The 144,179-nt window shown below is 38.3% G+C and overlaps 2 protein-coding genes across 2 annotated transcripts; both read right to left on the bottom strand.

The window, feature by feature from the left end:
• Window positions 1–219: 219 nt before the first annotated feature.
• KDSR (3-ketodihydrosphingosine reductase) lies at window positions 220–71,294 on the bottom strand. The gene is made up of 10 exons (XM_043980273.1): window positions 71,059–71,294; window positions 55,744–55,833; window positions 48,296–48,352; window positions 37,058–37,123; window positions 36,787–36,882; window positions 33,786–33,977; window positions 18,630–18,713; window positions 12,561–12,644; window positions 9,793–9,894; window positions 220–3,590 (listed from the first exon to the last, which is right to left on the bottom strand). Exons 1-10 carry the CDS (start codon window positions 71,164–71,166, stop codon window positions 3,471–3,473), a joined length of 999 nt encoding a protein of 332 aa, XP_043836208.1. The 5' UTR covers window positions 71,167–71,294; the 3' UTR covers window positions 220–3,470.
• Window positions 71,295–85,501: 14,207 nt separating this feature from the next.
• On the bottom strand, window positions 85,502–117,497 carry VPS4B (vacuolar protein sorting 4 homolog B). Its single transcript, XM_043980262.1, has 11 exons — window positions 117,231–117,497; window positions 114,455–114,566; window positions 112,059–112,215; window positions 109,981–110,048; window positions 108,417–108,536; window positions 106,894–107,050; window positions 97,815–97,963; window positions 97,330–97,411; window positions 96,462–96,681; window positions 93,470–93,610; window positions 85,502–87,148 (listed from the first exon to the last, which is right to left on the bottom strand). The coding sequence occupies exons 1-11, from the start codon at window positions 117,249–117,251 to the stop codon at window positions 87,047–87,049; spliced, it is 1,329 nt and encodes a 442-aa protein (XP_043836197.1). The 5' UTR covers window positions 117,252–117,497; the 3' UTR covers window positions 85,502–87,046.
• Between the last annotated feature and the right edge of the window lie 26,682 nt (window positions 117,498–144,179).

Here is a 144,179-nt window from a genome sequence, read left to right on the forward strand (position 1 = left end):
CACATTCTGTTTCCTGGGCCAGAGGGGGCTGGGGCGGGGGCGGGGGTGGGGGAGATAAATGTATGAAATATTTACTGCAACCACATTATATGTTTTAAAAAATTGCCATACTCTTCAAGTGCTTGGAATGCAAAGGTTAGACAACACAATCAAGTATGTTTATTGTGTTCAAGTGTCTAAAGAAAGCACTATCAGCATAAAAATAAACCTTCAAATCTGTAAACCTCATTCCCCATTTATTTTTTGTTTCTGCGAAATACAAGATATGAAAATTAGTTTACAGTTCTGGCACAAATGCTCATGAAGCAACAAGCCCAAGCTCTGGTATATATCAAAATAGCCACGTACATACACCCTTATCAATTTAAAAGTGTGTAGAATTTTCACAGCAAGAAAAATAGAACTAGCTATTCCCTTCTTTTTAGACTTAATAAAATATCAAATCTATTGTTACTGTCCCATACCATAGTTATGAGCAAGGAGATTTAGGATGGTTGGAGTTACATCATGATTAGTGTATACATTAAATGTAATTCCTCCTGGGAATGACAGAGGAGTGAGAAAGATACAATGAATGCATCAGACTATCAAAAAAAGTACAAATTTTGAAAGTTGGTCACAAATGGACATCCATGTTTTATTGAGAACATGATGCAACAAACTGACTAAATCTGTGGTTTATATATAATGTCGCGGGGAGCGGGGGGGGGGGGTGCCGAGGGAAAGTTATTTTAGTATCCATTTTGCCTAGTAGATACACACAATCTACTTTTTCCTTGTTTGTATCTTCACCAAAATCTAATGAAAATTTTAATTAATTAATTTTTTTTGGCCATCTAACCTAATGAAAAATCATCTTGGAAAGCTAATGCAGAAACTTTCAGTGACATACTGAACATAACCAAAAAGGGAATATGCAGTAAATATATAAAAATTAGTGTCATTAGGATGTCAACCTGCCATGCCTGCGACAATCGAATAGTTTAGCTTTTCTTCTTGTGCAAATTGTTAAACTGACCAAAAAAAAAGGTCAATAGGGACTTTTCCTTTAAAAATTAGGAGGGTTGTTTTATATTTCTCTCCAAAATGAATGCTTCTCTAAACCTCATATAGAACTTTTAAGACTAAATGCAATTAAAAGTTTTAAAAATAAATATACATATATTATAATAAAACAATGCGACTTAAAACACTCAGAGCCAAGGACTCCAGAACTGAAATTCTTGTTGCAGATCACCTTAGAGAAAACTGTTGCAGATTACCTTACAAAAGAAAGACCAGCTTTTCAGCATAACTATAACTGAATATCTTTTACCAAGGGCACAATTTATCCTATTTGCAGGAATAAAATGAGATCTCTGAAGGAAGAGGGCCCTAACCAGAGGGATGCTACCAAAATAATCTGGCTCCAGAAACTTTTGGAAGAAAAAAGCTAATCAATGTTATGAGAGTCTTGTGCTGACCCGAGCCAGTTAGGAAAAAAACTAGAGCTATATCCTTTAAAACATTCCCGTGCTTTGGTTGAAGTCAGATCCTTTTAATGGTATAGCTGTATATTACAAGGAATATATATGTAAAAAAGAAGCCCGATATTTCTCTTAAAATATCCCTTCAGCAGATCTGCTGTCATGTGTAACTTTTCTAGGTCTAAAAGTCATATCTTTAGACTACCCTGGATGCCACAATTAAGAAAGTATTATTCTCACCTTGTCTAATGTTATGAAGTCACTGCAAGCAACCTACATCAAGCTATCATGGATTAAAGGCATTCAACACCATTTTATTTTAAAATTAAACCAAGAAGCTCCAAAGATCAAGAGCAATATATTTACTCCCCTCCCCAGTTTTGCTACAAGTATATATCTATATCTATATGTATATATGTATATATACACATACATATATATGATTTTTAAAAAACAAAATCATTTCTATGACCACCGGAAGAGGCCTTTTTCCATAAAAGTGAATCCAAATGGCCTCACTATACAAATGCACCTAGGAGAGGACTTTAGAATGGAAATGTAGACAAGAGCCCTCCAACTGAGAAGAGCTAATAATGGCCAGTATGAAACAAGCAGCATTTGCTAAAGCTCATCATAGGCACTTACTATGGAAGTCCATCAAATGAACAATGGTCCTGCTCATTGGAAAGAGCATTCCTGGGAGCAAGGTGGGTTCTTAGAGAAAACAGCTTACAAAAGCATTGCTAGGGTAGGTTATGTAGGCATCATTAACATATGGTGCAAAGGTAAGGCTCTCTCATAGCCAAGTGTGGGTTGCCCAAATAAATTTTTAGAAAAGCATGGCATTGGTCTTCTGTTTTGTCTGGTTTGAACAGATGTATCGCAAATCATGGGCCTTTATCATCTCAATCAATGAATGGTGCCCTAGGGAATAAAATCTATCCAATCTTCAGCCTTCATGAAAGCTAAGTATATGCCACTGGAAGAATCTCACAACTTGTCTTTTAATTGACACAAATTCTCTTATTAAATTTAATCTGATTTTTTATGTAAATATTACAGTAGTATCTTAGGTAAAAGTGAAGAGGAAAGTAAATGAGTAGGATAAAATGGAACATATGAATTTCAGGTTATGGCTATTTAAGATATTGTAAACAATGAAGTTTCTAAAATTTTATTTTTTTCTTTGAAAAATCATTTTAGAAGACTGCCTTTTCCACCATAGGTTAGTAGAAGGAAATTCCCCAAGCATTTTAACCTGAAGAGGGATTTTTAAAAACTCTCTGTCTCTTAAATTATACCCTGTGGCACTACCCTGCTCCCCCTCTCTCTTCCGACCTCCCCTTACTACCCAGTTCATAGCAGTGATCAAACAGCAAAATTTACTTCCATTTGGAATCGTCGAGAGTTAGTGTGGCCATCTAATATTTCCCCACCAGGAGCAGATAGAACCATGACGGCTATACTGTAAAAGGGTATCAGTGACAAAGATAGGTGTGTAAACCTACTGACGATGGGGAAAAATTGTCATGAATCAAGTAAGCTGTTTTGAAAGCCACCGTAGAAATTGGTTGAGACCTAAACAATTAGAAAAAAAATCTTCATGACTTTATGTGCCACAAAATTCATTTTTGGTCTCTTATTACCACCAGGAGTAGGGGAATGGGGAAATAATAAGAGAAAAGAAATGCAAATCATTATTCTGAATTACCAGCGAGTAACCCAGTCCGATGTCCTATTTTCTCCCACTTCTTACATTCCATAATTTCCCATACCATCATCTCTCTACCTCAGAACCCAGAGAATCAAAAAGTCTTCATCCTCATATTTGCATAGTAGTAATATTTCCTGGAATTGTATTTTTATCTTCTTGCTTTCCTCCAGGTTCCTGAAGAAGAAAAAGCTGTCCAAACCCACTTGCACCACAGTCTATAGGTCAGATTCCAGTTAGCAGCAAGCTGTCCAAATTGTTGAATAACCATTCTCCGCTTTTCGGGATGATGATCAAGCTGTTTTGTCCACAGTTTCAGACTTTGCCCTCTGGATCATACATCGTCGGACAATGCTATCGAAACTTCCAAGGTAGAATAAAGCAATGGTGCGAAAAAGACCCATGGTAACGATCTGAAAGAGAAGATTGGGGGGGTGGAGGAGATGAGATTCAGGAAAGTGACCGGGAGTCTTCATCTCATTCAACATCTCATTTCAAAAGTGTTTTTAAGGGCATCCTTACATGGCATTGGGTGATTTTCTCAGACATGTTCTAGTCTGCTCTAAATCAAAGAAAGTTCTACTGAGAACTTCAATTATAAAAACAATATTCACATAAACTAAAAAAAAGAAATATAATTTGTGACCTCTCCTCTCCTATGGAGATTTATCACCCGATCCAGATCCTAGAGGCAGTGAGCCATGAGCCCACAGGTCATTCTATCTCCTTTCTCAAGGAATTCAGTACCCCAATGTCTCCCTCTCTAATGTAAATCCTGCCTTTTTTTTAAACGAGGGGATACCAACATGTGGATATCCACTCATACTCTCCCCAATTCCCCACCTCCTCAACTCCTTTGGCCCCCACCCCCCTTGCACTCCACCTTAGCTCCACATAGGGATAGTCACAGCCTTCAACTTTGCCATCACTCACTAGGGTTCCATTTGTCTGAAGTAGCGAGGTAGCTCAGTGGGCAGGACACTGAACCTGAAGTCAGGATGACCTGAGTTCAAATCCTATCTCAAATACTAGCTGTATGGTCCTGGGCCAGTCATTTAACCTCTCAAGCCTTAGTTTCCTTATATGGAAAATAGGAACAACAACAGTATCTACTTAACAGGGTTTTTGTGAGGATTAAATGACTGCAAACCTTAAAGTGCTATTAATATAGCTATGATGATGATGATAATACAACAAGTTCCAAAATGCCTTTTTTCAGATCATAATCTCCTAGCATCTCATTTTTCTCTTTACTGTTTAACTCCTAAAACTACCCTTCCATCCCTCAGTACTCTCATCATCCCTATTCTAACCTGACTTTCTCCCCTTTCCATTTTTGACCCTAGTGGCAATTAGTTCAACACCACACTCTCCCCTGTTCTTGAATGCTGTGCCCCCTCGTTCCATGGATGTTAATATCTCGACAAACCCCAACCCTGGATCACTCTAACCATTTTTCTTTTCCATCCTATTCATGGACTACTGAACAGCTTTGGAGGAAATCACGCAGTCGAACTAAGTATACTACAAATTTCTATTATTTAATCTGAACTGGTTTGTCAATGCAGCAAAGAAATCCTTTTGATCTTACCTAATTTATTCCCTATTCTATTTCCCACAGGGGCTTTCTAATCTTCTCCTCAGACTTCCCATATTATCTCCTGCCCACCACCTCCAGGCTCACTTTTTCAGCTGAGAAACTAAAGACTATTCAGAATGAACTCTTTTTTCTCCCTTTCTCTACATCCCTAAACCCTTGGTTACCATTCCTGAGTCTCTCCTTTACTTCCTTTTTTTTTTTTTTTTGCAAGGCAATGAGGAATAAGTGACTTGCCCAGGGTCACACAGCTAGTAAGTGTCAAGTGTCTGAGGTCGGATTTGAACTCAGGTTCTCCTGACTCCAGGGCCAGTGCTCTATCCACTGCGCCACCTAGCTGCCCCTTTTTACTTCCATCTTTAAGAAGAGATGAGGGGCAGCTAGGTAGCGCAGTAGATAGAGCACTGGCCCTGGAGTCAGGAGAACCTGAGTTCAAATCCGACCTCAGACACTTGACACTTACTAGCTGTGTGACCCTGGGCAAGTCACTTAACCCCAATTGTCTCACAAAAAAAAAAAAAAGAGATGTCCCTTCTCCTTAGCAAGACCAAGCCCTCTACATATGCCCTTTTTTTTGGTGAGGCAACTGGGGTTAAGTGACTTGCCCAGGGTCACACAGCCAGTAAGTGTTAAGTGTCTGAGGCCGGATTTGAACTCAGGTACTCCTGACTCCATGGCTGGTGCTCTATCCACTGCACCATCTAGCTGCCCCTACATATACCCTTAATTCCATCTTTTCCATCTTCTCCAGCAGACTGCATCCCCCATTACCTCCTATTTCTGATCTTCAGTCTCTGTATATACACTGGTTTCTCTCCTGCTGCTTACAAATATCCCTCACTAGACCCTACTATGATCCCATAATTTTCTATCCTTTCTCTACTTCCTTTCCTCTTAATCCTTTGCAATGTAGCTTCCAACCTCATCACTCACCTAAAATTCTCTCCAGAGTTACTCGTTATTGCCAAATCTGATGACCGTTACTACCTCCTCATCCCTCTCAAACTCTCTGTAACATCTGACACTACTGATGACCCTCTTTTCCTGGACACTGTATTCTCTGAGTTTTCACGACATCTCTTGGTCCTCCTTCCTACGTGACTGTTTCTTTCCAGTCTCCTTTGCCGGCTCTCCATCTATATACCATGCCCCCTAACTTTGGGTAAACTCCAAGACTGTCCTGGATCATCTTCTCTTCTGTCTCTATACTGTCAGTGGGTGACCTCATCAGCTCAATGTAGATGGCATCTAGATCTAATCTCTCTCTCTTGAACTTCAGTCTCCTTCTGCCTGTTATACATTTCCAACTGGATTTCTAGTAGGCATCTCCAACTCATCATGGCCAAATAAGAATTCATTGTCTTTCCCCAAAATACACCCCCCTTCTGAACTTTCCTATTTCTGCTGAAGGCACCGCCATCGTTATCATCTCCTGGGTGCACTACCTCAGAAATGTGCTATTCCTTCTCCCATACCCCAATATATCTAGTTTTCTAATAGTGTGATTTCTCCTATTACATCTCTCTCATCTTTCTTTTTTCTCTACTCCCATAGTCAATACTCTATTTCAGGTCTTTCTCATCTCATGCCTAGACTACGGCAATACCCTCACTATAATGCCTGCTCTTCAGCCATCAACCTCATTTCTCCTCTACTACCCCCCAGACCATAGACTCCACCTGTGGACTCCCAATCTTTGATCATGATCTTTTTTTTTTTTTTAGTGAGGCAATTGGGGTTAAGTGACTTGCCCAGGGTCACACAGCTAGTTAAGTGTTAAGTATCTGAGGCCGGATTTGAACTCAGATACTCCTGATTCCAGGGCCGGTGCTCTATCCACTGCACCATCTAGCTGCCCCCGATCATGATCTTTTGTCTTAATTTACAAGGGACCAGGATATTGATTAGAGCGCCAGCCCTGGATTCAGAAGGACCTGAATTCAAATCTGACCTCAGGGTGACTCTGGATAAGTCACTTAGCCCTTATTGCCTCCAAAAAAAAAAAAAATTAGGGGCAGCTAGGTAGCACAGTGGATAGAACACTGGCCCAGGATTCAGGAGGACCTGAGTTCAAATCCAGCCTCAGACACTTAACACTTACTAGCTGTGTGACCTTTGGCAAGTCACTTAACCCTAATTGCCTTGTAAAAAACAAAAAAACAAACAAATAAACAAAAATTATAAGGGGTGTGGGCAATCTCTTCACTCTCTGCTTTGCAGCATCTCCCTTCTCTCTGTCCCATTAGAATATAGGCTATATGAGGGCAGGGACTTTCTTGCTTCATTATAGTAGGGCCACTGGCACTTAGCACAGTGCCTGACACCTGGTGAGAGTTTTAAAAATGCTCTGTCTAGCTATCTACCTTTCCAAGCTGTACTCTTCTACCCAACAGGCAGACCTGCTTGCTGCTCCTTACACATTCTACACCATTTATAATCTCTAGGCTTTTGTGCTAGATGGAAGTTCTTCATGCCCGAATTGTACTCCTTCCTTGAGGCAGGTAGGTGGCACAGTGGATAGAGCACTGGCCCTGAAGTTAGGAGGACCTGAGTTCAAACCTCACCTCAGACACTTACTAGCTGTGTGAGCCTGGGCAGATCACTTAACCCCAATTGCCTTAAACATCCAGGGCCACTCCACTCATCCTGATCTATATCTTGCCACTGGACCCAGATAGCTCTGGAGGATAGGGTGAGGTTGGGTGATCTTGCACAGCCATCCCCAACTTAAACCCAATTCACCGCAAGTCATGACATCACCTCCTAATGTCATGGTCCTCTTCAAAAACGCAGGTCAAGGGCAGCTAGGTGGCGCAGTGGTAAAGCACCAGCACTGGACTCAGGAGTACCTGAGTTCAAATTCGGCCTCAGACACTTGACACTTACTAGCTGTGTGACCCTGGGCAAGTCACTTAACCCCCACTGCCCTGCCAAAAAACAAACAAACAAACCCCCCCCCCCCGCAGGTCAAACACCAATAACAACTCCCTCCTTATCTCCATCTATTAGAATGCTTTCTTTCCTTAAAAACTCAGTTCAAGGACCACCTTCTACATGAGGCCTCCCCTGATCCCCCTCAAGCTGTGAGTACTTTTGTTCCAAAATCACCTTGCATTTATTTTCTATATATTTATTATATATGTACATATTGATAATGGAATATATATTCCTTCAAGGTAGGAAATATTTCATTTATGCTCTGCATCCCTGGAGCCTGGCACTTGGTAAGTGCTGAATTAATGTTTGCCAGGGGGCAGCTGGGTGGCACAGTGGATAAAGCACTGACCCTGGATTCAGGAGGACTTGAGTTTAAATCCGGCCTCAGATACTTGACATTTACTACCTTGGGCAAGTCATTTAACCCACATTGGCCCGCAAAAAATAAATAAATAAATAAATAAAAATTAATGCTTGCTGAATGGTAGATAGATTGAATGAAGAATTGGGGTATTAAAAGCTCATTCCTTTATTGCTATGCGCAACTTTCCATAAAGTTCTTACAAAATAGCTCTTAGATTCTGGAGGTCAGCTAGGTGGCACAATGGATAGAGCACTGGGCATGGAATCAAGAAGACCTGTGTTCAAATCTGGCCTCAGATTAGTTGTGTAACTACTGTTACTACTGTCAAAATAGCAACTACCTGAAATTTGTAAAGGGCTTAGCACAGTGCCCAACACATAATAGGTGTTTAATAAGTCCTTCCTTCCTTCCTTCCTTCCTCTCCATCTTTAGTGATACCACTGTGGCTTAGTTCTTCTAACTGGTTTTCCTGTCTCTGGTCACTGTCCACAATAGTGCATCCTTCACACTGCTGCCAAATCAACACTCCTAAAAATACTACATTCCCCATAAATGCACAATTTATAAGAACCTACGGTAGTTTGCTGTTACTTGTGAGGATCAAGTCTCATCTCCTTCACATGATTTTAACAACAAGGATAACAACAATAGCTAGCATTTACATGTAGTTTAGAATTTAAAAAGCACTATACTTATGTTATCTCATTTGATCCTTACAATAACTGTAGGAGGGAGGTGCTATTATATTATAAACCTTGTTTTACAGATAGAGACTGAGGCACAGAGAAGATAAGTGACTTACCAGGGTCACACAGTAAGTGTCTGATGCTGAATTTGAACCCAGGTTTTTCCTGATGCCTGGGTCTAATGCTCTTATCCACTGAGTCATCTAGCTGCTGCATTCCATACAAATAATGAATAACCTAAAATCGTCTAGGCTATCCATTCTTCACCCTCCCAGTCCCACAGTACACTACCTTTTGGACAGGACCACACTTTAGTCATTCCAAATGGATGGAAACTCCCCTTCCCTTTTTAAAAGACCTTCAGAGAAGGGATTCCATGGCCACCCCCAGATAACCCATTCTAGCGTCATAATGTTTATTATCAGTGAATTTTCTCTGTCTAATGTCCTGACACTATAATTTAAACCTTTTTTCTCTTCACATCTCTGGTGGAAACAGTAATGAGCTAATCACACCAGTAAGAATTCATCTATGGGGGCAGGTAGGTGGCTCAGTGGATAAAAGAACTGGCCCTGGATTCAGGAGGACCTGAGTTTAAAATCCAGCCTCAGATACTTGACACTTACTAGCTATGTGACCCTGGGCAAGTCACTTAACCCTCACTGCCCTGCAAAAAAAAAAAAAAAAAGAATTCATCTATTCTAATTCATCTATTGAAAAGCTCTTGCTTTCCTCAACCATCTCTCTGCTAGGCTTAAAAATAAGATATTTTCAAGGGGCAGCTAGATGGTGCAGTAGATAAAGCACTGGCCCTGGATTTATGAGGAACTGAATTCAAATCCAGCCTCAGACACTTGACACTTACTAGCTGTGTGACCCTGGGCAAGTCACTTAACCCTCATTGCCCCACCATAAATAAAGAAATAAATGAATGAATGAATGGATGGATGAATAGATGAATAAATGGATGAATAAACAAACAAACAAACAAATAAATATTTTCTTCACATACTGACCCGTACAGAACTTACCTGCTGGAGACCTTCAGTAATAGAAGTTACTGGGGACATTCCACAGGTCAGTGATGACAGCATGTATCCATCCGAACCAATGGAACTATTAAAATTTCCTTGCTGGAAAATAAGGAATGGTTAATGTCAATAGCAGGAAGATATTCCCTGCTCACATTCATGCTGACCTTGGCTAAAGAGCAAAAACCTCTGAATTCACGTTTGTTGACTTCTACTTGGTTAGCCAAGCTAAGGTAGGGACAAAACATATGCCTTTGTGAAGATAAGTCTTTGGATGGCTCTGTGGATACTGTCCAAAGCCATTCAGGGTCACTTTAAAGGAAGATAAACCACCCCTTTCCCAGGTAAGAAATGGTTCTATTTCTCCTTCTATGTTTTAGCAGTGATCGCCCTTCTTGACCTCTTTGCAGTGTTGGCAAATCCCTCCTCCTGCCAAATATCCTCTTCTTTAGGTCTCATGACACTGCTCTCTCTGGTTCTCTGCCTTCTGACCAATTCTCCCTTTATAGGATTCATCATCTATGGCCTGCCTTCCCTGTGTGGGTATATCCCAAGGCTCTCCTATAACTATACTCTCAGTGACTTCATGAGTCTGTCCTATGCTCCAGTTCTACTTCATCAAGTGCCTGCTGGATATAGACTTTGATGGATGCCCATAGGCATTTTGAACTTGCCATGTTCAAAACATAACAGAACTCATTTAAACCCTTCCATCCTACTGACTTTCCTATTCAGCCAAGGGCATCCCTACCCCAGTAGACACCTAAGTTTGCTTCAGCATCTTCTTCAACTCTTCACTTTCACACAAACACACACACACACACACACACACACACACACACCACCCACCATTTCCAATCCACAAAATTTTGTTAATTCTACCTTTCCAACATCTTTTACATCCAGCCACATGGCCTTTGCCATAGTTGAAGCCCTTATCCACCTCTTACATCAATTATTGCAATAGGTTCCTAGTTCTTCTCTCTGCCTCATGTATCTCCCCTCTCTAATCTATTTTCCACACAACTGTCAATTTGCTATTACTAGAGCTCATGTCAGTCCTCACCACTTCCCTACTCAAAAAACTTCAGTATGGGGCAGGTAGGTGGCACAGTGGATAGAGCACCAGCCCTGGATTCAGGAAGACCTGAGTTCAAATCTGGCCTCAGACACTTGACACTTACTAGCTGTGTAACCCTGGGCAAGTCACTTGACCCCAATTGCCTCACCAAAAAAAAAAAAAAAAAAGAGGAAAAAAAAATTCAGTGGTTCTCTATTGCCTTTAGGATAAAATAAAAACTCTTTTGTTTGGTATTTTCTGCCCCTGATAAGCTGGTTCTAATCCACCTTTTCAGAGTGATTTTTATTACTTCCCCATGTCTATATTCTAGGTAAACCAGCCTATTTGTTGTTCTCTATTCAAAGAATTCCATTTCCCACCACCACATCTTTGCACAGGCATCTGAAATTAAATATTATGAATTCTATTCACTCTGAAATTCTCTCCATCCTCCCCTCTATCTCTTTGGATTCCTAGGTCCCTTCAAGGTTTATCTCAAGGGCCACCTCCTGCAAAAGGCTTTTTCTGACTATTTCAGTGGTTGGTGCTCCCCTGAAATTACTTTGAATTTTAAAAATTTTTATTTATTTGTATTTGAGTTTCTTTCCCAAGTAAGCTCCTTAATGGCAGGGATTATTTCATTTTTGATTATGTCTATCACCTACTATACTGCCTGGCATGGAATACATACTTAAAAAATGTTTTACTGAATAACACATTTCAAAGAATTCTGGATTTGTAGTTAAGGGACTTGGGTTGAAGTCCCAACTGGCTTTGCCCTTTGAACAAATCACTTAGCCTCTTTAAGCTTCTGTTTCCTCTCCTGTAAGATGGGGTTGGATGACTTGATCTCTAAGATTTTTTCAGTTCTGATTAATATGGAAATATGTTTAACATGATTGTAATGTATAACCTATATCAAATTGTTTGCTGGCCTTGGGAGGGGGAAGGGAAGAGGGTGGGAGAAAAATCTGGAACTCAAAAAATATATTTACATGCAATTGAGAAAAATAAAAAATAAAAATAAAATAGAAAAAAAGATTCTTTCAGCCTCAAATCTATGATCCTGTGATTCTAAAAGGCTCAATAACTCATAAATACTTTCTGATCAATTTCACTGTTTTGATTCTTGTTTAACTCAAATCCAAGTTAATTTGATAGCTATATTACCATAAGTCCTCTCTTATAGTGAACTAATACTATTGCTTTGGAAAATCCATGATATTTTATAATTACTAGTTAACATTCTGGAAAATAGTAATGGACAATAGAGAAAGTAGGCTCCTGGTGAGTTAAATAGGATAGTAAACCTCTGAAAAACTTTTTTTAAATTGCTCTAAAAAGGAAGAAGCAGATACAAAATACATGGCATCTACAGTGTGTATGATTTTTAACATCTCATAAATTCTTCCTGTTTGAGATTATATAACAGTCCTTTTAATGAACTTGGATTCTCTAACATACTATACTGGTAAACTTGCTTTTGATGTTAAGAAACATCGTGTTCAGAATTGTTATTAGAGTTTTCAAGAAAGAAAGAAAGGCATCTGAAATTAAATATTATGAATTCTATTCACTCGATAAATTAAATTGGTTCCATTAAAAACTACATACAAGTATTATTTATGTTTTGAAATAAGCTTGGGGCATATATCTTTCTAAGCATGTGGTGCTGCCAACCCAAACAAAATACAGAAATTTTACTTACCGTGGCATCTTTGACAATTTGTTTTGCCACCTGTTCTGGTTTGCAAAGTGATGAGGTCTCTGAAATAAGTTGAGTTTCTAAAGGCTTAGGAAGAAGAAAGTATACATGTCATTATCATTACAAAGTTAATTAAATTAAAAGCTGAGATTACTTATTCTAGGGAAATAATTTTCTAGGTATTTTAATGTTTTCGTTTTGATATTCAGGAAAAAGTCTTAAATTTATGAGTGCATGCTCCTTCACAGTGATAGTAAAATTCAGTCCAGGGAGCAGTATAAAATAATGTCCAGCTTTCTATAGGGCACTTGTTTTCTCACCCCAGTTGGAGGGGAAACACATTTATGCATATAAAGAAGCCATCCTTCTCTGAATCCTGCCCTCCTGGCAGCCAGTGGACAGGTAGTACCTTGGACAGAGGAGTACTGGACTTTGTGGCTTAGGTAAATTTTGTCTGAAGATTACCACTAAGGTTCTGATCATACATTTGAATACACTGGGATTACAGACTGTTGGGCCCTAACTATTATCTGAAGACTTCAGCAAAGAATCAGTTCATCATCAGTCCAAGGAATGCTAGTGCAGTCTTAGGAAATAGGAGAGGGGTCAAAGCTCTAATCAGCCCACAGGAAACTATTATTTATCCCTATTCCTATGGCAAACTGATGAACAAACAAACTAATAAAATTTCAGCTTTTGGGTCTGTCTACAATGACATGACATATGTAAAGCACTTTGCCAAACTTAAGATTCAGTGTAAACACTAGTTATCTATAAGGGCCCCGTTCCAGACAAGCAGCTTGCTTTCTAGTACGTTTAATAATTTAATACATTCACTAGGTGGCACAAGTGAGTAAAGAGCTGGACTTGGATGAGGAAAAATGAGTTCAAATCCAGCCTCAGACATTAGTGTGTGACCCTGGGCAAGTCACTAGGCGGTGTAGCTGTTTGGACCTAGAGTCCCAAAGACTTTGTAGGATTCTGGACAAGTCACTTAGCTGTTCTGTGCCTCAGTTTCCCAATCTATAATATGGGAATGATAATAACACCTGTCTCAAAGTTGTGAGGATCAGTTGAGTCCATAAGTTCTTTGCAAACCTTAAAATACTTTACAAATGTGAAATGAGGATAATAACAACACCCACTTTACAGAATTGTTGTGAGGATCATATGTGATAGCATAGGTAAAAAACTCTGCAAACCCTAAAGTTCACTCATGCCTCAGGGCTCCCAAATTCAACTATTCTTTTTCCAAGGACTATTAGATCATCAAGATTAAAAGAGACCTCAGAGATTATCTGGTCTAACCCATACCTGAACAGGTCACCTTGAAAAGTGGCACAAAATTGTGACCCAGGTCATTTACTGATGTTTGTATGAGACAAAAAACAAAAACAATCCTAGGATGATGTATGCTTGGTATGATGGCATTATTTCTGGCATCGGAATCAATCGGATGAGAATATATGTAAAAATAAGGACATTTGGATCAGAAATGCCCAACACAAGACTTATGGCACACATAACATGAAATCAGGCTGTGCCAAATTCCCCAAAGCAGCTGTACTTTATAACTGAAGATAATTGCATCATTTGAACAACAATGTACTTTCTGAAAGGTTTTGAGAGAGAAAAGCCAAGTCATAGGACTTAAGTAACAATTCCTGAGCTATGGGAATCAGATCAAGATTCAAATGTGGGCTCTTTGGAAGGTATACCAGTTCTTCTAGTTCACTGGAACTATGGTGTTAGTTAACTAGTTCTCTAGCAAAACTAGTGGCTATAGAGCTAGTTAACTGGTTCTCTAGCACACACTAGTGGCCATACCTTCCCAAGGATCCAAAGGACCAAAAGAGAGTTTTCCTTACTCATAGTAGCATGTCTAACATTTTGCTGGGGAAAAGAAACCCCATTTAAAGATTTAGCTTAGCAGTGGAGTAAAAATGAAACCAATATCCATTGTTATCCCCACTCCAGGAACAAAAGTCTATTTACCCAATGTTATAAATCTGCTTAGCAGAGCTTCTCTAAAAACAGATTAATCTGTTCTACCCTAAGACAAGACATCTGGCTTAAATTTAAATGGTGGATGAAATGAGAGAGAGAGAGAGAGACAGGGACAAAGATACTAGAGATAGAGACATAAAGAGAAAGAGAGAGAGACAGAAAAAGAGAGAAACACAAAGAAAAAAAGCTTCTAAACTATACATATATCTTACAAATGCCATGGCATATAAAGTACCAATTTTCTTCTGACAAAACCTTAAGACTTCTCAAGTATTCTTTTTTTTTTTTTTTTTTGCAGGGCAATGGGGGTTAAGTGACTTGCCCAAGGTCACACAGCTAGTAAGTGTCAAGTGTCTGAGGCCGGATTTGAACTCAGGTACTCCTGAATCCAGGGCCGGTGCTTTATCCACTGCGCCACCTAGCTGCCCCCTTCTCAAGTATTCTTAAAAATAGTAAGGAAACTATCATAAATTTCATAATTTAAGGTGCTGAGGACCAATTACTCCAGAAGTAACATGGTATAATCACAAAATTTTTTTAAAAATTAATAGTTGGTTGGACTTTTGGCTCTGATACCTACTAGCATTTGATTACAATCAGATTTAACTCTCTGAATCCTAGTTTCCTCATCTATGAAATTGGAATAATAATACTTTCACTGCCAACTTCAAGAGGATGCTGTGAGGACCTTTCTCACAGTTTTCACTTTTTAAAACTACAAAACACAAAATAAATCCAAATTATTATATTAAACACTTAAATTTTCTTTTCTTAACAAATAACACTGCATCTTTCTAACCTCATCAGACACAAACAGATTGGATTTTTACAGCACTTAACAATATACTTTCATACAACCGCCAGATTAGGAGGATATTACATGTATTATTGTCTTTTTTTTTCCCCTGAGGCTCAGGAAGGCTAAGTAGTTTAGTCATCTAATTAGGAAATGTTAGAGTATGGACTGAAGCCTAGATCTTTTGATTCAAGTGTTGGTTGCTTTTTTCTTTCACTATAACACAGAGGTTGGGAATGGGGGACAATTTAGAACCTTAAATAATAGCCTATTCACAAAAGAATAAGAGAATTCATAAAAGAACAGGATTTTTTTATCCTATTCACAAAAGAATTGTGGCATTTGAAGAAAAATCGACCATCTGGAATTTCTAATAGAAGTTCCAAGAAAACTAAAGGGTTCTAGACAATCTGTAAACTGAAGGGAAAGAATCTATCCAACAGGGCCAGGCATATTAGTTAACTTTAAAGTGATATATGAAACCTCTTACAGTCAGTCCTGATCTTTTCTAATGACACATTAAGTTTATATTAGATAAAAAAGTTACCAGAGATGCAGATGGCTAGCTAGCTTTCTCTCATGCATGACATTATTACATTTCCTGTCTCAATTCCCTTGTTCACATGGTCCCCATCCTGGAAAGCAACTCAGCTCTCACCTCTGTCCCTTAGGAACCTTAGCCTCCTTTTAGACATAGTTCAGATTTCCAGTCTGACGTAAGCCCTTTCTGATCCCCCCAGTCCTTATTGCTCTCTCCCTTTGGATCTGAAATCTTGAGAATAAACATAAACATTTGGAGAGTGGGAAGAGGAACTATTTGAGGAGACAGTGAAAGAGCAACCCAAATAAGAGAAGAAAACCTTGAGGATTCAACATCATTTAAGCCAAGGCAAATTTCAAGCACCAGCTAAGTTTGCAGAGTGTCAAAAGTAGAAAGAGATAGATTGTCTCTTGTGAAGGTTCTGAGCAAACAAATATTTGGCTTGATTCCACAAGCACTTATCACTCTATCTGTGCAAGGCCCTTTGCTGGGGGCTGGAAATGTGAAACTGTAAGGAATTAATTATGATTTGGGGTTTCTATGACCCCATCTTTGGCTAAAATTAGAAACCCCGGTGTGCACCTGTGCATGCTGACCTCACGTCTGACACCCACATGCCTACATGGGCTTGGCCAAATTATAATGAGGGAAGCCCCACCATGACGAGAAGCCTGGTGAGGATAAGTCATGTTGTCTTTGGCGTCCGGAACTTGTCTCTGTAGAGCCACTTGTTAGTTCTGTCAATCAGGGCTGCCAGCCAATTAGCTTGGGGTTGTGTGTATGTGGATGGCCCTTTTTCCTGTGGGAGAGGGGGTTCTTGGGAGAAAGCTGGGGAGGAGAGGTTTCACTTTGGTGTGCGTGAGAGAGAGAGAGGGACACTGCACAGCGGGTTCTCTTTGAAACTGCTGATTCTGGGTGGTGGTGAGTTTGCGGGTTATATATTTTTTCCTTCCCCTTTTCCCTTTACCTTTGTCCCTAGTTCTATTAATCTTACTTGTGTTTTAAATTTGTTCCCATTAATAAACCCAGCTTTGTTTTTTTGAAAGATGCTGTTAATCTCCTTTCTTACCCCAATATTAAGGCGAGTCGCCCGATTAACTCTCCCCATACTAAATTTAGCCCTTACAAGACCAAAACAAAACAGTCCTTGCCCTCACGGACCATATTTTTTTTTGGTTTTTTGTTTTGTTTTGTTGGTGAAACAATGGGGGTTAAGTGACTTGCCCAGGGTCACACAGCTAGTAAGTGTCAAGTGTCTGTGGCCGGATTTGAACTTAGGTCCTCCTGAATCCAGGGCTGGTACTCAATGCACTGCAGTACCTAGCTGCCCATGGATCGTATGTTATAAGAGGGATGTAACATGGACACAAATAACTAAATACAAGATAATTCAAGAAGGAAAAAAGTATTAACATTGGAGGACATTGGGGAAGTAGTAAGGGAGGAGGCAACACCTGAGTTGGACCTGGAAGACAAGGATCCCAAGAGGCCCAGAGGAGGAGGGGCTATCTTTCAGGGAAATAGAACCTAGGACTGCTCTCACACATGCACAGAAGCAGGAGAGATAGAATGTCAACTTCAGGGGTGACTAGTGATCCTGTTTGACAGGAAAGGAGAGTGCATGAAGGGGAACAGTGTAAAACAACCTAGAAAAATGTGGAGGGCCAGAAGTGTCAGCCTGAGGAGTTTGTCATTTAGCCTAAAAACTTCTGAGTGTAAGAATGACACAGTCATGCCTGAACCTTTGGAAGAATGTTTTAGCAACTGTGTGGATGACATGTGGAAGAGGGGGAAAACTGGAAGTGGGGAGGATATTATAGAAGTAGAATTGACAAGATGTGGCAACTGATTGGATTTTGGTGAGGGGGTAAGTAGGAGGGGCCAAAGATAACTCAGAGGTTAAGATCTTGGGTAATTATGAGAATTGTAGTGCCCTCATCAGAAACATGAATCTTTGGAGAAAGGGCAGGTTTTCCAACACAAACATTTCAATATATAAAGAACAAAAAAAGAGAAATATATTTGTATGTGTGTACATATATATACATATATATACACACACACATATATATGAAATTATGAACTTCTATTACAGTTTGGTATTTTTAAGGAAAAAATATATCTTAAACTAAATATATATTAAAATTGACAAGTTACAAAAAGGTGTTTTGTGTCCATTCTTGAATTTTTTGTTGTTGTCTGTTGTCTGTTTTTAATGTTACTGATTTTTTTTTTTAAGTGAAGCAATTGGGGTTAAGTGACTTGCCCAGGGTCACACAGCTAGTAAGTGTTAAGTGTCTGAGGCTGGATTTGAACTCAGGTACTCCTGACTCCAGGGCCGGTGCTCTATCCACTGTGCCACCTAGCTGCCCCAATGTTACTGATTTTTAAAAAATGAATTGGTACATGATTTTTTTTTGCATCTCTATTACTATCAATTAAAACAAGTTGAAATCTAATGCACTAAATTGTTTTTGTTGTTGTTGTTGTTTAAATCAACCATGTAAGTATAGAATTATGGAAAGACAGATCAAAAGCAGTTCATGTGACTAGCCCAGGGTCACACAGCTAGGAAGTATCTGAGGCTGAATTTGAACTGAGGTCTTCCTGACTCTAGGCTCAGCACTCTATCCACTGTGTCACCTACCTGTCAGAAAAACAAGGAGTCTACAGAATTATAAGACAACATAAAAAGGCACACACAAAAGTAAATACCAATAAATATTACCTTTGTTTTCTTTTCTTCTGCAAAACCTGGGGTGTCTGTATCTGGTGGATAGGCAATTGTTATATAGATGTTATATGGCTTCACCTGCATTTTAAAGGACAACATTCATAAGTAAACAGAATATAGTTTTCCAAGTTACATGCTAATTTTTATACATCATACATAAATATAATAAATACATATGATGATTCTCAAATGATATTCAATGTTTGCAATTTAAGAACTTGGCAATGCTGAACCAAAGTACCATCTTCTCTGTGAGGATCACTCTCTGGTCAGGACCATAGAGATGGTCATCATTTGGTACCCTCACTCTACCTTTTTTGTAAAAAACAACAGCTTCAAAGTACAGAAAAATCACCTTTTGCTAAAATCTCCCTGAAGCCCATGGGTCCCATCCCCACTCAAGGAGCAATCTAAAGATGGAGATGGTAGTTTAATCATCAGGGGCTTTAAAAGAAAACACATGGGGGCAGCTAGGTGGTACAGTGGATAAATCACTGGCCCTGGATTCAGAAGGACCTGAGTTCAAATCCAGCCTCATATACTTGATACTTACTAGCTGTGTGACCCTGGGCAAGTCACTTAACACTCATTTCCCTGCAAAAAACAAAAAAGAAAAAGAAAACACATGCACAAAATAGGAGGCTCACATATATACTTTATAAAACCATATCCTTTCCAACCTCACCTCTCCCTTCCCTGACACCAAATAATAATACCACATCCTCATTCTTCCCTTCCTCAGGCAATGTACTGGTTTCTGCTACTAGTTTTTCCCTCCAAAGCTGCTACTAATGATCATTTTAACCTAATTTTGCCTGTATAAAAAGCTGGGGGATGAAGTAATTATGTTCCAGCCTTCATTGCCCAGAAAACAGCACCGATAGAAAAACAAAATCTAAGCTGGGTGGTACACATCTGTAATTTCTACTACTAGGGAAGCCTTGAACTAGTGAATTGCTCAAGCTAAGGAGCTCTGAGCTGCAGTGGCTTAAATTCATTAGTTGTCCAAACCAAACCCAGCAGCAATATAGGGAGCCCCCAGAATCAGAGGGCCACCAGGCTCCTTAGGGAGGGCAAACTGGCCCAGGTCATAACTGAACAGTCAGCAATGTGATTTTGTGTCTACTGTGCTTCCAGCCTAAGCAAAGCAGGGAAAACCAATTCTCCCTCTCTCCTTCAAAAAAATTAAAAGAAAGAAAAAAGAATCTGATACAGCTTCTCTTGATCAGCATACTACTGATCAAAGGAAGAGGTAACAAGTTATAATCAAAAGCACTAAATGTGGAGTCAGCAAAAACCTCGATTTGAATCCCATTTCTGACACTAGCTGCATGAAGATTTTTTGAAAAATCAATCACAGAAGTATAGGATTATGGAAACGTAGCTTGAATGCACTTCATGGACAAATCACAGTCTCTCTGAAACATCATTTTTCTCATCTCTAAAATGGGTATACTAATAGCAACTACTTCACAGAGTTGTACTTAGAATCAAATAAAATAACACAGCTAAAGCTGTTTTGCAAATCTTAAAGTACTATATATAATTGCCAAGTATTGTTACTGTTGATGTTTTTATTCTTGTTATCTTTACAGGCCAGATGCACAATTCCCCCATGCTCCTTGTTGATATATAGACACTCACTGGTACACTTCCCTACCTGAACAAATCATACACTCATTCTCCAATACCTCTTCCTCAGAGTAAAAACCTAGACCTCAAAGTTACCCTCTTCCCCACATTCCTGAGGCGACCCTACAGAACAGAAAACATTGTCACCTTTTCCAAACTATTTCCTGAACATGAGGCCTCCCAGTTGTTCTCCTTGTTTTTCTGAATCCTATCAAGCCAGGAGCCATTATTCTTTCATGCACGAAAAACTTCATGCCCTGTATATTCTCTGGATATGACACTAGAGTACCCTTCTACAGAATACCTACCCAGAAAATTCTTTTACTCAGTCGATGTATTACTAAGTCAATATATTACTTAAAATATCTCAATTCAATTAGATACCTCCTTTTGGGGGAATTTTCACTATACACTGTCTTTCCACATTTTACATATCTGAATGGATACATGAAAAATCATCTATCAAGGGCTTAAACTATGCCAAGAACCGTTCTAAGGGATGACAAAATTGAGAAGTTCCCTGTCTTTAAGAAGCTTACATTCTAATAGGAGACGGCAATGTATAAATGTGACTAATGTCAAAGAAAGAAGGGGAGGGGTATTTCCAAGGAAAGAGGGTAGGACATGAAAATGGCCAGGCTGAAGATGAGAAGGCATGATCCTAAGGAGTACAGAACTGGGTGGCTGAGTTCCTCTTAGGCAGGCTTTCCAATGGTCCAGCTTGAAGGATAGAAAATGGCCAGAAACAGAAAAAAGTACTTTCGTCCTTTAGCTTGTTTTTTTCTTTGTTTGTTGAACCTCAACCTAATGAGAAATTTTAGAGAATAAGCTTGACCCCAAAGAAGTGGGTTTTAAAAACTTTTATTGATTAATTTTGCTGAATCTGTTCTCTTCTTTAAAAAAAAAATCTTACAAGAGATGGCTCTCTAGTAGAGGGAAAGGGAAGAAGTACAAGGGGAAATCTAGATGATGTAAAGACAAAATCTATTTTTAAAAGAACTGAGCTTAAGTCAGAAAGTGAAAGAAAATGTTATATATTTCCTAAGAAATGAGCTAAAAATTAAGAGGGCAGGGTTGAAGACTCCAAAAAAGAAAAGATAAAGGATCAATAAGAAGTCAAGTTACAAAGACACCCCTTGCTTACTCGGGGCCTGGGTTAATTTGTCTGTTAAAAAGATGGTGGTTAGATTGATTGCAATCTCCTTAAGAGTAGGAAATGCCTCATTCCCATCTCTTTATCCACAACACCTAGCACATTGCCTGGTGTATAGTAGGTGCCTAATAAATGTTTATTACATTTTTAAAAATAGAAAAAAAATTAAAAGATGGTGGTAGTTCATAGAGAGGAACAAAGTTTGAAAATATATAAAATTCTCTCCAGCTCTAAAATTCTCAAGTTCCTCCTGCTTCTCAGAGACAATCCCTTACTTGAGCATCTCCTTCAGAACCTTATACACCTGCTATCTTTGCCCTAGCAGTGACTTGTTCACTCAGGCCACAATATTTTAGGCTACCACACCATGATCTCATCAGTGTGAGCACTGTCCTTCACCAAGTCAGATCAAAATCCCTCACTGCTTTTTCATTCTGTGGAATTCTTGCCCATGGCCTTCCATAAAGCCAATACAGAAGAACTACCCAACATACTAGAGACCTTCCTCTGGTTCTTTTAATATCTCAAAGTTACCAAATATAGCCCTTCCAGTGCCTCTCATCCTCATTATGTGACCAATCCATTTCCCTTACCATCCTATATTTACTCAATGACGTCTTCTACACTATTTCTTATGGCAATGTAACAGAAACATAAAAGCTCAAAGGGGGAAGGGACCCCAGAAGCCATCTAGTCCAAGCTGTACCTAAAAAAAAAACCCCTCAGGGGCAGCTAGGTGGCGCAGAGAATAAATCACCGGCCCTGGATTCAGGAGGACCTGAGTTCAAATCTGGCCTCATACACTTGACACTTACTAGCTGTGTGACCCTGGGCAAGTCACTTAACCCCCATGGCCCTGCAAAAAAAAAAACAAAACAAAAATCCCTCATTGACAACATACTTGACAAGTTGTCATCACTGGCAAAGTCTTAGCCTATTTATACCCATAATGCATCTTTCCATTCTCTTCTGGGTCACCTGACTATTTTATTCCTTTGAGAGAATGCTGCTCCATGATTCACAGACTCATCATGGCACGTCAGTGCAGGGCTTCAGTACTTCTAGAGTCCATGACTTCATCTATGTGAGCCCTCCTTCTACCAGCACAAATTAATACCTTCAGTGAATGGTCTTTAAAGAGTTGCTATGGTCAATATGGTCATGCCTTGTAGCCAAACTGGGCCTTGGATGACAAGATTTAGGGTCTGACACTGGGCCCACATGTAAAGTTCCTTTAAATTGGTAGGACACCCCAGAGTTTGCAATTCATTGTTCTATCATTCAAAAATTTAGGGTTAGCTCCACATGAAAATGAAAGCAGCAAAAGTGCACTTTAGGGGAGGTAGGAATATTGGTGTTAAAGGGATGGGCTTTTGAAGCAGGGTAGTAATGTAGATGTTGATTGGCCTGATCATCTCTTCCTACTCAACTCTGGACCCAACACATAGTCTAGCTGCCATTCCCATCTAAAAGACGCATACTGATGAATTCAACTAATTCCATTGTCTGTCCAGTTGCATCTCATAATCTGAACAATATGCATTTATCATCCACTTTGTCTTCCCCTTGTGGATAGTTAAATCAATCTTTTTCAAATAATCACAAAATTGCTATACAGGACCTTCTATCCGCAGGTGATTCTTCATTTTCTTCCAGATGCTTTTAGCATGTAATTTGTGGGAGGAAAGAGGCCTGGATGATAAGAGAAAACCCTGGGATATTCTCTGAGGCTATTGAATGTGGGCCAGCAAATTTTAATTTTTAGCTTTGGGGTTTTAGTCTCTCATAAGCTATCACCCCATTGGGAGGCAACTCAACTGCTTCTTTTTTTTTTTTTTAGTGAGGCAATTGGGGTTAAGTGACTTGCCCAGGGTCACACAGCTAGTAAGTGTTAAGTGTCTGAGGCTGGATTTGAACTCAGGTACTCCTGACTCCAGGGCCGGTGCTCTATCCATTTCGCCATCTAGCTGCCCCAACTCAACTGCTTCTTGACTTGAATGTTTGAACATAAACCAGACTGCCAATTCCAGCAAATTAAAACTCTGGTTTTTGACTTAGGTTAAAAAATAAATAAATAAACAAAATCCCCTATAAATATAATTTAAATACTGGTTCCAATATTAGTTAATTCAGAGTAGCAAGTGATTCCAAACAATTGCTATTTCCCAGGTATCTTGAAATATCAGATTATCTCAAAATACTAATTGAATTATTTGAATTGTCTGGAGTTCTGTTTCAAATAAATGAAGCCTGACAGTATTTCTTGAACTTCTTATATTTCTGATAGTCCAGCCCATTGGGAACCCTACAATGATATCCATTTTGAAAAATGTTGCTTCTGGTGACAATCTAAACCTTGATTGTATTTCATTTTCTAATTTTCCTGGTATGACATCACAATTATGGCATGATTCAGCTTTAGATCTTATGACACATTGTCCAAAGTCATGTACTTTGGAAAGAAGAATGAAGTTCAAAAGGACCAGAATTTCTTTAAAATAAAGCAAGATTCTATGACTTATGACAATGGATGTGACTTTATTTAATGATCCACTGAGTATGCTCATTAGTTGAAGCAAGAAAACAGGAAAACATATATCCCCCACGGTGTTTATCCATGTCATGGATGGATCCATATCTTGTCTATAATCTAAACAGAAGGATCCCCTCCTTTGCTTTTATTCACATGATATTTTGCTAATTGCATCAAGCTTTGTGTGAAGGAGATAATTTAAAAGCAGTATTTTCTTCTATGGAATTAAGTCATAATAAAGAAATAAAGCAGGGTTGTATATTTCACAGACCATTTGGTAAGTTTTATTACTGTAAAGATGTAGTCTGTTGTTTTTTTTTAAATCATCTGCAAAAGTCTGCTTGTTCCCTTCTAATGTCCTCATCAAATATAGCCTCAAATTATGCATAGTTCTTTCTCAACCATGTTATAAAAATAAGGAAGCAGGCATACGAGTTGGAAGTTGTTGGTACATTTTCAATGATCTTTTATTTAGTAAAAGCATCTTCATGTTTTTTATGCTCTTGGAGTTTCTGAGATATATTAAATTAATTTCCAAGTTCCTTTAAAAGTGTGTCACTTCCAGTATGTATTATTAAGTCAAGTCTAGGCAGTCACCCTGACTCGTTGTCATTTGCTCACACAATACGTTGGGGACTGTGGTAGTTCTATTCTCATCACCAATTAGAATAGATTACAACAGAAATCCTGGCAGACCTGTTCTCTTTCACATCAGTTTGTTGTTCTCCCTAAAGTTTCATCTGAAGATGTTCTGCCTTAGCTGAGGTTCATGCCACTCTTTCTGTAGCCTTGCCTCTTCTTCAGTTACTTTTCAGTGTTTTGTATAATGATAACATTTAGCATCTTCCACCATTTTCTTCTGTAATACTTTGCAAATAATTAGTCTAAGCCACCATATACATTCAACTCCTCTCTGCCAGTCCTTTTTTTTTCCTTTTCCTCAGAACAAATACTACTCCAAGAATCTCTTCCACTTTGCATATAGCTCTTATTCTAAAGTCATTCTCCCTCAACTCTATCTTAAAGCATGTAGAGTCCTTGCAGATAGTCATTCCTAACCCAAGACATCTCCCTGAATGGACTCCCAAATATGAACAAAAATAGGGCATACATCTTCCACAGTGGCTCCCTCCCTCCCTTCTTTTCCTGAAAACCCTTCTTCCTAGTACTGAGCCTCCGATATCTGGATACCATTTCCTACCTTGGAAGCCAAAGCCTCACTCTTGCTACCCTCAACCTCTACCTTCATATCACCCATTCCAGGGAACTTCTCAGCATTCTACTCTAATGTATTAAAAGACAGTAGTGGGGGCAGCTAAGTGGCGCAGTGGATAGAGCACCAGCCCTGGATTCAGGAAGACCTGAGTTCAAATTCAACCTCAGATACTTGACACTGGGTGACCCTGGACAAATCTCTTAACCCCCACTGCTCTGCAAAAAAAAAAAAAAGACAGTAGGAAAACAAGGTACACCCTTCATAAGATAGCAATAAATCAAGGAGCATTTATTTAAGCGCCTGCTATGGGTCAGCCACTGGAGATACAGAGACAAAAATGAAACAGTTCCTATCCTAAAGTAACTTATATTCTATCAAGAGAGACAGAATGTACTCATACAAATATATGCAAGATAAGTGGGAGATTTAGTTAGATACTAGAACTCAGTTTAACTCCTGAATGCCCTCACTATCTCCCTGATCCTGAACTCACTTTAAATGGGCCATGATGAGTTTCACCTAAGTCAGTCTGCCAGAGTTTTAATTTGCAGGAATTGGCAGGTTTATATTCAAACACCTAAAAGGTCAGGAAGTAGTTGAGCTGCCTCCCAATGGAATGATACCCTTTATGTCATAGGAGGTTAAAAACCTCAAACTAAAAATCAAAATTTACACTCAATAGCCTCAGAGAATATCCCAGGGCTTGCTCTTATTAACCAGGACTCCTTCCTCCCAAAGATGACATGCTAGAAGCCTCTGGAAGAAAATGCAGGAGTCGCCTGTGGGTAGAATGTCCTGTATAGCAAGTTTGAATCCTGTAACAGCTAGCTGCCCAGGGGAGGAGGGAGATAAGAAAGAACAATCTCTTCAGTTTGGTTCTCACCCAGGCAGGGCCAATATAATATTAATCATCAGGGAAAAAACCACAATACTAGGTTGGAATCTTAAGCCAAAAACAAACAAACAAACAAAAAACACCCATAACTTTTCCCTTGACAGGTGGAGTTCATGCCCTCAACACCAATAGGACCTGCAGTTTTAAGGCCTAGTTTACATTCTTAAATAGTACTGGATTTGGCGGCGGCGGGAGGGGGGGTGGGGCTAGGTGGCACAGTGGATAAAACACTGGCCCTGGATTCAGGAGGACCTGAGTTCAAATCTGACCTCAGACACTTGACACTTACTAGCTGTGTGACCTTGGGCAAGTCACTTAACCCCCATTCCTCCACAAAAAGCAAACAACAACAAAAAAATAGTACTGGATTTGGGCCAAGTACCGAGAGTGCTGAAAAAGTACTCTGTTCATTTCTACTTCTTCCCACGGTGATGACCTATGACAGTTCTGCTTATTGACCTTTTTCCTCTACACCTGCCCTAGAGAAAATGACCAAGACAAGTCCAACTGAAAGGCACCTCCATCCTGGAATAGATTCCTAGGACATATACCATTTTGGTCCTTTTACACTTAGTTCTTCTTTCCAAGCCATGACCTTGGACAAAGTGTCATAAGATCTAAAGCTGAACCATGTCATAACTATGCCCTCATACCAGGGAAATTAGAAAAAATGAAATACAACCAAGCTTTAGATTGTCACCATAAGCAACATTTCTCATGGTGGAGGTCATTGTGGAGTTCTCAATAGGTTAGACTATCAGAAGTATCAGAAGTTCAGGAAATACTGTCAGACTTCAATTATTTGAAATAGAACTATAGACAAAACAGATAATCCAAATAATTCAATCTGTGTTTTAAAATAATCTGACATTTCAAATTAGCTGGCAGGAGCAGTGAGGTGGCATAGTGGATAAAGCACCAGCCCTGGAGTCAGGAGGACCTGAGTTCAAATCTGGCCTCATACACTTGACACTTACTAGCTGTGTGACCCTGGGCAAGTCACTTAACCCTCATTGCCCCACAAAAAAGTAAAATAAAATAAACATCAAGTAAACTGGGAAACAGCAATGGTTTGGAATCACTTGCTACTCTGAATTAACTAATACTGGAAAAAGTATTTAAATTGTATTCACAGGGTTTTGTTTTTATTTTTATTAGTACTTAAGGGTGGAATACTTGAAGAAATAATTTTTTATATATACCTCAACTTTTAAAAAATATTTTATTTTTCCCAATTAAATGTAAAGACAATTTTTAACATTCTTTTTTTTTTCTGGGTGTAAGTTAACATTCATTTAAAAAAATTTTTGAGTTCCAAATTCTCTTCCTATTTCTCTTACCTCCCCCTTCCCTAAGATAGTAAGCAATTTGATATGGACTCTATATGCACAATCATGTAAAACATATCTCCATATTGGTCATGTTTGTGGAAGAAACAGACCAAAAGGAAAAACACACATACACACAGAGTGAAAAACAGTATGCTCCAACCTGCATTCAGACTCCATCAGTTCTTTCCCTGGAGGTGGAGAGCATTTTTAATTATGAGTCCTTTGGAATTGTCTTGGATCATTGTATTGCTGAGAAGAGCTAAATAATTCACAATTGATCATTGTGAGTGAGATTTTCCCCATTCCTTACTTTTCTAGTGATTTAAGTCATTCCTTATCTATATATGTGATTCAAGCTTCAGTAGATGATAACGAATTAAGACAAGTTGTAAATGCTTGGATCAACATGTCCTCTCATACATTAAAGCATCCTCCTATACAAGTTTGTGGTTAAGATGGACCAATCAGGATAAAGGTCAGATAGCCAAAATAACTACTCTGGAGTTGCTACAGACCAATTGGAACTGTTAAAATAATATATAAAGCAACAAGATTGACCTGATTAAGACATCTAAAATCCATCAAATGCCCTAAAAGTGTCACAAATGTGGGATGGCTTGCCACAGATGGCCACTTCTAAATCTATAGATGGGTTTTCTACTTCCGCAATTCTGTATGTTTTGAGCCATGTTACTTGACAGTGATGATATTGGGGACCAATAGATGAGAAGACACAGCTATATATTTGCTTATTGCAGGAATATCTAACTGCATTTGTAATATGTTAATCTTGGGGACTATATGAGTATAAATATCCCTGAATCCTAAGGCTTGATGTCTTTGGGTCCTAGAACCAAGACCAGCTTTATTGTGAGATAGGTTCCTTCTCTCAATAAACCTAATTTTCTTTGGCTTGGAGACTTTGGTTTTTTCTTTGTCTAACATCAGGGCTTAGAAAATTATCTGACACCATCATACAACATTGCTGTCACTGTGTATAATGTTCTCCTGGGTCTGCTCAGTTCACTTTGCAAGAACTGATTGTTTAAAGTTTGGAATGGAATCCAAGCCTGGACTGAATGAATCCAGGATGCCCTCTGGGCCTCCTTCAGTTAAATGACTAGTGAGGCCTCCGTTACAGAGAGGCTGTGGCAAGGTTTTTGATAGCATTTCGTGCTTTTTTTTTCCCCTTTGCTTATAAATAACATATTTTGGGGGTTCACATGAACTAAAATGAAGCTATCAGAGTACATAATTTTCCTTCTTTCAGTTACCCCATGTGGGGACCAATTTTTAATTGGGGAGTGCTAGCTAAGCGGCTCCCCGCAATATTGAGGTAAGCAAGGAGCTGTGTCCCTCAAAACAGAACAGGATTTATTTTAACAAGAACGAACTTAAAAAAAAAAAAACCCACAAACAGGATCAGTAGGATCGAGGGAAAGGAAATAAAATGGGGAAAGGGAAATTATACAACCTGAAAAGATACCACCGGCCCAGAAATCAGCTGAGAATACGCAGTAGAACTCCTGTCGTTCCAGCATACAGCTAGAATTCTCCTCCCCCAATCCCAGAAAAACCCCACACAGCCCCAGCCAATGGGATGGCCATTCTGACAGTCACATGACTGCCCTCACTAGGCTTCCAATCATTATAATTTTGCCAGGCCCATGTAGGCATCGGCAAGTGGTAATGAAGTAAGGTGACAGCGCCCTGGCAATGGCTACAACCAGTGGGTGGAGCACCATGTGGTTCGTGGTGCCCCAGGCCAGTGCACGCCTAGGCACAAAAACCTCAAATAACAATTCTTTACACCCAAATGCATCCCTAACCTTGTGACAGCTCCTGCCTAACTCAGGTAAGTCCTACCTCTTCCTAGTCCCTGGTCTTTTCCTGTTCTCCTTTTGTACTGTATCCTCTGACCCCTTTTTATCTTAAACTCTTTCATCCTAGGTCTCTTCATCTCATATTCTGTCTACAATCGTCATTATCATAACTATCCACTGCCCCATATTGCTGCCTCCTTCTGTCTTCTAGTGATCCGGGAAACCTGGTCCTCTTAGAGAGCCAACCCTGGCCACTTCTCTACAGTATGGAATTCTCCTTTTCCCATGCCCCTAAGCCTCACACTTCCAGATCTTCCTTCTCTTAATCATTTGGCTGCCTCTTCTTCTCTTCTCCCTCTCCATCTCTCACCCAGATCTTTCTTGCTATAATCTACTGGCCCCTACAGGGTCACACAGCTAGTAAGTGTCAAGTATCTGAGGCCAAATTTGAACTCGGGTCCTCCTGAATCCAGGGCCAGTGCTCTATCCACTGAGCCACTTAGCTGTCCCCTCTTCCCTCTTTCTTAAGAAGCTTAATACTTGGTTTACAGTCTTCTTGGCTCACCTCCAACATCCTCCTTCCCTGTTTATATTCCCTAGCTGCTGAATAATGATGGGGGGGAAAGTCACACAATAGGGATGAAATGGGTCCACTGGACTCAAATTATCTAATCTCAAGTAAATCCTCACTCATACATGCTAATCCTTCTATTCTTTCCACTACTATTTCAAAAACTTCTTTTATCTCAAGTTCCCCATATTAGCCTCCCCCACTCCCTCTGAGCAGGTGACTACCCTTCCTACTTTCATAAGGACAAAAAAAAAATCAAGGTCAGTCATTCATCCATCATGAGGTCTGTCAGGTCCCCTCTTTCTACACCCCAGAGCTCTCTGTATCCCCACCTGCCTCCTATGCTCCAGGCTCTGAGGAGAAGTTAGCCTTACCCTTGGTAAGACTATGCCCTGTCCAGGTGCCTGTGAGCCTTGTCCCAGCCATCATTTTCTGTTATCATAAATTTCTTTTTTTTTCTTTCTTTTTTTTTTTTTTAAGTGAGGCAGTTGGGGTTAAGTGACTTGCCCAGGGTCACACAGCTAGTAAGTGTTAAGTGTCTGAGGCCGGATTTGAACTCAGGTACTCCTGACTCCAGGGCCGGTGCTCTATCCACTGTTCAATTTCTTTTGAGTTCCCTTTCTGATGACTACAAACATGTCTTGCTCTCTTTACCTTTAAAAAATCCAGGCATGGTTTAACATAAGGAAAACTTTTAACACAATTGATTACAGCAATAACAAAAGTAACAAAAAGCATATGATTATATCAATAGATGCAGAAAGATACAATACTCATTCCTTATTGATAAAATACAATTTTTATCCTATTAAAAACACTTGGGGGCAGCTAGGTGGCGCAGTGGATAAAGCACTGGCCTTGGATTCAGGAGGACCTGAGTTCAAATCCAGCCTCAGACACTTGACACTAGCTGTGTGACCCTGGGCAAGTCACTTAACCCCCATTGCCCAGCAAAAAAAAAAAAAGAAAGAAAACACTTGAAAACATAGGTAGAAGGGGATTTTTCCTTAAAATGATACATCTACCCCAGCAAGCATTATTTGCCATGGGGATAAGATAGAAGCCTTCCCAATAAGATCAGGAGTGAAACAACGATACCCATTGTATTAGAAATGCTAGCAATGGGGGCATCTAGGTGGTGCAGTGAATAAAGTACTGACCCTGGATTCAGGAGGACTTGAGTTCAAATCCAGTCTCAGACACTTGACACTTACTAGCTATATGACCCTGGGCAAGTCACTTAACCCTCATTGCCCCCCCCCCAAAATGCTAGCAATAGCAATAAGAGAAACGATTAAGTTATACTGAATATTATAAATACTCAAATCATCTACAAAGGATCTATGAAGGAAGATGCTATCTGCATCGAAAGAACTGATTAATAGAAGTATATATCGAATGGTTTTACACATACACACACACATACACACACACATATACACACATATTAGTGTCTAATGATAGCCTTCTCTAGGGTGGGGTGGAGAAGGAGGAAGGAAAAAAGTGCACAGCAGAGAACAAAAGAAAACTTAGAAGGAAGCACAGAAAAGGAGTACAGCTTTAAAAAAACGATGTCTACCTTTATCATATGTTTTTCTTTCTTTCTTTCTCTCTCTTTCATTCTTTTTTTTCCCCTGAGGCAATTGGGGTTAAGTGACTTGCCCAGGATCACACAGCTAGTAAATGTCTGAGGTCGGATTTGAACTCAGGTCCTCCTGACTCCAAGGTTGGTATTCTACCTACTATGCCACCTCCTGATCCCATATCATATACTTTTTTTTTTAAAGTAAACACTTTGGGGGGAAAAAAAAACAACTAAAAAAAGGGGCAGCTAGGTGGTGCAGTGGATAGAGCACCAGTCCTGGAGTCAGGATAACCTGAGTTCAAATCTGGCCTCAGACACTTGACACTTACTAGCTGTGTGACCTTGGGCAAGTCACTTAACCCTCATTGCCCAACCAAAGGAAAAAAACTAAAGTAAACACTATGAAATTACAATTCATGGTTTTATATTGAATCCTCTTTTTATGTTGTGCTATGTACATGGAAATTTTCTTTTTTGGGTCTTTTTACATTTAAGTTCAAAATGAATCAATATAATTCTTAAAAAATCCTTCACTCAAACCTCCCTCTTCTCATGCTATCATCCTATCCCTTCATAGCATAGCCAAACTCCTAGCAACTCTGCATCCACTGCCTCAACACCCATTCATTTCTTTTCTGTGTGTTTATGAGTGTTTCTTCTTGTTTCTATTTTTCAAAAGTTTTTTCATTTAACGATTATTTCTTTTCTTTATTGCCCACCTATTCCCTCCACCCCAATTGAAAAAAAACCCTTATAACAAATATTCATAAGCAAACAAATTTATGAATTGGCAATTTCCAAAATTATATGTCTGTCAGAGAGGCTCTAATAAGGTTTTTGCATGTTCTTTTTTCCTCCTTCACTTATTAATATATTCTTTGGCCCATAGGAGCCCAAACATCTTGAGTCCATTATCTCTCTGTGACTCATGACTGATGATTCATGCATCAATCATCATAGGCCCTCTGGAATCAGGGATACCCACTCATTTTTTTTTTTTTTTTTGCAGGGCAATGAGAGTTAAGTGACTTTCCCAGGGTCACACAGCTAGTGTCAAGTGTCTGAGGCCGGATTTGAACTCAGGTCCTCCTGAATCCAGGGCTGGTGCTTTATCCACTGTGCCATCTAGCTACCCACCCACTCATTTTTCAACCCCATTCTTCTGACTTTGCTACTCTACTGAAACACCTTTCTGAAAGGTAACCACAGCCATCATTTCTTTGTCTTCTCTTTTGCCTCCATTACCTAACACTCCCCCCACCTCCAACCTGTAGGTTCTCTCCTCCCTTGGCCTCTGGGACACTGCCTTCCTCTGATTATTCCCTCACCTTCCTCCTAATTTAGCCTCACACCCGCTAGAAAGAAGTATAACATAAGGACTTTAGAGTTGGCAGAGCACTTAGAAATCACCTAGTCTCTCCCTCCTCACCTCCACCTCTTGGAATCCCTAGTACTCTTCAAGATAAAGCTCTAGAGCTACCTCTGATAGGAGACTTGTTCTGGTCCCTCCCAGGTGCTAATGGCTCCCCCCAAAGTCATCCTGTATGTCTCTTGTACAGATCTATAGACGGGTGAGCCTGTTGCTACCTCTTGCTAGAATGGAAGCACTTTGTGGATAGGACTTCTTTCACTACTGCCTCTGGTCCCCAGCACATAGAACAATGTATGGCAAACAGTGATTGTGTGCAAATACCCTCCTATGCAGATCAGTGATACTAGTGCAACTCTCCAGTGACTTAGAGTTGTGGCCAGTAAGTGTTGAAAGCAAGGCTTGAAAGAGAAGTTGGAACACAAAGTTTTTTTTAAAAATTGATGTTAAAATTTTGTTTTTACATATATTTTGGAAAATAAAATTCTATTCAAAAAAAAAAAGCAAGGCTTGAACCCAGACTTTCTTGACAGCACAGCCACTCTACTACGATGCCTCTCAGCTCCTACTACCAGCCTTAAAAGTCACATAAGCTGTTGTACTGTTCAGGATAATCCGAAAGGACTAATGTTGAAGCATACTGTTTGCTTCCAGAGAAAGAATTGATATTGTTTGAATACAGACTGAAGCATGCTATTTTTCACTTACTTTCTTTCATTCTTTTTCTTTTATTTGAGTCTTCTTGTACAAAATTACTGATGTGGAAATGTTTTACATGATTGCACATGTATAACCTATATCTGATTGCTTACCACCTCAGGAAGGAGTGAGATGAGGGAAGGAGAGAGAGAATTTGGAACTCAAAATTTTAAAAAATAATCCAAATGTTAAAAAAAATGTTTTAACTTGTAATTGGGGAGAAAAATCATATACACATGCATGCATACATGCATACACACATATGTATGTATATTATGTATATGTGAGTATAGATGAAGTTCCGAGTAAAGTTTAAAAAAAGTAAAGTTAAAAAAAATTTTACCTCCATCTGCAGAGCTTCAGCCAATCCTCTAAGAGCAAACTTGGACGATGAGTATGCAGTAAAACCAAATAACCCCAATTGTCCTGCCTGGGAGGACACAAAGACAATCCTGCCCATCCTTCTTTCTTTCATGGTGGTTATCACTGCTCGACTGGGATATACGCTGCCCAAATAATTTATATTCATTAATCTCTATGGAGAAAAAAAGATCACAAGTATTACTTGAAGATTTTCGACCCTTGGGGTGCTTAACACATTCAATTCAATTACTATTCATGAAGCACCTACCACATGCAAGGTACTGCATTAGGTGCTGAGGATCCAATGGTAAAAGTGAAGGAATCGGGGGCAGCTAGGTGGCTCAGTGGATAAAGCACCAGCCCTGGATTCAGGAGTACCTGAGTTCAAATCTGGCCTCAGACACTTGACACTTACTAGCTGTGTGACCCTGGGCAAGTCACTTAACCCTCATTGCCCTGCAAAACAACAACAACAACAACAACAAAAATGAAGGAATCCCTGCCCTCAAAGAAGTTATAGTCTAATAGAAGATACAACATGCAGACAGGTAAATACAAAGCAGCTTCAGGACAATGGCTTTAACTTTAGAGATGAGAAATCTGCTACTCAGAAGTTAAGTAACTTGCCCAGGGTCACAGAGCTAGTAAATGCCAGAGGCCAGATTTGAACTCAGATCTTCCTGACTCCGAGATTTAAAGTAAGCTTAAGAGGAGCAGAGGTAAAGAGGGAGAATATTCCACCATTGGGGGAAAGGCATGGTGATGAAAGACAGAGATGCTGGGTTCAAGGCCAATTTGCCAGGAGTTTAGAGTACTTGAGAGGAAGTAATATGAAATCTGTCTAGAAAAGATAGATTAAAGCAGATTGCAGTAGGTTTTGAAAGCCAAAGAAGAAGTATGCACTTCTAGAAGTGTGAGCCACTGAAGTTTCTTGAACAGGAGAAAGGCATAGTCAGACCTGTGCTTTAGGAAAATCAATTTAGCCATTATGAGGACGACTGGGTTGGAAAGGGGAAAAACTTGAAGAGAAAATAATCAGAAGACTACTGCAAGTATAAACATTAGCTACTTTTCAATAAGAAACTCAACTGTGGAAAAAAAGCACACTGGAAATTAAACATCATATCAGTATTCTACTCTCTAATATAATATTGCAATCTATTACATTGGCCTAGAGTTATACCCTAGCAACAGAAGTTATTTATGCCCTTGGTAAAAACTGGCCAAACAAGCTTTCTTCTGATGAAGTCAGGTGTGTTGCAAACAAAAGTAGGTGGTGATTCTCTTTTTAAAAAGAGAGGTATTTTGACAAGAAAAATATATTCATCGAAAATCCCAACAACACTAGGTCTTGCCTAAAGAATAACATAGCTAAGAGTTTGCATGTAAATTGAGAATATAGTTTACTTTTAGATAAACCCCATAAACCTGAGAAAACTTAAGAAATAATCTTTAGCTTGAATTTGAATATCAGTCAAAGAATATTGCCCCACACATGCAATTTACTATGCAAAAACAGTTGAAATACAATTCCTTAGACTAAAATAGAAACAAACCACTTAATTCAGAGAATAACTCTAACAGGAAATTTTACTTTCCACATTCAGAATAAATCCAGAGGATGGGATATTCCCCTCCAGGGAATACTGGGAGGTAAGAGGAAAAGGTACAAACTAAGCAGGAAACAGAGGCCTTAGATATCAGCCTCTTTTCAGCATTATGGGCATGATCTTTGAGAAAAGGGATGTATGTGGAAAGACTCAAGAGAAGAAGGAATCAGGCTCAGCCCCAAGTGGACTTTCTAACTGGACTTGGAAACCAGGATACTACTTGTCCAGGCCCATCTTCTTCTTAACCTATAAAGAACATGTTTCCCCCAGGAATACAGAATCATAGTAATGGAATAATTTTTTAAATTCTATTTTTTTCCTTTGTCCCAACAAGTACAAGAGCCTGGCCAATTTCCTCTGTACTCCTTCTTAAATTAGCTATTTCCACAGTCAACTCACCTCCCTTGCTTTATCACTTCATGCTTGGACTATTATAGTATTCTAGATATTTACTCCCAAACCATTCTAACTACACAACTACTGGAAAAAAAATAATTTCATCAATTGTTTTTCATAGGTTAAAAGAAAGATGGACCTTGCCAAGTACCCTTTCTAACTATAACTGATAAAGTACTTTAAATTATACTATTATTATTTTCAATTTAATTTATACAATTTATAATAATCATTAATTTTATTAGTTTTTAAAACTATCTTATTTATACAATGATTGGTGGTTTTATTAATTATTAATAATTAACTTATTTGTTGTTATGATTGATTAATTATTCATTTAAATTTAGTTTAAATTACTTTAAATTATTTTGATGATTTGACTAAGCAGGAAAGTCGGTGGATGAGGGACTAGAAGACTTCACCACTGATCTCAGATCAAGAGAACTAGACTCTAGGTCTCTCAGTTTTCTTAGCTGAAACAAGAGAATGTAACGAACATATCTCAAAGAGGAAAGGAGTCAATGCTCAGACTGTGATGGATAATACATTAAGAAAAAAAAATGTAGCAGGTTAAAAATTGGACTTTAGAGAATATAAAATTCATGGCATTTTCTTTGGGGGCAAAAGGGAAACTCTAAAAGTGCTACCATGGTGATAGGTAAAAGTTTAGATAAGGACAGCCAGGTAGCACAGTTGAGAGAGTATTAGCCCTGAAGTCAGGAGGACCTGAGTTCAAGTCTAGCCTCACTTACTGTTTCACCCTGGGCAAGTCACTTAACCCTGATTGCTTAAAAAAAAAAAATTAAATAAAAGCAGAAATGGTTCTAAGAGCAGGCATTTACCATTAACAGGTCCATTTCTCCTAATTTTAAAGGATTCAAAGCCTACTGTTTTCAACTAGCCTTATTCCCTCTTAGGCTGCATCAGAATGCATTTCACATATTTAAGTTTTAAAGGTAAAGCATTTTTACTCACTTCAAAATAATTTATTTCAAGATCTTCAAATTTTCCTGAAACCGATGTCCCAGCACAGTTTACAAGCATGTCAACAGGGCCCAGCTTCTCTTGTGCCTAGAAAAAAAAGGTTATTGTTGCAGGTGTCTTGATTAATGAAAGATGTGAAACTCTCCAAAATGCAAGAAAATAATTACAAATGCTAACAAATTCTTTCACTTAGCCCAGGTAATGAAATAATAAATGTAAAAACAATGAGGATGACCTAGGCCCAGTCAGCCAAAGCTCTTACTTGCTTAATGACGTTCTCTACTTGTCCATAGTCTTGAGATACATCCACCGATATACAAAGCACAACCTGATTAAAAAAAAAGTCATAAAACACGTTTAAGCACTTGCCAATCTACTTCTAAACATCTTTCCTTTTTTTTTTGTGGGGCAATTGGGGTTAAGTGACTTGCCCAGGGTCACGCAGCTAGTAAGTGTCAAGTGTCTGAGGCCGTATTTGAACTCAGGTCCTCCTGAATCCAGCGCCAGTGCTTTATCCACTGTGCCACCTAGCTGCCCCTAACATCTTTACATTTTAAAGAGGAAAGTCTTTTTTTCAACAATCAAGTCCAACAAGATTTCCAAATAAAAGGATTGTCATGGTATTTGAAATGAGCTAACAAAGCATTTATTTAGCTTCCAGGAAAATCAATCAGAAAATAACATGTTAAAAATATTAAAACTTTAGCAATGTTGTGTCTATCAATGACTTCTCTATCTGTGATCAAACAGCTACGGTTCCAAATCAAAGGCTGGACATTAAACTCAGAGGAACCAAGCACTAGGCAAATAGCATCTGACTTGACCCCACCTCCCAGGCAGCTTATTTCCAAACTAGTTTGAGTTAGGAAAGAAGGGACCCTGGTCAAGGGTCAAGTCCCTGGAGCTTCACTTTGAAAGAGTTTCAAGGTCCTGTACAAGAGTTCCAGGTCATTTTTGAATCCTAAAATCAAATCAAGTTCTCATTCTGTGATTTAGCTATTCTGATCAATACAACGATCCAAGGAAAATTCTGAAAGACGTATGAGGAAAAATGCTCTCCACCTCCAGAGAAAGAACTACTGGAGTCTGAAAGCAGATCAAAGCATGCTATTTTTACTTTCTTCTTCTTCTTCTTCTTTTTTTGGTCTGTTTTCTTTCGCAACATAGCTAATACAGAAGTGTTTTGCATGACTTTAGATGTATTATCAATACCAAATTGCTTGCCTTCAGAGATGGGAGAGAGGGAAGAAGAGAATTTGGAACTCAAAATTTTTTTTAAAAAATGAACATCGGGGCAGCTAGGTGGCACAGTGGATAGAGCACCGGCCCTGGAGTCAGGAGTACCTGAGTTCAAATCAGGCCTCAGACAGTTAACACTTACTAGCTGTGTGACCCTGGGCAAGTCACTTAACCCCAATTGCCTCACTAAAAAAAAAAAAATGAACATCAGGGGGCAGCTAGGTGGCACAGTGGATAAAGCACTGGCCCTGGATTCAGGAGTACCTGAGTTCAAATCTGGCCTCAGACACTTGACACTTACTAGCTATGTGACCCTGAGCAAGTCACTTAACCCCCATTGCCCCGCAAAAAAAAAAAAAAAATGAACATCAAATTGTCTTTTACCTGTAATTGAGAAATATTTGCTGTTTAGTGCAACAGTGCAATGCAAAGAAACACATCCTATTTCGTCTCACCAGTCAATTCAATTTGGCCCTTTGTGGGAGGATGGAAAGGCCAATACTCAATATTTACATTACTTCACAAAGAAACATTGGAACACAAACAAAGGAAAGCATTTTGCTAATGGTACAGTATAATATATGTACTGTGTATGTGTCAATACATATATGTGTGTTTATGTATGTATATATATGTATATGAAATTGAGGCGTATATATGTCAACTACTGTTATTAGCCATTAAAATCTGCTGCCACAGATGGAAGGAGATGAAGGAGGGGACTCTAAATTGTTTTTTCAGTAATAGGTGGGTTAGGGGTATAGGCAATTTAGCTAGAGGGAAAGAACACTGAACTGGGAGACAGGGGACCTGGCTTCTAGTCTGTCCTGGCCATCAAACTAGTTATGAGACCTTGGGAAAGTCACTTAATTTCTTTGGACCTCAATTTTCTTATTTGGAGAATTAAGGGATTGGCCTTTGTAAGATATCTTAGCATAGTGTGTGGTACGTACTCAAAATAAATGTTTCTTTACTGACTGATAACTTATTTTCTTTATAATAAAAATATTTATTTATTTTTAGCATTCCTTTTTCTAAAAATTTGAGTTCTGAATTTTCTTCCTTCTTCTAGCCCCTTCCCCACCCATTGAGAAGGTAAGAAATGTGATATCAATTATACATGTAAAATAATGCAAGACTTATTTCCATATTAGCCATGTTGCCAAAAAAAAAAAAGGCAAGAAAAATAAAGACGTAAAAAAAATCATGCATGCTTCAATCTGCACTCAGAATCCATCAGTTATCTCTCTGGAGGTGGATAGCATTTTTCATAACTCCTCTGGAATTGTCTTGGATCATTATATTGATCAGAATAAACAAGTCCCACACAGTTGATCATTGTATAATTGTTGTTACTGTGTACAGTGTTCTCTTGGTTCTGCTCACCTCACTCTGTATCAGTTCATATAAGTCTTCCCAGGCTTTTTTCAAACCATCCTACTCATTATTTCTTATAGCACAATAGTGTTCCATTTACAATTGTATACAACTTATTTAAGCCATTCCCCAACTGATGGGCATCTCCTCAATTTCCAATTCTTTGCCACTGCATAAAGAACTCCTATGAATATTTTTGTACAAATAGCTCCTTTTCCTTTTATCTCTTTGGGATATAGACATAGTAGTGGTATTGCTGGGTCAAAGGGTACAAACAGTTTCATCATCCTTTAGGCAGAATTCCAAATCATTCTCCAGAATGGTTGGACCTGACTGATAACTTCTAAGATCTGTTTCAGCCTTAACATCCTATGGTGTAACTGACGAAAAGTTTTCAGGTAGGGGAACAAATAAAAAGAAAATACTATCACTGAGTATATGTCAGCTAGGATGCTTTCCCTAGATGAATCAACTACAATAAATTGTTTTCAGTTTCTAAGAAATCAAGACAGAAATAACTCATTTCCGTAAAAAAAAACAGGGGCACTCCTAACTTCACGGATGAATCTCAGCTCAACATACACAGATCTGTTCTCACTTTCTCTCTCTTTTTTTTTTAATCACCCAGAAAAAAAATATAAAATATCAAAAGGAAAAGTGATCTGGAAATCATAGGATCAGTTTTTAAAAATCATTATTTTTGTTGTAGGTTGTTTTAGATGGGCTCTAAGCCATTTACCACGAAGGAAATCCTGTGGCTTAAATTTGCTCATCTACAAGTAGCAAAGAAGTTATTAAGTATAAAGCCTAATAAATAGGTTTTCAGAGCCAGCAATTGGGCTAGGTACTGTTGTCTCAATCCTGTACCCTCTCAGGTACCCAATCTGAGTTCACCATTAGTCTTGAGCAGAGGAGGGTAATCTTTTTGTGGTAATCAATAAGCATTTATTAAGCACCCATCTGCCAGGCACTGTGCCAGGTGCTGCCCTCAATGAGCTTATACTCATTAATGAAGAGATACTCTTGTATAGATACTCTTGTATTTGTATTTGAAGCCTTTCAACTGATTGGGGGGTGGGGCAGGGTAAAGGTGCTTGGTAGCTCCTAGGGATAGATGGGGAAGACCTGTTGGAGCAGGAGTTTGCTTAAAGTTTCTGGCATACATCCTCTCCAAAACAACTTCTAACCCAAACTACCCCCATCTCGGTCGTAAATGCCAAATGATATGGTGGGGTATTGGGGGAGGGCAGGGGGAAGGGGAGAAGGTGTTGGGAGGGCAGGAAGGCTTCTGGCTACTTGCATGCCAAAAGAGACATGTTCTGCCCAAAGCTCACAACTTTCCAAGCACTTTCACATCAAAGCCATAAGAAAACCAGCTGGTGATCTATGAGGAAGAGCATCCACCTCAGATACTTCACTGCATTGTACTCAGGACCTCAGTGGAGGCAGACACAGAGCTCCAGGCATAGCATGAGCAGGGTGATGAAGTTTAAGGAAGGAAAGATGGGGGAAAAAAGGAAGAAGGGAAGATCCCTGGGTGGGGCAAGGCAGCCATATGTAGGATGGTCTCTAGAGAAGGAATTCACTAAGCACCAAAAAACGTCCATCTTAAGGTATGTTTATTTTTTTCAGCCATTGTACATCATAAAATGATTTTAGATATTTTTTTTTCTTTTGAGTTTCTACTAACCCCCAACGCTAAAAAACAAAACTCCCAAATCAAAATGTCACATCATTGATTAGGCCAAGATGGCGGAGAGGAAGCAGCAAGCTGCCTGAGCTCTCCTTCTGTTCCCTCAAAACGAACATTAAATCAAGCCTCTGGACGGATTCTGAAACTACAGAACCTGCAAAGAGACAGAGAGACACAGTCCTCCAACCAGAGATAATTTAGAAGACTTCAGGAAAAGGTCGGTCTGACTCGGGCAAAAGGGAGGCCCAGCGCAGGGCAGCAACCCAGCGCCGAGGGGGTCGGGGCAAATCAGCAGGAGCTGCGGGCCACAGCCGAACAACTGAGGCTCCCAGAACCTGGTTCAAAAATCTGGTGGCCAAGAAGGACAGTGGAAAAACCTACCTGCACCGGCCGAGAGGGCCGCGAACGGCGGGATCAGACGCCGGGGTCTGGCGCCTGGCTGGCCGAGCACAATCAGACAGGAAGTGCAGGACAGGGGATCTCCACACACCATAAAGGCCTCAGAGTAAAAGCCCGGTCACACAGCACCTATACACCTGCACAAGAAGCCCAAAACAGGGACCTTGGTGCCCCCAGAGCAGACCTCAACTTAAAGAATAAATAAATAAGCTGCAATAATGAGTAAGAAGCAAAAAAGAGCCCTCTCCATTGAGAGCTTCTGTATCAATAGGGAAGAAGCCAACACAAACTCAGATGAGGACAATAGCCTCAAATTGTCTACATCTGAAGCCTCACAAGGGAAGGTGAATTGGTCTCAAGAACAAAAAGCCTTCCTGGAAGAGCTCAAAAAGGATTTTAAAAATCAATTGCAAGAGGTAGAAGAAAAAATGGGGAGAGAAATGAAAGCAACACAAAAAAACTATGAAAAAAGAATCAGCAGCTTAGAAAAGGAAGCTGAAGAAAACAAAGCCTTAAAAAATTCACTTAGCCAAACGGAAAAAAAGGTACATAATCTCACTGAAGAAAACAATACCTTAAAAAATTCACTTAGCCAAATGGAAAAAAAGGTGCATAATCTCACTGAAGAAAACAATGCCTTAAAAATTAAAGTGGGACAGTTGGAAGAAAAGGAATCCATGAGACACCAAGAATCGGTCAAGCAGAATAAAAAAAATGAAAAAATAGAAGAAAATGTGAAATACCTCATTGGAAAGACAACTGATCTGGAAAACAGATCGAGGAGAGACAATTTGAGAATCATTGGACTGCCTGAAAGCCATGACCAGAAAAAGAATCTAGATACCATATTCCAGGAAATTATTAAGGAGAACTGCCCTGATATCATAGAATCAGAGGATAAAATCATCATTGAAAGAATCCATCGATCACCTCCTGAAAGAGACCCCAAAAGGAAAACTCCAAGGAATATTGTAGCCAAATTCCAGAATTATCAGGTGAAGGAGAAAATACTCCAAGCAGCCAGAAAGAAGCAATTTAAATATCATGGAGCCACAGTCAGGATTGCTCAGGACCTGGCAGCTTCAACATTAAAGGACCGCAAGGCTTGGAATATGATATTCCGGAAGGCAAAGGAGATTGGATTGCAGCCGAGAATCTATTACCCAGCAAAAATGTGCATTTTCTTTCAGGGGAAAAGATGGACATTTAATGACATTGGGGACTTTCAATCTTTCCTGGTGAAAAGACCAGAACTGAATAGAAAATTTGATCTCAACATACAAGACTCAAGAGAAGTTTAAAAAGGTAAACAGAGGGGGGAAAAAAAAGTTACCCTATTAGGTTAAACTGTTTATATCCCTACACAGGAAGATAATACTCATAACTCTTAAGAACTGTAAATGTATTTGGGCAGAGAGAAGGACTTTATATAGAGGGTATAAATATAAATTGTCTTTGATGTGATGATACAAAAGAATTAAGGGGATAAAAAGGGAGTCTATGGGGAGGAGAGGAAAGGGGAGGTGGAATGGGATGAATTATATCATATGAAGAGGTGGAAAAAAACCTATTATAATAGAGGGAAAGAAAGGAGGGGGGAACATGGTTTCAACCCTATTCTCATTAGATTTGACTCAAAGAGGGAATAACATATACGTTCATTGGGATAAAGAAACTTAACTCACTCTTTAGGGAAACAAAAGGGGAAGGGAAAGGGGGGGACTGAGAAGGGAGGACAAAAGCAAGGGAGAAAAGGGTAAAGAAAAGAGAGGGGGGTGATAAAAAGGGAGGGCAGATTGGGGGAGGCAGGGGTAAGAAGTAAAACGTCGGTGAGGAGGAATAGGGTGAAAGAAGGGGGGAAAAGTACAAAGGGGGTAAATAGAATGGAGGGGAATAGACAGTCAGTAATAATAACTGTGAATGTGAATGGGATGAACTCTGCTATAAAACGGAAGCGAATTGCAGAGTGGATTAAAAACCAGAACCCTACAATATGCTGTTTACAAGAAACACATTTGAAGCAGAGAGATACACACAGAGTAAAGGTAAAAGGCTGGAGCAGAATATATTATGCCTCAGCTAAAGTAAAAAAGGCAGGGGTAGCAATCCTTATCTCAGACAAAGTGCAGGCAAAAATAGATCTCATTAAAAGAGATAAGGAAGGAAATTACATCTTACTTAAAGGTACTATAGATAATGAAGTAATATCAATATTGAATATGTATGCGCCAAGTGGTATAGCATCCAAGTTCTTAGAGGAGAAGTTAAATGAGTTACAAGAGGAATTAGATAGTAATACTATACTAGTGGGGGATCTGAATCTCCCCCTCTCAGAATTAGATAAATCTAGCCAAAAAATAAATAAGAAAGAAGTGAAAGAGGTGAATAGATTACTAGAAAAGTTAGACATGATAGATGTCTGGAGAAAATTGAATGGGGATAGAAAGGAATATACCTTTTTCTCAGCAGTACATGGCACATTTTCAAAAATTGACCATGTATTAGGGCACAAAAACATCATAGTCAAATGTAGAAAGGCAGAAATAGTAAATGCATCCTTCTCAGATCATGATGCAATAAAAATTACATGTAAGAAAGAGCCAGGGAAAAGTAGAATGAAAATCAATTGGAAACTAAATAATTTCATTCTAAAGAATGAATGGGCCAAACAAGAAATCATAGAAACAATCAATAACTTTATCCAAGAGAATGACAATAATGAGACAACATACCAAAATCTATGGGATGCAGCCAAAGCAGTGCTTAGGGGAAAATTTATAGCTCTAAATGCTTACATGAATAAAAAAGAGAAAGAGGAGATTAATGAATTGGGCATGCAACTTAAAAAGCTAGAAAAAGAACAAATTAGAAATCCCCAATTAGACACTAAATTAGAGATCCTGAAAATTAAAGGAGAAATCAATAAGATTGAAAGCAAAAAAACTATAGAACTAATCAATAAAACTAAGAGCTGGTTTTATGAAAAAACCAATAAAATAGATAAAATACTGGTTAATTTGATTAAAAAAAAGAAAGAAGAAAACCAAATTACCAGTATCAAAAATGAAAAGGGTGATGTTACCACCAATGAAGTGGAAATTAAAGCAATAATTAGGAAATATTTTGCCCAACTGTATGCCAATAAATTTGACAATCTAAATGAAATGGATGAATATTTACAAAAATACAAACTGCCCAGGTTAACTGAAGAGGAAATAAAATCCTTAAATAAACCCATATTAGAAAAAGAAATTGAACAAGCTATTAATGAACTCCCTAAGAAAAAATCCCCAGGGCCAGATGGGTTTACGGGTGAATTTTACCAAACATTTAAAGAACAATTAATTCCAATATTATACAAATTATTTGGAAAAATAGGTGAAGAAGGAGTTCTACCAAATTCGTTTTATGACACAAATATGGTGGTGATACCAAAACCAGGCAAAGCAAAAACAGAGAAAGAAAATTATAGACCAATCTCCCTAATGAATATTGATGCTAAAATCTTAAATAAGATATTAGCAAGGAGATTACAGCAAGTGATCACCAGGATAATACACTATGACCAGGTGGGATTTATACCTGGAATGCAGGGCTGGTTCAACATTAGGAAAACTATTAACATAATCAACCACATCAATAAGAAAACCAACCAAAATCATATGATTATCTCAATAGATGCAGAGAAAGCTTTTGACAAAGTACAGCACCCATTCCTAATAAAAACACTAGAGAGTTTAGGAATAGGGGGAGCTTTCCTTAGAATAATAAACAGTATCTACCTAAAGCCATCAGCAAGTATTATATGCAATGGAGATAAATTAGAGGCCTTCCCAATAAGATCAGGGGTGAAACAGGGATGTCCATTATCACCCCTATTATTTAATATTGTCCTAGAAATGTTAGCTTTAGCAATCAGAGAAGAGAAAGGAATTAAAGGAATTAGAATAGGCAAGGAGGAAACAAAACTATCACTCTTTGCAGATGATATGATGGTATACTTAAGGAATCCTCAAGAATCAAGTCAAAAATTACTTGAAACAATTAACAACTTTAGCAAAGTAGCAGGATATAAAATAAATCCACATAAATCATCAGCATTTCTATACATGACCAACAAAGTCCAGCAGCAAGAGATAGAAAGAGAAATTCCATTTAAAGTAACGGTAGGTAATATAAAATACTTGGGAGTCTACTTGCCAAGAAAAACCCAGGAACTCTATGAACACAACTACCAAACACTCTTCACACAAATCAAATCAGATCTAAATAATTGGAAAGATATCAATTGCTCATGGATAGGCAGAGCTAATATAGTAAAAATGACAATACTGCCTAAATTAATTTACTTATTCAGTGCCATACCAATCAGGCTACCTAAAAATTATTTTATACAGCTAGAAAAAATAATAACAAAATTCATCTGGAAAAACAAAAAATCAAGAATATCCAGGGAAATAATGAAAAAAAATTCACAGGAAGGTGGGTTAGCGGTACCAAACCTGGAGCTTTACTATAAAGCGGCAGTCATCAAAACTATCTGGTACTGGCTAAAAAATAGAGTGGTAGATCAATGGAATAGGCTAGGCTCAGGAAATGCAGTAGTAAATGACACTAGTAATGTAGTGTTTGATAAACCCAAAGACTCCAGCTTCTGGGATAGGAACTCAGTATTTGACAAAAACTGCTGGGAAAACTGGAAGATAGTATGGCAGAAATTAGGCTTAGACCAACATCTTACACCTTATACTAAAATAAGGTCAAAATGGATACATGATTTAGACATAAGAGGTGATACCATAGGTAAATTAGGAGAGAAAGGAATAGTGTACCTATCAGATCTTTGGAAAGGAGAACAGTTTTTGACCAAACATGAGATAGAGTATATTATAAAATGTAAAGTGGATGATTTTGATTATATTAAATTAAAAAATTTTTGTACAAACAGAAGCAATGCATCCAAAATTAGAAGGGAGGCAGAAAGCTGGGAAACAATTTTTGAGGCCAGTGCTTCTGATAAAGGCCTCATCTCTAAAATATATAGGGAATTAAATCAAATTTATAAGAATCCAAGTCATTCCCCAATTGAGAAATGGTCAAAGGATATGAACAGGCAGTTTTCTGATGAAGAAACCAAAGCTATCTATTCCCATATGAAAAAATGCTCTAAATCTCTAATGATTAGAGAGATGCAAATTAAAACAACTCTGAGGTACCACCTGACACCTATCAGATTGGCTAAAATGACAAAAAAGGAAGATAATAAATGTTGGAGAGGCTGTGGGAAAATTGGAACACTAATGCATTGTTGGTGGAGCTGTGAGCTGATCCAACCATTCTGGAGAGCAATTTGGAATTATGCCCAAAGGGCGATAAAGCTGTGCATACCCTTTGACCCAGAAATCCCACTTTTAGGTCTTTTGCCCAAAGAAATCATGGAAGGGGGAAAGGGACCCACATGTACAAAAATATTTATAGCTGCTCTTTACGTGGTAGCAAGGAATTGGAAGTTGAGGGGGTGCCCATCAATTGGGGAATGGCTGGACAAGTTGTGGTATATGAATACAATGGAATACTATTGTGCTGTAAGAAATGATGAGCAGGAAGAGTTCAGAGAAACCTGGAGGGTCTTACGTGAGCTGATGATGAGTGAGATGAGCAGAACCAGAAGAACATTGTACACAGTATCATCAACATTGAGTGTTGACCTACTGTGATGGACTATATTCTTCTCACCAATGCAATGGTACAGAAGAGTTCCAGGGAACTCATGATAGAAGAGGATCTCCAAATCCAAGAAAAAAAAAAGAAAGAAAGAACTGTGGAGTATAGATGCTGATTGAACCATATTATTTCTTTTGTTTTGGGTGCTGTTGTTTTTTTTTTCTATTTTGAGGTTTTGCATCACTGCTCTGATTCTTTCTCTTGTAACAGGATTAATGCAGAAATAGGATTAATGTTATTATGTGTATATATATGTGTGTGTATATATATATCTATATGTATATGTATAGATATATATAGATATAACCTATATCAGATTACCTGCTGTCTAGGGGAGGGGGGAGGGAGGGGAGGGAGGGAGGGAGAAAAATCTGAAATTGTAAAGCATGTATAAACAAAAGTTGAGAACTATCTTTACATGTAACGGAAAAAATAAATTATCTCATAGATAAAAAAATAAAAAATAAAAAAAAAAAAGAGACAAAAAAAAAAAAAAAAAAAAAAAATGTCACATCATTAAAAAAAATACTCCCCAAGAAAAAGATGCTAATTATTGAGAATTCACAATGCACTAAGAGCACTGAAAGTTTAATCCCACCTTGGGAGAAAAAAAAAAATTGTATCTTCAAACAGTTTTTGGAAGTCAGCTTCCAAGGGTCTAGCCTACCTAGACAGATACCCTGAATTCTAAATTTCCTCCTACACAAGCAAAGATACTATGACCAAGGTATATAGTAAAAGAAGGCATTTCTTGCCACCTGCCCCACGGGAGTTTGTGTGGTCATTCATTCAACAAATCTCTGATCTCAGGCCTTGCCTGGGAAAATGTCTCTCCTGTCTGAAATTCTGCTATCTGGACATCTATGTTTCTGTCTATATGTGTTTTCTGTTAATGATTTCAGTTCCAAAACAACTAAAAAGAATTTCAGTCACTTTAAAACAGTCTAACAGGCACTTTAATCAGGAAAATTCTATAAGCTTTCAAGCAAGTGTTAGTGGTTGAAGCCATACTTTTACCTGGGCCACAAGGTGATTAGTATATAAAATGGGTAAAGGGAAGTGATTTACCTGTTTATCATTAATAGAATGTTTTTCAATTTCTTTCTTTGCCTGGAGCAACTTGTTCTGAAACCAATGGAAAGCAATTAGTTTGGGTGATTTCTTTTGTTTCTTAGGGAGAGGGGAAGTTGTAACAAACACATTTATGAAACACAAGGCAAAAAAAAAACTTAGAAAAGTACAATATGGCCCTCACCAAAACTCTTTACGATAACATAACTAGCACATTATAACCAAGCTTCTTTATAATGTTCTTAAATCTCAATAGAGTGGCATTTAACCTCTTCCCCCATTTATGACTGTTCCTCTAAAACTGTCATTTCCACACACACACACCCAATTTTTTTTTGGTTATATTTTCATGGAACCAATTAATGATATTCTGCAGGTTATACCTATAGGAAGAGTCATTTCTTTTGTTTAAAGGTACCAAATTATTAAACCTACTCCTGTAAGAGAGTAGAAATAAGGAAAAAAAATTGTTCAAAGCTTGAATTATAATACTAATGAATGACTGAACATGTTACATATGAATATTTAAATCAGTACTATTATGCAAAGACACAAAAACAAGCAGATTGTGACTTAGCATTGCTCAAATTACTATGGATGTGAACTTATAATTCCATATCCAGGACTTTACTTTGTATCTTTTTAACCTCCTCAGAGTATATATCCTGAAGAAAAATCTCTAGACCAAATGGTATGGATATTTAAGTCATTTTCTTAACATAATTTGAAACTGCTTTCCAGAATGGTTGGATCAATCTTATAATTTTCTATCAAATAAGAGAAGTGTACTCTTATATGTCTACAATACAAAGAAACACATATTTTAACCTTATGCACCATAAAGGCAAATACTGTGAAATTCACTTATATCTCTTCTCAAATTAGCTTTGAAAATTATTGTTTTATATATGGCTACAGGTCAACTGTAGCCATGGCTACATCATGAGAACACTCTTAAATTCAAATGGATGTGGGATTTAACTGATTCAGAAATTCCCTTCTATGGCTCAGATCACAACCTATACATGCCTGGCAATCTTGTGTAACCCTTGCCTATGTCCTCCCAAATGTTCATACCCCAGGGCATAAACCAACTCAAAGTGCTGGAGGCTTTCCTTACTGTCTCCTAACATAGGGTAACAGGGCAGCATTCTGTCCATTTATCAACCCTTGACCTCTCACATGACCAACCTATCTTTTGCCATATGATTCCTTGATGACATCTTTTACTTCTGTTCTTCAGGGCTTCATATTAGTTAGATGGCACCTGCTTATACCCACCATGGTCCTCTCCATTGCCCCCTGTGTGAGATTAATTTTTAATTCTTCATAGATTGTTATATTCAATACCTAATTTCCATTTAGCAACACAGTATGGAGAAGGATGGACCTTTGCTTTCATGGGAAGTTTTGGGGTCAATAAAAAAGCTTTGCAATTTCCTGAAAGGTAATCCAAACCATTCTTCTCCTCCCTGTTGTCCAATTCTACTGTTCCTTCATACACACACACACATGCGCGCGCGCGCATGCCCTATAGGGTATCCATTTAAATGTATGTTGTAGTCTGGGAAATAGACATTTTCCACCCAGTTAGTCTTTCTCACTATTTTTTTTTTTTTTGTGGGGCAATGAGGGTTAAGTGACTTGCCCAGGGTCACACAGCTAGTAAGTGTCAAGTGTCTGAGGGCAGATTTGAACTCAGGTCCTCCTGAATCCAGGGCCAGTGCTTTATCCACTGCGCTACCTAGCTGCCCCCCAGTTAGTCTTTCCTGTAAGGATGGGCAGGTCAAACTCTCTGCAATATTCTAGGACTTGATGCAATCAGTAAAAAATCCCTGAAAACAGGTGGGTCATAACCAGTTGTCCTGACCTATGTCTTCTGATTGGACTCCAGTGCCTCTGGAGGCACAGTCCTGCCTCACTTAAATCCAACTGAGTTGCAAGTCAAGACCCTACTGATGTCACTGTTCCTCTTCAAGAATGACAGGTGAGCATCAACACCTGAAAACGGGAGCTTGGAAGGATTGGCCACATTCATAGAAAACCTCTCTCTTCTGCTTGGACACTCAATTGGATTTCTTCTATGACAGTGATGAGCATCACTGTTGAGCATACACATCCCTGCTCTATGCCTTGCCTGGTGTTTATTATCGAGGGATTATTTCTTTTCCATCTCTCCAGAGATCTTGAATGATTCTGATGGATGAATGGGAGATATTTTGTTGTAAAAGAGCCAGTAAAGTGGCATTCTTTTTTAATCAATCGATCAACAAGTGTTTATTAAATGTATTTTGTTTGCCAGATGCTGTGCTAGGCCCAGGGGCTACAGTGACAAAGGATGAAACAATCCTCATTCACATCCTAAAGGGAAATAAGAGCATTTATAAATATGTGCAGCATCAATATAAAGTGAAGAAATAGAAATATATTACATATAAATTAATTAAAAATGAGATGGCTTAGAAAGAAGGAAGGAAAAAAAGGAAGGAGAAAGGAAGGGAAAGAAGGAAATAAGCATTTTAAAATGAAATTTTTAATTAATTTTTAATTAATATTTTCTGTTTCTCACATCATTATAGTTATCCGAAGTGTCTCTCCCCCATTCCCTCCCAGAAAGTCATCCCATGTAACAAATAATATTTTTAGAGAGGGGGAAAAACAGCACAACTGATTCATATACTGAAAACATGTGCCACGTGTAACACCTATGGACCTCCCACTTTATGAAGGGCTAGGTTGGAGATGTGTCCTCTCATATCTCTTCATCTGAGCCCTGCTTGCTCTTACATTCACTTTTTTTTTGATGTATAGTTGTTCTTTCCATTGACATTGTTGTAATTATCACGTATGTTGTTTTCTTGGCTCTGCTCACCACTCTGTATCATTTCACATCAAAAATCATTTCATGTCGATCTCTCTATGCTTCTTTGTACTCATTACACACATCTTTTCTTATGACACAGTAATATTACATTACACTCATGTACCAGAATTTGCTTTGCCATTCCCCAAATGATGGACATATACTTTGGGAAATACGCATTTATTAAGTGCCTACTATGTGCCGGCACTGTGCTATTAAATATTTTCTTCTTTTCTTTCTTTCTTTTTTTTTGGTGGGACAATGAGGGTTAAGTGACTTGCCCAGGGTCACACAGCTAGTAAGTTTCATGTGTCTGAGGCCGGATTTTGTAACGATTGGAATGACGCCACCTGCTGGAGACTTACTGTAGAAAAGCTGCATCTTTGAGGGCAAGACCATGCATCTTTTCTTTGGCATCAGGAAGTGATGTTTGCTTGTGGGAGGAAGAAGGGGGAGCCTGGCGCTCTGACTCACGCTCTTTCCTGTGGACTCTGGTGGAGAGGGGAGCTAGAAATGAGCTCTCTCTTTAATAGATAGATGAATGTAGGCCCTTCTCTCTCTCTTTACCAAATTCTTATTCTCCTTAATAAATGCTTAAAAGCCTAACTCTTGCTAAAGCTTATAATTTATTGGCGACCACTCATTAGAAATTTTAGACTAGCTAGAATTTTAGCCTTAACAATCTGAACTCAGGTCCTCCTGAATCCAGTGCTGGTGCTTTATCCACTGTGCCACCTAGCTGCCCTATGTGCTAAATACTTTAAAAATATCATCTTATTTAATTCTCACAACAACCCTGCAAGGTAGGTGCTATTATCATACTCACTTTACAGTAAAGGAAACTGAGTCATACAGAGGTCAAGTGACTTGCCAGGGTCACACAGCCAGTTAAATATGAACTCGGGTCTTCTTGAACCCAGGCCCAGCTGGCACTTTATGCCTCTTAGCTGCTAGGTGTCACAGAGGGCATTAACAACTAGAAAAGGCTTTGTGAAGAAGATGGCATTTGGACAATGCCTTAAAGAAAGACAGAGATAAAGAAGGATTGCCTTCTGGGTATGTGTGACAGCAAGTAAAAAGTTGTAGAGATGGGAAGTTTATCATCCTGTGTGAGGAAGAGAGAGCAGGCCAGTTTCCAAGGAGGCTGGACAAATGGGTAGGGGCCAGGTTTTGTGAGGATTTGTTGTTGTTGTTGTTGTTTGTTTGTTTGCTTGCTTTGCTGGGCAATGAGGGTTAAATGACTTGCCCAGGGTCACACAGCTAGTAAGTGTTATGTCTGAGGCTGAATTTGAACTCAGGTCCTCCTGAATCCAGGGCTGGTGCTTCACCAATGCACCACCTAGCTGCCCCCCAGTTGTGCAAAGTTTTAAAAACTAAATAGAGTAGTTTATATCTTATCCTAGATGTAACAAGAAGCCACTGAAGTTTGTCCAATAGACAAATCACGTGGTCAGAATGTACTTAAAGAAAATTATTTTGGCAACAGTGTGTAAGATGCACTTGGGTGGGGAAAGGTTATGCAAGAAGATTTGCTTCTAATTAGGAAGCTGATGTAATAATCTTGGGGAGAGGTGATGAGGGCCTGACCTAAGGTGATAGCTGTGTGAGTGGAAAGAAGAGGTCAGCTGTGAAAGACATTGTAAAAGCAAGATTAGGCCACTGATTAGATATGGGGGGTGAGGCAGAGTGAGGAATTCAGGACTACATCGAGGGGGTGAATCTGTGAGATCAAAAACATGGTGGTGCCTTTGATGATAGGGAAGTTCAGAAAAGGGAAGAGTTTGTGGGAAAAGTGCAGTCAAGTATGTGTTAAACCCTTTCTATTGCCAGGCACTTAGTGTTGGGAATAGGAATATAAATAAAGACAGCCTCCCGTTAATGGAGAAAGACAACATAAAAGGAAGTGGGAGGGAAGAGATGTATCTGTATAGAGGGAATAACAGCAAAGTCTAGAGAATGCAGAACCCTTCCTCAAAATGGAGGTTCTGGAAAGAACTCACCAATGGACGAAGAGGGCTGCAGGGGGTAGGGACTAGGCACCTAAATCATGGGGCAAAGTCAGACAATGAAGGATGAATAGTCTAGTCCCTTCCTCAAAGTGGAGGTCGCAGGAAGAACTCACCAAGGGGAAAAAGGGGGTCTAACAAGGGTGAAGGGAGAAGGCAGCCAAATCATGGGGCAAAGTTGGGAGAATGATAACAAGTTCAATTTCCCACAAGTTGAGTTTTATATTTCTTTAGAAGATGCAATTTGAAACATCCAAAAGGCAATTGGGGATGTGGGACTGAAGCTTTGAGGAAAGACTGAGGCAGATAGGTGGCACATTGGTAAAGCACAGGCCCTGGATTAAGGAGGACCTGAGTTCAAATCTGGCTTCTGACACTTACTAGTTATGTGACCCTGGGCAAGTCTGTGACCTCTACCTTAGTTTCCTCAACTGTAAAATGGGAATAATAATAGTACCTACCTCACAGGATTGTTGTGAGGATCAAATGAGATAACATTGGTAAAGTGCTTAGTACACTGCCTGGCACACAGTAGGCATTATATACTTATTTCCTTCCCTTAAATATATAATATATATGTTATATATATACACAAATATATGTATATATTTATATATATACAAATATAACACAATATACATATACACATACATATATTGTTTTATATTTGTATGTATACACATAAACATATTCATATATTTACATATATGTACATACTCATGAGGTATATATACATATTTATAAAATGTTATATATTTATACCATATACATTCTATATTTTGTGGGATGTGAGAGAGAAAGAGAAGAGAGTTATATCCTTAGAGATAATAGTTAAGCCCATGATAGCTGAAGAAGTTAATTAGGAAGAGAGAAAGTATAGACAGAAAAGAGGAAGATGCAGGACATAGCTTTGGGATATCCCCACAATTAGGTAACACTATGGATAGTTTTCATAGTCAACAAATAGTAAGCAAACTGGGATCTTATCGGCTCTAGATCTTTTGGTTAACTGTGACATGAGCAAAGATGTGGTCCACCGTTGAATGGCATTTGCAGAAGCCAGCTCATGCCACACTGACACCCTTCTCAAAGATGCCCTCAGTTTCTACATATGTGACTCAAGGATTTCCTGTTGATGAGTGAGTGCACATATAGGCAGAAAGTTTATTGATGTTCTCTCAGTCTTCTTTTCTAGTATTAACAAGGTACAAGATTTCCCTCCCACGCCTTTTGTACTTTCCCTTGTACGGATACCTTGTATCGGTCCTTCAACATGCGCAAAACTGTATGATCTCCAGCATGGATCTCCTCTTGTATATACTTGGTTCAATCTTGCTGTTTTCCCCATCTTTGTTATTTTTAGTACCATTTCTACCTCCTGCATATGTACAGTAGGATTGTGATGTTAGGGTCCTAGTGTAGAAGATCCACTATCCTTAACTGAGAAACTCTGTTATGATTTTTACAAATCTTCTTAATTTTTCTTCTTTTTGTTCCCTTCATTTTCATCCTCAAAAACACTTTGGATGGGGCAGCTAGGTAGAACAGTGGATAAAGCACCAGCCCTGGATTCAGGAGTACCTGAGTTCAAATCCGGCCTCAGACACTTGACACTTACTAGCTGTGTGACCCTGGGCAAGTCACTTAACCCCCATTGCCCCGCAAAACAAAACAAAACAAAAAAACACTTTGGATGACTTGCTTGGTTGGATATCTTGCCAAGGGGGTGGTGGTAGTGTTGTTTTTAACTTGCTTTACTCTCTATTGTTTCTCTCTGCTTTGGGATACTGTTCATAACTGTCTATTATCCTTCTTCATGAGATTTTGCAAATGAGTTTGTAAATGAGTTAACAAATGAATGTTGCATTTAGCAGTGATCCCTCTCTGATTGAGAAGTAACTCAGCTGTTTGCTAAGATGTTTCCTAGGTAATTTTGGTCTCCTAATTGTGGCAATTAATTTATATTGATTAAATTTCTGAATAAAAGCATTATAGTCAGTGTCAATGTCAATTCCACTATACAGTTCCCATTTGATTGTCAATCACTTGTTTAAATAGTTCAAGGTTAAATTGTTTAAAGTATGCACTGTTATCTTTTTCTCACTGTTATGCTTTATTCTTGTTTTAACTAATTCTGATCCTAGCTCTGACTGGTCAATGATCTGACTACACACAACTGATTTGAGGATGTCAGACAGAAGCTCGATACATTCTATGCCTCTCATATTTTACATGGATAAACAAGTAGCATGTATGGGCTGGTGGGATCCAAAAAACAGCAAGCAAAAGATAGACTGGAGCTATTCCAGTCATGACTCTGCCAATTAAAAACCATGGGACCCTATTAAAATTATTAATTCATGTCATAACAAAATGTTTTGGCTCTCATCCTATAAACATTCGAAGTATAAGCAAGTCCACCAACCATGGTAAGGGCCCTCTCAGAGGGCTGGTGGTCTGAGAGCAGACCACACTCGTGGACAGAAAAGTCATTTTTAGCAGAAGTATATCAAGGTTCACCCTGTAAAAGTTGTGAGTAAATTACCAAGTTTAAAATAATAATTGAAGAATTTTACCTCATTTCTTGCAACCAGGGTTATGAATGCCCCTTGCTTATAACATTCAATCGCAATGCATTTTCCAATACCGCTGGATCCTCCAGTAACCTAAAAACAAAAACAAAAAAACACAAATAAATATGCTAAAATCACAACATTTTTCATTACCTTTGAGGGAAAGATTACTTAAGACAGATATTTATCAAAACATAAAAACCAAAGACACAACAGAAAACACACTGGATCAGGAATTGGTAGTACTGGGTCCATAAAAATGTGCATAATAATCCCTGTCTACTTCTCATCAAATGTATGTGAAAGTGGTTTAAAGACTGTATTAACCTAAACAGATGTAAGGAAGCAACATTTTAAGGAATAAACATTGAGCTATTCTTGTAGATTCTAGAAATTCCAAAAGTAAAAATGCATTTGATGCTAAATAAAAATATGTTTTGGGGAAATACACTACCAGAAGGATCTTTTCGGTCCACAGCAGTCTCAAATTATAAATTAGACACCTACAACTATGTATCCTTTCCGGGGGAGATGCTTTGTAAATCTGGCAAACAAGCAAATGGTAATTCAATCTGCCTCCAGGCCCACTCTAAATGTGGCTCTGCCCCAGCCCTGCCATGCTGAAGTCACAAAATCTCAAGACTGGAAGGGTCAGATCCAAGGCTGTCCAATCCAACTTACTGCTGAACAGGAATTCCCTAGACAATCTTCCTGCCTGATTCTACTTGGAGACCTCTGCTACTTCCCAAGGCAGCCCCTGCCCCTTTTTGGACAGTTCTATCCAGAAGGACTTCTTTATAAGGAGTCAAATTCAAAGTGACTTGCCCAGGGTCACACAGCTAGTAAGTGTCAAGTGTCTGAGGCCGGATTTGAACTCAGGACCTCCTGAATCCAGGGCCAGTTCTCTATCCACTGCGCCACCTAGCTGCCCCCTCCAGTATACTTTTCATGTAACCCAGTGTTCTTAGTCTGCCCTCTGGGGCCAGGCAGAAGAATCCCTTTTTCACGGGATAGCCTTTCAAGTACTTGAAGACACCTGTTCTATTACAGCAAGTCTTCTCCTGGCTAAACGCATCCCCTTTTTTCAACAGCTGGGTGGCACAGTGGATAGTGAGTTGTATCTTGGCTCACTGGCAGTGTGACCTTGGACAAGTCACTTAACCTCTGTTTGCTTCAGTCTCTTCATCTACAAAATGGGGGTTATAATAGCACCTATCTCACAAGGGTGTCATGAAGATCAGATGACATATTTATAAAGCACTTTGCAAGCTTTAAAGAGCTATACAAATGCAAGCTATTACTGTAATATTATAAATATTAGATATCATCATTATTATTGTTCAACCAACTACCCCTGAATGGCACAGTATCCTGTAGAGCATTTGCCTTCCCTTTTATCTCACCTAAACTTCCTACAATTAGAGGTATGAAGGTCAGGCACTTTAACCAAAAGGTCCGTGTTAGAATTCAGAATTATTCCAATTCAGTTCAATTAACAATGCCAAGTATCAGTGTCCAGAGCACTGTACTAAGGCACTAGGGAGATACAAAGTTTATATAAGGCAACTTCTCCATTCTGGGAGAGCTTACAGTCTAGTAGGAGAATAGGAGAAACATAAACTTATATGTGAAAAGTATATTGGGGGGCAGCTAGGTGGCGCAGTGAATAGAGCACCGGCCCTGGAGTCAGGAGTACCTGAGTTTAAATCCAGCCTCAGATACTTAACACCTACTGGCTGTGTGACCCTGGGCAAGTCACTTAACCCCAATTGCCTCACTGAAAAAAAAAAAAAGTATATTGGAGAAGTCAAAACATGGCATACTGTGAGATCTAAAAGGGAAAAAGCCATTACTAACTTGTAGAAAACCAGGTAAGTCTTCCTGAAGAAGGTGGCATTTAAGTTGAACTTTAAAGAAAGGATAAAACTTTTTTTTTTCTTTTTAAAAACAGAGAGCAGAGAGAGAAGCATCTTTAGGTCATAGGAAACAGTATGAACCAAGGCACCAATCCAGGGGTGTTGGGCCAGACAAGTAGGCTGGTTTGACTGAATAGTTTGAGATAAGGCTGAAAGGACCCTAAGTGGTCCTAGATTGTTACTTTGTATCTATTTTGGAGGTATCAAAATATTGACACATTGTCTCTCCCTGTTAAGCTCCTTGAAGGCAGAGACTACTTGCTTTTGGCTTTGTGTCCTCAGACTCTAGCACAGTGCCTGGCAAACAGTAGACACTTAATAAATGTTCATCGATTGACTGATTGCCTTGAATACCAGGAAAAGTCAAAGGGAGTCAAGTGGACAAGCATTTGTAAAGCTCCTCCTATGTTCCATGCATTGTGCTTAATACTAGGAATACAAATATAAGCAAATAGAAAGACAATCTCTACCCTTGAAGAGCTTACATTCTAATGAGAGAAGAAAATATACAAAAGGAAGGTGAAAAGTGGTGAAGAGGAAGGTATTCTACAATTCTGCTCTACAGGGGCTGCTTTCATTGGGACATGGAGAAGAAAAAAGTCCACAGAGTCAGAAGCAAAGCCCAGAGAGGAACGAAGGCATGGACATGGCTGGTCTGAGCATGTTCCTTAAAATGGAGGTTTGGGAAGGAACTGACCAATCAGATGAAGGGCTACAGGGATAGAGCCATCTCTCAGGCTCAGAAGGCTGCTGAATTATTGTAGAGAAGGCAGGACATGATGGAGAAAGAAGACCACAGGGTCAGAACTGGAGCCCAGGGGGCAGCTAGGTGGCACACCGGCCCTGGATTCAGGAGTATCTGAGTTCAAATCCGGCCTCAGACACTTGACACTTACTAACTGTGTGACCCTGGGCAAGTCACTTAACCCCCATTGCCCAACAACAACAACAAAGGAAGTAGGGGGAAAAAAAAGAAGTGGAGCCCAGAGAAGAATGAAGGAGCCAACACTGCTGGCCTGGATACTTTCTTAGAAAGGCAAGTTCCAAGAGGAACTCACCAATAGGAAAGGAGTATGAACTTTTCTTGGTAGTCAGTAGAGGGCTTTTGAGCAGAGAGCAATGCGACTGGATCAATGCAAAAGAAACACATCTGAAAGTAGTAATGACTGGGGAAGAGAGGTAAGAGTAGAGATGTTATAAAGCTATTGTGATAGATCAGGCAGATACTAATGAAGGGCACTGGGGCAGCTAGGTGGCATAGTGGATAGAGTACTGGCCCTGAAGTTGGGGGGACCTGAGTTCAAATCTCACCTCAGACACTTCCTAGCCATGTGACCCTGGGCAAGGATCCTGGGCAAGTCACTTAACCCCAATTGCCTTAAACATCCAGGGCCATCTCCAGTCATCCTGATGTATATCTTGCTACTGGACCCAGATGGCTCTGGAGGAAAGAGTGAGGTTGGTGACCTTGTACAGCCCTCCCTCACCTAAATCCAATTCAGTGCAAGTCATGACAACATCCAATGTCATGGTCCTCTTTAGGGACAGACAAACAGCAACAACAAAGGGCACTTCAGGGGGAGGAGGAGGAGGAGCATGAATGGAACAAAAAGGATAAATGTTAAAGGTATTGTATACAATTGACAGGACTCAATAATTTAAAAAAATATGAGGTGAGGGAAGAAGAAAAAAAAATCAAAGCTCTTATGGAGTCTCCTGTTATACAACAAATGTTTCAAACATATGTCTAAGTAAATGGCTAGGTAAATGAAACTGAGTCTGGAAATGATAACACCCAGACATTTGTCTGGGGAAATGATAATACCACTGACAAACAGTGAAGGGAGAAGATCCAGGCGGGAAATAAGATCAATCTGGGACAAGTTCATCTTGGCAAATTGGATGTTCAGTGGGAGATGCTGATCTGGAGGTCAGGTGAATATGTATTGTGTTTACTATGTGCCAGCCCCTGTCCCGAGTGCTGAAGATACAAAGACGAAAAGCAAACAGTCCCTGCTCTCAAGGAGTGTGCCGCCTTCTCCTAGGGGTGTACAACACAACACACGGATAAGTACAAGGTCATTCCAGGATGGAAAGAGGGGACCAGAAAAGGCTTCTGGACAGAGCCCCTGAGCTTCTCTAGATTAAGCGGCTTGGAAGTGAAAGGGAAGTACATCCCACATAGGCGATTTGGCCCTTGAAAAAGGGATGGAGGGGCAGGTAGGTGGCGCAGTGGATAGAGCACCGGCCCGGGATTCAGGAGGACCTGAGTTCAAATTCGACCTCAGACACTTTACACTTACTAGCTGTGTGACCCTGGGCAAGTCACTTAACCCCAATTGCCTCACCAAAAAAAAAAAGAAAGAAAAAAGCATGGAGATGGGAGATAACATTGATTTAAGGAAATAGTTAACAGGTCAATTTGTCAAGAGTATAGAGTATGTGAAGGAGTAGAATCATAGGATAATTCATTTGGAGGCGGAAGAGATCTTGGATACCATGTAATTTAATCTCTCATTCTACAGATAAGGAACTGAGTTGCAGAGGGATGAAATGATTTGCCTAAAGGAAGGGGAAGGGAACAAGCATTTATAAAATACTACTGATTATCATTTATTTTTCAGTTGTTACTGACTCTCCATGACCCCATTTGAGGTTTTCTTGGCAAAGATACTGGAGTGATTTGCTATTGGCTTTTTCAGATCATTTTACAGATGAGGAAACTGAGGCAAACAGAGTTAAGTGACTTACCCAAGGATCACACAGCTAGTAAATGTCCAATGCTGGATTTGAACTCAGGAAGATGATGTTCTTGACACTAGGCCTAGCATTGTTCACTGAATCACCAAGCTAAGCACTTCACAAATTTATTTCATTCGATCCTCACAGCAACCCATTAGTTGGTGGGAAGTAGGTGCCATTATTATCCCCATTTGCCAGTTGAGGGAACTGAGGTCAGGGTCACACAGCTAGAAAGGTCTGAGGCTACATTTGAACTCAGGTCTTGATTCCATAACCAGTGCTTCCTCATTGTACCTAGACCTAGTTTTTTTCACTTACTACTTACTTAAATTGCCACCACATAAATTCAGGCCCCTCCTCACCTTTCACCTGCATTATTGAAATAGTCTCCTGTTTGATCTCCCTCATTCAAGTCCTTCCCTACTCCAAACCATCCTCCACCCAGCAGCCAAAAAGACTTTCCTGAAGAGCAGGTCTGTCACCCATCCCCACCCCACCCCCACCCCTACTCCTCAATAAACTTTACTAGTTCCCTATTACCTCTCCTGAAGTAATCTCTTGTGCCTTTAAAGCTCTTCACAACCAGTCCTCTTCATGCTTCTTATATTTTCCTATTCTTCACCTACTCTATGGTCCAACCACATTGGCCAACCTGCTGTCCCTCACGCTTGAAGCTCCACTCTATCAGCCTCTGAGCCAACATTATCCACTCCATCCTGGGCCATCCCTAATTATCTTGTTTTGCCACTGGACTTCAATGACTCTGGAGGGAAGATTGAGGCTGAAGATTTTGCACAGCTGTGCCCCACTTACAGCAAATTCATGTACAAGTCAAGACATCACCCTTGTAATGTCATTGGCCCTCTTCAAGAATGAACAACAGCTCTTAATGCCTAAGGTTACCTTGAATCTACTTTGTATATATCTTTTATATAAAGACATACATATTTATGTGTGTGCATACACACACACACACACACACACTGTTGTCCCCTTGAGAGCAGGGGTTACTTTTGCTTTTTCTTTGTATCCCCAGTCCTCAGCACAGTACCTGATATATAGGGAGTACTTAATAAATGCTTGTTGAAACTCTTGAGGTCCCACCTCACACCTATCAGATTGGCTAATATGACAGAAAAGGAGAAATAATAAATGTTGGAGGCAATGTGGAAAAAATGGGACACTGTTTGTGGAACTATGAACTAATCCAATCATTCTGGAGAGCAATTTGGAACAATGCTCACAGGGCTATAAAACTGGGCATACCCTTTGCCCTAGCTATACCACTACTCAGTCTGCATCCCAAAGAGATTTGTAAAAAGGGGCAGGGGGGAAGGACTTATTTGTACAAAAATATTCATAGAAAACAATATATTCATAGAAGCTTTTTTATGGTGGCAAAGCATTGAAAAATTGAGGAGTTATCAATCAATTGGAGAATGGTTGAACAAGTATGTGATTAAAATGAAATACTACAGTGTTGTAAGAAATGATGAGCAGGTGTATTTCAGAAAAACCTTAAAGGACTTATATGAACAGATGCAAAATAAAGTGAGCAGAACCAGGAGAACATTATGCATACTGGACAATCATCAACTGTGAATTACTTAGGCATACTTAGCAATAATATGATCCAAGACAATTCAAAAGGACTCATGATGAAAAATGCTATCCACCTCCGAGAAAAAATTGATGCAGTCTGAATGCAGATTGAAGCATACTACTTTTCACTTTCTGTATTTTTTCATGTTTTTTTTTTCCTTTGAGTCTGTGTCTTCTTTTATAGCATGAATAATATGATAATGTATTTTGAATGACTGAACAGGTATAACCTACAACAAATTGCTTATGTCTCAGGGAGGGAGAAGGAAGAGAGAAAATTTGGAACTCAAAAATTTTTTTTAAAGTGAATGTTGGGGCAGCTAGATGGTGCAGTGGATAGAGCACCGGCCCTGGAGTCAGGAGTACCTGAGTTCAAAACTGGCCTCAGACACTTAACACTTACTAGCTGTGTGACCCTGGGCAAGTCACTTAACCCTAATTGCCTCACTAAAAAAACAAACAAAAAAAAAGTGAATGTTTAGGGGGCAGCTAGGTGGCACAGTGGATAGAGCACTGGCCCTAGATTCAGGAGGACCTAAGTTCAAATCTGGCCTCAGACACTTAACACTTACTAGCTGTGTGACCCTGGGCAAGTCACTTAACCCTAATTGCCTCACTAAAAAAACAAACAAACAAAAAAAGTGAATGTTTAGGGGGCAGCTAGGTGGCACAGTGGATAGAACACTGGCCCTGGATTCAGGAGGACCTAAGTTCAAATCTGGCCTCAGACACTTAACACTTACTAGCTGTGTGACCCTAGGCAAGTCACTTAACCCCAATTGCCTCACAAAAAAAAAAAGTGAATGTTTAAAAAAATGTTTGTTGATTGGTCCATGAACTTTTCTATTCCAATCAAACTGGTCTATCTAAAAGAAGTATGGGTTTTCTTATCACTGTACCTTGGCTCATGTTATTCCCTATACCAGGAATGCTCTCCTACTCCATCTTTACCTGTCCTAAATCTCCTATTAATCCTTTAAACCAAAGTCAAATGCCATCTCTATGCAGTCTTCTCTGATTCCCAGTGGGTAACAACCCTACCTCTCCCATACAGCACCTAGCTTGGTAGGTCTTTAATGTACTTCTCCTATAATGTGCATTAAGTTATGATTGTCTATATAAAATTCCATATAGGCAAAGATTGTGAATTACCTGCCCTTTTTAACTCTTCGAAAGGCATTATTATTATTAATTATTATTATTATTTTGCAGGGCAATGGGGGTTAAGTGACTTGCCCAAGGTCACACAGCTAGTAAGTGTCGAGTGTCTAAGGCTGGATTTGAACTCAGGTCCTCTCAAATGGCAGGCCAGTGCTTTATCTACTGTGCCAAAAGGCATTATAATGCAGTAGGAAAAGCACTGGACTTGGAGTGACTTTGGAGATTTGGTTCAAATCCTGCACTATTGGCCAATGACCCTGAACAAGTTACTCAATCTCTCTTTCAGTTTCTTCATCTATGAAATGACCACAATAATGCCTGTACTCCTAGTATCTCAAAGGGCTGATGCAGGAAAAGAGCTTTGTAAATCTGAATGACCAGTCACACTTATATCACTCTTTTATTATTGTTATCTCCCTGAGCACTCCCTATACACAGTTTACGCTTCAGACGTGTGGAAAGATGAAAGGACTGAGAAGGGAATAGGACAGATAAGTGTCTACAGTTCAATGAGAACAGAGAGAGGAAGAGACCTTTGGAAGGATTGGGAAAGACACCAAGTAGAACCTAGGTCAGAGGGTATGGTGGACAAATGGTAATTCAGCACCACTAAAGTGAAAGGCTACAGAACTACTGCACCCCTTTCAGAAACATTTTCCAACTTATACCCAACTTATAGCAGTAAATGCTTTTTGGAAGGATAAAAGCACCCTTAGCTGTGAAGACTATGTGTTCATTGGACTGAGGTCCATTTTCCTGAATACCTCATATGATCTTTTCCATTAGATGACACGTTGGAATCTTTAAAAATTGGGTAAAGTCATTTCTGAAAGACACAATAACAGCAAAACCTTTCAATACAATTTTCCCCTTCTTTGACTCATGAGATACCAGTGCTAAAAGAGACCTGAGAGACACTTTATCTAACTCCATTTTACCGTTGAAGATACTGAGATTTGAAGAAGCAATATCTCTGTTATTCAGTAATGTCTGACTCTTCATGACCCCATTTGAGGTTTTCTTGGCAAAGAGAGTAGAGCAGTTCGCCATTTCCTTCTCTAGCTCATTTTCCAGATAAGAATACTAAGGGGCAGCTAGGTGGCACAGTGGATAGAGCACCAGCCCTGGATTCAGGAGAACCTGAGTTCAAATCTGGCCTCAAACAATGATACTTAACTAGCTGTGTGACCCTGGGCAAGTCACTTAACCCTCATTGCCCCACAAAAAGAAGGAAAGAAAGAAAGAAAGAAAGAAAGAAAGAAAGAAAGAAAGAAAGAAAGAAAGAAAGAAAGAAAGAAAGAAAGAAAGAAAGGAAGGAAGGAAGGAAGGAAGGAAGGAAGAAAGAAAGAAAACTGAGACAAACAAGGTTAAATGACTTGCCCAGGGTCACACAGCTACTAAGTGTCTCAGGCCAGATTTGAACTCAGGAAGATCAGTCTTTCCGATTTCAGGCCAAACCTCTATCCACCTAGCTACTCCAAGAAGCAATTTACCTAACTGAAACTCATACAGCTGATTAGTGAAGATGAAGTCAATGGAATCCAGGGCTCCTGACTCCATAACAAGTACTGTCAAGATACAATAAATCAGCCGTTTTCAAAGTGGGGTCTGGGGGACCAGTTTCAAAAACAGTCCTAAGATGTCTTCACTTCTAATAGGGTAAATAGGGATAGATATAACTCATAGAAACAAAAGTTCTTTGGAGGACCCTCCATTTTTACAAATGTAAAGTGGTCCTGAGACCCTAAGGTTTGAGAATAGCTACAATCAACCATAGCATTTCATTGGACTAAGAGCCAAAAGATTTGAGTCCTCATCCCTGCCCTAGCAATCGCCAGCCTTGTGACCGCAGACAAGGGACTAAAGTTACTTTCTGGGGCTCAGATTCTTCATCTATTAAAAGTGATCATAGTACCAAAGCTAGAAGACACCTAAACAAACAGGTACAGAAGAATGTCGAACCTGAGGATCTGAGTTCAAATCCTGCCTTAGACAAATCACTTCAGCCTCAATTTCCTCATTTGTGAAAAGGGAGATAAAAATAGCACCTCCCTCACAGGGTTGTTGTGGAGAATCAAAAAAATGCAAAACACTTTGCATATGATATAGTACTATATTAATTTAAGCTCTTATCATAATCTACTCCAACCATGTCATTTTATATATAAGGAAAAAGGAGTCAAAAAGGGTAAAAAGAATTGCCCATCATTAAACAGGTAACAAGCGGGGCTAGGATGCAAACCCAGAAAAAGCTACAAGCTACCTTCTTTCTACCCAAATAGGATAGCAGCTCCAGTTAAGGCCTCACAATGTTCTGGTGGTTGTGGGAAAGAACTTTGCAAACTGTAAAGCACCATGCTAATGTAAAATTTTGTTTTCCAGCATTTATTATGTTCTCCATTAGGCAGGGTGGAATTGCATCACAAGAGTGGGCGGGTTCAAAACTGATAGCTAAGGTGAAACCTCCTTCTTTGGCAACAAAATAAGGCTTCAGCTTTCTCTAAGCTTACAATTTCAAGTTAATCTTGTCAGCATCCACGTATAACTCTCTAATTCAAGATAGAGACTGAAGAGTCAGTCTCACAGATGAAGAGGGAAGCAGAAAAGCAATATATACAATGTTGCTATTGCATTAAGAGTGACTCCATTTAGGATCAATGAAATTCATTTGGGATTTTCTTGGCAAAAATACTAGAGTGGTTTGCCATTTCCTTTTCGAACTCATTCTACAGAGGAGGAAACTGAGGCAAACAGTTAAGTGACTTACCCAGGGTCACACAGCTAGTAAATGTCTGAGGCCAGATTTGGACTTGGGAAGATGAGTCTTCCTGACTCAAGGCCTGGAACTCTATCCACTGTACCACCTAGCACAACAAAGTAAAAAAGAAGAACCAAAAAAGGGAATCTAAATGCTATGTAATTATTGTAACCCAGATGGTCCTTGAAAAGAAATGAGAAAAAGCACCTCCCTCCTCAGCAGAGGTGGGGGGACTATGGCTACACAAAATTGCTGTTATATTTGGTTGATGTGTTGGTTAGTATCCCTGAACTGCCTTTTCCCTTTGAAAATGATTCAAGAATGTAAAAAAGAGTAATAATAGTAATAACGCATGTGACAATTCATATGACGTTCCTATAAATTTAGGGCTTACAGGAAAGGAAATGGAGAAGGGTACATTCAGAAGTCAAGGTTACATACAAACAAAAGACATCTAAAAACCCCATTGCAAAAATCATATTCTTGACTATGTTGTTTTACATTTATGGGTTAAAAAGGGAACTTTTCATATTGGATTAAAAAATAGCAATTACACTATTTATTGCTTGAGTTGAAAGAAAAAAGATGATGTCAGCTTTAGCTGCACGGAGCACAGGTGACAGACAGTTAAAGGCAACACTTTAACCTACTTTTTTTTTTTAAATCTCTCCTTTACCATTATTCTCAACAGTAAGAATTTTTAAAGGTTACTGATTCCCTTATGCACAGCTTCTGCTTTTTATTAAGGGCAATTAGAAAGACTGGTTGGCCAAATGGATTCTGTAAAACGTAAAAAAAATTTTCTAATTCTTTCCCATGAGCCAGCAGTAAAGGTTTCCTAACGTTTGCAGACTATGATTAGTGGAGTGTCATTGTTTCTGACATTCTTGTATTCTTTTCAGGGCACTCTCCAACCCTACAGATTTGTTAATAAGGAATGGTTGAAAATAAGACATTTCAGGAGCAGCTAGGTGGAGCAGTGGATAAAGCACCGGCCCTGGATTCAGGAGGACCTGAGTTCAAATCCGGCCTCAGACACTTGACACTAGCTGTGTGACCCTGGGCAAGTCACTTAACCCTCATTGCCCTGCCCCCCCAAAAAAAATTAAAAAAAAAAAAGACATTTCTCCATTTCTTTCACAGCAAATATTGAGAGAATATATTGCCTAACGTGTGGGCTACAGTACAGACAATTTTAAGGAAAATAGTTAAATTTATAGCTGAAGTCTCTTGAATCACTTAAAGCAAAAAGCCAAGTGTTGACTTTCCTACACTTAGGATAAACTGCTCCACTGATGTCCTCTAGTTCATGCAGGTATGGAGTGAATCCTGGATTTCTGAAGGCTATGTCAGCAAAGTATAGACTCTAGAAAGCCCTTGTTGAGTTATTTGAGTTGTATCCAACTCTTCATGACCCCATTTGGGGTTTTCTTGGCAAAGATATTGGAGTGGATTGCCATTTTCTTCTATGCCTCATTTTTTTTTCTTTTTAAAATTTTTGTGGGGCAATGAGGATTAAGTGACTTGCCCAGGGTCACACAGCTAGTAAGTGTCAAGTGTCTGAGGCCGGATTTGAACTCAGGTACTCCTGAATCTAGTGCCAGTGCTTTATCCACTGCACCACCTAGCTGACCCCTATGTCTCATTTTACAGGTAAGGAAACTGAGGCAAACTGGGTTAAGTGACTTGCCCAGAGTAACACAGATAGTGTCTGAGGTTGAATTTGAACTCAGGCCCTTCAAACTCAATTCAGGTCCTCCTGACTCCAGGCCTAGCATTCTATCCACTGCTCCACCTAGCTGCCCCTAGAAGCCCTACCAAGTAGGAAAAGCTTCCAGAACAGGACTAATGACATACATCTATATTTTCTGAGGACAAGCCTAGCTGAATTTATGAAGAGTTGGTTGGTCACAGGAACTCTCCAATGACCATCTATAGATACATGGACGTGTCTGGGCAAGGAGTACTCACAGCAGTGGAGTGAAAAGTCTGTGAAATACTAAACTATGATAAACAATAAAAATAGCTGACATTTACCCAGCGTTTTATGGTTTGCAAAATACTTTATGCACATTATATTTCATTTGATATAACAACTCTATAAGGTAAGCCCTTTTCTTGGGGAGAAGAGGAGGAACAGGAGGTTTGGGCTGGTGATTTCTTTGACTTTATTTAACATATTATTTTTAGGGCAGGCAAACAGGGTTAAGTGGCTTGCCCAAGGTCACACAACTAGTAAGTGTCTGAGGCTCGATTTGAATTCAGGTCTTCCTGACTTCAGGGCCAGTGCTCTATCCACTGCACCACCTACCTGCCCCTGGGCCCCTGAGTGATTTCTAAGCCTATGCTTAAGACTTCCTCAGAAGATCAGTAATCCTCTCTATAAATGAGAGCCTTAGAAAACTGACTGGGGCCCAGAGAGGTTAAGGGTGAGTATGAGAGGTAGGATTTTTTTTTTAATTTTTTTTTTTTTTTTTAGTGAGGCAATTGGGGTTAAGTGACTTGCCCAGGGTCACACAGCTAGTAAGTGTTAAGTGTCTGAGGCTGGATTTGAACTCAGGTACTCCTGACTCCAGGGCCAGTACTCTATCCACTGCGCCACCTAGCTGCCCCGAGAGGTAGGATTTTAACTTAGGTCTCTTCTGATGCCCAAGTCCAGTGCTCTTTGCCTTACAACAGATCCTCCAGGAAGGATTTGTGGAAGGAATCAGATAAAAACTCATAAAATTGAAAAAGCAAGGATAGATTACAATCTGGTGGAAATATCACCAATGAGCTGATGGATCTATCAAAGTATGATTAAAAGTGGGAAGACAGGCATTAAGAAAATACAACTTGTAAAAATTTGTCTCTGAGGCATTAGTCTTCTTAAAAAGTTGAGTGGTCAGAATTTTGAATTGTTTTGAATTTTTAAGAATTATTTTTGAATTTTTAAAATATTTTTTAACCTGTATCCTTCCTTTTACTTCTCTTTCTAACCACAGCAGTGGTTGAAAATAAACTAGGAATTTTATGAAGAAATATAATGAAATGAATTTTGCCTCTCACCAGCTCTTGCCCTAATTACAAATATAGACAAAAGTAGAAGAGGTATTTTATAATAATCTTTCAGTATAGGGGACTCGAGTTTCAAAGGGCCGAGGGAAGTCACTACAATCCTCATCTGTATAGTTTGAGGATATTACTACTTCTAATCTTCCTCCTAAATTCTCCTCAATCACACTATTCATAACCAGGGTTCTCCTCTCTTTATTCCCACTCTTTCAAATTGTCAGAGCTGTTGTGCAAGTTAGATGGGAAAACATGTCAAGGTCCTATAAAATGCCATATGGATGTGAGGTAGTATCATCAGTCATCTTAATAAAGATGGGAATGTTAAGTCTACAAAATAAATGTTAAAAAACAAACAAACAAAACACCTCCCCTTCATTTCTGTTCTTGGTTTTTTTGCAGGTTGTGGGGGTTAAGTGACTTGCTCAGGGTCACACAGCTAGTGAGTATCAAGTGTCTGAGGTAACATTTGAAATCAGGTCGTCCTGAATTCAGGGCTGGTGCTTTATCCACTGTGCCACCTAGCTGCCCCCTTCCCCTTCATTTCTTTCTTTTTTTTTTTTTTTTTTGGTGAGGCAATTGGGGTTAAGTGACTTGCCCAGGGTCACACAGCTAATAAGTGTTAAGTGTCTGAGGCTGGATTTGAACTCAGGTACTCCTGACTCCAGGGCCCCTGCTCTATAAACTGCGCCACCCAGCTGCGCCCCCCCCTTCATTTCTAATGGGCTATTAGGATGGCATTCAACCTTTCGGAGCATGCCAAAATCATAATCATATTTCAGACATGAAGATGATATTGGTAGGTACAGCAAAGGGAGAACAAGGGTGAGAAGGACCTAAGGGACTATATAGTGTGGAAGAGGGAGATGGAAAAGAAGCATTAACAGCCAGCACAGTCACCTCACTGGGGGCTTGGGAAAGATTCTTCCCCAGATAAAAACCTTGGTGAGTCACTTCCTAGGTTCCTACTGCTTCTGTTACAAGAGAAGGTCCTCGGATCCCAGCTACCTCATTCCATCCTGCCTTCTGTGGTCAGGCTTCGAGAGTCTTCTCAATTCAACAAAGCAGGCCTGGAGGAGTGTAAAGGACAAGGCCTTGGCCCAAATGTCGGAAAAGATGAGTTACAGGCCCAGATGTCCACTGCATGTCTTCGGTGAAATTGTTCCACATCTTTCTGTGCCTCAGCTGACTCATCAGTAAAACTGAGGATAAAAATATCTGTTTCCCCTGGTTGCTTCAAGGATGACTGTGTGTCTCCAAAGCACTTAGAGGTAAAAGCACTCTAGAAAGGACAAGGTATCATGGCATTATTTTCCCTGGACATCCTGCTTGGGTGTCTACTACCAAACCCCGGCCGGCTGTTCCTCCTGCCAAGAGTTAATTGAATAGACGTGTTGTATGTGTAGGGTACAGATACAAGTAGGGAACCTATTGGATAGTGTGTCAAGCTCTGGTCTCTTTTCAGGTGAGGGAGGGTGCAAACCAAATCTCCCGGTCCTTTATCAGCCTCACAGTACCCAACAGGGCTGATTGCGTCAGGTGACCTTCCAAATGGCCCTCCTTTGCATCCCAGCCAGGGCCTGACAGCAGACACTGGCGCACCCGGAAGGATGAGGATGATATCCCCCAAACGGGAGCTGGCGCCACTGCGTCCCTCTCCCTTCTCTCTTGCAAGGCTTTTCTGATGCGGTCACAAAAGGTCTTCCTGATATTTGGGGATGCAACAGATGGGGGGGGGGGGGGGGAGGCTACCTCGGGCACCTAAAGAACGCTGGATAATTGGAAAGGGGGTGAGAAACCCCTCAAGAAGGGCGAAAGGCAGCAGCAGCAGGGGGAAGGAGAAGAAAAAGAAGGCCAGGGGATTACTAAAGAGCAAAGGAAGAATTGCTGCCCAGGAAGATAGACAGCTGCAGGGCACGGCAGCAGCGGGCGAAGGCGCGGGAGATTAGCGAGAAGCGGCCAGGTAGGGGAGGAGAGGAAGCAGCAACAGGAGGCAGGGCTTTGGTCGGCGTGGATGCCCCGGCGGGGCAGGACATTCCCCTCTCCCCCAGCCCCGTCCCGTCCCCGGGCGGGTCTCGGTCCACTCACCACTACATGGGCCCCGGGCAGGGCGAGGGGCTTAGGACTGATGAGCGGAGAGACCATGTAGAGCAGCAGCACGAACGCTACGATGAAGGCGGCCGCCAGCAGCAGCATAGCTCTGGCAGCAGCCGCGGGCTCAGGGGGGCCAGCAGCCGCGGGAGGGGACGCCGGAGCGGGGCGGGGGCGGGAGCGGGGGGCCACGGGGTGGCGGGGGAGGGGAGGGTAGGAAAGACGACCCGGGACGCAGGCTAGGGCTGACCTGGGCGCCTACGGCAGGAACCGGGAGTGTTTGGGTTAGCTACAGAGGCTGGCGGGGATGGGAGTAGGACGGGAAGAGGAGGAGCCCGGGAAGGAGGCGCGGCCTGGGCCCGGGCGGGGGCTTCCCGGCGTGGAGCGGAGAGGGAGAGCGGCCCCTGGAGGACATAGCAGCCCCGAGGCTCCCGCGCGGATCGCCCGGGGAGCACAGCTCCTTCGCCTTCCGGGCCGGGGCCAGCCACGGTCAAGGTCACGGTCACGGTCACGGCCTCGCGATCCGGGCGCGGGCTTTTGTTCCCTAAACTTCTTTCTAGATTGTGGGAGGGTTTCCTTTGTTGATGGATTTGATATTTGCTTGATGACTGAATAATAATTGGGAAGGGTTGGGATTTTTGCTGTGTCCTGGCTGAGGAGGTCTAAGCCCTTGTGGTCACTTGAGCTGGGCCCCAGCTGCCAACAATCCCATTCATGGAGGAATTAACCTTTCCCCTTACTTACTTAGGGGCACCTCCAACTTTTTGATGGGAGCATCAGGATCATGCATACACTAAATCCCCAGGTAGTAAAATAAAGTGAATTGGACCAAAGTTTCAGCCTCTTCCATTATGTTTATTTCATACCAGAAGTGCAAATAAAATGAATGGGTTTAGAATCTTATCCTCTTTTTTTTTTTTACATTAAAAAAATCAACTAGAGGTGTAATGGATAAGAGAATGACCTCTAAAATGAGCAAACCAGGGTTCAAGTCCAGCCTCTGACTCATACTGGCAGGTTAGGCCAGTCACAATCTCTTTTTTGCTCTCTAGGCAATTCTCCTCATTCCAGAATTCCTTGTTTCAAGGAGATTCCTATTCCTATTTTAATCCACACAAATAAATTATTCAATCCCATTTGCTTGAATTTAAATAACAACTGTCAGCAGAAAGTCTCAAAGGAAAAATGGATTTTCCACAAGGATTACTTTAGAAGAAATAAAGAGACAAAAAAATGAAATAAATCTCTCAATGAAAGAATTGAACAGAGAATAAAGATCTTAGAAGAGAAAGTGGAAAACCTTACTGAAGAAACTGACTCCCTAAAAACTAGAATAACCCAAGTAAAAATCAGTGACTACAAGAGACAGCAAGAAATATTAAAACAAAATCAAAAGAGTGAGGGGAAAAAATAGAAGGCAAGATATCTGATATAAAAAACAACTGACCTAGAAAGCGGGTCAAGGAGTGATCATTTGAAAGCATTGGACTACCAGAAAACCATGCATTTGGAATGGGGTGAGGGCTGAGTGTGGACACTATATTTCAAGACATAACAAGTGAAACTCTCCAGATGTTTAGAACCACAAGGTAAAGTAAAGATGGGAAGAACCCATCCATGACTTCCTGAGAGGATTTCCAAAAGGATTCCAGGAATGTCAGTCAAAATATGAAGCTCCCACATCAAAGAAAAATATTACAAGCATGATAAAAAAAAGGAATTAAAGTACTAACAAATTGCACAAGACCTGACAGCTTTGACTAAAATAAGAAATAATCTTAGAATGCAATATTCCAAAAGATAAAATACATAATTTACCCGCAGAAAAGTTTTGCATAATCCTACAAAGGAGTGAAACTAAAAACTGATTTTTAATTCCATTTTGTCAAGACTTATCAAGCTAGATTTAATAGTCTCCCTTCATGTTCTTTTACCCTTGAAAGTTTACTGAGGCAACCTCAAGTCACTTGGTTCACAATTCTACTCTTGTAACTTGTAACTACATGCTTATGTTGTGGTTTATACCTTCATACTTGTAACTTCACCCATCATTCACTTTCTTTTTTTTTTCTAATAAACATTTTTATTTAAAGTTTTGAGTTCCAAATTCTATCCCTCCCTCTCTTTCTCCCCTTCCTCCTCTCTAGGCAGTAAGCCATCAGACATAGGTTATACACGTGCAGTCACGTAAAACATTTCCATATTAGTCATTTTGTATAAGAAGACTTGAATAAAAGAAAAAAAAATGAAAGTCTGTGTTCAATCAATATCAGTTCTTTCTCTGCAGGTGGATAGTATGCTTCATCATTAGTCCTTTGGGATTGTCTTGGATCATTGTATTGCCGTCACCATCTTTCCAGAGAAGCTTGATTAACCTAAAGGTCAATCAACTTAATTTAAACCATTGTACTAAAAGTCAATCTTGTCCAATTAAAACTGTTGTAGCAACTTGCACGAGGACAGGTAGGTGGTTCAGTAGATAGTAGATAGAATTCCAGGCCAGGAGTCAGGAAGACATCTTCTTAAGTTCAAATCTGGCCTCCAACATTTACTAGCTGAGCAAGTCATTTCACCATTTGTCTCAGTCTCCTCATATGTAAAATAAACTGTAGAAGAAAAGAAACCCCCCAAATGGGGCCATAAAGAATAGGACATGACTGAAAAAATGATTGAGGAACAGCAACTCCCATCACTTGCAGACTAATCACCTGAGAACTGATCTCATCTCCCAGTGATGTAGTAGGGAAAAAACTTAGATGACACTTTTCCCACTTCGTTGAAGACACAGCTATGTTGCTGGAGAGTTTGCTCTGTCATCTTGTTAATAACTACAAAAGATCCTAACCTGGGATCTTTGATCATTGAGAGAGGCCACTGACCCTATTCATTGACAATCACTATCCTTAGTAATAAATGGATTGTGCTTAGAACTTTGCTCTCAGGATTTCTATCATAACAGAGGAAAATAGATCTTTAGTGTAACAGAAGACTTAAGCATTTCTGAAGAAAAGATTATTGCTGAGTAGGTATTCTGAAATACAAACACAGGAGTACAGAGAAACCTAGGAAGATAAATTTATTTGAGTAACTAGAAGGAGCTATAGGATGATGTTGTGCTAACATTCTAATACAGAGAGGGGGAAATGGGTTCATTTAGAATCTTGATGTTGACAAAGGGTAATGAAGGAGTTAAAAAGAAAATCCTGAAAGAGGGAGTAAATAGATTCTGTTCAGAGGACTTAAAAAGGAGAAATAGAAAGTAGTATATAAAGAATATATTTACTGTAGAAAGGAGGAAGAAGGGAGTAAAATTTGCTACTTCTCATAACCTGGGTGCCTGAGAAGAATAAACAAATAAGGAAATGAGGTAGCTCTGTGAATAGAGTGCTGGGACTGGAATAAGAAATCTGGCCTCGGATGCTTACTAGCTGTGTGACCCTGGGTAAATCACTTAACCTCTTTGTTACTCTGTTTAATAGGTAAAATGATGATTTCAGAAAAGCCTGGAAAGACTTATATGAACTGATGTATAGTGAAGTGAACAGAACGAGGAGAATGTTGTGTACTGCAACAGCAATATTGTTTGATGAAGACTGTGAATGACTTAACTATTCTCAGCAATACATGATCCAATGCAATGATCCAAGGCAATCCCAAAGGACTATTGAAGAAACTTACCTCCAGAGAAAGAACTATATCAATTGAACACAAACTAAATCATGTTCTTTTTCACTTTCATTCATTTTTTTCTTTTATTCAAGTTTTCTTGTGCAAAATGCCTAATAAGTACATAATTGCACATGTATAACCTATATCTGATTGCTTATTGCCTCAGGAAAGAGGGAGGGGAGGGAGGAAAGGATAGATGGAATTTGGAACCCAAAACTTTAACTAAAGATGCTTAAAAAAACATTTATGAAGCACCTACTATGTGCCATGTACTGTGCTAAGTACTGAGGCTACAAAGAAAGGCAAAAGACAGTCCCTGTTCCCACAAAACTCACAGGGGAGACAACACATAAACAACTGTGCTAAAGCTATGTATAGACAGGATAAGTAGGAAACAGTCAAAGCAAAAGCTTTCAAAATAAGAGGGGTTTGGAAAGGCTTCCTATAGAAGATAGGATTTTAGCTGGGACTTGAAGGAAGATTGGGAAGCCATGAAGTACAGACTAGGAAAGTGAGCCCTCCAAGCATGGGAAATAGCTAGTAAAAATGCTCTAGAGACGGAGCTTCTTGCCACCAGGCGGTTGGCCTTTTGACAGTGAGTCCTGATACCTTAGAAGCTTTTCTTTCTGACTTGGCAGGAGCTGCTGGACTGTTTTCTGCTGGCATGACCTTTAAGAGTCCAGAGTTCCCTGCAGGCCATGATGAGGCCCTGGTGATAAGACTAAATAATAAGCCTTCAGGAGAGGGTGTGTCGATGATTTATAAGATTATTTCCAATGCTTATTTCCCTCACTGTAAACTAAAACCTGAAGCAGACTGAATTTAGAGACTGCAACCCTAAACAGTCATGGGGGCGAAACGTTTAAGGTCAGATCTCACTGCTTCCTGGGGAGCCTTTACTTCTCATCTGAATCTGATTTTTGTTTGTCTTTGTTTTTCCCCAAACCTTTACAACCATGGAAGTTCTTCCTGCTAAGATTATTTCCTCATGTGAAAGGAAAGTTCATGTGTTAGATGAGAGTCTAGATGTAAAAAGATCTTAATTATTAGATGGAGGAAGGGATATAGCTAAGAATCCATGTAAAGAGAAATCAGCTCAGTATGAGGTACAAAGTGTACTGTGATCATATGCTGCATTAAAAAGTATTGGGCAAGGGGCAGCTAGGTGGTGCAGTGGATAGAGCACCGGCCCTGGAATCAGGAGTACCTGAGTTCAAATCCGGCCTCAGACACTTAACACTTACTAGCTGTGTGACCCTGGGCAAGCCACTTAACCCCAATTGCCTAACTAAAAAAAAAAAAAAAAGTATTGGGCAGCTAGGTGGTGTAGTGGATAGAGTGCCATGGAAGGAAATGGCAAACCATTCTAGCATCTTTGCCAAGAAAACCTGAAATGGGACCATGAAGAGATGAATACGATGGAACTATAACAATTGAGAAGTATAATGTACAATGTGAAGAAAGATCCTGGTCAAACCACATCTGGAGTATTATGTCTAATTCTAGGTGCTACATTCTAGAAAATACACCAGAAAAAAGAATTATGTGCAAAAGAGAGTAACTAAAAAATAATGAAGAGAATAGAGTCCATGCCACATGAAGAACTGTAGATGAAGATGATTAGCCTGAGAAAGAGCAACATTCCTTTATGTCTTTAATTTCTTTGTAGCACAGGTTTTCAAACATGGCATTTCTAGCCTGCAAACCTTAGAATGGGACCAAAACCAGATTAAAATGCAATTGTGAAATATTTAAAAAGATAAATAAAAATATTATAGAACATGTTGTTCAGTTGTTTTAGTCATGTCCAAATCCCATGTCCCCATTTGTGGTTTTCTTGGCAAAGATATTGGAGCATTTGCTGTTTCTTTCTCCAGTTCATTTTACAGACGAGGAAACTGAGGCAAATAAAGTTAAGTGACTTGCCCAGGGCCACACAACTAGTAAATGTCTGAGGCTAGATTTGAATTCATGAAGATGAGTCTTCTGACTCCAGGCCCAGCAGTCTATATATCCACTGTACTACCTTATTGCCCTTTAGAGCTACAAAATATAGATGATGTTAATAAGTGGTTTTCTAAGTTACTATGCAGCCCACAGAGATCCTTATATATGATTTAGTGGTGCCTGCTTTATATGATAATTTTTTTATTATTCTATCCATTTCATATGCCTTGTGACCTCTAATTATATACTTCATCCTCCCTTTCCAGACACCCCTCAATTCTTTCCCAGGCTTTCACCCTAACACTGACTATACTCCCCTACCTTCTTTATCTTAACCTTTTTGTAAACCACTTTCACTCTACACTGTCCTTTACATTAAAATCCCTTGCCAACTTGCCAGTCTTTGATACTTTGCCAAGTGAAAACCTTGAATTACTCCCACCATCCCTTTTCACTCTTATTCATGTATTACTCATCAGAGTCAGAGATAAATTTATGAAAGTGTTCTGCCTGGGACCACTACAAATTTATGTTACCTAATCTCAGCTGAGGCTTCATTGAAATGAAGGAATCTTTTTACACTTCCCTAAATGATTTGCTATCTAATACCAAAGTGGCTATTCCAAATCTTTTTATCACTCCTCAAAACCCCTACGGCATTCTCTCTCCTAAACCTCTCAGCTAAGGACCTCACTTCATATTTCATTTTTTAAACCATTGAAGCCATTTGCTGAAAGCTCCTTCTTCTTCCTTGCCCCTTTATTCACATCACTCAGACATCTTGCCTTGCTATCTCTCCTCTTTCACCTATTCCACCCAAAGAGATGGCCCTCCTCCTTGCCAAGGCAAACGAATCTACATGCACCCTTAATTCCACGCCCTTTTATCCATTTATACCCATGCTTTCAAGTGTTTTTTAAATAATAATAAATATTGTATTTTGTTAGGAGTTTTTATTTTTGTTACTCTTTGTTATTGTTATGATCAATTGTTACTAGCTTTCCTTATAGTGAACCAATTCTGCATTCCTGGAATAAATGCCATTTGGTCATTATGTATAGTCTTTGTAATATATTGTTGTAGTCTTTTACCTAATATTTTATTTAGGATTTTTGCATCAATATTCACTAGTGAAATTGGTTTATAATTCTTTTCTTTGTTTTTGCTCATCCTGGTTTAGGCATCTGCACTATATTTGTTTCATAAACAGAGTTTGGTGGGACTCTTTCTTTGCCTCCTATTCCAAATAATTTATTCAATATTGGAATTAGTTGATCTTTAACTGTTTGGTAGAATTCACTTGTAAATCCATCTGGTCTTGATGCTTTGTTTCTAGTTCTGAGAGGAGAAGGTTGAAATCCTATACTATCTATTTCCACCTGTAATGCATTAACCTTTTCCTTTAAAAATATGGATGCTACAGGAGGCTTCTGGGAGGCGGAAGGAAGCGTTGGCCCTTTTGGTTCCTGATCTCGCTATGACAGATCGGATTCTGGGGTCTCTTAGAAATAGTTAGATTTTTACCTTTGTCTCTGATCATTAAATTCTTATGCTCTTTAATAATAACTTAAAAGTCTAAAAAAATATGGATGCTATAGCATTTTGTACATATAGGTTTGGTATTGATATTACTTCAATATCTATGGTACCTTTTAACATAACATAGGTTCCCTGTTTATCTCTGTTAATTAAATCTATTTTAGCTTTAACTTTATCTAGGTGGTAAGGTAGATAGAGTTCTGGGCCTAGACTCAGGAAAACTTACCTTCTTGCATTCAAATCTGGCCTCAGACACTTATGAACTGTGTAATCCTGAGCAAGTCACTTAACCATGTTTGCCTCAGTTTCCTAATCTGTAAAATGAGTTGGAGAAGGAAGTGACAAACCACTCCAGTATCTTTGTCAAGAAAATCCAAAATGAGATCACAAAGAGTCAGACACAAGTGAAAAAATTACTAAACTGAATTGAGCTATGGTTTCTACTCCTGTTTGCTTTTTTTTTTTTATCAGCAGACTCATAATAAATTCTACTCCAGCTCTTTATTTTTACTTTTTGTTTCTCATTTTTAAATGTGTTTCTTGTAAACAACATATTGTTAGGTTCTGGGTTTTGATTCATTCTGATGTTTCCATTTATGAATGAGTTCATTCCATTCACATTCAAAGTTATAATTACTAGTTGTGTATTTCCCTCCATCTTATTTTTCCTCACTATTTATCCTTCTTTCTCTTTCTTTTTACCTTATCCCTCCTCAGAAGTCTAATTTACTTCTGACGATTGCATTCCTAATCTGTACCCTTTTAAGAATCCCTCCCTTATCCTATCTCCTTGCACTCCTATTTCTCTAAGTTAAGAAGAATTCTGTGCCCTATTAGATGCAGGTTATTTCTCCTTTAACCCAGTTCTGATGAGAAGAAAGTCTTTGTATTATCTGCCCTCATCCTATCCTCCCCTCCATTGTAACGGTTCTTCACCTATTTTGCATAAGATAATTTGCTCCATTTTACCTTTCCCTACTCAGTTTTTTTTAGGATCATCTTATTATAATCAACTCAACCCCCAACCTTCTATCTATGTATACTATTTCTAACTGCCCTAGTTAAGAGTTACAAATATAATTTTCCCATATAAGAAGTAGTTTAATCTTATTTAATCCCTTATAATTAGTCTTTCATGTTTACCTTCTTGTTTTTCTCCTGATTCCTATAAGTCAAATTTTCAGTTCAGTTCTGATCTTTTTCTCAAGAATACCTGAAAGTTTTTTAGTTCATTAAATATTCATTTTTTTCCCCTTACAGGATTACATTCAGCTTAGTTGGGTAGGTTGTTCTTGGTTGCAATTTCAGCTCCTTTGCTATTCGTTATTACATTCACTCTTAATTTTTTGGCATGTGGTTGTTATTTCCATTTCCATTGTTGTAGTTACTGTGTATATTGTTTTCTGGGCTCTGCGTCTGTTCATGTAGATCTTTCTATGCTTCACTGTGTTCATCACACAAATCATTTCTTAGAACAGAGTAATATTCCATTACATTAATGTATCACAATTTCTTTAGTCATTTCCCAACTGATAGGCATCTACTTTGTTTCCAATTCTTTGCTATCACAAAAAGCGCTACTATAAATATTTTCTGTATTTGAGAACTTTCTTCTAACCAATGGCTTCCATAAGGTATAAACCTAGTACTAGACACTATTGTGTGAAGAGTAGGGACATTTAATCACTTTTATTCTGGTTTTGTTATAATTTCACCTTGCTTATTTACTATTTTATTAATCAGCTTCTAGTTTTATTTATTATTTTTATAGGGGTTTTTTGTTTCCAATTTATGTATTTCCCCTCTAATTTTAATCTCCATTTTTTGCGCTTATTTTAGGTTTGCTTATTTGTTGGTTTTTAATTTTAATTTTAATTTTTGCTGGGCAATGAGGGTTAAGTGATTTGCCCAGGGTCACACAGCTAGTAAGTGTCAAGTGTCTGAGGCCGGATTTGAACTCAGGTACTCCTGACTCCAGGGCTGGTGCTCTATCCACTGTGCCATCTAGCTGCCCCTTAATTTTTAAAAATATAGTTCATTAATCCTCTCTTTTTTCTATTTTATTAATGTACATTTGTGGGGATATAATTATTTCCACGAGGATTGCTTTAGTGTCCTCCCAGAAACTTTGGCATATTGTTTCATTATTATAATTGTCTTTTGCATATTGCTTCTATAATTTGTCCTTTGATCTACTCACTATTTGAGACTTGATCGTTAAGTCTCCATTTGGGTCTTTTTTAAAAATGTGCCCTCAGAACCGATTTTTTTTTTGTATTATGGTCTGTAAAGGGTGTGTTACATATTTCTGCCTTTTTACATTTTTACATTTGTTTGCTATATCTCTTTGCCTTAGCATGGTCAATTTTTGTAAAAGTTTCATATGCTGCTGAGAAATATATGTTCTATTTTGCCATCCTATTTAAAAGATGCCATAGGTCTAGTCACTAGTTTCTAGTAACTTGTTCATTTCCATAGTTTCCCTTTTGTTTATCTTTCTGTTAGACTTATCTAATACTGAGAGAAGGATATGAAGTTTCTTGTCACTATGTGTTACTGTTTATGTCTTCTTGCAGCTTAGTTGTTTCTTTTATGAATCTGAATGCTAAGGCATTTGGAGCATATATATTTTTTTACTGATAATGATTTGTTATCTATGGTTCTTTCCACTATAATATAGTCCTCTCATTTATCCCACTTTATTTTTTTAATGTTTGTTTTTCCTTTGTTGTATACCCTAATTGCAACTCCTTTTTTTTGGATTCACTTGATGCATAGTAAATTTTTTCCATCTCCCTAGTTGTGTGTGTGTGTGTGTGTGTGTGTGTTATTTATATGTTTCTTGTTTTTATTTTCTTATCCAATCTGTCACTTTTTCATTTTACTGGATGATTTAATCCATCCACCTTTATTTTCCTTCATCTGTTTCCAATTATTTTAAAATTCTTCCCCCCCCCCCTTAGGCAAGTATATTCTTCCTTCCCCTCATCCCTTTGAACTGGTCCTATTAATTAGTCTTTAAAATTTCATTTTTTCAGGCACCCCTTTCCAGAAAAAATTTCTCTCATTCTCTTCATTATCTATTTTTTTCTGTCTTCTCTAGGTCCTTATTCTCCATATTCATGATCCCTATAATTATCTAGTCTTTCTCTCCTCTGCATTCCTCATGCAATTAAAACTTCTTAGGTATCCATTCTAGGCTCTCCCTTCTAGACAGTTTCTGCCACTGCCTTGTAGAGTTCACCCTGTGAATTCACCTTTTCCATTTTCTTGACTTTCAGAATAACGCAAATTATTGCAGGTATCATGGTAGCTCCTCACCTCCTCACATCCCAATTATGCAGCCCACCACTAATAATACTCTCTCCTGGTTACCCTTTTCCCTCTTTACCCATTTACTTCAAAATCTCATTAATGGGTCTATGCCCTTTCACTACAAGTGCCAGTTCCCTCCAGGAGTTTCAACTCCCCCATCTCAAAGGAGGACCATGTACCCCACTGAAGGCTCTACTTTCATTAAGACCACAGTGGGTTCCCTTGTTGCTAGCCCTTGTTTTAACCTGGGCACATCATACATTCTTCTCTATGCCCCTGCTCCCCTTCTCCCTTTTCATGTACTCCCTCCCCTTTTATATTGTAATCCCACAGAAAATGCTGATTTACCTGCAAGCAGGGTGTCCAATATGCCAGTACCACCTCTTCATTGTGATCTCTGCTGCTGTTTTTATATATATTTTAAGTCTTTAAAATGTCCACAGAAGTCTTTTACTGATCTCTGCTATCACTCTGTTGCTGTTGCTGTTCTTGGCTGCTGCATTTATTCACTCACCCTACACTTCTGCTGTCTGAGGTGTTCAAGAAAACAAATAATCTCTTCAGTTCTGGCTTTCTTAAAAATGTTTCAAATACTTATTATTGAATGTCCATCTTTTCTCATTCATGGTGAAGATCAGATTTGCACCCGCCATATCTTGAGCCCCAGTACTCTTTGGAACACATTGCTCCATTCCCTTTTGTGTTTTCTGGTGGGTGAAGAATAGTCATGCTATTCCAATTTCCTTTCCTTTATATTTCAAAGTCTTTTTCCTGATAGCCTAAATAACTTGTTTTCTAAATAAATTATTATATTTAATCACTATGTGTCCTGGAGTTCACAGCACCTATGAATTCTTTTAATTAGTATTTAATTTTTTGCATTCAGAATTTCTGGGTAGTTTTCTTGTATTATTTCTTGCACTATGGTTTTTCATTTTGTCGGTTCCTTAGGTTGTTCCAATCATCCTGTCTTCAAGATCAGTATCTTTTGCTTGCATAGTGAGCATATTTTGTTTTAATGTTAGTTTTTCAGTTCTCTTCTTCTAGATTGTCCTTTCCTTCTGTATATTTGCATTCCTAATCTATTGTTCTTTTGTTTGTGAGACTTGCCATTGCAAATTCATTTTTCTATTCTGCTCATTATTTTTGTTGTGCAGGCCAAAAATTCTGCTCTCATAATTCTCTTATCTCTTCTGAACCATTCAGGTATAATATGTTGTGGTTCCATATTCTCCTCAAATTCCATGGGGTCCTTTGCTTTTTTGCAATATTAATTCAGAGATGCCTGAATTTGATCTAGAGGCTATATTTCCTTTTGTTGTTAGCCTTTCCTCTGTTGATTTATCTGTGTATGTTCAAGGGCTTTTGAGCTTTTTTTCTTCCTGAAATCTTAGTTTATTTCAGTTTTAGCCCCCTTATTTTTTATTACCCATAGCTTTCTTCTTCCCCTCTGATAGGAAATTCTTTGAGCAGTGGGTCTCAAAATGTCTCAGTCTCTTCCCACACTGGGCAATTCATAGTTCAGCAGCCTAAGTTTCTGCCACAAGTAACATTGCTGGACTGAATTGGCCCCAGCTGGTTGGTGAGGGTCAGTGGAGGGCTGAACAGCATAATCCCCGATCCTGCTCCTTTCACCTTCCCCCCCCCCCAGCCCCCTGCCAGTATCCTATCAAGCCGGCACCAGCAGATCAGAGCTGCCACTGGTGCCTCCTGCTAGTCTGTTGAAGCACCGGCTGTTGTAGCCCTTGTGGGTTTTTGTCCTGAAGGGCTCTTGTGGTGGACACTGGCTGTCACAGAACAAAGTTCTGCAGCCTGGGAAGAAGGAAGTGGGTCCTGGAGTGTGTCAGATCTTTGATTCTGCTAATGTAGCCTTGCTGCCAGGAGTATGGGAGGTAGGAAAGGGGAACTGAGTGAGCTCAGGTCTGTGAGCATCAATTTGTGTTTTTTTGTTTTGGTTTTTAAACTGAAGCTGCTTTATCTTTGGTGCAAAATTTCTGTTTTGGAGGGGTTTGAGAGGTCATGAGGATTAAAGAACATGTCTAGTCCTCCATCTTGTTGCTCCAGTGAGTACACGTGGGTTCTTAATAAATGCTTATTAGTCTCTGTGAAATCACCATATTCTGGCTTTCTTCCTGCTTGTCTATTCCTTTTCCTCTAGCCCTAACTAGGAATTCTTATACCTAGGCCAAACAACACAAACCGTGCCTGAAGCAAGCAAGAATGTAAGGCACCCAGAGCTTGATGTGAGATAAGACAGACATAAACAAATGGTGAGGGGGCAAAGACTCCAGGCCACTGATATGAAAACTTCACCCCTCCCCCAATTCGAGTCATTTGGTAGCTTCCTATTAATTTTTGCTTGTTGTTCATTTGATTCAGTCATGTTTGACTCTGTGACACTCTTTGAGGTTTTCTTGGCAAAGATACTGAAGTGTTTGCCATTTCCTTCTCCAGTTCATTTTAGAAAGGAAACTGAGGCAAACAAGGTTTAAGTGACTTGCCCAGGATCACCCAGCTAGTGTTTTGAGATCAGATTTGAATTCAGGCCCAGCAACTCTATCCACTGCATCACTTATCTGGTCAATCATTCTTGCTAAGTGCCAAACTCAGTTCTTTTGTTTCTTCATAAATGCCATTTAAGCAGTCCAATTACTACACTTACTAGCTGTGACCCTGGGCAAGTCACTTAACCCTCATTGCCCCACAAAAACAAACAAAAAAAGAAGTCCAATTTCTGAGGGCTAGGGTGAAGTGACTACCCTTAAAGAAAATAAATGATTTAGGGAACAATGCTAAAAGCTGGAATGAAAATGTATTCCTTTATTTAGTGGAGAAGTGAGGCCTGAGAGGCCTACCTAACTTGTCCAAGGTCACAAAGAAAGGATTACAGAAAATAGTTAAATGAAAACAAGATCTCAGATTCAGACTGTGAGAGCTAGAAGGGACCTTAGCAACCTCTTTATTCATCCTCTTCATTTTACAGAGGTGGAAAAAAGCTCACATTTGTGTCAGAGGCAGGGATTATAACCCAAGTCCATCTGACTCCTACACCAGCATGGCTTATTACTGAAATATGGCCTTTTCCCTTGGTTTGTGCAACTCAGGGCTAAATTCCAACCTGTAGGCATTCATTTTAGGATGTCCATGAAATCAAATTCCCTTTTCTTTTCTGTTCTTTTTTTTTTTTTTTTTTTTTTTTTGCGGGGCAATGGGGGTTAAGTGACTTGCCCAGGGTCACACAGCTAGTAAGTGTCAAGTGTCTGAGGCCGGATTTGAACTCAGGTACTCCTGAATCCAGGGCCGGTGCTTAATCCATTGCGCCACCTAGCCGCCCCCTCAAATTCCCTTTTAAAATAATGTCATGGAAATGTGCTTGTGGGTCTGTCCTATCATATTTGCTGGTCTATTATTCCAAGATAAGTAAGACACTGTCGTATGATTCTAGGAAGATTTTTAGGTTCATAAATATTTGTAATGAATTAGGCCCAATCTTGGAGGTAAGGATCTTAGAAGTCCAATACTAAGGTGAAATACGTATTTTAGCCAGTATACTTATATGGTATCATTTTTGAGCAATGGTATTCACTCATGTCCAAAGCAAATGTGGCTTTATCACAAATTCTAAAATTGAACATTACAGTATAAACTTTTTTTGGGGGGGGGCAGGGCAATGGGGGTTAAGTGACTTGCCCAGGGTCACATACCTAGTAAGTGTCAAGTGTCTGAGGCCGGATTTGAACTCAGGTCCTCCTGAATCCAGGGTTGGTGCCTTATCCACTGCGCCACCTAGCTACCCCATTACAAAATTTTCAAAGTTTCTATTAACTATGTAACTGTGGTAATATGCCATAGTTTGAGATTATGAACATTAAATGTATGCATAACAATTTTTCTCCCCAGTTTTAGGCTGTCTGCTAAGACAACTCCCAATTGCAGTACAAAAGCAATAATTTGAAAAATAAAAAGAATGTTTACAGGTACATAATTTTAATGAACAATTTTACAGATTTCCTTATGTAAAGGATTTGGGTTCATTTTCTTGGAAGCTCCAAAAGAAACTATGAATATAGCTGATGGGGTATCATCATTTGACTTCATGTAAGAACAGCATGTTTCATCCAACCTAGGATTTCTAAAAAGTACACAAAAACCTGTACATAAAAGAAAAACCCAAAGACAACCATAATATATAATATTTGAAATGTGCAAATATTTTAAAGTTGTTCTAAAGCATTTCTAAGGTAGAACTTTGTAATTATGGAATGTACTGCATTCTAGATAATTTAGTGATCTTTTAAAAAATTACAGCCAAAGAAACTTACAAGGCACACTCTATGCTGATGCTAATGTTGTATCTTATGGTCTTTAAAGTCCATATTTAGATGGTTATTAGAAATAACCATGTTACTTTAATATTTAATAATTTGATAATATCAGCCCACTTCTAAAATTTTGATAAAACATCACACTGATATGTATAAAATGGGAGTATGGCTAGGGCAAATTATTCACAAGCTTAAGTGACCAGAGCTCTACCACTCTAATATCACTTGAAAGAAAATTATACATACATGTATATATAATTTTTATATGTGTGTATATGCATATGCATATAATACATGTATATATGAATGTATGTATGTAGTGTGTATGTATACTTACTGATGTTATCCCTCAAAAATGAAAGGCTGAACACTCTATTACTTTAAAGCTTCCGATAACAGTGTTTCATGACATGGTATTTCAAAATTACAAATATATTTCAAATCTGTTTTGGTCAATTCTTGCTATAAAAAGGATAATGGAAGATAAGTTTCTTTTCCAGGGTAAAGATGATGTCAAGTCTATAAGTTTTCCAAGATTGCACAGTGAAAGGTTCCTACCAACTAGTAAAGTTAAAAACAAAAGCTTACTGCTTTTTTAAGGCAATATTTAAATACAGAGAAAAAAAAACCCAGTACAAAACCCGTCAGTGTCTAATATGAGTACTGGTCATCACATAATTAACAATTTTCTAAACCCAATCACAGTGTTCCTTGCTTTTTACAGTGATCTCTCTTACCACCAAATTTTAACTTTTTTTAAAAAAAGTAATTTTTGTAGTATAATCAATTGACTTAGACAACAAAAAAGATGTTTAAGAAGATCTCTTCTCCAAACCACATACCACAGTTCATTTTACTTCAAGTCTACATGACATGCCAGGTATGGAAAAAAATGTAATATTCATCATTGTTTTTCATATGAAAACTCTACCACTCAGTACACCACTCGTTCCCCCACACACCATATCTTACAATTTTTTTTGTTGTTAAACAGGAGATACTAAATACAAATTGGAAGAAAAATAATATAAAGTAAAGCTAAAGGAATTTTCAAAAGAGATCTTCATTCTCCTGTGGAGAAGGAAAAAAATATTTTTGAAAAATCCACAAATATTTGAATGCCATCCCCAAAGAGGCAAGAGTGCCTAGAAAGAAAAAGTATGACCAATTGTCTCCTAGTTTTCTTTGGTTTAGCCTTCTTGACCAAAATCTTCTGTAAACTTCTTTAATTTCAGCAAGTCATTTTCATTAACAGTTGGTTTTGTGTTGGCTAGTGATCGTAACATATCAGTCTGTTGAGAGAAAAAAGAAAAAAAAGCATCACTGAACTGTATAAAACCACCAATGGTATCTTTATTAACCAAGTAATTTACTAAAAATTTAGGAGTCAAAATTAGAGTTTACTGAAAAAACCAAAATACTCAAATGATCATGATTTTTTGGATGCACTTTTCTTTTATTAACATTACATTCTAGTTGAATCCCCTGCATTTCCTAAATCAAGAATACTAAGAACTGAAGTTCATAATGACAATCCTAAATAATTATCACTCAAAGAAAGGGATGTTTTAATTTCCTTGAGATCAAGAACCATGTTTTCCTGACCTTCCTCCCCCACCCCCCTCCAGGGCAATGGGGGTTAAGTGACTTGCCCAGGGTCACAAAGCCAGCAAGTGTCAAGTATCTGAGGTCGGATTTGAACTCAAGTCCTGAACCCAGGGCTGGTGCTTTATCCACTGCACCACCTCACCTAGCTGCCCCCTTCCTGACCTTTTAACATAGCAGGCACTTAAAAAATATTTGTTGAATGAAGGAAATTATGTTTAGAACATTTTACTTAAGGCAACAAAGGGCATTAGTACATTTTATAAAGCTTTTCAATTAACAAGGGTGGTAACAAAAAAGGAGTTAATTTTTAACACTTAGCTAACCATTACTAGGCATTCTATTTAATTAAGAATTTGGAGCATAGACTTTATATATATATATTCTTTTTTTTTTTTTTAAAGTGAGGCAATTGGGGTTAAGTGACTTGCCCAGGGTCACACAGCTAGTAAGTGTTAAGTGTCTGAGGCCAAATTTGAATTCAGGTACTCCTGACTCCAGGGCAGGTGCTCTATCCACTGCGCCACCTAGATGCCCCAGTTTTATATATATTCTTAAGCAAATTAAACTGTGTAATTTAAGATTCTAAATGTGGATTCTAATGTGTTCCCCCAGTTTGGGGGAAACTGACTAAAAATCACTGATAAAACGAGTTTAGGTTTTTAAGGGTTTATTGGAAAATAGAAAGAAAAAGATTGAGAACAGAATTCTAACAGTCTGGCATTCCTATCTTTCCTCAAATCTCCTGTGAAGTCCTCTGCCGCCACCACCATCAAGTCCGGAAGCCAAAAAGGGCCTGCGCTCCCTGCGCAGGCTCCCTTTCCTCCTTCCTGTCTCCTCCCAGACCATAGGAGGCTCCTCCAGTTGATTGGCTGGTAGACTTGATAGACAGCACCCATGAGCAAGCATCATTTCCTGACGCCAAGGAAAAGCCACAATGCCTCTGAGGCATTTTCCTCATGGTGGAGCTCTCCACAGCAAGTCTCCAGTAGGTGGCGTCATTCCAATCATTACAAAACAAAGGAATTCTTTTCTCTTAACAAAGGTATCACAAATATAGTTATATCCATATGTGTGGATAGTTCCATAAACATTGTTTTCTTTGGATAGAACCTGTAATTTTATCAGAATATGACATTCCCAGTGATAAAAATTCCTTTACCACAGCAGATCAACACTTGCTCGGTAATTTAAAGGGTACACTGCCTCTCTTCTATGAATGTAGCAAGTAACTAATGTCAAGTTAGCTAATATCCATAACTAGACTGAGGTCCTTGAGAGAAGAGACTGTGGTATATCCTTAACAAAAAAAAAAAAGAAAAGAAAAGAAAAGAAAGAAAAGAAGACCCACAACATTTCCAGATACAACTCAACAGATAATTTGTTGACTGTTAAACAAGGAACAGCTATGATGAAGTCCCTTAACAAAAGTCCTGATCATATTTCAGCAATAAAGGATTATCCTTTATAATTTATTATAGTCAAATTCTGAGAGGTAGCATGACATGGTGACAGAGGAAGGCTGTTGGAGACACAAAAGCTCTGCTGCATCCTGGCTATGGCCTTGGACTAGTCATTGAACTTCTGAGTATCCTAAACAATACCCAAAGACCAAGACTTTCAGAGATACTGCCCATTTGTATTGATAGAGGAAGTTCCCCACCATGAGCTGCCTGTAGCAAGAAAATCATGGGTCTATTTAAGAAAAATGCCCCCCCCCCCCGAAAAAGATTTGAGAAATATCAAGTAAATATGACTGCTTTTTTCTTTCTTTCTTTCTTTTTTGGGGGTGGGGTGGGGTTCAGATCTGTGGTTTCATCCAGGTAAAGAATACCTGGTCTATAGCCACCCTAAATTTCTGCTGATCTGAAACACAAGACTATCTGTAACTTTCAGTGAACACAGGTCTTAACTCCAAGGCCAGCCCAATATCCACTATACTGGGCTGCCATGACAGTGCCATCCTACCTCCACTTTTATTGTCTTTAAAAATTATTCCAATTCAACAAATATTAAGCACCTACTATGTGTAAAGCATCGTGATGGGTAATAAGAAAGAAATAGTGTTTAGCTAAGAACCAGCCAATACCCTGTGGAGCTTATAATCTAGTAGAGCACTGTGTATTAAAAGATATTGGGGCGGGGGGGGGGCAGCTAGGTGGCACAGTGGATAGAGTACTGGACCTGGAGTCAGGAGTACCTGAGTTCAAATCCGGCCTCAGACATTTAACACTTACTAGCTGTGTGACCCTGGGCAAGTCACTTAACCCCAATTGCCTCACTAAAGGACCCCCCCCAAAAAAAACAAAACAAAACAAAACAAGATATTGGGGGGGAGTAATGTTCAAAAACAAATACCCCTCATATCACATTAAAGGTAACAAACATAACGGTCCACAAGGCCATATGTAGCCTAGAACACTCCAAAGTGAGCCAAACCAGATTAAAATGTAACTGGGGGATACTGAACAACTAAATAAAAATACAATAAAGCATAGATAATATTAATATGTGGTTTTATAAGTCAAAATGTGGTCCACAGGCATCTTTACATATATAGTTCAGCAGCCCTTGTTTCTATTTGAGTTCAACACCATTGCTTTACATTGTAATGTTCAAGAAGTGACTGCAACTAAGAATAACATTTTTTTTTTCAGGGCAATGAGGGTTAAGTGACTTGCCCAGGGTCACACAGCTAGTAAGTGTCAAGTGTCTGAGGCCAGAGTTGAACTCAGGTACTCCTGAATCCAGGGCCAGTGCTTCATCCACTGCGCCACCTAGCTGCCCCAAGAATAACATATTTTAAAGACTATATTTAATTATACAAACATTCAGCAATAGCCAACATAACAAAATCCCATTATGCTGTAGGTTCAACTGCACTTTAAAGTATGTCTTTCTTTACTGCATTTTCTCCTATATTGTACTGAAACCAATATCCTAACTTTTACCCTTGTTATAGCTTTCATGGTCCTATTGACCAGAACATTCTTAATTTTATCAAAAACTGTGTCTTGATTTCAAGAAAGCTGCCAATTCATCATGAAAATTGTTCTAACTTCTGACTAGATAGGCAGGTGCAGAGTTTTCAATTTTTGCAATTCTGCTTCTGACTTTGGCCTTGGCTAAAAAAGGGCCATCTCATTTCTAAGTGTTCATGTATCAGTTGTTTTAAAGAAGTCTTTTAAAATTAAACTATGGAAGGGGCAGCTAGGTGGTGCAGTGGATAAAGCACTGGCCCTGGATTCAGGAGGACCTGAGTTCAAATCCAGCCTCAGACACTTGACACTTATTAGCTGTGTGACCCTGGGCAAGTCACTTAACCCCAATTGCCTTACCAAAAAAATAAAAATAAAAAAAAAATAAACTATGGAAGGGGCATCTAGGTAGTGCAGTGGATAAAGCACCAGCCCTGGATTCAGGAGGACCTGAGTTCAAATCCAGCCTCTGATACTTGACACTAGCTGTATGTCCCTGGGCAAGTCACTTAACCCTCATTGCACCGCAAAATAAATAAGTAAGTAAGTAAATAAATAAATAAAAATTTAAGCTATCGAATTTAATCTCATTTTCTCCCAGGATGGCTTAGAAGGCAGTATTACCTTATGCTTGTTATAACTATGATCTGAGGTGAAACAGTAAAAGAATATAGCTTACTTTATTTTAATTAAGTTGCATTTAATAACAACAAAATTCATCTAGAAGAACAAAAGGGCAAAGAATATCAAGGGAATCCATGAAAAAAAAAAGCGAAAGAAGGTAGCTTATAGTACTAGACCTCAAACTTTATTATAAAGTGGTAATCATCAAAAAAATTTGATACTGGCTAAAAAATAAGAGTGGTGGATTAGTGCATAGATTAGATACATAATACACAGTAGTAAATGACCATGGTAATCCAGTGTTTGACAAACCCAAAGATCAAAGATTTTTTGGGGAAAAAAATCACTATGTGACAAAAACTGGTGGGAAAACTGGAAAGCAGTTTGGTAGAAACCAGGTATAGACCAATATCTCACACCATATACTAAGATAAGGTTAAAATGGGTACATGGTTTAGACATAAAAGGTGATATAAACAAGGTAGGAGAGCATGAAATATTTCAACTGCCAGATTTATGGACAAGGGAAGAATTTATGACCAGAAATAGAGAGCATTACAAGATATAAAATGGATAATTCTGATTATATAAAATCAAAAAGGTTTTGCATAAACAAAACCAATGCTGCCAAGATTAGAAGGAAAGCAGCAAACTGGGGGAAAATTTTTTATAGCAAGTTTCTCTGACAAAGGCCTCAATTCTTTTTTTAAAAATTATTATAATTTTTTTTAGTGAGGCAATTGGGGTTAAGTGACTTGCCCAGGGTCACACAGCTAGTAAGTGTTAAGTGTCTGAGGCCGGATTTGAACTCAGGTACTCCTGACTCCAGGGCCGGTGCTCTATCCACTGCGCCACCTAGCTGCCCCCAAAGGCCTCATTTCTCAAAAATATAGAGTACTGAGTCAAATTTATAAGACTATGATTCATACCCCAATTGATAAATGGTAAAAGGATATGCCTTTTCAGTTTTCAGAAGAACTTAAAGCTATCTATAGTCATATGAAAAAATTATCTAAATCACTAATTATTGGAGAAATGCAAATTAAAACAACTCCAAAATACCATCTCATACATATCAGACTGGCTAAGATGACAGAAAAGGAAAATGTTGGAGGGGATATGGAAAAATGGAGACAAAATACATTATTGGTTTAGTTATTAAACTGATCAAACCATTCTTAGAGTACTTTGGAACTATGCTCAAAGTGCTATAAAACCGTACATACCTTTTGCCTTAGTAATACCACTACTAGGTCTGTATCCTAAAGAGATTTGAAAAAAGGGGGGGGGGAGATCTATTTGTACAAAAATATTTATAGCAGCTCTTTCTGTGGTGACAAAAAAACCTAGAAATTTAGGGAATGCCCATCAATTAGGGAATGGCTAAAGAAGTTGTGATGAAATACTACTGTGCTTTAAGAAATGATGAGCAGGATGCTTTCAGAAAAACCTGGGAAGACAAGTGAAGAGAGAAGAACCAGAAAAACGATATACACAGTAATAGCAATACTGTACAATGAGCAACTGTGAATGACTTAGCAACACACTGATACAAGACAATTCCAAAGGACTCATGATCAAAAATGCTATCCACTTCCAGAGAAAAAACGGATGGAGTGTGAATGCAGACTGAATCATACTTTTAAAACTTTATTATTCTTGGGGTTTTTTGGGTCTGTGTTTTCTTTTGCAACATGTCTAATGTGAAAATGTTTTGCATCACTGCATATGTATAATTTATATCAAATTGTTCAAGGAGTAGGCAGAGAAGGGAGTAAGGGAATTTGGAATTCGAAATGTTAAAATAACTCTTTCCCCAATTCAAGTTTCTTTTAATGCTTTACCTAAACATACACAGATGGAAACAGATATACATCTCCATAAATATGAATGAAACATCATGTGTAAATTATATTTAGAATATTAATTCTCAATAAATATTAGTGTCTTAATTAAGCAAATTAAGATAATTTCCAACAACTACATACAGGACTTTTGTTAATTATTCCTTGTTTTGTCAATCATAGGATCATCACAGAATCATAGATTTAGAGCTGAAGACACTTTAGATGTTATCCACTCTAACTCTAACCCTCCTTTATTTAACAGATGAGCAAACAGAAGCTCAGAAGCTCAGAAACATAAAGTGTCTTGTAAGTAGTAGAATCTGGTTTCAAATCTAGGCTCCATGATTCCAAATGGAGGACTCTCAATCAGTATAACTAGTGGTGTCAGAAGTGGGATGTGAACTCAGACATCTTTCTGACTTCCAGTCTAGCATTCCATTATACCATGTTACCTCTAATCCTGAAACATTATTTTCAAAATAATAAAAACAGTTCCCAAATTTATGAACATGTAACAACTAAACTTTTTTTTAAAAAAGACAAAAAAAAAAATTCAAACCATGCAAACAGTTGGCTCCAAAAGTTTATCCCCAGAGACATCCATCCATGTCATTTCAATGGCACCAGGATCACCGGGAGAGCATGGAGTAAGTAAATCTTCTACTATGACATTAGGATTAGTGGGTGAAGGACCTTTAACCTTGAAAAGATAACAATATGGATTCTTTTAGTAAAATTAGAAATAAATGAAATTTCAGATTATGACTATAAAAGTTAAGAATATGAAGAAAATATTTTGTCTATGAAAAATAAGTAAAATTCATCATTATGAATCATTAAACTATTTGCCTCCTACATAGCTTACTAAATGCTATGATTTTTGCATCAATGGATCCTAGTTTCATTGATGCAACTATCCTTCAATGGTACAGATGACAACATATCTATGCCTTCTCATCCTCAGTGATTCTTGTCTATGTAACCCAATAAATCCTCCACAGAAGCCCTATCCAATGTACTGTAATTCTTCCTTTGGGCCCTTTAGCATTAAAAGGATCAGGGAAGCACTCGGAATGATCAACTGTTATCTTTTTTTTTTGGGGGGGGTAGGGCAATGAGGGTTAAGTGACTTGCCCAGGGTCACACAGCTAGTAAGTGTCAAGTGTCTAAGGCCTGATTTGAACTCAGGTCCCTCCTGAATCCAGGGCCAGTGCTTTATCCACTGTGCCACCCAGCTACCCCTGATCACCTGTTATTCTTTCTCATGACCAGCTGATTTTCTGTTATGATCATACATTTGCTAAATTACCTCACTTTTTGCATGTAAATAATCAATGGTAATATGTCATCATCATTCATAACCACCAAGTATCTGTTATTTCCAACTTATCCTATATATATCTTGTTTGTACATAATTTTTTGCATCTTGTCTTCCCCATTAGACCATAAGCTCCTTGAGAGCAGGGACTGTCTGTAATCTTTCTCTGTATCCCCAAGCATGTAGCACAGTGCCTGTAGGTGTGCTAGCAACAAATGTTTACCGACTGTTTGGTAACTTATTTTACTTGTACTAAGGAAATTGCATTTTAAGGCAGTTTAACCTAAAATGAAAAACAACAACAAACCAGGACAGAAAAAAAGTTCATGATTCTATCATATAAAAACCATGAGGCACAAATGCCTTTCTATGAAATATATTGACACCATTTTCTAGTCAGCATAAAATACTTGAGAATTGGCCTGCGAAGACAAACCCAGGAACTAAATGAACTATATAATTATAAAATACTTTTTATACAAATAATGTCAGATTTAAATAACTAGAGAAATATTAATTGTCAATTCTACTTAAACTAATCTACTTTATTCAATGCCATCCCAACTGGGTTACAAAAATTATTTTACTGAGGTAGAAAAAAATTATCGCAAAATTAATTTGGATGGACAAAAGAATATTAAAGGAATTAATGAAAAAATGTAAAGAAAGGAGATTTAGCAGTTTACTATTATAAGGTAGCAATTATCAAACCTATCTGGTACTGGCTAAGAAATAAAATGGTAGATCAGTGAAATAGAATAGATATACATAGTAAATGACTATAGTAACTTTGTGTTTGATAAATGTAAAGATTTTGAGATAAGAATTTGAGATAAGAATTCATTATCTGGTAAAAATTGTTGGAAAAACTAGAAAGCAATCTGGCAGGAACTAGGTATAGGTCAGTATTTATACCATTTACCAAAATAAAGTCAAAACAGATACATGACCTAGAAATAAAGAGAGATTTTAAAGTAAATTAGAAGAAAATGGAATGTTAACTATCAGAATAAAAGTTATGAGAAGAATTTATGAACAAGAAACAGAGAACATTGAGATGTAAAATGGATAATTTTGTGTTTTTTTAAATGAACATTTTTATTTCAAGTTTTGAGTTTCAAATTCTATCCCTCTTTCCCTATATGCCCTCCCTGCCAAAGGCGAGGTCATACACTTGCAATTATGTAAACCATTACCATATTAGTCATAAAATGGATAATTTTGACTATATTAAATTTAAAATGTTTTGTACAAAGAAAACCAATATAGACAAAATTAGAAGGAGAGCAGAAAACTGGGAAAGCATTTTACACAGTTTCTCACATAAAGATCCCATATCTCAAATACAGAAAACTTTGTCAAATGTATAAGAATGAGGCATTCCCAAATTTATAAATGGTCAAAGGATATGAACAGGCAGTTTTGGGAAGAAATAATCCAAACTCTACATAATCATATGGAAAAAATGCTCCAAATCATTATTGATTAAAGAAACGCAAATTAAAACAACTTTGAGATACCATCTCACATCTGTTAAATTGGCTAAAATGATAGAAGGGAAAAATGACAAATGTTGGAAGGGATGTGGAAAAAATGGGACACTAATACACTGTTGGTGGAACTGTGAAATGATCCAACCATTTTAGATCTGAAATTATGTCTACACAGTTATAAAACTGTGTATACTCTCTGACCCAGCAATACTGCTGTTATGTCTATTTTGTAAGATAATCAGAAAAAAAAAGAACCTGTATGTTCTAAAATATCTATTGCAGCTTTCTTTGTGGTGACAAAGAACTAGAAATTGAGGGGATGCCCATCAATTGGGGAATGGCTGAATAAGTTATGGCATATGATTGTGATAGAATACTACTGTGTTGTAAGAAATGATAAGTAGGTTGATTTTAGAAAAATATGGAAAAATTTGCATGAAATAATGAAGTAGTTAAATGAGTAGAACCAGGAGAAAGTAACAGCAATAGTTTGAGAATAACTGTGAATGACTAAGCTATTCTGAGTATTATAAATATGCAAATCAGCTACAAAGGACCTACAAAAGAAGATGTTATCCACCTCCAGAGAAAGAACTCTGTGTGTGTGTGTGTGTGTGTGTGTGTGTGTGTTTGTGCGTGAGTGAAATGGGAGGGAAACAGTTTGGAACTTAAAACCTAACATAAAAAAAAAAAGAAAAAAAAGAAACCATGTTCTAACATCTATGGTGCTCTGACTCACTCTTTTGAAATGAGTGGCTGACTGAACTTTCCTCACAGGCTGCATCAGTGCATCTCGTACAATGACACTGATGTCAGCTCCTGAATAGCCATCCGTCTTCTTCCCCAGTTCTCGGAAGTCCGCTTCTGACAGGCTATTGTTTGTGGTCCCCAAATGTAATTTAAACATTGCTGCCCTGGCATGATCTTCAGGTAAAGGAATATAAATACGTTTCTCAAATCTGAAAAATGTGAGAAAGAACATAAAATATGCTTATTAAAAAAACACAGAAAATATAGAGCTAGGCAGGTGGTAATCCTAATTACATATGCAAGGTTTGGCTAAATAAGTTTTTTAATATGTTGAATCTGGCACTTAGGTCTTGCATTCATTTTTCTTTGCAGAAAATGTCTATAAAACATCTTTTTTTAAAAGAATAATCAAGTTAGTCCCATATTTTCACCATGCTATGTCATAAACAGTTCACCTTTTCTCCCATAAATGATATTATCACTAGGGGTTGCCTTCCTGGACACATAAACATCAACAAATAAATCATACTATATGTCATAAGAGCAAAGTCAAACTACCATTCAAAATGGTATGCCTGTGAACATACTGTACAGATAGACTATGCAAGGTGCTTAAAAAAGAAACTAGCTATTTTTCCTTTAGACACATTTCATCAGTGTAGGGACCTTTATTAAACCTAATTAATAGTAGTAACTTGCTGAGCATTACGCAACAAAAACTACCAGTACATGAAAACTCAGATTAGCATGCAAGAACATAATAATTTAATATCCTGTTTCTAATTACAAAGAAAGAGATAATATTATGAAGTGATTTCTAAATTTCACTTTAGTGAAAAGTAGGATGATTACAGTACCTTCGCCTGATAGCAGAATCCAGAACCCAGGGTATATTTGTAGCTCCCAGTACCAAAATTCCATCATTGTCCACACCAACCCCTGCACCAATAGAAAGACTATATTCAATAATTTCTTATCTTGCTGTTCCTCTAAGTCATACCTATGTGTATGCAAATGTTATGCCTAGAAAATAGTGCTTTGTAGATGATTATATAGCTCTTATATCAACTTTCTTTTCTTTAAAACTATTCCCTGATTAGTTTAATTTCTGAAAATGAAATTGTTTTTAGCAGAACATTTCTGTATTACTAAAAGAAAAGTGCAAATAGCTCTTTAACCTGAATCTTCCAGTACACTGTAGACAATTTAACATTTATAATATAAACTTTACAAGAAAATGCATACATATTGTGAAGGTTTCATCTCTTACTCATCATGTTCACAGTATGTCACAAACTGATTAATCATCTTACTACTGAGTTATTTAGATAAGTAATCCTACCTTGCATTTGAACTAGGAATTCTGTTTTAATTCGCCGGGCAGCTTCACTTTCATTTTCACTTCTAGAGCCACACAGAGAATCAATTTCATCAATGAAGATAATGGAAGGCTTGTTCTCTCTGGCAAGCTGAAATAAATTTTTAACTAGCCTGAAATAAACAAATAATTTCAATTCAATTTTATAATATTAAAGATATTAATGGAAATAATACTAAAAACATATAATAATGGGAAATGGAGATCCTTATTTTAAAGAGAAAAAGGCACAAGAAATATAAACATCTCCAGAAAGGGATGAGTCTTTAACATGACAGACATTTCACTTTCTAACTTAGTAAGATAAGCACTGATTTTGATATTTATTCTTCCAGGAGCAAAGAAAAACAACATAATGTTTATATGCAAGAAAAATAAAGATCACAGGTTGATAGGTTAAGAGACAGAAGGAACAATCCTAAAAAATAAGATTTCAGAAGTAGATGGTGGCCCCTTGTTAGAGTGCTGGGTCCGGAGTTAGGAAGATAAGTTCGCATATACTGTGAGACACAATTCAGCATGTGACCCTAGGAAAGTTACTTAATCTGTTTGCCTCAGGTTCCTCAAATATAAAATGGGAATAATAATAACAGCACCTACCTCCCAGGGTTGTTGTGAGACTCAAATAAGATAATATTTGTAAAAAGTTCTTAGCACCTGATACACTGTAGGCCTTATATAAATGCTTATTCCCTTCCATTCCTTTCCCTTCAATGACTTGTTAAGATGTTCCAAGAAGTAGTTTACTTGATAATGAAAATATCCCCCTTACTTCACTGCTCTGAATATCTATTACTGATCAAAGATGAAGTATTTTCCTCCTCATAACTGACTGTTTTTTGAGGTGAGGGTAGATGGGCCTCACTGGGCATAGGGAACTTGAGTGGGGAGACTACCTCTAACAATGGAGACTGGAAACTCATTTCTAATTCAGTCATAGAAAGTTGCCTAGGGAATTAAAATGTTAAGTAACTTGCTCAGGGTCACACAACCAAGATGTGCCAGAAACATGACTTGAATCCATGTCTTCCTGACTTCAAGGCAATTCCTCAGCCCATTACACCGTGCTGCCTCTGGTTTTCATTCATTCAATATGAATGTGTAAGTGCCCATGTGCCGGGTACTAGGGATACAAAAGACAAAAATGAAAGAGTACCTGACCTCAAAATAATTACAGGAGATATAGAAATACTAATCACAAAACTTTCATTTTTTTTTGATCTTTTCTATTTTTTTCCTATGGTGACAAAAGAACAACTATCAATAATGGTATAAACAATACAAAACTGACACAGAAAGATATTATTGTCCCCAGTGGTATTTTGTACAAACAGGATCTACTAGTTAATTTGACCTGATGTAGGTATTATGCATACAAAGCCGATATAATAGTAAAATACTGGGTTTTGTGTTTGTTTGTTTCATACAAAGTTAAGTCTTGATATTTGTGGTTTCTTTGTTTCATACAAAGTTAAGTAAGTCTTGATATTCGTGGTTAAGGACAAAGTATAATGATATGCTACAAAGAGTTTTTGTTCACAGCTTGCCTTTTAAAGGAAAAAAGTTATTCAAATTCTCACAATGTTCACAGCATTATGGATTTTTGGAAGGTATATAATCTAGTCCAATCTATTCTATTTACAAATGAAGAAACTGAGACCCAGAGAAGTTAAATGATTTGCCCCAAGTAACAGAGGTCACAGGTATAGAGCTAGCATTTAAAATCAGGGCATTTGACTCCAAATCAAGTACTCTTATTGCTGTAGATGTGTCACATAATAAAATGAGGAGACAAAAACAATCTTTGGTGTTACGATGGATACACTATTTAGAAAAATCCTAATCTCTACAATTCTCTTCCCCATCACCTGCCAGGATCTCTGAAGTAAACACTAAAGATCTTCATGCTTTTGAAGAATATTTCTCCTTATAAAATCTGCTAACCTTTAGGATATTTGGCAGGACAACTTCACTAAAAAAGAAACGCTTTTTTTCATCCCATCTATATTTAAATCCATTTTTCTTACAATTATACTTTATATACAAATACTTTAGTTTCTCTTGTTCTGTCATTTTCTTTTTCTTTTTTTTTGTTTGTTTTGTTTTTGGTGAGGCAATTGGGGTTAAGTGACTTGCCTAGGGTCACACTGCTAGTAAGTGTTAAGTGTCTGAGGCTGGATTTGAACTCAGGTCCTCCTGACTCCAGGGCCAGTGTTCTATCCACTGCACCACCTAGCTGCCCCTCTGTCATTTTCTAGGAAGAAATGTGCTATAACATATAAGTTGTGACTAATATAATAGTACTATTTTCAAATAAACATTTTAAGTGAAAAAGTGCCATATAAAATGACTATACATCTATGTCAAAGTAGTTGGAAATAATTGGCACTACTGAATTTCTCTAGTTATTTTTGAAGTTGTTTTCAGAAAGTTATAATAATAGGAGAAATCAGTCTAATAATAACGTCAAAGTGGTACCTTGGTTTTGCCTTCCCAAAATGCATTACCAGCCTGATCACCCATTTCTATTCTCCATACATGGATATGAATGACTTCTATTTATTTCCAGACATCAAATCCACTCTCAAAGAAAAAGCTTTTGCCACCATCGATGATATTCAAAAGAATGTGCCAAAGACTCTGAAGAAAATTCCAAAAGGAGTTTCAAAAATATTTTGATTCATAGTGTATTTTAAGTATATATTCTCCTGAAATGAATACTATGATGAAGACAATACTTGTTTACTTGTATGTATAAGTTTTGGCATGTTTGTTAAATGATTGCACTCAGTGCGCTTTGTGTTTTAAAAGCTAAAATAAGCCAGAGTAATGTTTTAATCCATCTTTGTTGGTATCTTTTGATTTTATATAACTTTCTTTTCCAAATATATTCCTTCCCCATCTCTTAAATATAGAATGAAAAGAGGGAAAAAAGCACTTCAGCAAAACTAACACATCAATCAAGTCTGACAATATATACAATGTTCCCTGACCTCTGCAAAGAAGGGACTACTTTCATCCATAATTTTAATAACTGGTTATTATGGAGATGATGGCTGGACTTTACCTAAGCTTCAGAAAAATCCCTAAAGAGAAAAATTAAGCTAATTATCTACAAATCAAAGTTGTTCAGTTTTTATGTCAGGCTAAAGTGCATTTCTCATTTACTATAAGTTGATCTCATTTACTATCAGTTGCTTTTAAACAATTTATAAATTGTTTTTAAAATGTATTGTTTGCAAATGTTATGAAAATTATCTTGGGCAATATCTCTATGCTAAAGGGTTGTCATTTTTTTTAATGAGGGGAGTTAGGACCTAGGAAAAAGGGAAGGAGAGAAATAGCCTTTTCTTAAACCTACTCAATAATTAATCTTCTTGGATGTAACAAAGAAAAAGCTGTTGGGTTATATGGTATGAGTATGGAGATATGCATATACTCACACACAAAAATATAAGGCACCTTACTTTACACAATAAATATTTTCTTGGAAAATTCTTTGTAAATCAAATCACATTTCTCCATTAATTTATATCGTAATAACAAAGAAACTTTATTGTTCATTGATCGAATCGAGTTGACAGTAGCTTAAGTTTAACTTAGTGTTAAGTTCATGTACCCTACTGCTTCTAATAAGCAGCATATGATTCATAAGAAATCCTGAGCAGATTATCTCGTAAGGAATTAGCCGCTAATTTAACTGTTTTATAATTTTAGATTTTTTGAATAGAGTATTTTATTATAGAGATATTTGCATTGTGTGGTCTAAGTTCTTCTCCCACCACAACCTCTTAACTTCTGTAGAAGTCAAAACAGGTTTTACTCACATTCAAGCATTTAAATGCCTGATACATAAGTTTGTACATTTGACCAGAACATTTTTTTAAGTATTTTTGAAGGATTGTAGCATTACAAGTATTTTCGTCTTCATTCCTCTCCAGGTTGTGCTACTACCTCATCTCTACAGGACTTTCTCCACCATTCCCACATTCCCCCTTTCCAGCTTCCTTTTATGTGCTGGCTTCCTTCACTTAAGCTCCTTGAGGGCAGGGACTGTTTCTCTTTGTGTATATTTGTATTCTCCAGGGCTTACTTAGCACAGTGCCTGGCACATAGCAAACATTGTTGTTTTTGCTTTTTTGGTGAGGTAATTGGGGTTAAGTGACTTGCCCAGGGTGTCACAAAGCTAGTAAGTGTTAAGTGTCTGAGGCTGGATTTGAACTCAGGTCCTCCTGAATCCAGGGCAGGTGCTCTATCCACTGTGCCACCTAGCTGCCCCCCATAGCAAACATTTAATAAATACTTTCTGACTTGACTAAGTAAATCTAATGTCACTTTCATACTGGAGATTCTTAACTGAGAACCAAATGGAAAATGAGCTGTACAGACAGATAGTTTTTTTTAAAGCCTATCCCAAACTATGACCAAGCACAATTACAAAAATGCCATGTTGAGATGTTTTTGTTTTGGGAGAGACTATGTTTCTATCTTGTCAAAGCTCCAAGTGCAGCTGGCACTTATGGATCAGAACCCACTGTTAATGGGCCCCTGGAGGAGGAACACTTTATTAGAGCAAGACCGAGTGGGATGTCCAGTGTACTTTAGCCCTACTGCAGCATAGAACTCTTGAACTGAAGCAATTCACTAGCCTCAGGCTCTCCAGTAGCAGGGACTTTAGGTGTCCGCCACCATGCCTATCAAAATGTTCTGCCCTTAAAAAAAAGTCATCTTAATCTTCCACACTATTCCCAAGGGCATTCATTTAGCCATTTGAAAAAAGCTTGGCTGCCTCTTCTGTGCAGAGAGGCAGTACTGTGGTAGATAGCAAGCCAGCTTCAAGTAAAAAAGACACAAGTTCAAGTCCCAGCCAGGACACAAGATGGCTGTATGACCTCAGTCAAGTCAATGTCTCAGTGTATTAATATACTCTCTAATACTAAAAACTACAGAGAAGTTGCCAACCTGAATTGGATGAAGGCTGGTCCTCACCCAAGAGGTAAGGAAATGAATGAAATCACATGTCCAATCCCTATTCCAATGTTTATGTGCAAGGACTATCTACAGGTTTGGAGACACAAAAGGCAAAATATTGATATAACAAAGAGCAGTGTTTCTTTAAAAAAAAAAGGGGGGGGTTCTTGTAGATGGACTAAGGTTCTACATGCAGCTTCTTTCTGTTCTATCTCATGGAACATCAAAGATTTGAGGAAAAAAATAACTAATAGCAGTAAGAGAAAGGACCCATTATATTAAGTACTAGTAGTAATAACAAAAGCTATAGCTTCTAATAAATCTCATAACCTATAAATATGATTTCATTTGAACAGTATAGTTTGGTCGTAAACTACCCAGGAAAATATCCCTAGGTATTGAATCAGAATCAATTAAAGTTTCATAATTCTTTGATTAAATGGAATTAAATAAGAATAGAAAATCACAGTAATAAGGATATGACATGTCTCTAAACATGCTGTTTAAAACAGCAACCAAAAGCAGCCAATCCACAATTATGCAAAATGTCTGGGGAACAGGGTGTTCTGTTTAGTTCACTGACATTGTACTGGCTTAATATAAGGGGGGAAAAAACTTCTAACAATTAGAGGCACCTAAATTGGAATGGGCTACCTTGGGATATAGTAATTTTCCCATCACTAAAGGTCTTTAAGCACTTGTCAGGCATATGATAAAGAGAATTTCTTTTCAAGTATAGGTTCAACTTCTTAAAACCCCTCTAACTATGGATTCTAGACATCTTCTGAAGTCCTCTCTAACTGTGGGATTCTGTGATACATATAACATACACAAACTGCTAATTTAAAAAAACTGAATACATTTAATATTAAAAACTATATTTTAATCAGATTATTTGGAAGGCACTTGAGGATATACAGTGCCTCAAAGAGATCAATACTGATAACAGCTATTATACTAATACCTGTCTTGAGTAGATTTGGATTGACAGACAGAATTGACTGAATGACCTTACTCCTAAATAGTTATTAATAAATCAATTTCAGCCTAGAAAGACTCTAGTGTCTAGAGGAGCGGTGACTCAAGGACATATCCATAACCCTATGCTGTTTCACATTTTTATCAATGACCTGGGTAGAGGTACAGATGACATGCTTATCAAATCTGCAGATGACACCAAGCTGGACAGGACTAATAAGGTGCCAGATGACAGAATCAGAAATATTTTCACAGACTAGAATCTTCGGCTGGAATTAGCAGGATGAAATTCAAAAGGATTAACTTAAAGTTCTACATATGGGAACAATTAAATTTCACAAGAATAAGAATAGGAAGGTGTGGCTAGACAGCATACAACAATTATCTGGGAGTTTTAGTGGACCACAAGTTCGACTAGTAAATAGTGTGATGTGGCAGCCAGATGAATTACCACAATTTTAACTTTCATTAATAGAGAGGTAGAGGGTCCAAAACAATGAAAAGGATTTTCCTATTGCATGTTGCCCTGATCAGATCACATCTGGAACATGTGCTTGGTTCTGGGCAATCCATTTTATTTACACCAATAGGCTGGAAAAGTGCCTAGAGGATGGCAACAAAAATGGAGAAGGGTCTTATGATAGTGTAATAAAAAGACAGTTGAAAGAAGTGGGGATGTTTAGCCCGAAGTGGACTTAGTGAGCATGTGACGATGATCAAGTGTTTGAAGGACGATCTTTCATGTGGAGGAAAGGGTCTCCTTGACCCTAAAGAGCAGACCTAGGCTGACTGAGCAAAAGAGTCAAAGAATCAGATTTAGGTCTTATTATTGTATGTGTCTCAGAGGTGGGAATGGCATGAGGTGCTCTCTTGTACAGGCCTGGAAGCGCATCTAGAGTCTCCCTCACTTCCTTATGGAATGCTCAGGTAAGAAAGTAGAGGCTTTACTGAGGGCAAAGGTGAAGGGTACGAAGGAGAAAAGACAAGGGCCATACTGATATCAGGGTACCAACTTGCCCCCTTTGCCTCCTCTAGATCCTTTGCTCTTTTTGCTGCTGTGAGTTTTCACTGCTTTTCTTTGACTTTGTTTTGGTTCTGCTTCAGTTCCTGTTCTGCTTTGTTCCTCTTTTTCCTTCTGTTGCCCATTTCAACATGGGTGGTTGAGCATGTGCCTTGGTAGCTACTTCAATTTGGGGGTCTTGCTTTGAAGGCTGTCACGTGGAAGAGTCAGCATGATGGAGAACAGATATGGCACATGATATTAAGAAGCACTGCCTTTGGACATAGGATAAAACCAGTTCCTTTAATTTTCCAAGAAAAATCTGTGAACCATTTAGCTGCAACTTCCTTTTGTCTTCTGGTTTCATTTCTAGTTTCATTCCTGACTTGTACTCTCCAGGCCTCTTTTTCCTCCTCCTTGCCGCTCACTTTGCTACCCTGGAAAAGTCTATGTCCCGAGGCTCCACTTTCTAGTGACCATCACACTAGATTATTATCTCAGGTGGGCACCAGCAATGCTCCCCTACAATCGTGATTCCACTCTCCTGATTTCCTTTCCTTCTCAACATGAACCTTGCAGGGCATTTCTGCCCTGCCTTGCCCCATTACAAAGAAAGTTCCCCCGGGGCAGGGACTATCTTGCTTGCTTATAGCACTTAGCACCAAGCTTGGCATATTGTAAACACTTAAACTCTATCCATCACAAAAATGTCAAGATCTGATTCAGTTCCTCTAGTAGTGTACCCATTTAATATCACATCATTTGAGAATGACCTTAGTGAACACCTAGTTCAACCCACACAGAAAAGGAATACCTCCTATAACATTACCCACATGTTTGTCCAGCTCTGATACCAAGTCTACATTGTAATCTTAGATATTTCCATCCATTGTTCCTGGTTCTTCCTGCCGGGGGTCAAAGAGAACACCTTCGATTCTTCCTCCACTTGACAGTCCCTTAAATACTTTTTTTTTTTTGGTGAGGCAATTGGGATTAAGTGACTTGCCCAGGGTCACACAGCTAGTAAGTGTTAAGTGTCTGAGGCCGGATTTGAACTCAGCTACTCCTGACTCCAGGGCTGGTGCTCTATCCACTGCACCACCTAGCTGCCCCAGTCCCTTAAATACTTGAAGTCAGCCACCACATTAAGTAAACAAGTATGCAATGGGTAATGTGCCTAGTATGTGCCAGGCACTGTACTGAGCACCGTCTGCTTTGAGTCTTCTCTTTCCACACTACACATGCTCAGTTCCTTCAACTAATCTTCATATGATACCAACTCCAGGCCCTTTAAAACTTTGATCAGATATTGTTCCCAGATATCAATGGAGGAAGGTAACAGGTTGGAAAGTCTACACAAAGTGGTAACTGTGATCCACAGCCTGGAGAAGACTGAAAAGCTACTCAATCCATGTCCATCTAGGCTGATCCAATTAAATGGCTTCAATGGAATAGGATGTTGAGGAAAGCATTACAAGAGGCACATTTATAAGAACAAAGTTATAAATGGTTGATTAAATGAATCATTTTACAGTAGATTTTGTGCCATTACAATGGCATTTTACTTATAATGGATTAATGGCTTTGTAAAATGACATTAATCAAACTAATGTGATGCAAGGTATGCCTGTGTGTAGCTTTCTCCAAACACTATACTTCCAAATACTTTCATTAATAAACATGAATAATTATCATAGCACCAATAATATGTAACTAGCTTTTATATTAAATAAAACAGTATTCTCCTCCTAGCTTATTTTCTACCAGGAAGCTGGAGTTTAGCAGAACCACCTGACACTGAGTCCTATTATAGAAGTTCTACTTCTCTGCAGATCCTTATTAGTGAGAGCATGGAACTTAAACAAAAGAAATAAACATTACCTAAATGTTCTTCCCCCCTTCTAAGGTATTGTACCAATTATCTAACTTAATAAACATAATGCAAGTGAATATTCCAAAAAGCAATGAGCAAAAGCATGACTAATTTCTGAACTCTTGTAGGAAAGAATAGCATTTCATAATGGTGATTGTTGCCAAATAATCCTTGAAAATTGTGAAGGAATATATCTTAATAAACACTAGTTAATGACTTACTTTTCACTTTCACCTAGCCACTTGGAGACAAGGTCAGAGGAAGATATTGAAAAAAATGTTGAGTTGTTGGCTTCTGTAGCAACTGCTTTGGCCAAGTAGGATTTACCTGTTCCAGGTGGCCCAAAAAGAAGGATGCCCCTCCATGGGGTTCTTTTACCTAAATTTGATGTAGAAATTTAAAATAGAAATTTCAAGACTGCTAATTCTGATACAGGATTATAACCATTCCCATACCAAAAACAAACAAACAAAAACCACTTTTGACCAGTGGTTTTTTACCACATGGTAAAAACATTGAGTCAAAACAATCTTATAGATACAACTTTGAACTATTTTTCATTTTTAACTTTTTTATATAGAAGATATTCTGGTGGATACTTTTTTTATTCCTTTTATCACTATTTTATAGATAAGATGTCATTCTTATTTTCTTTATATTGTTTAGTGAATCACTTTCTGACTGAATCTCAAGTGCAATACATTTTACTAAGATGTCAGGGAGATATCCCTTTTTAAAGGAAAAATATTTGGGAAATAAGTATATTTCTATGATCTCAATCACATGTGATTCTGGTCAACTCTGATTTCTAGAAAGGCTATGTATATAGCTAGAGTTAGGTTCATTATTAATACATAAAACACAATTTGAAGGGAAAAGGGAAATTATGAATTTAGGCTTTAAACTGAGCTCTACTGGTTAGTGTAAAAACTACCAAATTAATTTTTTGGTTAGTATTTGTTTCATATTTAAGTGAGAATTATCAATTTGCTTTTTGGGGGTCAAATGAGTACTTAAAACACAAGTAATCAAGATTAAAAACTTCATTAAAGATTATTATTTATGTAAAGGATTTGCAAAACTGAGGAAAGCTATAAAGCTATATATTTTTTTCTACACATTAAGTAGTTCTGCCTAGCATTTCTATGAGAAGAGTTTCCTCATACTTTACAAAATATTAAACATTCTTACAAGCAGCAATGAAAGAAGAAAATCAATGCCATTATGCCACATGGTCTTCCTACTAGTAACAGCATTAACTGAAGGCTCATTTTATACATGTTATAGCACTATGACTTTTAAGTTCAGTCAGTTATAGTGTTGTCAGTAATGGACTTAGTCCTTATACAAAATAACTGGCTAGGCACATAGAAAAATTCAGTTTCACTGATAGACTTGCAAATCTATGTTTTTGGTCATTAATGGAATGGAGCAAGAGTGAACATATGGTTCACTTCTGGAATATATGAACTTCTGGAAAAAAATGTCAATTATTATTACTAAGGGCCCAGTACAATATTAGGAACTCCTAAAATATTTTCCTGTTTCTCATCCTAGACAGGCTGTATCACTATTCCTGATGAAATGTTCTCCTCCTCCTAGGAGGCTAAAGCTAAAGTGAGTTTCTTAAGCTAACCAGATGTCCTCAGATACAGTTATGTGGCACAAAGACTCATGAGGCTCTTCTTCAATGGATAACTCTTTACCATTTATTTGAATAACACAAATGAGTCAGTGAACTCACCTGTAAAGAGATGTGGAAACTTAATGGGTAATATCACAGCTTCTTTAAGGGCTTCTTTGGCTCCTTCAAGACCAGCAACATCACTCCATTTTACATTTGGTCGTTCTATAACAATGGCACCTAAAATAACAATTATGTTATAAATCAAATTAAGAAAAGACTATGATCCGTTCAATTTAAAAGTTGATGAACCTGAGACCCTACATCAAAGTACTACTCTGACGCCTCACTTGGTGTGGAGGTAACAAGCTCTTCTCTGATGGAATGCCAGCTGAGGACTAGTCAAGCTAAATGCAGAGGGGCTCATCACCAGGTTATCTAAGAGGTATGTATTTTTGGCCATAGAAAATCTTAAAAGATGTTTAAGTCATAGGCATTACAATCTGCATCAGTGAAGGGAATATCCACAACTACAAAATCACAGATCCCTGAGATGATAAAGTGTGAAATGGAAATACTGACGGTATGCATCATAAAACTACCTAGAAAGGCTAGAAATATTATTTGATAAGTAAGGTGAGATAGTGGAAAGATTGGACATAAGTCAGGAGACTTGGGTTTTGTCCTGACTCAACAACAGTTAGCTATGTAAATGGAAAAGTCACTTAATTTCCCCGTGTCTCAGTTTCTTCAAAAATATGATAGTATTATAATAATAGCTTGTAGGGGACAGCTAGGTGGTGCAATGGATAAAACACTGGCCCTGGATTGAGGAGGACCTGAGTTCAAATCCAGCCTCAGACACTTGACACTTACTAGCTGTGTGACCCTGGGCAAGTCACTTAACCCTCATTGCCCTGCAAAAAACAACAAAAAAAACAAAAACAAAGAAGAATAAGGCTACAAGAAAAGAAGCCATGACAATAATCAGAATAAAATTACTTCTAATTTGTTCTGCCAGTGGGTCTTCACACATGACTTATGACTGAAACCTCCTCTAAACGTAGTCTACTTCAATTAGAATGTAAGATCCTTGAGGGCAAGAACTGTACTTGCTTTTTTATTTGTATCCCCAGAGCTCAGAATAGTGCTTTACATATAAAAAGCACTTAAGAGGTTTTTGTTTGTTTTGCCCAATTAATGGTTTATCTATTCCTTTTAATAGTCTACCAAAATAGTAAGGCTAGTAATCTTTCATTTATAATCACTAGGTACACAGTCTCACAATAGCAATATGTTTGACATACATATCTATGATCTACCTGATTGAGTGCTGCATCATTAATATCCACGTAAGAGTTACAGATCTCTGACTGATTTTCAGTTTAGCTAATACAGAGTCAAGGCAGAAAATAAAGAAAATAACTGGAAGCCTATCATTTAATGGGGAAACAAAAGGCAATTGCTGTTATGTAGAAAGCTACATCAATAGTTATCAGAGTGGGAGACTCCTTTTTTAAAGGTTCTAAATCAAAAAAACTACAGATAATTTAACATCAATCTCATTAATATTTAAGGAACTCTGGCTCTTGAATCTCATTCAAATATATCATTTAAATCTGCCAGTTAATTATGAATTTATTTTTTAAAAGGTAACGATTTTAAGGGGGAATTCTTAAGCAACCTTGAAGTTGATTCTGTAGTTTCTTTTTTTCTGGATCATCTGATTCTCCATCCCCATCACTGTCATTCCTAATAAAAAGAATTAAATATATTCAAATGATCATTCACTGACAGGATATAAAATAAGACAGATATGAGTAATGAGGGGAAAAGTCAAACTTTAGATGTTTATAATTTTAGGGGCAAAATTTCAAAATATGTTTATTATTCATTAAATGCTGGAAGTTTTCTGTCATTTTGGGTTAACAGATTAAAATATAAGTACCAAAATATTAAATCTATTACATATACCAAATTATGAGCCTTGAATGGGAAAAAAAGACTTAAGAAACCATGAACCATAGCTCAAATTCTAATTAACTGTCTTTCATTAGACAACAAACTCTGTTTTCGCTTAATTTACCTTAACAGATCACTAATTTACGAATAACTCATAAAATACTTTTGTTTTTTATAAAGTTACCAAAACATATTAAACAAATGTAAATTTTACAGTTGGAAAATATTAGGAACATATTTAATCTCTTCTCTGAAAATTTTTCAAGAATTTTTTTTTAATACTCTAGTCTATACAGTTTAAATACCAAGAATAATTGTCAATTCTTATTTCATAAAATATGCTTATTTTTCTAATTATTTTTTAATTTAAGAGGTCCAAAGAATCAGAATATATTTTGCTTCTTGTGTTTTTCTGTAGTTGTACATGAATTCCAATTTACTTAAAAATAAACTTTTTGGAGCAGCTAGGTGGTGCAGTGGATAGAGCACCGGCCCTGGAGTCAGGAGTACCTGAGTTCAAATGCAGCCTCAGACACTTAACACTTACTAGTTGTGTGACCCTGGGCAAGTCACTTAACCCCAATTGCCTCACTAAAAAACAAACAAAAAAAAAAACTTTTAAGACTTTAAAACTTTTAAAGACTTTTAACTTTTAAAACAAGAAATGTATATATGCCATCAATCACTTTATAAAAAATGATCAGAGGCATTTTGCATTTATATAATGCACAATCTGAAACTAATGGGAAAATTCAGTTATTTTTAAAAATTCAATTAAAATATTTATTAAGTTCCAACTGTACAAGGCATAATGATATATTCAAGGAACAAAATAATGATGAAAAAAATGATAGTCTCTACCTGCATCCAGAGAAAAACAGTATGTATATATGTATGTATGTGTGTGTATATTCATAGTACATTAGTACATAGCACATTAGTATGTATGTGATGATTTTACACAAACGTATTTAGACACATACACATATATTTGTATCTAATGGTAGCTGTATCTAGGGTAGGGAAAAAATAAAAAAATTTAAGTTAGATAATAATTTTATTATATATTTAAAAGAAATAGCAAGTTGTAAATTGCAGTTTCATGTGCAATCATTTTTTTCTATTCTACTATGTTATGGAAATGCTTGCTGTATTTCTTAAGAATAGGATACATAAAATCTTTTTTAAAAGAAAGAAAAATCTGCAGTATAAAATCTAGTAAGTATGTGCATATAAATTATAAAACAAATTTTAAAAATTCATAAATACTTATGAGAAGATTTTCTATGAATTTTTTCCCCTCCTGTAAACTGTGAGGATGGGACAAACAACAATTTATTTATTTGCAGTTTAAGAATTCAAATAAGAGTAATTTAATATATACCACTCAGCATAATAATGTCAAGGTCTACATTTTTGTTGAAAGTGATGTCTAATAATCATACTGATGAAAGGAAATATTAATGAAATATGGAAAATAGGTATTAATACTGATCTTTTAAACTAGAACTTAACAACTTAAAGACGAGAGATCATATTCTCAGAGTGAACTTAACGACTCTTTTTAAAGTCCACTATTGATGACAGCAGAAGAAATTGGTCCCAAGATAACTACTAGAAAACATGGTAGGCTTGAAAACTAATGGACCCATTTGTAGGAGCTATCACTCTTTTCCTCCAGTTTATTTAGGGAAGATTTTTGTTTTATCACCACCTAAGATTTTAATGTTTTTGAACAATTTTTATCTCGAGTACTGAATCTAGAGAATAAAGGTTTGAACAACTATGTACAAAACATACCCCTTATCATCGGTTGGGCTGGATTGTCCTTCTTTCACTGGCTTCTGTGGAACTTTCTCTTTCTTTTTCAGGTATTCTTTAAGTTTCTCAGCTCTATCAAGATATTCTGTACACTTTGCCCTGATACTTTGCTTTGCTTTCTCACCTTGTGCTTCATCTAATTAAAAAGAGAGAGATTCTTCATTAACGACTTAAGTAACAGATTAAATGAACATTTATCTGTGTTTTCTGCTCTGATATTTTGAAAAATCCAAGATTTCAATGATGTGAGTACACTCTCCATGGCTCAGATCTGAATCCTTGTAAATATATATTTTTTACTTTTTGAATTTTCATGTTTTTTCTTGAAGATCTGCCCCATGTGATGCAGACCTTTTACTTAGTACCTTGGAGATAACAATGTTGTATCCAATCTTCCCATCCAATTGTGCTTTTTAAATTATGAAAATAGCTTTTTGGGGATCTGAGAGATTGTCTATTTCAGTCAATGTATAAATCAGACTAAATTAAAGTCTTTTCCCTCAAAAAAAAAAAAGATAGGTTCAAGACACGTCAATTCAGTACTTAAATCCCTGTAACTGAGTTTGTTTATAAATATATAAAAATTAAGTGTAGGGGCAGGTAGGTGGCGCAGTGGATAGAGCACTGACCCTGGAGTCAGGAGGACCTGAGTTCAAATCTAGCCTCAGACACTTAACATTTACTAGCTGTGTGACCCTAGACAAGTCACTTAACCCTAACTGCCTCATCAAAAAAAAAAATTAAGTGTATAACTTTATCTGGGTCTTCTATATAATACACATCTTTTTTCCATCTAGAGCAGATAACCAAGAGTTCCCTGTTTCCAATAAAACCACTTATGAATAAGAAAAATGAAAATCATGAGATATTAACCATTTCTCTTATATCCAAAACTTTACTGATAGCAACAATTACTTTCTAATCATAAGAGAAATCTTACACCTATCACTTTTACAGCAAAGTATTAGTATGATTTTGAAATATGAATGACAGAAATACATATTGTAGATTAAACTGGCCAGACATAAAACTTCCTGAAAAAATAGTACATGTTAAAATTAATTTTTCATATATCAGTTTCATAACTCAGAGTCAAAACTTAAGTTTAGTACAAAGGATCATTTGTTGGACTTACAAATACCTTGCATTTACCCAACAATTCCTAATTCACAAAGTTAGTATTTCATCTATTTTAGAAGGAAATTCCTTCTTAATACATAGCTGCCATATTTCCAAATATTCTTAGAAAAAAATTTTAAAAGCTCATATATAATAAACTCATCTGAGTTAGTTTAATTTTCAAAAATTATATATACCAATTCTATTCAATTTAAAGTACTACCATTCACACATCAAATACTATATTGTAGATGTACTTGTTAGCTAAGCTTGAATACTCAGTATTGGCTCAGTTGATAGAAATTTCCAATTCAATTAAATAACATGTGAAGGATTAAACTGGACTCTGAAGATATACAAAGTTTAGATAAAATACAATTCCTGCTTTCATGGAAGCAAGATATGACAGTGTACTCATACTTCAACACAGAAATAAAAATATAAAAGTGCTATATGTGATCTCTAACGGGAAGGAGAGTATTATCGATGGAAGAATAAAGTGTAACTTCATGGAAGAGATAGTATTTGAATTGAGTTTTAAAACATGCATAGGAATAAAATGGGGAATGGGGAAAGGGTAGGAGAGAATCCAGACATGAGAAATAGTACAAACAAGGACATGGAGACAAAATATAAGGTAAGTCGAGGGCAGTGAGGTATAACCAAAAATGTTAAGAGTTGGAGCCACAGAAAGATCTGGGGTCCAAAGATCAGTTCTGACAATTAAAAGCCACATGATTATGGGCAAATTACTTCATCTCTATATGTCTCAATTTCCTTATCTATAAAATAAAGGAAAAACTACCTACAGAACACCTGTTCATAAGACTGCTGTTATAATAAAGTTAGATAATTTTGCCAAAGAGTTTTTTTGGTCAACTTTAAAGGGTTTTGTTAGTTAAATTAATTTTATCCAGGGGAAAGGCAACAGATAGTCATTTTGGCTGGAGAAAACAGCATGACATACATCTGAAAAAGTAGGGTGATGCCAGAATGGAAGCTTGCTGATGCCAGGCAGAAAAGTTTAAACTTTACGTAAAAGGCAAGAGTTAGTGAGGGTTTTCTGAGTCAAAGGAATGACAAAACATGCATAAATCTGCTTATAAACAACTCCTAAAGACCATTGCAAAAGCATAGCGGGATTATGAGAAAGTATCCACAATGATGAAATCAAAGATCCCTGAAGTATTATAGTATCTTTCTTTTGTTTTTAAGAAAAATTAAAGAAGAAAAATGATTAACTGGTGAAATCTTACATTTAACTACATGGATAAAATACTGTACAGCATTTTGATATAGATGGAGGGCTTCTTCATAGTTCCCTGCTTTATCTTCTTGTGCTGCTTTGCTAGCAAGGTCTATTGCTTTCTGCAAGAAGACACATACAACAATGTAATGAAAAACAAAGTAGGATGATTATAATATAAACCATATAAAGTCAAATTAATTTGGAAAATCCTCCATAAAATGGTCAACTAATCTTAAATAAAATTCCATTCCTGTTTTCTAAAATCTGTGTTTCAATTCAGTGAAACAATTTGTAACAAATTACAATTCCCACAAACACCATCTAAATACAATGCTTATCTCATACCTATCATGAAGATGTCTATATATATTTAATTCAAAAAACAAATCTTGGGTTCTATTCAGAATCACCCAATACTTAAGTTAAACAGAAAAAAAAAACAGTTCTAGAAAAATACAAAAAGCAAATACTGTTAAAGTATAGCCATCAAGAATTTAGCTTTGGATTTGAATAAAACCAAACTCTATAAAAACAGTAAAAATTCATATATTGCAAGAGAAAGGAAAAAGATAAGTTAGACAAATAGAAAAAAAACATGTTTATACCTACTGTGCAAGAACCACACCATCCATTATTGGGTAATATTTTCCTGTTTTATTTTCTTTGCTGTTAACCAAGCTGGATCTCACTTCATCAATAATTGTAAATGTTCAGAGTAACTGACTAATTAGCAGTTATAAGTGGCATCACCTCTCTGGGCCTAAGTCTGGGTATCTGTGAAATTAAGGGGTAAGACTAGACTTTTTTTGAGGTCTGAAATACCATAAATTTTCATGATTCCTTAAAGTATCCAGTAAAACCCAAACATTGTCTGTGACACATTACAGCAGAATCAGAAAATTACAGAGGTAGACAGGACCTTATAGATCATCTGGTCCAATCCTTTTGTTTCAGATACCCAGACTCAGACCCAGAGAAGTGAACTGATTTGTCTGGGATTACATAAGAAATTAGTTGCATCAGGACTCAGATGCAAGTCTTCACAAATCCCACTTCAAGGTTCTTCCCATTGTGTCAGCAAAGTTAATATAAGAATTTGTTTCTTTCATTTCAAATAATAAAAACCCAACCAAAAAACAGGGGGAAAACAGACTGAACAAGTATCACTTAACATGTCTATCAATAAAACAAAGATCTGTGATTTTCAGGTTGGGGATTCCCTTTACCAACACAGAAATTTTCTTTAAAGAGGATCAGAGAAATAAGGAGACTTGCCTTATCAAAGAGTGTCAGAGGTGAGATGTGAGCTCACACCTTCCTGATTCCAGCACTCTATACAATACTGTCTCTAGCTGTTAATAAAGAAAAACTGATACAAGCCAGAAACTTTATATAGACTCATTATTTACATGGAATCAATTGAACTAATTTTGGGGGCTAATTGTTAGACACAAATTATAGAATGCTGATAAAACTAGTTTTAAAAGAACAATTTAAAATCAAGCAGCATTGAAAGTTGTATAGTCTAAAGAAAAAAAATGCATGAACTCCTTTAGTCAAACTTAGGCAAACTTCTTTGTGCTTATAATGAAAACTGTATTTCTATTTTTCTCATTTGGGAATACCATAGAGGCAAGACAGAGTTCTGTACTAGTAAGATTAAGAAAACAATTTTATATCTATATCTATACACACATACATACATGTATATATATGTATATTTCATTATTATACATATATGTATATATATATGTGTGTGTATATATATATATATATACACACACACGTATAGTATTTGCATTTATGAAGGTAAATATAAGCTACAGAATAGAACTACAGGGGATGAAGAAGAGGTAATAGCTGGAATGATGCCCTATTCTAAAAGGTCCTGTCCAGTTCAAGCTATATAAACACACATTCGGGTTATGTCACATATATAAGAAGACAAAAATGCCAGTGCTGATCCAAAAAGTCCTAGGGAAACTGGCTCTTAACGACTAACCCGAGGGGTGCTGTTCTACTCTAAGGGGAGGGGCCCAAAGCCAATGAAATCTAGGTCCCCAGATCAGTCCCGAAATTGACACATTATGAGTACCAATACTTTTCAATGCCTGGACACTCTCTTCTAAGAATCAAACCTGAAGTTTCTTTCTCTTTCTCTCCCTCCCTCTCTCTCCACTTTCTTCTCTTCCTTCCCTCCCCTCTACCCCTCCCCCCCAACATCCGGAGCGGTTTCAATCAACAGCTACCCCAGTGGATCACGGCTGTTCCGTAAGAGGGTGGAAGGAGCTATCACAGGTCTGGGGGAGTCGGAAGACCAACCCCAGCTTGCAGGACTTTGGGCAAGTGACTCCTCTGGGCCTCAGTTTCCACGTCTGTAAAACAAGGTCCCCAGTGGTTGACAGCCAGACCCGCCCCTGTAATCAAACCAAGACTTGGCTCCAGTAAGCACACAATTAGATCAGAGCTCCAGGGGCAGGGGCTGGTTTTATTATTGTTGTCTTTGCCTTTTTGTGTATCTCGGGCGCTCAGCTCCATGCCGGCACCTGGAGGGAGCTTAATACGCTATGGCCGACTTGGCACCCCAGGTGGGCATCTGGTCAACTAGCACCGCACCGCAGAGAGCCCCAGGGACCCCACACAACGACCGACCCCTCCTCCTCCTCCTCCCGCCCCACCCCGGCTAGCGCCCGGCCCCTCCCCTCCTCCCCCACCCCGCCTTGTAACCTCGTGACCTCGCGCCCCCTGGAGGGCCGAAGCGGCGGCGGAGGTGGTCTGGGTACCTGGAGATTGGAAGATGCCATGGCGGCGGGAGGCGCCCACTGCCAGGGGAGAAGGGTGGAAAGCGAGAAGCCACAACGGCGTCGGGTCGCGGACGACAGTGACAGGCTCGGGATGTCAGGGGTGCAGAGGCCGGACGGTGCCTCTCGAGCCCCGGGATGGCGATATCTCTTCCGGTCCTTCTCCCGCAGCGTCCAGGGGGTCTTACAGGACCCCTCCCCCCAACCTTCCTCAGTACTTCCTCAAACCCAACCCCCCCCCCCAATAGAGTTGCTGTCCCGCCCCTATTCAGTAGGCACTTCCTTCTACGTCACCCGCAGCGCGCCGTGTCGTCAACAGCCCATTCCTGCCTGGGAATGCCCGGTCCAGTTCAGGAGGCGGGGCTGAGTCTGGTCCTCTCTGAGATCGGGTAGGGAGAGTCCGAAGGGAGGGAGAAAGAGCGCAGGCGCAGTCAGATGATTGGCAGGGGAGGCGGAGCCAGAGCGATAACTTTCGAGGAGGCTCCTCCTTCCTTCCCTCCTCCCTCCTGAGTACCTAGCCTACCTTCTAAGTATAAATAAATAAATAGTAGGTATTTAATGAATACACACTTGTTAGCCCCTAGTAGGTTTTAGAAGGTAGAATTACCGGGCCTTGCGTAGGATTTCTATTAGTCAGTGGCTCCCGGGCTCGTGCCTCCGCTGGGCGCAGAAGCAATCCTGGTTATTTTTATCAGAGACCTTATCATACCTGAGTCATTTAAGCCGCGTATTATGGAGCCCTGGATGGAAGGGCGTGCCATAAAGAGGAGGAATGAGGATGTATACACCAGCAGAGGAATAAAGTTTTAGGGGTTTGTTACTTGCCGGACCTGTGATTTCATTCATGTATGGACTGACAACTGGGCAGTAATCGATTGTCTTAGAGTGACCCAGGGCATTGCTAGTTTGGTGTCATTCGTAGGACTTGAACCCAGTTCTTTCTGATTATTCACCACTATACTATACTGCCTCTCGAGTTTCGCATACTAGGCCCAAACGATAGTATTTTGGGTAAAGAATTAAATTTGTTATATCCCTATAATTTGCCATGATTCCAAAAATCAAGATGGTTACAGACCATACTAATTTGACAGAAAACTTCAATATTTGTGAATCTAGAAGTCACCTTTAACGAAAATCATTGTCATTGCCATGTGATAAAACTGGGTGTCCCAAGGGTGAGGAAGATTATAATACTATGCATGTATCTAATACCAACTCAGCATAATGAAAAGAATGCTGAGCTTGGACCATAAGGCACCTGCTTTTAATTAGTTGTAGGGCTATAGGCAAGTAGCTTTTTGTCCCCAAATTTCATCTTTAAAACTGGGAAAATAATAGAGTATTTTACAAGATTGTTGTGAGGATCAAATGATATAGTTGATAAAAAATCTTTTTTGAACTGTAAAGCATTATGTAAATGTCAGTAATCCAGTCAATTATTTGATTTCATAATCATTTGAGCTCTTCTCAGTAGATACTGAGAGTTATGAATGAATGAAAAGACATTGAGCTTACCACATGCAATGAACTGCTAAATGATGGGGATACAAATTAAAAGGTAAGTGTGATCTCAAGGAGCTTGCATGCTAAGGGGAGAAAGCACATAGAAAAATTCAATTGCAAATCAAATGGAAGGGCCCAGTGGTTCTTCAGTTGTAGAGAAAATACATCCTCCATAGTGTCATTTTCATTAATAAAACCCCATCTGATTTTGTTGCTGAATCATTTGACAGGCTAGGGACTTGTGTGGTGAAAAACGTCTTTTCTGTGTCCTTTGGAGTGGGCACTTCAGCGATCTCAAAGGCAGTTGCCAAGGCTCATTTCTCCTGCAGCTGTCTGATCTGACTTCTACCTAAAAGGAATCCCTACCATAACACACCCAACAAGTGATTGTTCAGCCTCTGCTTGAAGACTTCCAATGATGGGAAACCTACCACCTCCCAAGATGGTCCATGTGACTTCCAAATGATTGTTATTATTACAAAGTTTAGTTTAGTGTTTTTTTTTCCTGATAAACCTAAATTTGCCTCTTTACAACTTCTACCCATTGTTCTTGGTTCTTTCTACTGTGTCGTTTGAAATTATATGGGAGTGCCTGTTTCATAGCCAGGGTTTCTAATATATTGTTACTTAGAAATTAGTGACTGTTGCACCAGTTTGGGGCATTAAACATTTATTAAAGCATATTAAATGTTAGTAAGGAGAGAGAGCACATGGCTCCGAAAGTTTAGAAGCCCTGCATTACCTAGGATAGAAAAGAGAGAGAGACTGGCTGCCTCTTCCAGCCCCAGGCCAAGAGAGGGCATGAGAGAGTGTAAGCTCCCTATGGTCCAGAGGAGAGGCGGCCCTTACACACTGTTCAAAGTTAATTGGCCAGGATCATTCAAATGATCAGCAGTATATGCTGAGGTCAGAGTCCAGAGGACAGACCCTCTGGGGGGGAAAAGGCTTTCAGGTAGGTGTGGTTTTAATCTCTATTGTCTGTATTCAGAGTCCAAAGTCGAATCTTTCCTGACTCTGAAACAGATGAGGCAAGGTTTCCTCAAGGGGAGGGGAGGCGCCTCTGGGACCCCCCCAAACCCATTATTTTCTCACACTACCCTCTAGCATCAGACACAAGTCTAATCTCTTTTCTACACAATAATTTTTTTTTTTTTTTTTGTGGAGCACTGAGGGTCAAGTGACTTGCCCAGGGTCACACAGCTAGTAAGTGTCAAGTGTCTGAGACTGGATTTTAACTCAGGTCCTCCTGAATCCAGGGTCAGTGCTTTATCCACTTGGGCACCTAACTGTCCTCCGTACACAACAATTCTTCAAATTCTTGAAGATAGTGATCATGTTCCCTATATACAAACAAGATACAAACAGAATTAATTGGAAGTATCTTAGAGGGAAGGCAATAACATTAAAGTGTGTTGGGGAAGGATCATTGCTGAAGGTGGGATTCTAGATGGCACCTGAAAGGAAGCTGGGGGTCAAAGATGAGGAGGGAGAGTATTCAAGTCTTGGGGGACAGATAGAGAAAATGCTCAAAGCTGAGAAAGAAGGGAGAGAATTCTAGGCATGGAGGAGAGCCAGTGAAATGCAGAGTGGGGAGGTGGAATGCCCTGTGTGAGGAAGAGCAAACCTTACAAATAAATGTAGGAAAGCAGAAATATACATATCTTTTACTGATCACAATAAAGTAAAAATTATATTAAATAAAAGGCTGGTGGAAAAATGATCAACTTTTGATCAACTGAAGATTAAATAACTGCATCCTAAAGAATTAGTGGGTCAAAGAATAAATCACAGAAACAATAGATCATTTCATTAAAGATAATGTCAGTAATGAGACAACATAGCAAAAATTTAAGTATGTAACCAAAATAGTCCTTAGGGGAAAATTTACATCTCCAAATATTTGTAGTAACAAAAAAAACCCAGATCAATGAATTGGAAATGCAACAAAAATACTAGAAAACCAGCAAATTTAAGAGCCCTAAGTAAAGAACAAAATAGAAATCCTGAAAATCAAAGAAGAGATGAACAAAATTTAAAATAAAAATTGAATTAATAAAAGAAGGAATTTCATGAATAAATTAATAAAATAAATCTTCAGCTAAGTTGATCTTAAAAAGAGGAAAACCAAATGATAAGCTTAAAAATTAAAAGGGAGAATTTTCAACAAATGAAGGAATAAAGAAACTGATTTTGCCTAACTATATGTCAATAAAACTGACATAAAATGAGTATTTGCAAAAATATAAAATACTCAACAGAGCAAAAATTAGAAAATTTAAATAACCCAGTTTTAGGGATAGAAACTGAATAAGCCATAAATGAAATTCAAAGGAAAAAACCCTCCAGGATCAGAGAGATTCACTAATTCCAATATTAGATAAATTGTTTGCAAATATAGCAAAAGAAGGTATCCTACTAAATTCAAAGATTCTAAAGTAACATATCATAAAGATTATACATGATGACCAGACTGAGTTTATACCAGGAATTCAGGGCTGGCTTAATATTAAAAGGCTATAAACTTAATTAACCACATTAATAACAAACAACAAAAATCATATGATTATATCAATAGATACAGAAAAGCTTATGACAAAATATAACCATTTCTGTTATTAAAAAACAATAACAACCCACTAGAAGACATAGGAATAAAAGGACTTTTCCTTAAATGATAAATAGTATATATTCAAAATCAAGAGTTACCATTATATATAATGGAAATTGGCTAGAATCTGCAGTAAAGTTAAGGATGAAACAAAGGTGCCCAATGTCATCACTTCTCTTTGATATATAATAGTAATAGAACAAGAAAAAGAAATTGAGGGAATGAGCATATGTAAAGGAGAAACAAAATTATCATTTTTTTACAGATGAGATGTATTATGCTTCAAGAATCCTAGAAAGTAAGCTAAAAAACTAATTGAAACAATATCTTTAGCAAACTTATAGGATATAAAACAAATGCACATAAATCAGAGGTTCTTTATAATGCAAAAAACAAAACAAAAACCCCAGCAGGAAGAGATAGAAAGTCTATTTAAAATTATGACTACAAAATAAATACAAGAATAAAGTAAGAATGTCTATTTCTGTCTATTTTCTTATTATTTGATATAGTTCTGAAAATGATAACAATAGACATAGAAAATGATAGAAGAGGAAAATCCCATTCCAAATAACCACAACATGTATACAGTATCTGGAAATCGATCTACCAAAGCACACAGAAGACTTGTATAGATTCAATTGCAAAGTGCTTCTTAAAAACAACAAACCAACCTCAGAGCATCTGATACATTGAAGGAAGCAGGGGGATGTGTTGGGGTTTGTTAGGACTTTGGATAAGTGGGAACTTCTGTTCTTGGGAGGGAGACCATTGCCTAACCTCAACATCATCACAATGAGCTATGGATCCTGGACCAAGCTGGGAAGTGGAAAGTAAGCAGGTCTGGCAATCTTGAGAGGGGCCCACTGGATCTCAGGGAAGGGTCACCCCTGATAAATTCAATGAGTCCCTGATACTTGGGCAAGAGATGGGGGGTTTTGGTTTAGTTTTTATTTAGTTTTATTTTTTAAAAGTGAATGACAAAAAAATTGAACCCAAGAGAAATCCACTTTTGCTGTTAACAAAAGGTAAAGAGGTACAAGGTGTCAATAATAGTGAAGAATATCTCTTGATAAAGAAAACTTAAATACCTGAAATAATATTAAGTGTTCATGGTTGGAATGTGCCAATATAATTAAAATGAATAAAATAAAATCAATTTGTTAAAGAGATATTTCACAAAACTTGAAAAATAATAACATGATCAATTTGGAAAAATAAAAGATCTAAACTATTAGGGGAAATTTTAAAACAAAGTAGGGATAAATGGGGAATTAGCACTTCCAGACTTCAAACAATATCATAAAGGAGAAGAAATCAAAACCATTTGATATTGCTTAAAAAATGGTGAGGTAAACAATGGAACAGACTAAATAAGGGAGAATCTAAAACAATGGAACTCAATAACCCAGTACTCTATAACTGGAAAACATAGTACAGAACGCCCTATTTGATCAAAATAAAATACCTACCCCCCCCCCAAAAAAAAGCTTGGGAAAACTGGAAGACAATCTAGAAGAAATTAGACTTAGGCCAATACCTTACCTCAAATTCCATAATACATCCTAAGTAGATACTTATTTGATCATAATATTAAAGATCATGCTATAAAAAATAATTAGGAGAGAAACATAGATAAAATAGATAACTGATTAAATGAAAAAAAAGCTTTTGCACAGAAAAAAACAAATGTACTCAAGATCAGAAGGGAAGTAGTTGATAGGGGAAAAAAATCTGTTTTTGAAATTCAAATATGTATGTATATATATATATATATACACATATATGCATATCTATACATATATCTTTATAAATTCACCCATATGTATAAACACACAAACACACACAACCATTCTCTAATAGATAAGTGGTTAAAAAATATGAACAAATATTGTCAAAAGAATTGCAAACTATTAAATACTACATAAAAGAATGCTCTAAATCACTAATAATAAGATAAATGTACATCAAAACAACCATGAAGTTTCATTTCATACACTGCAAATGGGCAAAGATGACTAAAGATGGTAATAGTTAAAGTTGGAGGGGTTGTAGGAAGATAGACACCCTGACTCATTGTTGGTTAAACTGTGAATCAGAACCATTTTGGAAAACAATTTGGAATTATGAAAAGTGACTAAAATGTCCGTACTCTTTGACCAAGAAAGTGCATTACTAGGTTTGGGTAACCCAAGTGGGTCATGGATAAGAAGGAAGTCCTCATATACACAAAAATATTTATAACTGTACTTTTTGTGATTTCAAAGAATTGGAAACAGAGTAGATGCCATCAATTAGGGAATTACCAAACAACTTACATGTAGTACATGAATATAATGGAATATTATTGTGCTATAGGAAATGATGAATATAATGAAAATTGAGACAGAACTGATGCAAAGTGAAGTATATACACACACTGACTACAACAAATAAATGGGGGAAAAACATAAAAAAGTCAAAAGTGAGTGTTTCAAAATTACAAAGAACGGGCATTGCTAGAAAGAAGAGAAATGGGAAGATCATCCTACCTTTCCCCCATGCACAGGTGGGAAGTCCACAAGTGTTGTATATTGCATATATTTTCAGGCTTTTTTGGGCAAATATTGATCAGTTGTGTTGATTTTTTCTTTTTTTTGTCTTAATATTTTTTATATGACATTGTTCTTGGGGGAGAGGAGAGGGTTACAGAGAGAAACTATGATGATGTAAAAATAACCATTAGAAACTTATTTTTTAAAAAAGAAATCAAATCACTACAGAATATATAAAAACTTGGGAATTTTCTCTCTCAGATACACAGAAGAACTATATAAATAACTAAACTACTGTTTAACAGAAATAAAGACAGTTAAATAATTGGTAAAATATTAATTGTTCATGGGAAAGACAAGTCAATATTTTTTTAAATGACCATACTACATAAATTAATTTACTTATTCATTGCCATGCTGATCAAACTACTGTGATGTTTAAAATCTAAATTGTGGTCGCCTTAAATTAAAAGCTTTAGCACCAGTCCTTGGGCATTAAACATTTATCAAAGCATACAGATATTCCCATGGAGTTCAGAAAGTTAAGAAAAAAGCCTATTTAGCCTAGAGTTCCAGCCTGGTCTGGTTCTTCCTCAAGTTCTCTGCCACAAACCTGCTTCAATCACGAACTCTCTCCAGCAAACTCATTGTAGAAGCTTTTTATAGGTCTGGAACAGAGGCGGTCCTTACACACTGCTTCAAGCTGATTGGTTGGCATCATCCAAATCCATTGGTTCTGAAGGTGTTCTCAAGGTGTGATTACAATCCAGTTAACTTGAAGTAGGCTAATCATCAGTTAATCACTCTCACTTGATTCAATCAGTCTAGATTAATCTCCAGGTGGGTCTTTGAGTATCTGCTAAATCTCATTATTTCATCACACTACCAAGGTATTACTTTATAGAACTAGAAAAAGATAAAAAAAATTTACATGGAGGCAAAAAACAAAAGTCAAGAATCTCAAGGAAAATAATGAAAAGAAGTAGGAACTGAGGGGCTTTACCAGTGCCAAGTGTCAAACTATGCTACAAAGCAATATTTCTACAATCAACTTGGTCCTGGTTAAAAAAAAAAATAGAGAGAGATCAATCAGTGGAACAGATTAGCTATACAACATACAAAAGCAAATGTATCTAGTACCCTAGTTTAGATAAACAGAAAATCTCAACAACTTCGGCAAGTGGTTAAAAAATATGTACAAACAGTTGTCAAAAGAATTGCAAACTATTTTTTCGTTTATCTTTTTATTTAGAAGTTCACCAGCATATACTTCAAGTATAAATTTTCTATGTCATGAACGAAAATATTGCAAACACTATACAACTCATATTAGGATCTTCTTGCTCTCAATATTTAACTTATTGGCAACCACATTTAACTCCACTTTACCTTCTTTACTCAAGAGTTGCAAACTATTAAATACCACATAACAGAATGCTCCAAATCACTAATAATAAGATAAATGCACATCAAAACAACCCTGAAGTTTTTGGTAAAGTATTTGAAAAAACTGTTGGGAAAATTGTAAAGTAGTATGGAATTAATTAGATTTTGACCAATACCAAAATAAGTTTCAAATGGGTTAGTGAACTCTAGATATAGAAGGTCACATTATAAACAAATTAGGGGGCAGCTGGGTGGCACAGTGGATAGAGCACCAGCCCTGAAGTCAGGAGGACCTGAGTTCAAATCTGACCTCAGACACTTTAACACTTACTAGCTGTGTGACCCTAGGCAAGTCACTTAACCCCAATTGCCTCACCAAAAATTAAAAACAAAAACAAAAACAAATTAGGGAAACAGAAAACAGATCTATAAATAGGAGAAAAGTTCATAGCCATAAAAGGACAGATAGGATTGCAGAAGATAAAATAGATAACATAAAATGAAAAAGACTTTGCATAAATAAATTCAGTAAAGCTAAGATTAAAATGTATTAAATGGGACAAAATCTCTGCAGTAAATATACCTGATAAAAGTCTTATTTCCAAGCTATATAAGCAACAAATTCAAATTTATAGGAAAAAGAACCATTCCTTCAATGACAAGTGATGTAAAGATTTGAACAGGCAGTTCTCAAGGACAGAAATATAGGCTGCTGATAGCCATGTGAAAAAAAATGCTCCAAATCATAATAGAGAAATGCAAGTTAAAGTAATTCTGAAATTTCACATCATATCTATTAGATTGCAAAGACAATAAAAAATGAAAATTATATATGTTAGAGGGACTCTGAGGAAAATGAGGACTCTGATGTTTTGTTGGGTGGACCTGTGGCTGGGTACAATAATTCAGGAAAGTAAAACACATAAAAAGTTACTAAACAGTATATGTCCTTTGAGACACACACACACACACACACACACACACACACACACACACATATCAAAGGGTATATATTGTTTACTAAACTGACATACTATATGTCAAAGGGCATATACTGTTTACTATATTGATATACTATATATGTTGACATATATATATATGTCAAAGGGCATATATTGTTTAGTAACTTTTCATGTGTTTTGCTAAGCATATATCCAAAACAGATCAAAGAAATAAGAAAAAGGTCCTATATGTACAGAAAAATGTCTAGCACCTTTTCTTGTCATGGCAAAACCCCCTGAAAACTAAAGGAATGCCCATCAATTGAGCAATGGTTGAATACATTGTGGCATATGCTATAATGGAATACTATTTTTTGTTAAAAAGAAGCATTTATTAAACACCTACTATGTTCTAAGTGCTTTGCAAATATTTCATCCTCAGCAGTCATGGGAGGTACTGCTATTATTATCATCCTTTTTCTATAGGTGAGGAAACTGAGACAGACAAAGGTTAAGTGACTTCCCTGGGTTCATTTGCCTTTGGTGTCTGAAGCCATATTTGAACTCAGATCTTCCTGACTCCAAGTGCAAGACTCTTTGCACTGTGCCACCTAGCTGCTCATTATTGTGCTACAAGAAATGAAGAAATAGATAATTTCAAATAGACATGGAAAGACTTATATGAACTACAGAATGAAGTAAACAGAACTAGAACAATTTATACTATGACATCAATATAAAAATGAATACTTTTGAGGACTTTCATGTACTAATAAATAATGAAATTAGCAGAACTCAGAAAAAATTATACAATAAAAATAGACAAAGACAAAGTACTTTGAAAAGCATTAAGAACTATGATTGATACAATGACTATATATGATCCCAGAGGAGTGGTGTTTTTTAAGGAGAATAAAGTGATTTTTAATGAAAGCATTTGGCAGTAGAGCAAATGCAATATTAAAAACCATTCCTTTCTAGGCTACATTGTATACTGTCCTGCAGACTTTCTCTACATTCCCATTAGAAATCTTTTTATTATCAAAATTCACTCCACCCTTTGACTTCACATATTGAAAGTACCATACACATTTAAAAGTTTTTGCACAAACAAAACCAATGCAGCCAAGATTATAAGGAAAGCAAGAAATTTGCAAGAAAGCAAGAAATCTATTATTTATAGAAAGTTTCTCTGATAAAGTCCTAATTTCTCAAAAATATAGATAACTTAGTCAAATTTATAACAATATCAGTCTTTCCTCAATAGGTAAATGGTCAAAGAACATGAGCAGGCAGTTTTCAGAAGAAATCAAAGCTCTCTATAGTTATATAAAAAATGCTTTAAATCACTAATAATAAGAAAAATGAAATTAAAACAACACTGATGTACCACCTCATAACTATCAGATTGGCTAATATGGCAGAAAAGGAAAACAACAAATGTTGGAGAGGAAGTGGAAAAATTGAGACACCAATGTACTCTTGGTGAGCAATTTGGAACTATGTCCAAAGGGCTATAAAACTGTATATCCTTTAACCCAGTAATACCACTACTAGGTCTGTATTCCAAAGAGATGAAAGAAAAGGAAAAAGGACCAATTTGTACAAAAATATCTATAGAAGCTCTTTTTGTGGTAGCAAAGATTTGGAAGTTGAGGGGTTGCCCATCAATTGAAGAATGCCTAAACAAACTGTGGCATATGATTTTGATGGAATATGATTGTCCTATAATAAATGACAAGTAAAGTGAAGTGAGCAGAACCAGGAGAAATTTGTACATGGTAATAGTAATATTGTAAGATGAAGAACTGTGAATGATTTAGCTAATCTCAGCAATATGATGATCCAAGACAATTCCAAAGGACTCATGATAAAGCATACTATTCACCTCCAGAAAAAGAACTGATACAGTCTGAATACAGATTGAGGCATGCTATTTTTATCTTTCTTTCATTCAAGTCTTCTTATACAAAATGATTAACATGGAAATGTTTTACCTGATTGCACATCTATAAAGTTTTTCAGACTGCTTACCATTTTGGGCGGGGGGAAGAGAAGAAGGGAGGGAAGGATAGAATTTGGAACTCAAAACTTTTTAAAAAAATGTTCAAAATTGTCTTAACATGTAATTGGGGGAAAGTAAAATATTATAAAGTGAAGAAGAACCAGATCATTGTACACAATAACAGCAATAGTGTATGAAAATCAAATCAACTGTGTGTGACTTAGCTATTCTCAGCAACACAATGATACAAGATAATTCCAAAGGACTTATTTGAAATTCTATCCACCTCCAAAGAAAGAACTGATGGAGTCTAAATGCAGATCAAAGCATACTTAAAAAAAAAAAATAAACATTTTTATTTATAGTTTGGGGTTCCAATTTTTATCCCTCGTTCCCTTCCTCCCCTCCACCTTCTCTGAACCAGTAAGCAATCAGATATAGGTTATACATGTATGTAACGATTGGAATGACGCCACCTGCTGGAGACTTACTGTAGAAGAGTTCTGCCCATGAAGCGAAGGTCTTTGAGGGCAAGACCGGGCGTCAGGAAGTGACGCGGGCTAGTGGGAGGAGGAAGGAAGAGACTGGCGCTCGGTCTCAGGTGGCGACCACTCATTAGATATTTTAGACAGACTAGCTAGAATTTTAGCCCTTAACATGTAAGATTATGTAAAAAATTACCATATTAGTCATTTTGTATAAGAAAACTTGGATAAAAGAAAAAAAATGAAAGAAAGTGAAAAATGGCATGCTTCGGTCTGTGTTCCATCAATATCAGTTCTTTCTTTGGAGTTTGTGAGAATTGGAATGATATGCCCTGCTGGGAAAGATATTGCAGGGAAGTTCTGCCATGAGGAGAAAGCATGTGATTTAGAGACCATGTGACTTTAGCATCCGGAAGTTGCCAGGTGTCTGGAAGTTACATCTATAGAACCACCCGTAGGACCTGTCAATCAGACCTACCAGCCAATTAGCTTGGAGATTTATGTATGTGGACGGTCCTATTTCCTTTTTCACAAGAGGCTTCTGGGAGAAGCACCAGGGGAAGAGGCCTTTCGGTTGGAGACTTCGGCAGGGGAGCAAGAGACAGGCAGGATAGGGAGAGCAAGCAAATTTCATACTTGATCCACGTGTTTCTCTTTACTAACCCCTAATATACTTTAATAAATACTTAATGCCCAAAGATTGGTGCTATACTTTTTCTAATTCAAGGCAACCACTCATTAGATTTTAGACATCATAGCTAGAATTTTAGCCCCTTACAAGGGGGATAGTATGTTTCATTGATAGTCCTTTGGGATTGTCTTGGATCATTGTATTGTTGAGAATAGTTAAGTCTTTCACAGTTCTTCATCAAACAATATTGCTGTCTCAAACTTTATTTTTCTTGTTTTTCTTTTTGGCATGTGTTCTCTTTTGCAACATGGATAACATGAAAATATATTTTGCAAGACTGGACATGTATAATCTATATCAAAGTGTTTGCCTTCTCAAGGAGGGAAGAGAGGAGGAAAAGAGGAAGGGAATGTGGAACTCAACAGTTATGAAACATGAATGTTAAAAATTATTTATAGATATAATTGAGAAAAAAACAAAATAAAAACATTCTTTAAGGGAAAAAAAAGGACACCACACTCCTGAGGCTTTTCCCTCTGATTAATTTGTTCTTTCCAGAATCTCCATTTTAAGGAAAACACCCAGACCAACGCTGACTTAACTCCTCTCCATGGCCTATTGTTTTAAAAAATGTGTTCTAGGGGCAGCTAGGTGGCGCAGTGGATAGAGCACTGGCTCTGGATTCAGGAGTACCCGAGTTCAAATCCCGACTCAGACACACTTACTAGCTGTGTGACCCTGGGCAAATCACTTAACCCTCATTGCCCCCCCCCCAAATGTGTTCTATTACCACCACCAAGCCACCTTTTTTTTTTTTGAAAATCAGGACAGTATTTCTCTTTCTCTAGTCCTGCAGTTTCTTTCCATTTTCCATGATCAAATCAATAAACACTTATTTATCATTGACCATGGCTCAGCAATCATAACTGTCAGTCATTTCAGTACAGAAGTTTTTAGTTAACTTGTGCCAGCTGACTTGAATTTATTGGGGACATCTAAATATTTTCTTACTGCATTATTACTTCTCCTAGATACAAACTCCCAATAATTCATTTTTATTCTTTGCTATCTCCAATGTAAAGACCTTTTTTTTTTTTTTTTTTGCACAGAACCCAGAAGCAAATTAAGAATTGGACAGTTTGGTCTTCTCTATATTGTCATTTTTTATTTTCCTAATGTGGTAAAATATGAAAGTTTTTAACAGTCGGTTAGGATAACTGAAAGACGCCAGTTTTTCAAGGACCACCCTTTTGGGGAGGAGATGAACAGTCTGCCTGCTGCGCATGTCAGACTGCCTGCCGGGTAGTCCGCCTGCTGCGCATGTCAGACTGCCTGCCAGGTACAGTGCGCCTGCTGCGCATGTCAGACTGCCTGCCGGGTTTTTTGGGACTTCCGGGGTGGAGAGAAGGAGAGTAGCCTTTTTTGCCGGCTTGGCGGGACGCCGGGCGGCGCGGCACAGACGGTCTGACTCACTCCAAAGGTGGCCTAAATCGGTTTGGTGAGTTTTTATAAGGAATATAGACTAAGCCTAGATTTAAGACGATTTGTACTGTATTTCTGTTTTCCTATCCTTCTAATCAACAACACCTTATATACAATAAAGGCTCTATCTAGAAAACCAGAAGCTTCTTCCATTTACTAGTCTGGGAGATGAGTTAAGGGAAGGGTTAAGTAGGGGAGATTTATGATCTAATATCCAATTTTAAATCTCACAGTTTGGCGACCCCGAAGGGACCTTAAGGACCCTCCCACCCTCCCTAGTTTGGCCATAAGCCGGCTAATTCGGTGGATTTTCCAATACCCCCCCCCCCCCCCCCCCCCCCCCCCCGCGGACTTTCCCTTTGTCTAATCTCCCTTAAAGACTTTAAGCCTCTAAAAGTCTTGCTTTAAACAGAAAAGCCAGCCCAGTTTAAAGGGCAAGATGCTAGAATATTCTACCATCCCTTTGATTTTTCTCATCGGAATGTATTGGGACAGCATAACATCCCGACTTAGAGGAATAGTTTACTCAATGGTCCTTCATAACATTATTGGTTTTTTCCTCATTCAGGCAGCAAAAGGTTTTTTGTATAATAGTATACGTGAGAATCTTTGGGAAAATACGTTTAATATAAGTAGAAATTTTATGCCTGCAATTGAAATACCTTTTAATACCACATCCATAGTTCATACGACTAAGGATTTTATTTTTTTTTGTTGTTTTTTTTTTGTTTTTGTTATTATCATTGTTTTTGTTATTATCATTGTTATGATGTGGGGGAAACTCTCACATATGGAGAGAGACCTCAAAATGGCTGTTTCTACTAGAGATGATCCAAGTTCAGAATCAGATCAGCAGAAACTACTCCCTCTGCAGGAAGCTATAGAACATAGTAAGAAGGGAGTGCCAATTCAAGTCAGAAAATATAGCCCCTTTAGACCAAGTGACTTGAGCGCATGGAAATCAATCATCCCTAGTTTTGAGAAAAATCCAAACACTGTAATTTCACAGTTAAGGACTATATTTAATGCATATCAACCCAGTTGGGCTGATGTTACTTGCCTTTTGGAAACTTTACTGTCCCCAACTGAGATTACAGATATTATCTCAGCAGGAAATGCCCTTGTTGCTGTGAGATTTAAAATTGGATATTAGATCATAAATCTCCCCTACTTAACCCTTCCCTTAATTCATCTCCCAGACTAGTAAATGGAAGAAGCTTCTGGTTTTCTAGATAGAGCCTTTATTGTATATAAGGTGTTGTTGATTAGAAGGATAGGAAAACAGAAATACAGTACAAATCGTCTTAAATCTAGGCTGTCTATATTCCTTATAAAAACTCACCAAACCGATTTAGGCCACCTTTGGAGTGAGTCAGACCGTCTGTGCCGCGCCGCCCGGAGTCCCGCCAAGCCGGCAAAAAAGGCTACTCCCGTTCTCTCCACCCCGGAAGTCCAAAAAAAAAACCCGGCAGGCAGTCTGACATGCGCAGCAGGCGCACTGTACCTGGCAGGCAGTCTGACATGCGCAGCAGGCGGACTGTACCCGGCAGGCAGTCTGACATGCGCAGCAGGCAGACTGTTCATCTCCTCCCCAAAAGGGTGGTCCTTGAAAAACTGGCGTCTTTCACTTATCCTAACCGACTGTTAAAAACTTTCATATTTTACCACATTTCCCCCCTTTGCTTCCTCAAGAAACGGAATGTTTCCTTGATGGAACAGTAAAAAGAATATAATAACTTTTGCTGACTAATAATATGCGAACAACAATACAGAAAAGGAAGAGAGGAAAGTTTTGTCCAGAGGGGCGATTTTTTTTTTTTTCCTCATGAACCGACGCTTTGACATTAGTCTTGCAAAGGGAGAGCCTCTGCAGAGAGTACATGTTACAGATAGTATATAACAGAAAGGAGATAGTAAAAGCTAATAAAGCAAAACAGTTCATATAAAGTCTCTGAGTTCTCTTGTCTTCTTGAAGTGGTAAGATGTCATCAGGAGGAAACTGGATTCTGGTCTGGAAAACTGGATTCTGGACTCTGGTCTGGAAAGCTGGATTATCTTCTTTAACTGTTTGAATTGCTGTATTTTTAAAACCTTAGCATAGCATTGTCAATGATCAAATTAATAAATTCCATTACATTCCCTCCTTTATATGGTTAGACTTGTAATAGAGGGTTGAGGTAGTTATGCAATGTGTAACACTTTTTACCACCATGTGTCTGGATCAAAGCCAAATTTAGTATGTGTTCATGACACCTGAAAATGTTATGGAAAGGTTATCATACCATATCTCATGGTTCTGAGACAGCCAGTGATTGTGCTAGGCCACAGGTGAATTCAACTGAGTGAGATAAAAAGATAAATAAGTTCAGTTAAATTAGGTTAAATTAGGAGGGAGAGAGGATGAATACTGGACTGTGCCTAGTAATTGTGCTCTACATAGTCACCATCATAAGCAAACCATGGACTTACGTATACCTGTCTCTCCTTTTGTTGCACATATATTCTCTCCAGGGCCTGCGTCAGAGTTCACAGCAAGTTAGTCTCTGAAATGATAAGTTTCCATATTTCTGAAATCTCATTAATTTCACCAAAGACAATATGATGGTAAAAATGTGTGCTATGCTGCATAACTGAGAATATATTAGTGATATATACAATAATTCCAAACCATACCCAGAGTATAATGACATATAAATAATAAACGAATGTAAATAGCTGATTATATTAGACATTGTTACATAATCTTCTTTTAGACATTATTACATAATCTTCTTTTAGCAAGTAGACCACATCATCTTATACATGAATTCTCTGGTATAACAGTAGCAGATACTTAAAGTGGTGATTAATTCATCAAAAAGAAATAAGACTTCAATTAGCAAGATTCAATATTCAATGTTTTCAGTGAGGTATCAAGCAATTTCTGGTACTTTTTAGTTAAACAGAACAACATACAAGAGAAAGGAGAAAAATAAATAAATAAAACAAAACTCATTAGAACTCATGGTTCTCTCAAAAAGAAAGAGTAAATAAAAAAAAAAGAAGAATTCTGGTAGCTTCTGAGGCCCGATAGCCTCACCCACAGCATATACTTAAAATGTCTTTGAATAATCACTTAGTTTACAAAATTTAGTTTTAAAGAAAAGCAAAAGAAACAAAAGTAAAAAAAAAAAACCAAAGCAAAACCAAAAATAAAAAATAAAAAGCAAAAGATTCGCTAAGCACCCTTTTGTGCTCTTAAAGAACTTAAAGGTGCAGTCAATTCCAGGTCTTTTCAGTGCCTTTCAAAAGTCAAAACAAAAACAAAAAAAACCCAAAAATTAATAAAAAAAAAAAATAGTTGAGGTAGGCCAGAAAACTAGGCCATGTACTTCAGTGCTTTTGCCTGTAGAAGGAAATGCTTGTTAAATTATAAGGTATTTAAGCTGCTAGAGTTTGGGGTATGCCACATTGTTTTAACTGGTTCCCCAATTCTCTGCATGCCAAAGTGGCAGGGGTTTCTGAATTGTCATTGATCTTTCTAATGCTGTCATAATGTTCTTTATGGTAGAAAATGTGGAGTTCTGTAGCATCAGTTTTGTCTGTGCCACTGATTTTCAATAAAGGCTGATTTAATTGATGAACCACAACATTCAGCTGATGCTGCTTAGCAAATGCTACAATTGTATCATTTCCTCCCCACTTTCCAAATTTCTTTAATTCATCAACATATTCTTCAAAAGGGGAGTCATTTACTATAAAAGACTCAAACTCTTGTCTATGGTTAATCATATAAGAAGCAGCTTCTTGTCTGTGTCTGAGATGATTTCTACAGTGACCTTCTAGCTGGTCTGCTAAAGCCCTAAAAAGGCAATTTCCGTCTCCTGATACTTTACGAAGACTGAGTCCCAAAGCATTTAACTGATCAGTGGGATTATTAAATGGGAACTGCCTTTTTCCTCTGAACTCTCTTTGCTCTTTAACAGTTGCTATCTTTAGGGTTTTTACCTCTTTAGCGTCTACCTCAGGTCTATCTGAAATCTCTTCACCTATGAATGGTGCAGGCTTTATATGAGAGCAATGAATCCATGAGTCTTTTTCACCAATTTTAATGGCGGTAGGAGTTGTCAATAATACCTGAAAAGGTCCTTCCCAGGCAGGTTGAGTTCCACTGGTTCTCTGAAAATTCTTTACATATATTTTATCTCCTGGGTTGAAGTTATGCAATGAAAAGTCTAATGGTCCTGCCTGGACCACAGCTCCTGCCTCATGGAGTTCACGTAGCCTGGTCTGTAATTCCTGTATATAGGAAGCAACAGAAGTATCACCTCCCACCAGTGATGTATAAACTGGGGAAAAAGTTTTAGCTTGGATAGGAGGGTGACCAAAAAGCATTTCATAAGGAGATATATGAAGTTCTCCTCTTGGTCTACTTCGTAGATAGAATAATGCCAATGGTAGAACATCAGGCCATTTCAAATGGGTTTCAGTACATAATTTGCCAATCATACTCTTAAGCTCTTTATTCATACGTTCGACTTGGCCTGAACTTTGTGGATGGTAGGGCGTGTGGAATTTTGGAGTCACTCCCAAGAAAGAGTAGATTTGGGATAAAATCGAATCAGTGAAATGTGTGCCTTTGTCAGAATCGATGCGGGCTGGTGGGCCAAAACGAGGTACTATCTCTTTAAGAAGAATTTTGGCAACAAAGGCAGCTGTGGCTCGGGGGCTGGGAAAGGCCTCCACCCACCGAGTGAGCTGATCAACTATAACAAGGCAAAATTTATAATGTCCTGCTTTTGGCATAGTAATATAATCAATTTGTAAGTGCTCAAAAGGTGTATATGCTAGAGGACGCCCTCCATAAGCTTTGACCTTAAAAGCATACTGATTATAAGACTGACATGTGGAGCAGCCCGAGCAGATTCGAGATGCTGTATTAGTCACACCTGGTGCTATCCAGGTTCTCTTAATAGAGTCTACAATGCCTTGTGTACCAAAATGGCCTTTTCTGTGAACAGAGAGGCATACCTGGTGGTAGAATTTCCGGGGAAGAAATGGCTTACCTTCCGGAGACACCCAGATGCCATTGATCTGTTTCGCCTTAAATTTCTTTTTCCACTTTTCTACTTCAGAATCGTCATAGGTTAGGTTGGAAGGAATATCCTCAGAAGGTGAAAGGTTAAATACATGTTCAGGAGCTTCTAATGCAGCAAGCTTGGCTGCAGAATCGGCTCGTGCATTTCCCTTTGAAACAGGATCACTATTCCCTGTGTGGGCAGGGCAATGTACAACGGCTAGGGAAGAAGGCAGTTTTAGGGCATCTAAGAGGTCCTTGATAAGGTCCCCATTGGCAATAGCCTTGCCCGAGGATGTTAGAAAGCCTCGTTGACGCCAAATCATACCAATAAAGTGGCATATGCCAAAGCCATATTTCGAGTCAGTAAAAATGGTGGCACTCTTATCTTTAGCTATATTACAGGCCTGTGTAAGAGCCACAAGTTCAGCAGCCTGTGCACTAAAATGGGAAGGCAGAGAAGCTGCCCAGAGGGTGTCATAATCAGAAACTACAGCAGCTCCAGTAAAACGGGTTCCCTCTCTCATAAATGAGGAACCATCTGTATAGAGGACAAGATCAGGATTTTCTAAAGGTGTATCAAAAAGATCATCACGGGGTTTTTCAGCCATATCAACTAAAGAAGCACAGTCATGCAACGGTTCCCCCGAGAATGGTAAGTTAGGGAGTAGTGTTGCTGGATTAAGAACTGTGCAGCGTTTTAAAGTGATATTCTCATTACCTAACAGGGTTATTTCATACTTAGCCAGCCTTTGATCTGAAAAGGCTTGTGTCCTGTGACGTAGTAAGAGAGCCTCCACTTCGTGAGGGCATTGCACAGTTAGAGGGTTACCTAGGACCAAATCAGAGGCTTTTTCTACCAAAAGCGCTGTGGCCGCCACTGCTCTAAGGCAAGGTGGCGCTCCAGCCGCTACAGGGTCCAGCTGAATTGAATAGTAGGCTATAGGACGTTGGTTAGGCCCCAGTGACTGAGTCAGGACTCCAGAAGCCACCCCCCCTTTGTTCATGCACAAAGAGAGTGAAAGGCTTACTATAATCTGGCAGTCCTAGGGCAGGTGCTGATAACAAGGCCCGTTTTAATTCTTTTATGGCTGAGAGATGCTGGGGATCCAACTGTAAACTGTCTGGAACAGAACTTTTTGTAAGAGCTATGAGGGGTTTAGTAATTTCACCAAAAGAGGGTATCCATTGTCTACAGTACCCAGCTGCTCCCAGAATGGCTCTCAACTGCCTCTTAGTAGTGGGGGCAGAGAGTTGTTGAATGGCCTGGACTCTCTTAGAAGAGACAGAGCGAGTTCCAGCAGCCAAAATAAATCCTAAATATTCTACCTGGGGCAAACACCATTGTACCTTTGTCTTGGAAACCTTGTGTCCTCTCTTGTGCAGCTCCAGCAGTAAGTGACGGCTATCTTCCTGACAAATTTCAGCATTAGGAGAGGCCAAAAGTAAGTCATCTACATATTGTACTAGTGTGGAGCCCTTAAAGGTAATAGAGGCCAGATCCTGCTGTAAAATTTGGGAAAATAATGTGGGACTGTCTACAAATCCCTGTGGGAGTCTAGTCCAGGTCCACTGTCTATTTTTCCAGGTAAAAGCAAATAAATATTGGAAGTCCTCATGTACTGGTATGGAGAAAAAGGCAGAGCAAAGGTCTACCACTGTGAAACATGTAGATTCATAGGGAATTGAGGAAATTATCATAGCCGGATTTGCGACTATAGAATGTCTAGGAATAACATAATTATTAATCGCTCTAAGATCTTGCACAAAGCGATAAACAGGTTTACCATCTGGCCCAGGCTTGGGTTTTTTAACTGGCAAAATGGGAGTATTGCATGGAGAGTGATGACATGGAATAATAATACCCTGGCTTTTCAAAGCCTCAATTATAGGGGTGATCCCTTCTATTGCTTCCCTAGACAATGGATACTGTGGAATGGAGGGGGGTGGTCCCCCCTTAACTTTAAAGGTAACAGGCATGGCAGACTTAAGGAGCCCCACCTCATTAGGGGATGAGGCCCATAAAGACTCAGGAATGTCAGAGGGGATTTTGGATACCTCCCCTGCTGTTCCTTGAGCTTCTGTAAGTAAAATTGGTAATAAATGAACAGTATCCTCTGGCAATTGTAAGGAGACAGCCCCATCTGGAGCACAAGATATGGTTGCTCTAAGCTTGCAAAGGAGATCACGACCTAATAAATTTACAGGGGCATCAGGCATGAGTAAAAATGAATGTTCCACTGTTAAGGGCCCCATAGATACCATGCGAGGATTCAATTTTGCCACTCTCTGGCTCTTTCCTGAGACTCCCACTACATTCAAAAATCCTACAGGTCTACACCCAGCATCTGGTTTGCTTACTAATACTGATTTAGAGGCTCCTGTGTCTAGCAGACAATCATAATAAGTCTCCCCCACTTTTAAGGTGACATGTGGTTCATTACTCTGGGGAGGTGAATGGACTGGCACAAGTGCATTCAAAAAATCTGGATCTGGGAATATATGGCTTTCATTATCTATGTTCCATTCCTCCCCAAGACACCATCATTCCTGTGTCCTCTTCTGAGGGGGGTCTTGGTTACCATTATTCTGGTACTGCCTTTCTGTATTCCTCCAAAAAGATCTATTTCTATTTTGATTTCGCCTGTAATTAGAATTAGAATTTCTTCTCCAAGTCCTACATTCTCTCAATTCATGCCCCTCCTTACGACAGTAACAACACACCTTAGTGTCCTTGTTCCGGTGTCCACATGGCTGACTAGGAATCGCTGGTGCCAGAATGCTCTGTTTAGGGTGATCTGGATCTTCCTCACGTGAGTCAAAGACATAATTTGCAAGTTCCTTAATTCTATCTACTGAGAGATTTCTCCAGTCTGGACATTGTTTCAGAAAGTATCTGCGTATTTCTGGCAGTGAATTATAAACAAATGTGTTGAGAATGATACAGGAATCTCTTAAATCTACTGGATCCAATCTGGTGTACTGTCTAGCGGCCTCACAAAGTCTATCATAAAATCTGTTTGGTCTTTCATTAGCCTCCTGAGGTAGGCTTAAAAATTTCTGCCAGTTTTCCGGTTTTCTAGAGCAAGATTCCATTCCCTTCAGAAGTGTTTCTCTAGCATCTTTTAATCTTTGGAAATCCCTATCATCATTATAATTCCACTCTGGATCCTTTAGAGGCCATTCCACATCGGCCTTACCTTTCGCAACAAGGGCATTTCCTGCTGAGATAATATCTGTAATCTCAGTTGGGGACAGTAAAGTTTCCAAAAGGCAAGTAACATCAGCCCAACTGGGTTGATATGCATTAAATATAGTCCTTAACTGTGAAATTACAGTGTTTGGATTTTTCTCAAAACTAGGGATGATTGATTTCCATGCGCTCAAGTCACTTGGTCTAAAGGGGCTATATTTTCTGACTTGAATTGGCACTCCCTTCTTACTATGTTCTATAGCTTCCTGCAGAGGGAGTAGTTTCTGCTGATCTGATTCTGAACTTGGATCATCTCTAGTAGAAACAGCCATTTTGAGGTCTCTCTCCATATGTGAGAGTTTCCCCCACATCATAACAATGATAATAACAAAAACAATGATAATAACAAAAACAAAAAAAAAACAACAAAAAAAAATAAAATCCTTAGTCGTATGAACTATGGATGTGGTATTAAAAGGTATTTCAATTGCAGGCATAAAATTTCTACTTATATTAAACGTATTTTCCCAAAGATTCTCACGTATACTATTATACAAAAAACTTTTTGCTGCCTGAATGAGGAAAAAACCAATAATGTTATGAAGGACCATTGAATAAACTATTCCTCTAAGTCGGGATGTTATGCTGTCCCAATACATTCCGATGAGAAAAATCAAAGGGATGGTAGAATATTCGAGCATCTTGCCCTTTAAACTGGGCTGGCTTTTCTGTTTAAAGCAAGACTTTTAGAGGCTTAAAGTCTTTAAGGGAGATTAGACAAAGGGAAAGTCCGCGGGGGGGGGGGGGGTGTATTGGAAAATCCACCGAATTAGCCGGCTTATGGCCAAACTAGGGAGGGTGGGAGGGTCCTTAAGGTCCCTTCGGGGTCGCCAAACTGTGAGATTTAAAATTGGATATTAGATCATAAATCTCCCCTACTTAACCCTTCCCTTAATTCATCTCCCAGACTAGTAAATGGAAGAAGCTTCTGGTTTTCTAGATAGAGCCTTTATTGTATATAAGGTGTTGTTGATTAGAAGGATAGGAAAACAGAAATACAGTACAAATCGTCTTAAATCTAGGCTGTCTATATTCCTTATAAAAACTCACCAAACCGATTTAGGCCACCTTTGGAGTGAGTCAGACCGTCTGTGCCGCGCCGCCCGGAGTCCCGCCAAGCCGGCAAAAAAGGCTACTCCCGTTCTCTCCACCCCGGAAGTCCAAAAAAAAACCCGGCAGGCAGTCTGACATGCGCAGCAGGCGCACTGTACCTGGCAGGCAGTCTGACATGCGCAGCAGGCGGACTGTACCCGGCAGGCAGTCTGACATGCGCAGCAGGCAGACTGTTCATCTCCTCCCCAAAAGGGTGGTCCTTGAAAAACTGGCGTCTTTCACTTATCCTAACCGACTGTTAAAAACTTTCATATTTTACCACATTGCGAAAGGTAAGGCCGATGTGGAATGGCCTCTAAAGGATCCAGAGTGGAATTATAATGATGATAGGGATTTCCAAAGATTAAAAGATGCTAGAGAAACACTTCTGAAGGGAATGGAATCTTGCTCTAGAAAACCGGAAAACTGGCAGAAATTTTTAAGCCTACCTCAGGAGGCTAATGAAAGACCAAACAGATTTTATGATAGACTTTGTGAGGTCGCTAGACAGTACACCAGATTGGATCCAGTAGATTTAAGAGATTCCTGTATCATTCTCAACACATTTGTTTATAATTCACTGCCAGAAATACGCAGATACTTTCTGAAACAATGTCCAGACTGGAGAAATCTCTCAGTAGATAGAATTAAGGAACTTGCAAATTATGTCTTTGACTCACGTGAGGAAGATCCAGATCACCCTAAACAGAGCATTCTGGCACCAGCGATTCCTAGTCAGCCATGTGGACACCGGAACAAGGACACTAAGGTGTGTTGTTACTGTCGTAAGGAGGGGCATGAATTGAGAGAATGTAGGACTTGGAGAAGAAATTCTAATTCTAATTACAGGCGAAATCAAAATAGAAATAGATCTTTTTGGAGGAATACAGAAAGGCAGTACCAGAATAATGGTAACCAAGACCCCCCTCAGAAGAGGACACAGGAATGATGGTGTCTTGGGGAGGAATGGAACATAGATAATGAAAGCCATATATTCCCAGATCCGGATTTTTTGAATGCACTTGTGCCAGTCCATTCACCTCCCCAGAGTAATGAACCACATGTCACCTTAAAAGTGGGGGAGACTTATTATGATTGTCTGCTAGACACAGGAGCCTCTAAATCAGTATTAGTAAGCAAACCAGATGCTGGGTGTAGACCTGTAGGATTTTTGAATGTAGTGGGAGTCTCAGGAAAGAGCCAGAGAGTGGCAAAATTGAATCCTCGCATGGTATCTATGGGGCCCTTAACAGTGGAACATTCATTTTTACTCATGCCTGATGCCCCTGTAAATTTATTAGGTCGTGATCTCCTTTGCAAGCTTAGAGCAACCATATCTTGTGCTCCAGATGGGGCTGTCTCCTTACAATTGCCAGAGGATACTGTTCATTTATTACCAATTTTACTTACAGAAGCTCAAGGAACAGCAGGGGAGGTATCCAAAATCCCCTCTGACATTCCTGAGTCTTTATGGGCCTCATCCCCTAATGAGGTGGGGCTCCTTAAGTCTGCCATGCCTGTTACCTTTAAAGTTAAGGGGGGACCACCCCCCTCCATTCCACAGTATCCATTGTCTAGGGAAGCAATAGAAGGGATCACCCCTATAATTGAGGCTTTGAAAAGCCAGGGTATTATTATTCCATGTCATCACTCTCCATGCAATACTCCCATTTTGCCAGTTAAAAAACCCAAGCCTGGGCCAGATGGTAAACCTGTTTATCGTTTTGTGCAAGATCTTAGAGCGATTAATAATTATGTTATTCCTAGACATTCCATAGTTCCAAACCCGGCTACGATAATTTCATCGATTCCCTATGAATCTACATGTTTCACAGTGGTAGACCTTTGCTCTGCCTTTTTCTCCATACCAGTACATGAGGACTTCCAATATTTATTTGCTTTTACCTGGAAAAATAGACAGTGGACCTGGACTAGACTCCCACAGGGATTTGTAGACAGTCCCACATTATTTTCCCAAATTTTACAGCAGGATCTGGCCTCTATTACCTTTAAGGGCTCCATACTAGTACAGTATGTTGATGACTTACTTTTGGCCTCTCCTAATGCTGAAATTTGTCAGGAAGATAGCCGTCACTTACTGCTGGAGCTGCACAAGAGAGGACACAAGGTTTCCAAGACAAAGGTACAATGGTGTTTGCCCCAGGTAGAATATTTAGGATTTATTTTGGCTGCTGGAACTCGCTCTGTCTCTTCTAAGAGAGTCCAGGCCATTCAACAACTCTCTGCCCCCACTACTAAGAGGCAGTTGAGAGCCATTCTGGGAGCAGCTGGGTACTGTAGACAATGGATACCCTCTTTTGGTGAAATTACTAAACCCCTCATAGCTCTTACAAAAAGTTCTGTTCCAGACAGTTTACAGTTGGATCCCCAGCATCTCTCAGCCATAAAAGAATTAAAACGGGCCTTGTTATCAGCACCTGCCCTAGGACTGCCAGATTATAGTAAGCCTTTCACTCTCTTTGTGCATGAACAAAGGGGGGTGGCTTCTGGAGTCCTGACTCAGTCACTGGGGCCTAACCAACGTCCTATAGCCTACTATTCAATTCAGCTGGACCCTGTAGCGGCTGGAGCGCCACCTTGCCTTAGAGCAGTGGCGGCCACAGCGCTTTTGGTAGAAAAAGCCTCTGATTTGGTCCTAGGTAACCCTCTAACTGTGCAATGCCCTCACGAAGTGGAGGCTCTCTTACTACGTCACAGGACACAAGCCTTTTCAGATCAAAGGCTGGCTAAGTATGAAATAACCCTGTTAGGTAATGAGAATATCACTTTAAAACGCTGCACAGTTCTTAATCCAGCAACACTACTCCCTAACTTACCATTCTCGGGGGAACCGTTGCATGACTGTGCTTCTTTAGTTGTAATGGCTGAAAAACCCCGTGACAATCTTTTTGATACACCTTTAGAAAATCCTGATCTTGTCCTCTATACAGATGGTTCCTCATTTATGAGAGAGGGAACCCGTTTTACTGGAGCTGCTGTAGTTTCTGATTATGACACCCTCTGGGCAGCTTCTCTGCCTTCCCATTTTAGTGCACAGGCTGCTGAACTTGTGGCTCTTACACAGGCCTGTAATATAGCTAAAGATAAGAGTGCCACCATTTTTACTGACTCGAAATATGGCTTTGGCATATGCCACTCTATTGGTATGATTTGGCGTCAACGAGGCTTTCTAACATCCTCGGGCAAGGCTATTGCCAATGGGGACCTTATCAAGGACCTCTTAGATGCCCTAAAACTGCCTTCTTCCCTAGCCGTTGTACATTGCCCTGCACACACAGGGAATAGTGATCCTGTTTCAAAGGGAAATGCACGAGCCGATTCTGCAGCCAAGCTAGCTGCATTAGAAGCTCCTGAACATGTATTTAACCTTTCACCTTCTGAGGATATTCCTTCCAACCTAACCTATGACGATTCTGAAGTAGAAAAGTGGAAAAAGAAATTTAAGGCGAAACAGATCAATGGCATCTGGGTGTCTCCGGAAGGTAAGCCATTTCTTCCCCGGAAATTCTACCACCAGGTATGCCTCTCTGTTCACAGAAAAGGCCATTTTGGTACACAAGGCATTGTAGACTCTATTAAGAGAACCTGGATAGCACCAGGTGTGACTAATACAGCATCTCGAATCTGCTCGGGCTGCTCCACATGTCAGTCTTATAATCAGTATGCTTTTAAGGCCAAAGCTTATGGAGGGCGTCCTCTAGCATATACACCTTTTGAGCACTTACAAATTGATTATATTACTATGCCAAAAGCAGGACATTATAAATTTTGCCTTGTTATAGTTGATCAGCTCACTCGGTGGGTGGAGGCCTTTCCCAGCCCCCGAGCCACAGCTGCCTTTGTTGCCAAAATTCTTCTTAAAGAGATAGTACCTCGTTTTGGCCCACCAGCCCGCATCGATTCTGACAAAGGCACACATTTCACTGATTCG

The sequence above is a fragment of the Dromiciops gliroides genome, chromosome 1 (genome assembly GCF_019393635.1).
Source record: "Dromiciops gliroides isolate mDroGli1 chromosome 1, mDroGli1.pri, whole genome shotgun sequence".
NCBI classification, from domain to species: domain Eukaryota; kingdom Metazoa; phylum Chordata; class Mammalia; order Microbiotheria; family Microbiotheriidae; genus Dromiciops; species Dromiciops gliroides.

What these genes read in the sequence shown, in the direction of transcription:
- KDSR (XM_043980273.1), bottom strand. Translation starts at nt 71,166, where the DNA reads ATGCTGCTGCTGGCGGCCGCCTTCATCGTAGCGTTCGTGCTGCTGCTC. An exon ending in CTGAAGCTCTGCAGATGGAG is followed by an intron (nt 18,714 to 33,785) that starts GTAAAATTTTTT and finishes TTTAAAATGCAG; the next exon opens with GTGAAGCCATATAACATCTA. An exon ending in AAATTGTCAAAGATGCCACG is followed by an intron (nt 9,895 to 12,560) that starts GTAAGTAAAATT and finishes CTTATTTTCCAG; the next exon opens with CAAGGAAATTTTAATAGTTC.
- VPS4B (XM_043980262.1), bottom strand. Translation starts at nt 117,251, where the DNA reads ATGGCATCTTCCAATCTCCAG. An exon ending in TTTTATCCATGTAGTTAAAT is followed by an intron (nt 112,216 to 114,454) that starts GTAAGATTTCAC and finishes CTTTTTAATTAG; the next exon opens with ATGAAGCACAAGGTGAGAAA. An exon ending in CAGCCACTCATTTCAAAAGA is followed by an intron (nt 93,611 to 96,461) that starts GTGAGTCAGAGC and finishes TATCTTTTCAAG; the next exon opens with GTTAAAGGTCCTTCACCCAC.